The 144,179-nt window shown below is 37.5% G+C and overlaps 3 protein-coding genes, 1 non-coding gene and 6 pseudogenes across 4 annotated transcripts; 5 read left to right on the top strand and 5 right to left on the bottom strand.

The window, feature by feature from the left end:
- Nucleotides 1-10,226: 10,226 nt before the first annotated feature.
- On the bottom strand, nucleotides 10,227-18,884 carry LOC122358146 (annotated as a pseudogene).
- Nucleotides 18,885-32,661: 13,777 nt separating this feature from the next.
- Nucleotides 32,662-32,732, bottom strand: trnag-ccc. The gene has a single exon. It is a non-coding gene; the product is annotated as a tRNA-Gly (tRNA).
- A 793-nt stretch (nucleotides 32,733-33,525) lies between these two features.
- On the top strand, nucleotides 33,526-50,117 carry LOC122357930 (long-chain-fatty-acid--CoA ligase 3-like). Its single transcript, XM_043257606.1, is given in 18 exon segments — nucleotides 33,526-33,691; nucleotides 39,118-39,353; nucleotides 39,459-39,633; nucleotides 40,503-40,703; nucleotides 41,227-41,344; nucleotides 41,347-41,403; nucleotides 42,437-42,546; nucleotides 42,644-42,793; nucleotides 43,912-44,042; nucleotides 45,051-45,174; nucleotides 45,316-45,387; nucleotides 45,479-45,618; nucleotides 45,741-45,913; nucleotides 46,295-46,369; nucleotides 46,509-46,700; nucleotides 47,061-47,175; nucleotides 47,259-47,416; nucleotides 48,084-50,117. Coding segments are annotated over 16 exon segments (2,148 nt in total). The 5' UTR covers nucleotides 33,526-33,691; nucleotides 39,118-39,353; nucleotide 39,459; the 3' UTR covers nucleotides 48,242-50,117.
- A 12,420-nt stretch (nucleotides 50,118-62,537) lies between these two features.
- Nucleotides 62,538-64,955, top strand: LOC122358268 (annotated as a pseudogene).
- Nucleotides 64,956-65,422: 467 nt separating this feature from the next.
- LOC122358269 (AP-1 complex subunit sigma-3-like) lies at nucleotides 65,423-72,728 on the bottom strand. Its single transcript, XM_043258070.1, has 5 exons — nucleotides 72,618-72,728; nucleotides 68,213-68,391; nucleotides 66,919-67,027; nucleotides 66,668-66,805; nucleotides 65,423-66,010 (listed from the first exon to the last, which is right to left on the bottom strand). The coding sequence occupies exons 1-5, from the start codon at nucleotides 72,618-72,620 to the stop codon at nucleotides 65,975-65,977; spliced, it is 465 nt and encodes a 154-aa protein (XP_043114005.1). The 5' UTR covers nucleotides 72,621-72,728; the 3' UTR covers nucleotides 65,423-65,974.
- Nucleotides 72,729-73,456: 728 nt separating this feature from the next.
- Nucleotides 73,457-79,708, top strand: LOC122357413 (dehydrogenase/reductase SDR family member 12-like). Its single transcript, XM_043256791.1, has 10 exons — nucleotides 73,457-73,590; nucleotides 74,152-74,285; nucleotides 75,509-75,591; nucleotides 75,722-75,817; nucleotides 75,968-76,049; nucleotides 76,850-76,911; nucleotides 77,154-77,258; nucleotides 78,181-78,271; nucleotides 79,041-79,181; nucleotides 79,263-79,708. The coding sequence occupies exons 1-10, from the start codon at nucleotides 73,535-73,537 to the stop codon at nucleotides 79,379-79,381; spliced, it is 969 nt and encodes a 322-aa protein (XP_043112726.1). The 5' UTR covers nucleotides 73,457-73,534; the 3' UTR covers nucleotides 79,382-79,708.
- A 3,046-nt stretch (nucleotides 79,709-82,754) lies between these two features.
- LOC122358145 lies at nucleotides 82,755-110,327 on the bottom strand (annotated as a pseudogene).
- Nucleotides 110,328-110,539: 212 nt separating this feature from the next.
- LOC122358144 lies at nucleotides 110,540-121,582 on the top strand (annotated as a pseudogene).
- Nucleotides 121,583-133,013: 11,431 nt separating this feature from the next.
- Nucleotides 133,014-139,161, top strand: LOC122357362 (annotated as a pseudogene).
- Nucleotides 139,162-139,775: 614 nt separating this feature from the next.
- Nucleotides 139,776-141,529, bottom strand: LOC122357371 (annotated as a pseudogene).
- Nucleotides 141,530-144,179: the final 2,650 nt, after the last annotated feature.

Genomic DNA, 144,179 nt, shown 5'->3' with positions numbered 1-144,179 from the left:
TATCTGTATCACGCAGCACTCGAGGGGTTTGAGTTCGAGGACAGCACCCAGAATGCCGTTCATGTCTAATTCACTGGATGCTTTGAGGCAGTTAGAGCCCATTTTCTGGTTGTTAGACGCTGCAGTACAGCAGGCGAAAGCCGGCTAGATAACAGCTGATGAGTGTAATCACAAATAATTGTCTTTCACTTCGTTTCCATCATCATCATCCTTTAGTCGTGTCTCACCCCCTCCTCTCACACCTTCTTCATTCTCACATTGAAATTCTGCTGGTTGGTGTAAAATAGACACTTTCTCCGGTTTAGCCAGTGTATTTTTTGTTTTGAAAGAAATCGACAAGCTTTATTTGGCAATTTTGCACTACATTGGTCAAAAGTGATGCCATTTCAAACAAGTGATACTTTCTATTCATCAACAAATCTTGAGAAAAATCTCCAGTCTCTATAGTAGAAATATTAATCAGCATTAAAAATAATAATATGTTATTAACATATCGCTATAATTAACATAATAGAATAACTTTTTAAGGATCATGTGACACTGAAAGATGGAATAATAATATTATATAATCAGTTTTTGTACACAGCAGGAATAAATAATATGTTAAAATGCATTACAATTAATAGTTATTTAAAATTTAATAATATTTGAGCATTTATTGTATTTCTGATGTGAAATAAAATGCAGCTTTATAAGCATCTGTGAGGTACAAAGAGTATAAAAGACCCTTTTTTCTACTTCCTTGTGTAAATTTAGCAATATTTTCGACATTTTTACATTCTCTACTCTTTCTAAACTTGAATAAAAGGTATCTTTTGCAACCGCACTTTGAGATTTCCTTGTATGGGCTTTGTATGATTGCCTAACCTCTTTGGCATTTAAATTAAATAAATGTCTCAGCCATAACACAGATTGTTTGGTGGAAACCTTCTGGCAGCTGGTCAGCATCTGCGCCATGACTGTATGCCCAAACTGCATGTGATGTGAAATGATACTGACCTGTGATGAGAGGCCGTTAAGCTGATGGTGGGGTTCACTGGGTTTATGTGGCCCGGAGTGGCCACATTAGCTGTCAGAGTTAACTAGAGAAACCATGGATTTAGAAGAGAGTGCAGGCAGGCCGAACTCCCTCCTTGGGCCCGGTCCATCTGCCAAGCCTCAGTCTGGATGCACTGAGGTAAAGAGGCTGAGGCCTGTGCACAGTGCTGGGCTGCCTGATAATGCTGAGAGAGAAAGAGAAAGAGAAAGAAACAGTAGTCTTTATTGTCGATGATACTTCAGAAATCGCTTCATTATGTGACACTGAACCTAAATCAGTTATAAGCAGCATGTGGATATATTAAGTAGTAAATGTTGTTCACTTGAGAATGACACCTACTATAAATAACATCTGCATTTTATTTTTGATTAGTAATATACACAGCTGCCATGGATTTCATTTTGAGAACAACTCTCAAAGGCATTTTCTCTAATATTAAGATTTTTTTTGCACTCTTAGATAATAGATTTTCTTACTAGTTGTATTTTTGCCAAATACTGTCTTATGCTAACAAACCATACATCAATAGAAAGTTAATTTACTCAGTTTTGAGATGATATATAAACCTAAATATACAGTAAAACAAATGTAGGCTATGGCTGCTTTTATGAGTCCAGAAGTCTCCTTATGTTTTATTTATAGCTCAAAAGCATTTCTTATTAGTATTAAAATGTTTGTGTTGCTACTTAATATTTTTAATGAAACTATCACACACCTTTTTTCAAGATTGTTAGACGCACAGTAAAAGCAAGTCTTTACTGTCACTTTTGCTCAATCTAGATACGTCCTTGCTGACTTTGTAATATTTTTATTTATCATTATTATACTGACTCAAAACTCATTAATCTGCATTACAATTTCCCACCTTGTGAGATAGATGAGGAGAGGGTAAGGGGGGGCTGTCCGCCAGCTGGTAGGGGCTGGAAGACTTCACGACATCGTAGAGGGTGGGAAACCACTTGAGAATCAGGTGATTAAGCGCCATGAGCATGATTGGTTCTCTCTGCCTGGCTTCCTCCAAGCGAAGCTCTTCTATTACTGAACCAAACCTGCAGCAGGACAAGAACATGACAAATATACTTACATTTAACACCTATACGCTTAGAATAACTATTTACTCACATCTTCAGGACTGTTTTTATACCCCAAAATGGTGCCAAATTGAAAACATGACGCATTTCAACATGGGCTTTCTATAACACCTTTTAGTATTCGGGAATCTGATAGTGGAGCTATATTGTCTCTGTAAGAAGTGTGTTTGTGTATTGTGATGTATCCGAGAGATGCTTACTGGCATTCTTTGTCAATGTTCAGTAGCGAAAGCTTGTTTGGTCTGGTTGTGATCAAAACATCTGTGTGCTCATTAAAAAGCGGTGACATCATATCACAGTTCTAGTTTAATTAGGTTAGAGGGACCTAATAATAGAGCTTATTAAAAGATTCTGTTTTGAGGTTTTTCATGATAAGAATGGGAGGGTAAAACCATGTATATAAGGTCAGGCGTGGTACAAAGAAGCCTGTGTTTATGAGAGTGTGTCATGTGACTTCAGGGCAAGGTAGGGTAAATGCTGGTAAATGTAGTCTCTGTGTAAAACCAGTAATGCTCCCAATTTAAACTGCATTGCGATTTACGAGAAAGTTTATTTCTTCCAAAGATACAGGCTAAGGTGGCAGTATGGCAAAAGTTATCACTTGATTAACAGCTTACTGCATAATAGAGATGTGTTGCTGTACCTGTACTGTGCTCTGTGAGTTTGGCCTCTGAGCGAGCTCCTCTCTGGTGTAAATATCAGGTAATGAGGTCAGCCTTCCAGCTCCTCCAGCTGCTCGGGCCGTGAACGGTCTGACCATACCGCTTGCTCTCTTCAATGGCAACCTGTTCTGAGTCCACGCCCGAGCCTCGCCTGAGTGGCTTAAGGTAAAGAACACAATCAAATAAGCCATGCTTGAATGAAGAATACTGGCATCAGCTTTGAGAGATTTTCATTAGTTTCAGAAGAGCACAAACTTTTTAAAATGAATAGTCTGGTGACTTGATTTGGGTCCGCTTTCTCAAATAAAGCTGTTATATGGTTTCAGAAGAATTGGAAAATAGGAGCAAAAAAGTTGGTACTCTCATACATAGGCTAAATCCACTTTTTAGGATATTTAATGGTGCTTTTAACAGCCCCAGTCCTCAGTGGCATTCAATGTATATATATTTTTAAAAATCATACAAAATTCATTGTTTGTGTGACTAAACAAAAGTGAAGGATTTAAAAATAAAAATAAAAATACTACTGCAAATTATATAATTCATAAAACAATTAATTAATGAATGAATTAATTGTAAAAATATATATACATATACACATAAGTAAATTACTTTGCAATCTAAATAATTAAACTACTAAAACAATTTATTTTCTTAAAAAAAAACGATTAAAATAAATAATAGAAAGTAAATTTTTAGATACATAAACAAAGACATGATTAATGAATGAATGAATAGGTGCTAAATTTTGTTGGGAGTAAAAATGCCGTGGAAATTATTTTGTACACCATTTCTGAATTATTAAAGGAACACATTCTGCATATCCAATATACGAATGCACAAAAATGTAGTAAAATATTCCTATTGGCAATAAATAACAAGTGAAACAGGATCCACGATTTGTGCTGCTCAGTTGCATTGCAACTATCAGCAAACCAATATCTGAGAATTACTCTTTAAAATTTGGGTCTGGATGGCGGTGATACTCCTGTAAGTTGTTTGGTTTCTATCACTTTCTCTGCCAGAGCTCTGTGTTTACACACAAACACACACATCATATGCAGGTATTATTTGTGAAGGGACCGGTGTGAGGTTCTTTCGTGTAGCTAATTCAGCAGAAGAGAATGTCGGTGTGAGTGGACTAAAGTTCAGGGAATCTGTACCCAGAGGAGGGGGCCCTATCAAATGATTAGGCTCTCAAACTAGCGTGACAGCCAGCTATTGTCCAGCAATACGCCCCGAAGCTCCCTGCGCACCAGAACTCCTGCTAACGCCACATCTGCTTCTGGCCTGACACTAGCCATCTCCTTCTCTTGTTCGCTTCTCGATTTTCACCCCATATGGTTGAAACACAAACGTAAAAAGACCGCCCGGCCAAAACCGCATCCACAGAGCCTTTAAAGTAAAAATGCAAACCAAAAACGTCCTCGTGAAATCTAGTTCTAGTACACATTAATGAATTATAACAACCTACAAGTAAGCTATATGCAAAGACTTAGATCTGAATTGTGCCAATCAAACAAATTATTCCTTTGATAATCTACACAGGCTCGCTCTAATATGGTTTTACAGTTGAAATTTAAAATTTTTTTTTTTAAGTTGAGGTGATAATGAAAATGCCATAAGTTAGTTAAAAACTAGGGTAATGCTTCTAAAACTTTTTTTGCATGCAGTGTGTATTTCTCGCAGACAAAGAGGGCAAACAAGAAAAAGAGTGAAGAGGAAAGAGAGATTTTAAGGTTTAATTTAAAGTGAAGAGTCGTCTCCAGCCTGGAGCCATGCAGGAAATACTGCTGCCCGGTTCCAGAGTGCATCTCTTTGGGCATCTCAAGAGAGACGGAAAGGAAAGAGAGAAACAAGGAGGGAGGGAAGACTGTCCTTTACCACTTTTCCACTCTCTAATGCTACTGAAAAGTCTCTTTCATGCCATTTTTCCCAAAAGTCTGGACTATTTTAGTTGATATAACTCTGGAATGAACAGCCAGTTACTGGAAAATATGGCATTTATCATTTTCTTCATAAAGAAAGCCCTCAGAGAACCGGAAATGCAAATTAAAGTAAGCATATAAAAACATGATATTCCCCAAAACTAACATCCAGAAATCAAACCATCAAATCAAATCCTACGAGGAAAGAGAAGGCACGCAGAGTTTCTAAATCGCTTTTATGATTTGGGCACAAGTAAAACATCTCACTTTTTCGCTTTTTTTCTCTCTGTTAGTTCCTTTAATTTCTATCATCATCGCCAAGTAAAAGCCAAATAAAATAAAACTTAATATAATAAAATATAAAGAAACGAAAAAGAATAAAATTTAAATTACGCAAGAAAAAGAAGTTACTGCAAAAAGGAGAAAAAGTAAAAGTATATCAAATTTAAAAAAAGTATGAAAACCCTATACAAATACGTAAAAAGTCAGCATTTTATCAGTTATTATAATCATAAATTATATGCTACCGATAAAAGTAAACAAAGGAAAATAATACATTTGTTAAAATAAATAATCCAGGCTTTTCCATTGATTCCTTGCTTTCTATCAATCACTGAAACAAAATTCTGTAAAGAAAATTAAATAAAACTAAATTATAAAATTATTAAAACAAATAATATAAAATAATTAAAATAATATAAAAGCAAGTAAATTAAATGTAAAAAGTAAATTAAAAACATTGCGATCTTTTGGCTGCACAAAACACCAAACAAACTAAAATAAAATAAAAATAAATAAATAAAAATAGAATAAGTCTTTTTCCATAACTGCTTTGGATTTTGTACCATTATTTCTTACAAAAAGTCAAACGCTACAGACTGTAATCTGTAAATGACACTGTTGCATTTGGCCTCTTTCTCTCTCTCGCTTCGCTTCCTCTCTCTCTCTCTCTCTCCATCTCTTTGGGGAGTTATTTGGCAGTCTTTGTTGGCCTGTTTAGTGAGAATGGTGACTGAGCTCTTGGAGTCTGATTTCCACGCCCATCTGTAGGTTCCATGAGCTCGGTCCGGCAGCATTGAGGCCCTGTCACCTGCCTGGCAGGGGCGGGGGAGGTGGGTACAATGAGGGCTGGACGCAGGGTAAATGGGGCTCCGCAGGGGAACAGCGGGGCCGCCCCCGAACCCTTCCTCCTCCACGGCCAGGGGGTTACAGAGGTGGAGGTGGTGGGGGTGACGGCGAAAGAGCCGATACGGGAGAGAGTTCGGGGGAAAAGAAGAAGAAGAGGGGCAGATCGCCCAATGGCACCTGGGACTAGTTTAGTGACTAGTGAGTGGTGTGTGGAATAGCGATTCTAGTTTAACGTGATTGTTTAGTCCGGTCTCGGCCCATCATGTCCATTTGCTGCACTGACGACGTTAAACAGATACTTTCTCAGACGCCATCTTTCTTTGATTTTCCTGGAATATAAAATTTTACTTTAAAATTCCAAATAGCATTATATCATTATAAACCAGATTCAATCAGATTGATACGGGGACAGAAACTGCATTATAATTATTATTAAATTATCAAAGTATAATAAAAACAGGCGGGAAAAGCATGTAATTTCATCTGAATAACCAAAATCTTGAAATCTGCAATAAATGTTAAAACAATAATAATAAATATTCTAGAAATGTGAATGAATGAGAAAGCAATAGATGTCAAAAAAGTAAGTTTAAAATTGTGTGAAAACTTTTTTTTTTAATGACTGAAACTGTCACCGAGATATTTGAATTTTGAATAAAAAGTTATAAAGAAATTTAAAAGCATAGAATTTTCTACAAATAACCAAGCGCTTATAACAGAGGACCAATAATTTAAATAAAATATTTTGCCCTTTAATTGTGTGAAAAAATGTTTTATTATGTTTTAACCATCCAGTTAGGTGTTTTCGAGAAAAAAGAGATCTTGTGAACTGCAAACGTTTCATACTGCTAAACAGCAAGACTGACAGACTCCCTGTGAGATCCTGAGAGAATTTCAGCAGGACAGGAATCTCATACTGTGTCCACTTCCCACAGCATACCTGTCCCAATACACCACCAACCGCTTCTCTCCCTTACGCTTTGACTTTTGGACAGAGGCTTTGTCTTTCACATCAAAACTGTGATTAAAATGAACGACTGAAAGTCTAGCTGCAATGAGTGATAAGTTGCACCAAGAAAAAGAGACAGAGAGAAACACTGATGAAGCCACACAAGAAACATCTGGACCACTTTATCTGCATAACGCTAACAGTAAAGATACTATCAAACTGAATTCAATTTTAAAAACAAGTGTGAAACAACAAGAATAAGCACTAGGAATGTAAATATTTACTCTGATAAAGTACTCTTTGTAAAGTACTGGGCTTTGAACTGGGTTTTGTTGAATGAATAGATATATTTAACACAGGTGGTAAAATAATTTTCATTTAAAACTTAATAATTACAAAGAAACAGACTGAAAGATTGACATAGTATCTCTTTGTAAAGCAATATTCCACTATTTTTCCTTTTATTTACAACCTGGAAAAATTCTGTGCTTTTACTTTAATGTGTCCTTATATAAAAACATTGTGAAATGATCACTCAGTTTCACATTATTTATAGTCAAAAGTCATTAATTTAGTAATGGTTTTTAACATGCCTTTAGAAGGAGGGCATTTTTGAAGCCTCTAGGCACAGGAAGAGTCTCCAGTGAGGCCTATTGTTATTTAGTGAGCGTTAATTCATGATACCAGCGCATGGTGCCTCTCTGCCACACTTCAGATTTATATTCCTCTCACACGCAGGGACAAAACCCCACAAACCTGCAGCCTGCTGAGCTACACACAGCATTTATCAGTGCGCTGAGAAAAAGAGAGAGAGAGATGAGCGCTCTGCTGGAATGAACTCCGTAGCATTTGGATGGACGTTAAAGGGGTTGTGGTGAATTCCAGGCATAATCACAGAGAAACAAGAGAAGGCTGAAAAACAGAAGCCAAAATGACGCAAAGCAAATGCAGCTTGTGCAAAACTCCAAGAGAGTTTGTTGACTTTAAAATGATGGATTTGGAAACTTAGAGCAAAGGCTATTGCTCAAAGGTTGCTAGAGCCTTGATTGAGTTCTCAGTAATGTTTCATTTAAAGGAATACTCCACCCAAAAGCTTAACATTCTGACATCAAGCATCATTTCATAAACTTGCTTTCTTCTGCCGAACTCAAAATAAGACATTTTGAAGAACACGGGGAACCAAGCAACAATCATCTTCCACTCTATGTATAAAATCTTCTTTAGTGTTCCACAGAAGAAAGTCGTATGGTTTTAAAACAACCTGACAAATGACAGCATTTGTGTTTTTGGGTGAGCTATCACTTTAAGGATCAACTTTGTCTCGGATGCTTCTCATAACATTTTTAAAAACAAGTCAGTTATTGACATATTAGAAGAACATAGACGATTTGATGAAAGAAACATTTGCATTAATGCTGAATTTTTGGCCTGGTGTCTCGTCAAAACTGAGCACAGTCTGAGATGTTCTTAGGTCTCTTCTGCAAAACGCTGATCAGCTTGTGTGTGTTTTTCCTCAGCAGAAACATCTGAGAACCTGAAACTCCATTTGGGGCTACCACTGAGAAAATTTGAAGGGATGTTTTTCTGGAAAGTCAGGTTGGCGACTCTAATGCAACCTACACTTTGAGACGCAAATAAAGGCGCAAAACAAAGAGAGCAGATAAAGTGAAAGTAAACACAGGGATGCTGGAGAGAGAGCACCAGAGTCCACAGACGACCATCTGGGCAGTTTATAGCTCCTGGTAGGGGAGAGTCTTCCTTCCTCAGGGGCTGTTAAATGGTTGGGTAATTGAGCTCGTGACATGTGTTCCCCAAACAAAAACAAAAGAGAGAAGAGACAAATGAAGCATTTATTTGCAGCGCGGAGGAGTGCTGGCCCTTTCAGCCCGCGCCCCAGCCAGCCACTGGTGAGTGAATTAAGGAGTATATAGAATCCCAGCAGATGTAGGGAGAAGAATGGTTAACGGAACGATCACGACTCCATCTGGGGTTGGCATTTTGTTAAGAGGGAGGAGCAGGAGTCACTCAACTTGCTAAAGAGCCACGACCCCAGCAGCTGCCCTGAGAGAAACCCAGTGAGAGAGAAAGAGTGCTGATGGAGAAAGAGAGTAACAAAGAGGAGAAAAGATCATTTTAACCTTGCAGGTGGACTACAATGACTGGACAATTTGGACACACTTTGGACAGTATCATCTTTGAGATACTTTCTGATGTTAACTATACATGCCTTAACAACTGCCAAATGTGACCATGAGACTTGAAATACATTGCTATGGGTATCAGGGGATGAACTTGCTAATGGGTTAGATGCTCACCCAAAAGTCACAAAATCGATATGAAAATAAAAATAAAAAATAATAAAAATATGTATATACTACAGTACAAAAGTTACTTATGTTCACCAAAGCTTCATTTATTTGATCAAAAATACTGTAAAAATCTAAATGTTATTCAAATTTATAACATAATTTAAAATGTTATTTATTCCTGTGATGCACAGTTGAATTTTCAGCATCACATGATACTGAAATCATTCTAATATGCCGATTTCTCAATAAACATTTATGATTATTATCAGTGTGGAAAAAATGCTGCTTAATATTTGATTGATTCTTTGACAAACAGCATTTATTCAAAACTGAACATTTCTAGCATTACAAATGCCTTCACTGTACAATTTAATGTGCCCTCTGTGGATTAAAACTATTAATTTTATTTAAAAATAGCAGTGTAATAAATAGATCTAAAATAAAACATCAAAACAAACTGAATACTGATTTTAAAAATTCAGGCCCTTAACAGAGGCCACTGAGTTCACAACTGTTGTTCTGTGTGTTAAAAAGAAATACGTTAAGATCCATTTTTGGAGACCGGCACGAGGACCATAAAGAACGGATGCTGAGGCATTATGGGTTCTCTGCATGCTCTGCCCATTATCATGTCTGAACAGTACAGAGGTGCCTGCTGCAGCATGGAATCGCTTCCCAACAACGGACAAAGCCAAAAGCAGCACACACGCAGTGATCGCACCGCGGAACACACACCACATGCTCCAAAATATATGAGTGCTCATTACATTGACATCACGTCATATTTATGTTCTTGACTCATTCTTTCCTACCAAACATGCACATATTGAGGTGCTTCATGACTGGGGCAAGTGGGTCACATGCTAAGCTGACAAAATGACAAAAATCCCATGACAATTGAAATCACGATGCAGTAGACCTTACCTCTCATCATACAAAACAATAAAGCCTGTTAGAAATAATGTAGCAATAAAATGTACAGATAACTGTATAATTGAAAATGTTATTTAAATTAAAAAAGACTATATAAGTAAAAAATCTAAATATACGCTCATTCAGTATGACCTGATATATTTTTTGTTGGAAACAGATGTCAGTAGTACATGTATAATGAAACCCTTTAAACCTGCTTCTCCTTTGTCTTCTTCAGTTCCAAAGCGCTATTGGCCATCATAGAGAGTCTGTTACCTGTCACACTGAACAAACATACACATTATCTTAACCCGCACTTCCAACAGAGAGGAGTTTGCACAGGCACTGACCCAGGACTCCCCTTGACTCCTGCCCAGCCACATCTTACCTCTCTGGGTACGTAATAAGGGTCTGACAGCCCCATAGAAAACCCAGCAGCCCTGACTCAGACACACATATATTCAGGTTCAACAGGAATCTGGAAATCACGCTAACATCTTGCATTTTACAACACAGCAGCTAATACGCACAAACATTCTTAGAAAAGTTCCAAAGCCAATTTTAAACTCCATCCACTGATGGAATTTGCATCAGGTTTTTTAAGCTAGCAAAATACCATTGAGTCAGCTTAACTTATTTCTGACATGAATACAGCTCTTTGTTGAACCCAAAGCACTTTGTAAGAAAACATTGAGAACCTTAAATTGTAAAGTTCTAAGGCCATGCTGGTGAATTATGAAACATGAAATTCACAAACCTTCTCAACTAAGCGTGAAATGCATAAGAGGCATTTATACAGTGCTTCCTTGCAAATTTACTCATTAAAAATCAAGATGTAAACAGGCGAAGACAACAGTTGGAACACGCTTGAAGTTCCAATGAAGCCAACAGCGAGCCTTCTGTAAATTCTCCAAACCAAATGAATTCTGTCTGAAACAAATCACAAATTGCACATTTGAGTTGGAAATGCTCGCTCTGGTTACATGTATTAAAGAAAGCTTAGCTAACAATGGTTCACTGTAGAAGCTGGAAGTCATGAGGCTGGAGCTGCAGCCACCAAAACCTCCAGAACAACTAGATAGAAAGTGAAAGTCATGATTTCAGCCCTGATTCTGCTCTAATTTCTCTCTCTCTCTCTCTCTCTCTCTCTCACCAGCATCATTTGGCAGTTAAGAAGTGAAGTTCTCAAGTTAAGTGATTGACAACGGTGTCTAGCTCTTCCTCAATTAACTGCCTCATTGTGAGTCTTTATGGCAAGGCCCTGAAACCCTCGACCTCTCCTTTCCCCTCCTTTTCATCGCCTCCTTGCAGTTTCCCACTCACTCAAACACTTCTGCAAGAAAAACAGAGCGCTCTATTCTGAGAGCAGCCCTATTCTCATTGACCTTCTATTGCTCACTTTTTTCTTTGGACACTTCAAACCGCCTTTGAGAAGAGAGGAGGGAAGAGGAGTCCATCAGTCGCTAGGGGCTGGTCCGGGTTTGACCCCGCACTCCCACTTCAAAGATGGTTTGCATTCATTAATTGTTCTTTGAATTAATATTTGAGGATCACAATGCTGGTGCCAGCATATAAAGCCGACTTAATGAAGCATACAGGCGCATTCACTTGAGATAAGCTCGTGTGCGACTGCTGCATGCGTGTTTTCTTTCCTTTGCGCGCCACTTTGAAAATCGGCTGGAATGACATCATGTGGAAATGATGCACGGTTCAGGCCGCTTATGAGAGAACGCCACGCAAACGAGACAACAACGGGCGCCTTCGCCGAGCCGCGACCGCTATCGCCTCCCTACAGCCTCGATTGATGTTAGGATAACTCTGCATGATCCGTAAACTCCGGATAAACTGTGCTCGACGAGAGACGGAAAGAGAAGGGCAAAGATTGTTAGGTTTCTAAGGAATAAAAGGCAGATGATTGCTCATCTCCATTCCACAGGAGGGCTCTGAATCATGACTGAGGAGCATTCCAGCAGAGAGAAGAGCCCTTTGTTTATTGATCGAGAGACAGACTCATAAAACATACAAAACTAGACCCCAAGAGCCAGATTGGGCTATAGTTGCCCAATTGTGGTCTAATTTTGGATGAGTACATCTGGCTTTACTGCTCAGAGTACATTGGCGGTCGCGAAAAAATAAATCAGTCCCCAAAATATCTGTTTATTATTGTGTGACACAGCTGTCTGTATTTGCGTGCATCTTTTCGCTTTCTCTCCTCACTCTCCCATTTTCTATTGAGCAAGTACCCAGTCAGCAAAGCAGGCAAAAGCCCTATTTTATTTACACAAACAAAGTCCTCCTTGCGCCTCGGACAAAGGCAGCTGAATCTTTCATGTGTTGTCATTGCTTGATTCTCTCTGTCCTCCTGGCTATTGGCCTGCTGGGAGACAATGAGCCCAGGAGAAAAGCAGCAGATTGTTGGAATGCAGCTCAATGAAACTAATTATTACATGTTGACTCGTGCTCACCATGGCACGCCTGAAAGCACTAAGCTCATTCAATTGGCCTCCACGGGACTCCTTTCAAAAAAACTTGATCCTTTGACTGTTTGTATTTCTGAGTTTTCTTTTTCGCCTGCCGTGAATGAGAATCTGTGAGAGGGGCCGTGGCTCTTTGATGACTTTAGTTACTTTTTAATTAGCTAAATGAGGCTCGAGGATTGTCAGTTTTTCCCAAAGTTAATGGTATAGGAAAAAGGAGGGGATGCGCTCAGGCAAACACGGCATTGTGGGATAAGTTTTATTGATTCACATACGATGATTCCAGGCACCAGAGCAATCCTCACATTCTTAAAACTTCTTTGAAAGTTTTAGTTTTTGTTAAGCAAAGATGTGGAAGAGCGATGTTTGTTTTTCATGTAAATATTATTTTTCGACTAAACTAAAATTTAAAAAGAGGTTTTATTACGGTAAAAATAAACATTAAACATCACTAAACCGATTTATATACATTAATTTATACCAGCAAAACTAATTTTAAAAGTAGGAAAATACTTTTGCTAAAAAAACACTACTTTTGAAAAACATTATCAGTTCAAGGTTATCAGTTTTCACTTTATTTTTTCATAATTTAAAAATGTGGTTCCGAAGCTTCTCTGCACACGAAGTTTTAAGAAACATCTTTTGGGGTGTTTGCTCAAACTAGTATTAGTAAGCAATGGTCCTCTACACTGGCTTTTCCCAGACAAATAAATCTGAAGGGGCCTTTGCTTTGATCTCAAGCCTTTAAGGCCCAACAATAGGTTTTGAAGGAGCAGGGGCCCGGAGCCAACACACCCTCTTACCCGACAACTATAGACTCAGCAAACACGTACTTAATCAATATTTGGCTAGAGAACACCCTCTTGATTCTGAAAACACCTTTTTGAGATTTTAACCGAGCACCGAATAGGAAACAACAACTCCACAAGCAGGAGGAGAGAGTGAAATACAGCCAGCGCAGAATCGGCCCACTGCAAACAAACGGACGAGAGTGAATGGAGAGAGGAGAAGTTTACAGTTTGTCAATGGAGATCAGGACTCATTGAGTTTTATGATGTAGACACATCTACATGTGAATAAAAGCCAGAGGTGATTGATCCTTCTAGGAAAACAAAAACATTAACTGGGCTTTGAAAAGGCTGTTTTCCTTTCTCCTTTCCTCTTGCGCTTCCTTTTCTTTCATTCACTGTTTTGTTCTTTCTTTCTTTCTTTTTCAATGCAGATATAGACATCTAAGTTACTCTGTTGCAAGTCCAGGTTTAAATGTACGGAAATACAACAAACAAATGCCAATGTCCATTTGACTAACAATAATTTATACCAACAAAAAACACAAATAATTTCACTGTGCAATAATCAGAACACTATATATTCAAACTTATCCATGAGTTCTGAGTATGCATTAGCGGAATGTATAAATTATGGGTATTATTATTACTATTAATCATTTGATATTTTACTGAGCGTTAAACTTGTTTTCGTGACGCTGAAAAAATCTATTTTACAAATTGCATTCTTGAATGTTAACTATAGCCTAGACGTTGCTTTCAAAAAATTAAAAATAAGCCATAATGAATTTGGTATCCGTGTGTTCTTCAGAAACTCCTTTGTTAACCTAATTTGTTTGCACTTACTTAAAAGCTCATTTAAGATGACCATCACACAACAATGAACAAACAATGACAGCGTAACACCACAAAAAGTCATAAGAACATATTGTCACACCATAATAATAATCCTGCTGACATGCATGTTAGAGCTTGCAACAAACGCTCATTGAAACAGCTATATTGCTCAATATGAAACTTAATATGTTTGTGAGTATGATTCAAAACCCTATATTCCTGATAAAATGTTATAGGCCTACTGATGTTCGTGCAAATGGGAAAAGTGAGCTGAAAAACAAAGTATAGCTGTTCGACATATATTTAGAATTTCAGCTAATAACATGTAGCCTGGTCATGTATATGCCTGAGCTGAAACAATGAGCAATTTGTAATAAACCCAGCCACAATGGAGCTGAACCAAAATTTCGAGTTAACTCAGCAAGCTTTTGCGTTTCAAAAGTTCATATCAATCAGCCATCTCCAAACAACAACATATCGACAGTCGTTTGTTAAACTAATTACCAACTGATCTGTATTCGTGATGGCGGTGCTGGAAAAGAAGAAGGAAAAGGGCAGTGAGGAATGAATGCGCGCCCCGGGCGGAGAGGAAGGGGCGGGTTTTTGTCCTGAGATGAAAGTGGGGACGAATAAAGGGCCTGATTTAATCTACTAGAAAAGGTTTTCATTGCAATGACTGAGTATAATGTGCGCCAATTGTAGCGCGGCCCATGACGCGGGGTGATCCGGCCAGCGCGCTCACGGCTCAGGGTTTCTCTCTCTCCACTTGACATCTAGAACAAACTCCTCTGCGCAAGAATTTCAGGCCGGTGGGGGTTAGAAAACGCGCTGCCTGTATCAATTTCCAAGTTAATACATACAATTTCTTCTTCGACTGGGGAAATGGGCAGGCTGCTGCCTCGGGGCTATCCGCTGCGTGGACGTTAAAAAAAATGTCGCGATATTTTGACAAGTTGTTTTGACTTTTGAGTGCCACTAATTAAATTTCGACGAAAAACTGCACCGACTGTATTCTGTAACCGGGCCTTTCTAACGTATGAAATGCGTCGGGATTTTCGCGGGCTAATCGTGGTTCAACGCCAACGTTAGCATGTTAGCCGTGTTAACGTCGCATTTTAAAAAAAAAGCGCGATTTTAAGCACAAAAATGTATGATATACCGGTGATAGATATTTTATTAACAAAGCATTTTGAGAGAATGCTAATTTTATTTAATTTTTCGCTGTTTAGCGATATTCATGCAGAGCTGCAACAAGTTGCTATGGTTACCTCCTCAGGTGAAAACAAACTCTGTCGAATTACCTCACCATTCTCGCCTTTATATTAATTGACACGTTAAAACAGCACATGCCGAAATAGCTAATTGATCTGAAACAACAATTTTGTTCGACTTCTTTTTATGAAAACGTTAACGAAAATGCAAACGTTATTTATCATTTATAAAAATCCAAAAAGCAGGCCAATTATAACTCGCGTTTTCACTCGAAATAATAATAAAACAAGTAATTCCATAAATCCAAATATTTAAATGACGATCTGAAAATGCTCCAATCAACAGGTGTTTTTTTCTGTAAACGTGGGCCAGCCATTAAATCGTCTTAAAATTAAATATTACCTCCAAACGCTGCTGACGTTGTTTTTGGGGCGAAAGGAAAATTCCAAGACATGATCTAGCTAAAAATGGACACATTATTCAGGCCTCGAAGTCTATAAAACGCTTCTGAGCCGGGACTACGGTCATTCGTGAATAATTCATCTCTCATTGCCCGTCCATAATGTCCTCTCCGCGCCTTTTGTTAGACCGTTTTTTCTTCCTTTCTTTCCAAATTTTGAAAAGCTTGAGTCTTTTGTCGGGACCAAGCTGCCACTGCTAGGCCGAGCTTTGTCCTGGGGAAACTGGAAGCGTGAGTCTCATGGACTCTTTCGCTTTTGTTTCCCAAGTTCATCCTCAAGTGTCCGATTGTGCGCTGCAGGAGCGTCTTTTAGTGAACGCTATTCTTGGACAAATGTTTGATTTACTGATTCGGCCAGTTTCACTCCAGGAACGTCTCGTTTTAGGAGGTTAATCTCTGATGCTCTCAATTCGGTTTCAATGAGTTTAAGAAAAGACACAAAAACGCTATATATATACATGTGTGTGTGTGTGTGTGTGTGTGTGTGTGTATATATATATATATATATATATATATATATATATATATATATATATATATCTATTTAGCATTTGAGGCAAAAGACACATTAAAAGCGATATTTATTATGAATAAAATAACTGTAAATATGCTTATGACATTCACAGAATTTCCAAATAGGCCTATTTCCATAATAAAATGCACATTAAATTAATAATAATATTAATAATAATAATAATAATAATATGCAAGTTATTATTATTGTTGCTGTTAAGAAGAATGCATAAGCCTACGGCCTATACAGACCTACATATTTTCTATCTAGGCTACAATATAACTTTTGCAGATATGCTATACCTGTAGTCTAATTGTGTTCGTCTCAGTTTCGCGCAAAATAAAAAAAGATAAAACTCGTCGGGACTTACATCTGTCGCCGAGAATCCCGTCGATGCTGTGTTTGGCTCTTCTTTCGTTTTCCTCGATCTCCCTTTTTTCCACTTCATCGTCATCCTCATCTTCATCTCCGTTTCCGCCGAATTTGCAGCGCAGCATGCGGCTGATGGAGCTCACTGCGGACAGACGTGGAAGGAATCGCGTCCGTCAGAATCGCACTTGTTGAATGGTTTAAACGATTGAAAATGTGCGGCCGTAACGTTTTAGGCATTTAAACCCATCTATTAAAATTATAAATACACGTCTGTTTTTTTTTTCCCTCCAGGCAACAGGTGCTGGAAGCAATATCTTAAAAGCATAAACTGAACTGCACAGATTGACAGATAAAGTACCTGAGGGCACGTTGTTTCGATCGCAGATCCCATCTTTCAGAAGTTTATCCCGAATCTCCCAGCTGAACATCCCCTGGATTCTCTCTCTTGTATTCTTCGATTTTCTTTTCCACATCGGGAGTTGTGCTCTGCTTTCATTGCAATAGAAAAAATATTTAATCTTTATACCATATGAGAACTTTCAAAATATGTAGAAACGATTATAACGAGAACGTATAACATTTTTCATTTAGTTATGATTATGTGTATATTTTGTCTAATTAGCATTAGGTAAAATTATTTATATATATATATATATATATATATATATATATATATATATATATATATATATATATATTAACACGTATTATATATATATATATATATATATATATATATATATATATATATATATATATATATATATATATGATAATGTGTTAAAATCGCTTATAAATAATGGTTTTACAGATGAAAGGACTTTTATTTTCTAATTCTTAAAAAGGAATAAAAACAATAGTCTGCAAGATCCTATACGATGAAAAATGTTTATTGTGGAAATTATTGGTTAACTGTGAGGCACATTGAACGCAACAACGAAAATAACTTGAAGTATACAGTCGTTAAGTTAAACACTAAACTTTATTTGCAAAACTCTATTTTTAAATGTGAAACCGGATGAATAAAGACAGTAATACAGTTCGGTTCTAGCGGGGCGTGAAGCGGCCTCGGTGATGTCCTACCTTGGGTTTGCTGCCACCGATAGCACCGGGCCGAATGGATCCGGTCTCCTGATACCTGCATAAAATTTTGGACACGCACCCGTGCGACACGCGCAGCTGGCGGGAGATGACGCACGGCCGTATCCCGTGATGGGCCATCTCTACTATCTTGTGGCGGATGTGATTGGGCAGAGGGCGTCCGTTTATGAAGACTCCGCCGAGCTGGTTCACGCGGCCCTGACCTAACGGCGTGAGACTGCAGCAGAGAGGAGGAAAAGACGGTGTCAACCACTGACCCGTTTATATACAACGACATCCCTGTGCTATATTCAAAATATATTCATGCAAAGTAAAATTATATCTTGTAAATAAACATATATAACCGCACACTCGCTTTTAAGCTTTCATAAACTTGTGCGGTTATGCAAGTTTTTTTAATGCTTCGTTAAAGGTAAAATATGATCGTGAAAGCGTGACAGCTGTATATATATTTTTTATGCAAATACAAATACAAAAAAACTGCAATACAACAATAAAACTAATAATGCTAGTAATAAATGCTAATTATTTAGAAAACTGTTAAAAACAGCCTGCTTTAAATCGAATGTTTAATCATTTGCGAAGATGCTACTTGTTGACAGGACACTTTTATATTATATGTTTGTTTTCAACGTATTTAAAAGCTGTCGATTTCATTTTTTATATAAAAGCGAACAATGAAATGGTGAAATCGTTTTGTTTACGATATGCAACAGCATTAAATAAGCTTCGCTGCGTTAGAATAAGTTTCGCTGCTTAAAAGAAATTAAAACAAAAAAGCGTTAACGACATTATTCATTATTTTATTATTTACACGTTTTTCAGCATGAATTAGTAAAGGTAAGTGGTTGAAAGCTGTGTTTTTCACATCACAAAATAATTCAACCCAGATTTGTTAGTCTCTTTTAAGCGTGTAACATTTTAATATTTATTTCACTTTGTCCAATTGGAATTTTGACGTGCATCGGATCAAATCTATCTCGTACGGAATGAGCTTTGCAAGCTCCTATAAGTTCAGGCTGTTCTGTCGCACCCACGGATGCTAACACCTTACCTCCAAAGAATAGCCTCCTCTCGGGTAGTTCTGGGGTGGCGGGGGCATCATCCTGGAAATGCCCCCGCTAAAGCGGTCATATCTCCTCCGCGAGAAAGAAACGGGCGCGCGAGGCACTCGGTGAACGGACCGAAGTTATCCAAAGCGGCGGCGCTGATCTTCAAGTGTCAGTGGGTCGCTGAAGAACCGAGTCCTCAGCTGAGAGCGAAAAGTCAACTTCAAAGTCAAAACGTCGCCGCTGCTCCTCGGAAGTTAATCAAAGATATCCAGGTTTTCTGTCGTGGTTTATCTCGACGCGGTTTGCGAGACGAAACCCTCAGAGCGTCGTTCCGTTGTTGTTGACACACTTTGTTGTTGAGAATTGAAACGGTGATCAGCGGCGAAACATTTTATCAGTTGTTGAGTTGTTGGCTCCTTCCAGCAATCGACGGCTGTGATTGGTCAAGGAGGGAGGGTCTAAAGGCTTGAGAGGGGCTTCTGATTGGTCCGAATTCTTCAACTTTGTTGCGCCGTGACCTCGGGAGTTCAAGCGATGTGTTGCCGATAACACCCTCAGACATAAACGGTGATGCTGAGAACAATCTGGAAGATAACGCCGACGTTCTCTTCGAGTAATTGAAAACGTTTCGGTTCTGTTCAATGCAGTGGACCGGAGACGTGCTTTTTGACTCTGTTCCCGGAAGCTGTCCACAAGTAGACAGTTTGGACGCCTGTCTTGCTTATCAAACGCATCTTATTAAACTCATAAACGGTTGATAGAAGTTGTATGGAAGTGTCAGATTAGGTCCTCTAAAATGCCCTGGGACGAGTTGGGAAACATTGCCAAGTTTCTCAATTTGCTTTCTGTCTATCGGTATTGAACACGAATCCTAACTTACAGGCAAAACCCCGAAAAGCTGCACAGCTCAGAGGTATTTATTGTATGCGTGTGGACAGTAGAGTCTCTACGGAATGAAAGGAGCAGCTCGCGGGGGTCTCAGCAGGGTATGACGCCGAGAGTGCCGTAAAAGCTGTCTGTGGAGACGAACGCAATTGTGAAGAAGCGTTATTTATAACGCACAGACATTCAATATAGTCATCCATCCCACTCATTCTCTCGCACACTGCTCGGCGTTTCTCTCTCGCTCTCTCCATCTCGCATTCAGATGCTCCTCCTCTGAAGCGCCTTTTCTTCGCAGGGGCTCGTTGAGGACCCGCGTCAGTCAAACGGCCCCCAGTTCATTCAGAGAGAACCCTGATCAATCAAACAGAGAGAAAAAACCCATCGCGCTTTCGACTGTTCGAACAGAAGAATGCTTTCCGAGCGTACGAGTTCTGTAAAACACTAAAGAAATTAAGAAATCCGCATTAAAATCGGGGATTTCCTCGACCGGTCCCCGTCGGGCTAATGTGACAAATACGCTGGCTGTCATCTCTGAGCTATCCACCCAGAGACGCCGACAGTTCAATCAAGGGGTAAAGTGGGCCTCTGGTCCTCTGGGACGTGGGCATTATCGCATTGCTGTGCTCAGATGTGCGTGTTTTCATGGCGGAGACGGATAAGCGCGTGTTATTGCCGTCCACGGTCCCAGGTGCTCCATAAACGGATTAGCGCGGCGGCGTGGAGAGCGGAGCCCGCGCGCCACAGGCCAGGCGGCCCTCAGAACAAGAGCCCGTCCTGACTTTAATTGACATCTGACCGCTTCTGCCGGATTGGCCTGAGGGACAAAACATCAAAAGTGATATTATTGCGATTATTGGAATTTTCCCACGTGAGATCTATCTATCTATCTATCTATCTATCTATCTATCTATCTATCTATCTATCCATCTATCTATCTATCTATCTATCTATCTATCTATCTATCTATCTATTCATCTATCTATCTATCTATCTATCTATCTATCTATCTATCTATCTATCTATCTATCTATCTATCTATCTATCTATCTGGCCCTTAAAAGCTATAAAACGTATGATAAAATCAGACAGACCTACCTCCTTATATACATATTAAGATCATCTTATTTTTAGACTTATATATCGCACGTTTTATATGAACAACATGAAAAAGAGGACGAAAAAGTTTGCTGTTTTGTTGTCGCTGATTCGCCACTTGTTTGCATTCTTTTTAAAAGAATGAACGGGAAAACCAAAAAATGTTTTTCTTAATAATAAAAATAAATAAATAAAATACCAACCTGAGCCTAAGCAATATCATTATTATTATTATTATTATTATTGCAAATCAAAGAACACTTGTACGCACAATGCCCCATTTGGGGAAATAACGTTCATTTAAACGCTAACATTTCACTAATCGTATAACTACATTTAAAGAAGAACGAATCTAAGTCACGCAGATTTAATAAAGGCCAACTAGCCCTTTCCCAGCTGCGGGTCTTTTACTTTTAATAGTGCCCTGATGAGTTCCGTCTCCAGAAAAGACAACTGGCGAAAAATGCGGGTCATATTAAAGCAAAAAGAGAAAAAGCAGAGTCGCAATCTGAAGATGATTTCCCAAAACTAAGTTAAAACTATAAACCTAGCCTAAGCGCGTGAACGAAGAGTTATAAATCACAATCACGCTCTTTTTAAAGTTACCCCCAAAGCGCATTTTAGGTTTCCCGAATGTTTGCATTAATAAAGTTAAAGTTAAGACGATCTTAGATTGTGTTGAAAAGTATGTTTTTTTTTAACAAAGTCATCCTGATTACTTTTATGAATTTTTATTAACTATTGGTGACCGTATTGGTAAGCCACTTTTGGCGCAACTGACCGCTTACTAATTGCTTTTTGTACTGTGGCCTGGTTGCTAGTGCATTGTGTGTGTGTGTGTGTGTGTGTGTGTGTGTGTGTGTGTGTAGCGCGCGCGTGTGTGTGAGAGAGAGAGAGAGAGAGAGAGAGAGAGAGGTGATGGATCTCATAGCACTGGCACAACAAACTCTAATTAATTCTTTGCATTGCATATCTCAGAAACCCCTGCTACGAACAAATGTTTCAAGGCGAACACGAGCTCTTTTCCTCGCTTACAGCGCAATAAACACTGTAATAATGTTTTCAGATTTAAAAATGTCTATTGCTCACAACAGGCTCGTGGTAACTCGATACGGTCATAAAGCGAGCGGGGATATATGCGGAATGAGGAGAGACTCAGTTTGATTATCTTTAAAGGATACTGGATATCCGTGTCAAATCAATTTTGGAGTGAAAATCCAAGTCAGAAATTTTCTACATCGGTGGAAGAAAAGACATCATAAATAAAGAGGCAAACGCCACACTGAAGAAATGTAAGCGCCCCTGGTTTAGTTTAGACTCTAAAACCAAATAACCCCGGGATGTTTCATAGAACTCTGGGAAGAAAAAAAAAATATGATTAAACTCGAGAACAGTGTTTTAGCTCTAAGGAGAGACTGGCTGCGAAACGCACCAATAGACTGAAGCAGAAGCGAAGTGGCTGAAGATATTTGATGTTCATTCTCAGCAGTAGGTCATTTCTGCTCGTAATTTATCATTTTAGGATTTATAACCGCTTTTCTGCTTTTCAGAATTCACAAGTAAAAGGTAAAAAAAAGGGCCTTTCCGCTGCGCACCGGATAAAGGTCACGCGCGGTTTAAAGTAAACTCGAACGTGCTTCTTAATAGCGATAGATTAGAATTAAAGTTCGCTTTGAGATGTATTCAAGTTAAACCAGGGGGTTCAAATGAATCGCACCGCGTTCATCGCCTTTCCAAAAAAAATGCATAAAAGAAAAGACACGTTTAAGTATACATAAAATCCACAGCTACTAGCCTGCGCTTAAATGTATTACCAGATGTGGACATTTTGATTCTATTTGCGTGCCGTGCGACAAAACGTAAAAGGATTTTACTATTTGTAAAACGATTCAAATGCGAAGTTAAAAGTGGTCAAAAGCGCAACCGACAGTCCGCCTAAAATATGCACGTTTGCATTTTTTACATTTACAGTTTTCTAAAAACAGTATTTGCTGAATGTCAGCTGATCTGATGTTTTGAAGCGTGATAAACAGACCTCTTCTTCGTTCACACGCACGCGTGCGCGCGTAACAGAGAGCGGTTTAGGGAGAGATCTCGAACTATGTATTGAAGTCGTGTAAAACTCGTCCCACCTCGCCGTCTAACTCTTAAGTAAATATTTACCGCTCGAGCTGCTGTGGGAAACACGTCGCTCTTACAGTAAAGTGACAAACTACTCAATGATGCTTCTCTTCAATGGAGTCTTGCTGTTGTGATGACTTTATTTACTCCCGGCTCATTAGAATAACTATAAAGGGATAGTTGTTAGCGGTTTCCTTCTCGTGTTCAACGCATTTGCTCAGCAGCACTGGCAAGAACAGGCAGAAATGATTTTGAGGTGATATTTGTTCGACCGATTATTTATTTATTCGTGCATTTATTTGTTGTCATTGTTATTTCAAGGTTAAAATGATCTCTGGAGCGTTTGTCGCTAAACTGCGCGCTCAGAAATAAAGGTAGGAAAGCTACCTTTTCCAAAGTTACGTTTTTAGGTTATTAGGTTAAAATATGTACACTTTAAGCAAGAATTTGTACCTTTTTAGGTACCAAAATTAACTCTTTTTGAACAAATATGTATCTTTTGAAAGCCTTTCTATACCTTTATTTCTGAGAGTGTATAAGACAAAAAGTCAATTAAAATAATAGTAGTAGTAGTAATATGGTTATTATTTAATCAAATGCATTATTGTGATGTGAAACAAAAAAAACATGTATATATATATATATATATATATATATATATATATATTTTTTTTTTTTTTTTTTTTTTTTTTTTTTTTTTTTTTCACAATAATGTGTATATATATGCATTATTTTTTCACATAAAAAAACTCTTTGTAAGCCTATCAATTTCTGACAGATGAAAATACCAACTATCTCACCAAAGGAAATGTTAATTAAAATAATAGTAGTAGCAGTAGTAGTAGAAACAAAAATAAAATAAAATAAAATAAAAAAATAAAAAAAAATAAAATTATATATATATATATATATATATATATATATATATATATATATATATATATATATATATATATATATATATATGTGCATATATATTTTCACATTAAAAAAACTCTTTTGCAAGCCTATCAATTTCTGACAGATGAAAATGCCAACTATCTCACCTTTACCCTTTATCAGTTTTTTGCTAATGAGTTTAACAGTCTCAACTAATGTCCCATTGAGCCACTGCAAACCGTGAAGTGTTTGATGGTACTAATTAAAAGGTGGTAATGAATGTAAGTTACTCAAGGCAATACAGTAGCGCTGGGATTCAAAGGAAATTAAAGATTTTGCATGACACAGGGTAAATAAAGTGACCCAGTAGAGGCAGAGAGCCTTTGGAAATGAAGCGTTTGTAGTGAGGGCCGCGGGGCACGATAATGTCTTTACATGATGGCAGGGGGACAGGGAGTTTATTGCCCCCGCGGTGAACCTTGGCCCCGGGGCCAGTGCTTCGGCATTATCGCTCTCAGGTGATCACGGCAACCAGTAGCGCTGCTCTCAACAGGTGGTGAGCCCGAGAGATACGAACGTTCAAGCTCTCTCGAATGCTTTCAACGTGCGATATACTTCTGTCCACCAGAGGGTGCATGAAAAAAGCATATCTCAAAGTCATGGCATTGTCAAAAATGCATCACGTGCATCAAGGCTGAATTAATCAGATCAAATATAAAAAGTAAAAATAATATATATATATATATGTGATGCAATGATATGACATAGCAAGTGTGGCTTGAGCGTCCAAACTGTAATTTTCTCTCTCAACGAACGCATACTACATCAGCAAAGAACGAAAGGTTAACCTCTACCTGAGACGAACAGAACGAACACCTGTCCTCGTTGTCGCCTTCATGCACACGTATGTAAAGAGTTGCACTGAAACTATTTGGTTCTCTTTTTTTTAATTTAGTGCACACGTGCGTGCTACGGCCGTGTAAAGGTAAGCTCTAGTGATTTGGGATCTGCGTGTGGAGGTGATTGGCGACCTGTGCGTGATTCAGCACCTCTGCTGTCGGACAGCTCCTGCGCGCTCCACACGGGAGATTAATCACACCTCCTGACCGCCACCCTGCCGTCACGTGACCAACATTTCCCAGCCTTTCCGTCCATTTAACCAGAATATTCCTAAAGGTTGAACAGACGTATCCTATTCACTTAGAACTGAATTGTATGCAAAGTGAGTATATTTATAAAGAATTATAGTGAAAAAAAATGATCGACTTATATCTAACGCTGACAACGAACTACAGTATTTTTTTTTCTAGAACTACAGCAATAACGCCACCTTGGGGTTTAAAATGTAACTAGCACGTTGTTGCTTAAATTAAGTGGGACCTAGACCGTGATTTGATGAATGAATGAAATAATAACTTAGTGGTAAAACATATTTTGCTTTCTTAAATGACTTAAAATATCTACTAAAACTAAACAATAAATAAATACAAACATTAGCTTTGTCGCTGCTCGTATAACCGTTCTTAATTAGTTACAGGCTAACTGGCCAACAGACGCTCGTGCTACCAAAAAGAAAAAAGACTCGACTGTCTAAATAGATTTGTCTTTTGTAGACCAAACAGTCCAGTCCACATTCCCCCAATTGCACAAATGCATCGGTTTAGTGTCTTAATGTCTGGATCGTATTAGATTGTGAATCTCTGTGTCCCGTGCTTTACCCCTGCAACGCTCCTTCAGGAGGGCCGAGAAAGCGTTGTTTGGGACGATCTTTGTTTTATAGTGAGCCTCGGGCTGGGATGATCTCTCACTGCAAACATCTCTCACACAGCCCCAACCAGACAATGCATGTCTTTTCACATCTCGATATATTCCTGAAACACATCACAGTTGTTAACACGTCATTTTCAGACTGGAACTACAGCTAAAACGTAATATAGCACAAAATGCGCTGTCCGGATTAAGTGCTTTCTACTGCCAGTAATCACCAAATTTGACACGCATATTACAAAGACAGAAAAAGTTCATCCATGCAATCTTTATTTCACATTCTGTCAGCTGGTTTCCTACACGCACAAAGTCCATTAAGAAGCTACTGAGGTTCCCCCAAGGTCAAAGAGAGGAGGGCAGTTCCTGTCAATATCACAAGTTGTGGTGTGTTTTTCAAATGTCTAATGGATTATATTGATTTGGGCTCGCATTTGCAAGGGGATGTGCAGCACTTAGACGTGGAATCAGTTTTTAGTGGTAATGCATGCAAGCCATTTCTGCATCAGTCTTAAGGCATAGTTCGCCCAATGACTTTTAAGTATGTTGGCAACCAAACAGTTTCCATTGCCATTGACTAAAATGTTGAAGAAAGTTAATAACCAAACACAAAAAGGTTCCCACTGGCCTCCAATTTAAAGCATGTTGGTAAATAAGCAATTTTATTGGTCTCATTATATATGAGGTGGTCTTAACTACTATGTCCTTGCATCAAGAAATGAGTACAATGTAATTGTTGAGCACATATTGTATTGCAAAACGCTTTTGCTTCTAGCGAGGTGGGATACGGGTAAGGTTTGGGTGGTGTGGGTGGGTTAAGTTGTTAGGGATGGGTCAACAGCCTAAATTTATTACAGATGCAATTACATAAAGGTATTTTTAAAAAATATAAGCACAACGTAAAAACTTGCATTCACATGTAAGTAAGTGCATTGTACCAAATGATGAATTTAAATCACAGCTGATGCTATTTAATATAAAATGGGACTGTTTTATTTCCCATTGACTTCCGATTTGAAAAAAAAAGTTGGTAACCAAATAGTGGAAGTTTGCCATTAAGAGGTATGTTGGTAGCCAAGCAGTTTTGGTTCCCGAAAATTTCCATTTGGCACCAAACAGTGTTGTATCCCACTGACGTCCATTTTGAAGTACGCATGTTGGTAACCAAAGTTTTCATTTACTTTAACTTTGAAGAGAGTTGGTAACCGGACACTTTCACTCAATATTGACTTCCATTTTTTAATGGCTGGTAAACAAACAGCATTTTGACCTCCAATTTGTAATATGTTGGAAACTAAACCGTTTTTTTCACATTGACTTCCATCTTAAAGAAAGTTAGTTACCAAATAGTCGGTTACTATATTCCCAATGAATTCCTTCGTAGAAGTCAATGGGAAATGAGACCGCTTTATGCTGCAAAAATAAAATAACATTCGTAAATGACAGAATTGTATTTTTTGAGTGAATTATTCCTAAAAACAGCATGATCCTGATGGTGAAAATGAATAAAATAAAAAAAGGGATTGTCTTTGTACTGTACAGTACAGCTCGAAATGTACAAAGATGTTTAAGCAAGCAGACACTTAGCAGAAGCTGTTCTTCAGAGCAGATGAGTATTATATAGACACAGTCCCCATGGAGCATCCCGAGGTTAATTGTCTTGCTCGAGGGCACAGTGTTGATGGCCCGTGACAAGCAACCATTTAGCTACAAGCCCTGAGTGTTGGCTGCAGTGCCACAGCAACTGTTTCACTATGGCTTATCCTGATAACAGCTGTTTTTATTGCACGGCGAACAAAACCAATGACAGCTTATGTTCATATTATGAAAAACAGGATGCAATGCATCCGAAGTCAACTGGACCGTAGTGTGAAATTCTGCACCATCAGCTTCAATATGCAAAGAGCCAAAGCTTCAGATGAAGGGTTTGATTAGAAATGCCTGCTTCAAACCGAAAAGTTCTTGATACTCTATTCATAGAGAGAAAAACGTTAATTCAAAATATTTTAGCAGCAGATTAGTTATTCATCCTTAATAGATTGAATTCAACACGCATACTAAGTTAAGTTCCACAACACACTAAAAAACCATGCACTGCTTCTAAAATTGGTCAGTTCTTACATAGTAAGGATACTTTGACTTTATACAAAGCTAAAAAATCCCAGTAAAAGGTTACTAAAGAATTTCCAATAAATGGTGTTCTTTTGAACTTTTATTAAAGTTTAAAGAATCCTAAAAAAAAATAATTCCGGTTTCCACACAACTCAGCTGTTATCAACATTGATCATAATAATAAAAGTTTCTTGAACAGTAAAACAACATAGTAGAATGATTGCTGAAGGATCGTGTGACACTGAAGACCGAAGGAGGCTGACATTTCAGCTTTGTAACAGGAATAAAACAGAAAACTATTCATTTAAATTGCAATACTATTTCACAACATGAGTGTATTTTTTTTATTTTTTCAAATAAATGTAGCTTTGGTGAGCATGAGAAATTGTGAAAAGCTTTTGAAGGTTAGGGTCATACATGTATCAAAAATCATTATCATGTGTATTCCCTATATCCATAAACATGGTCTTGCTACCAGATGATCAAATAAATGTCCTGAGAGTTTTATTGTAGATGTCCTTTTAAATGCATAAATAAATATTTTGTCTAAGAATAAAGAGTGTCAAGGAGTGTAGTCCAGCATAGATGAATCAGACTAACGCTAAACTAAACCGATGTCTCTGAATCTTTTACAAAAGCTAACGATCAACGATCCAGGCTTCAAAAGGCACTGCCCCATGTCATCCGAGGGGAGTTTAATCAAACAAAGTGTGCTCCTTATGCGTAGACTTTCAGAGAAGGTCATCTACATACGCCAACACAAGCCATATCTGTTTTGGGATCACGCCGGTTGACCACAGCGGTCGCTCTCTCCCGGACGGCCCTCTTTTTGTGTTAATAGCCTGCCCGCCGCGGCCCTGAAAGAGACGCCAGAACAAAGCAGGTATTTGTTTCAAGGGAGTGTTGTTTTAGGAAGAGACTTAGAGGTCTCGAGTTAAAGTCACCCCCTTTCGAGGTCACTCGAAATCCTCCTCTCTCCTCGCCTCGGCCCGGGCCATGAATACAGCCACTTCAGTGCCCTCGGAAACAAAAGGGCAGGAAGAATGCAGGCGACTGGGGGAGCGGCGAACCCACTGGGAGGGATGGACAACATGCTGGCTCAGACTGGGAGGAGGGAGCCTGTTTCAGCCAGTCTGCCGGGCTTAGAGTTAAAGATTACCTTTGAAATCTGCACCCCTCCTCTGTCCCTATAACTCCGCTCCTCTCTCTCGCCTTCGCTCAGACCTGCGGGCAGGCATGGAGAGCGGTTAGATGAGTCCTGGGAGAAGATCCTCTTTGATGACAGAGAAGGATCTTTTTGTTCTCTAATCCTTCTCTGGTCTTAAAACATTTTAAGCCCAACTGGACCTCAAAGAGGGGCAGCGCCGATGCTCGGGGTCTTCAATGGAGGCATTCTTCCCCACCCGTGCTCGTCCCGAACGCGGAGGATTCTGCACAAAGTTCAGAGTTCCTCACGAGTTGGACGTCAGTACTCTTGACTTTCGCTCCAGGTTACTAGATCTTCCCCTACTGATTACGTTTTCAGAAATTCAAGCATGCAGATGAGCCGTTGTCTAATTAAATATGCACATATTTGCATGCACTTTGCATAAAGCCAGGTTCACAAATACTTTTTTTTGGTTTGCTTGTTTTATTTTGTTGGCATATTAAAAAGGGGAATTTTTAATGTCTCTTTGCGCAACTCCATAAATCAAAAAATACTGACAACGGCCAGGAAAAAGAGCAAATTTTCAGCAGGTTTTTAGCAACATTTGGAATAGATGTGTTGCATATATAGGTCAGAGCCAAGAAAGGGTTTGCACTAATCGGGTAAATAATATACGAACAAAACGCTATATAAAAGCCTTCAGAATTGGGCTGGTTTGGTGTATGCAAAAAAAAAGTGTGGAGAAAATGGCTTTTAAAAATACTGTATTATAATTGTAATACAGACGTACATAGATAAAGTGTAATATAATAAACACTAAAAGTGTATTTAAGTTTTTCTTTTTTTTTATTCTGAAAGAAGGCATGTTATGAAAGCCCCAAATAGCCTTAAAATGTATAAATGAAAAATACACCTTAATAAGTGATAAAATCATAAAACAAGGCAAAAAATCCTACCGACAAACACTGTAGTAGGGAGTCATATCCAGAGACCAGAATATTGGACCAACAAAGACCTTAGCACCACACATTACTATTTCATGACAGCAGGTTTTATACAAAACTATCACTCACACATCTTCAAACATGTAAAAAAAAAAACAGCAATTTGCAAGACCACCTGATTAAAACGTGTAGAAAAAATTCCGATTGTTAGAATTAAAATGTGATTCTGTGATGGACAATCTGTACCAGTGTGAACCGATGTTCACATGCATGCTGGACGCTATTTAAATAAAATTATTTTCAAGAAAATGTATTTTGACCCAAACCTTTTTATGATCATTGGAAGTATAAATTCATTCATCGTGGCCATACTTATGCACATATCTGAGAGCGCATAAAAGCACACTCACCTTTGCACATTTCTAAAAGGATGTCTAATTATGTAAGAACGTGCACATGACTAGCCAACATCACATAAAAGTACACACGCCGAAACAAGCTTCAGGCTGCTGCTGGAGAACAGAAGGTTCGTTCTCTTGCGTTGTCCAGTCAGTAATCGGCATATTTGACACACACATGACAAGACAAAAAAGATGAAAGAGTTTTTTAAAAAGATTTCATCTGCCCTCTAGCATCGCACACACTGACCGTCTCACACAATGACCTCAAAGAGACCTTTATGCACTAGGCTTATATATGCTGCACTCATATACACTGGTAGGAACTAAGATGTGTTCTAAGGCTGCATTTATTTGATCGAAAATTGTATAAAGCTATATTATTGTTTTATACAATATTGTAATCTATTGTAATACTTTAAAATGCAATTTGTTTGAAACTTTCAGCATCACGCTCCAGTCTTCAGCGTCACGTGACCCTTCAGAAATCATTCTGATACACTGATTAACTTCTCAGTATTGCTAAATATTATCAATGATCGTATTTAACATGTTAATCGCATTTCACTTAAATTCCACGCACTTCATTTTCATATATTTGCCTTGCAGCACCCCAGTGAGCACATCGAGTTCGATCATACGGAGCCACAGGCAGACACAATAAATGGCAGGTACAAAGCTTAAAGGTCACTTACATGTGTTCAGGCTTGAGTGTGTGTGTAAACAGACACCGCTGAACATACGGAAAGAGCGCTGAAGGTTAAGTGGCCACGAGAGGTGAAGTGGCTCAGAATAAACACACACACACACACACACTTACACACAAGCATACACCTATAGCGTGTCCTCCCATAGGCTCTTATTTGAAATAAATCACAGCTCACCTATCACCTTTTATTTCACACTTACCTCTCTATAGTCTGAGCTTGTGCTCCGACTATTGTTACTGCATTGAATAAAGCCATCGTTTTAATTCAAATCACATAAAACTAGAAGCTAGGGCGTATGAGGCCAATAAAATCAATAACATAAAAAGCCACATCACATTCGGCTTTGGCAAAAAACATTTTCCGCTCCTCTATCGCATAAAGCAAAAAGACTACTTATTCTTATCTCATTTGTATTCTGGTAGAATAAAGCAAGCATGTTTTAAACTTGCAATTCTATAAGTAAGTAATATAAATATAATTTCATAGCAATTACTAAAAAATAGCAATGATTTAAACATATTTGAAACCACTCAAACAAAGTACGAAACCTTTTTCTTTCACCTTTTTTTCTGTCAGCATTTAATTTTTGGTTCCTCGTCTTTATTAATAAAAAAAAAGTCATTGTATGAACTTATGCAACGCAATAATAATGTTTATAATGTTTACTTATAAGTAAAGATTTGTCTGACGTGAGAATGAATCACTCGTTAAAGTCAAATATAGTTATGGTCTTTCTACAGAAGTTGCGTATTCAACATTGCCTTTTCAAAGTTACGTATTCATCCCTATGCCTTTATGTAAATCAATCAATCAATCAATCAATCAATCTCAGCTCACCTTTGGTTGGGAGGTCATGCGCCCCAGCAGGTGCATTTCTTAACCACATGACCAGAAAGTGAGTGACCTCTGCTGGCCTCAATCCAAACATCCTACAGCAGCAAATAATGGTGCTGTGTGCCATCTAGAGGACATAAGAAGACAATAAATCACTGCTGTTACTGCTTTGCTAAAAATAAACACATATGTATACAAACAGCTTAGGACACGACTCACATTTTTGGACCGGAACAAGGTACATGCTGCTGTTGTTTCTGATCTGGGTGGAGTTTTTGCATCCAAAGCTATTTGAGTGGAGACCACACTGGCCTAACCATAACCCTACCTTTTGGACCCCCATGCAAAATAAACACCTTAGTTTAGTGCATGTGTTTACTGTGTGATGCTTTTAAATCTGTATTTACTGTTTGTGTGTAGTTCAGTTTATTGTATTTTTTTAATTTGTGTGTGTTTGTTTGTTTTGGTATTTTAATATTTCTTATTTAATTCAATAATGTACGCTATACCGTTTGAAGTGTTTCTGACAGCCAGAGCACCATTAATTTACTGTCAGCAGCAGTATTGTTGTTTGTTTGTGTTTACTTATTTTAAAAAGTTAAACTTTGACTATACTTCCGCGTGAGCAGCGGCTGATACGACAGCTGACATGAAATTATTTCATTGACATGGCGTTGTTTTGTGTAATGTGCTATATACTCCCTCTAAACTCAACAAAAACATTTCAAATGTTTTAACTCAACCAAACCATCGTCATGATGGTTATTATGACTTCAAGGCTGCTTTATATTGTCAATTCTTCCACGCATACAGATACTTGCAGGTCTACATTTGTAAATAGATTTTTCATACAGCGATAATGCATCCTCAGACAAGCTACAGTGGGAACTTTTGTCATTGTGCAGCGTCTGTGTGTCAGCTTCTCTACCTTAAAAAGAAAGTGCGCCGCCCGGGAATCGAACCCGGGTCGCAAGAATGGGAATCTTGCATGATACCACTACACCAGCGGCGCCTACGTGTAGATGGCGGGAAAATCCCACCCTTCCCAAACTACCTGAAATATGACGAAGATATAACTTCAAATCTTTATGTCTTAGTAATATCATTTAGGATACTTCCTACGTTTATATGAGGTAATATTCAAACCTTTCATTCCCAAAACCGGTAAATAGGAATCTGTGTTATCGATTGTGCAAATGCCAGATTTTTTAAATTGTGGAACCGATTCACAAAACATTCACGAATGAACAATTCACTGATCCGTTAAAACAAGAACCGTCGATTTATGTACCTCCGATGAGAACAAAACGATGTATTAAGTTAATTTTAGTATAACTTTTTAGAGCATGCCACGCCGGGCTGTGAGGTGACGTGGTGAAGTAACGAATAAACGAATCGCTTTTTTTGAACTAGTTCTTTTAAACGAACTGTTCGAAAGAATCGATTCGAGGAAATGACTCGAACGTCTCCTCACTAGCTGCCTGCCAGCTGTTCGGGGCGCTGCAGCGCTGCTCTCGTCGACCCAACAAAAGAATCAACGGCACTATCCAACTCTTACACATCACCGTTTCCCTTTACCGCTAAAATGTACTTCACAAAGCCTCGATGGGCCGCAAAAATACAAATACATAAAACAAATACCAATGCAATTTCACTAATAAATCAATCAAATCGATCATGACCGCTGGTAACCCGAGCGTGATGTCACGTCAGCCTCCAACACGCGCCACCCGGTGTCAGCCAATAGGAGCGCGAGAAACCGGCCCCTGCCATGACAACGCTTCCATCACTTCCGGGCTGAGAGACGGCCGGCGCGAGTCAGCGACCGCAATATACACCGACCCAGAAAAAAAAATAACAATCATTACTCTGTATTTGCGGCGTCTAGTTCTTCTGTGATACCATTTCGCCCATTTTAAACGGGATGCTGCGAGTCTGACTGAATCAGCGGCGGCAGCTTGGAAGAATAAGGTGAGTGTTTATTGTCTGTGCGGCTCGTGTGGTGCAACGTTGATTTACATATTTAAGACTCGCATGCACGGAGTAAAGCGTCGTACGTATCAATACTCGCGTGTGAATAGGGTTTTTTGCAGTCTCTGACACCTCTTAACCCGAGGAATGTGGGATATGGATGGCATTGCGTTACTCTTTTGACACTGATCATCTTTGAGGCCTCTTCCCTAGCCTGTCCCTGAGCCTGTACATGACACACACACACACACACACACACACACACACACACACACACACACGAGAATACATAAATTATTTTGCGCTTCCAGCCCATTATTTTACACCTGCATGCACACTAAACAAGCTAATCTTTTTTCACACGCATTCTGACATCAACACGCACGGCCTTTTACGCATCATCTTAGGTTCTCCGTGTGATTTAAAGGCAGACGAGCATATTTTGTCGTGAAGAAGATGCTTTGCCTAAACAAGGTCACAGATGAGTTTGCTGGTGGCACGGGACTGCAGTGTGTTGTGGGTGATCGGGAAGATAGTGGGTTGACATGCTTTCAGATAATCTGGATTATGTGCTGTCAATTGAAGGCCAGCACTAAGAATAAGTATCTGCAAATGTTTGACTCAACTTGAACTTGAAGTTGTTCGATAGTGTGAAGGTTTGCATGTATTTAATAGGAGCACTGGGTTAAAATATACATTTGACATTTCTCGTCCACATCGTACGCAAAGAGCATTTGTCAAAAACACGCCAATTATTGTTATTTCTCCTATTTATGTTCTTGTAGGTACGTCAAATCTGTTTCTCAGTCTGCTCAAAAACACAATTAAATGCTTACGAGTGGTATGAAAGAGTGAATGAAGACAACATTTTTAGGGGAATCATCCCATTATAGAAAGGGTTCATCCACATATAGGAATTTTCTGTCATTTAGTGACCCTCTTGTTGTTTTGAACTCACAAGACTTGGGTTAATTAACATATTCTTAAAAGATCAAAAAATAGATATCTATATGATTCAATCGGTCTGGCGAAGAGATACTGTTGACTTTTATGGTAAACAGATTTAATTTAGCCATTTATTTACATCTACATGATAAAGGCGTGTTTTCTATAGATAACATTTCTGTTCATAAAGACGATACATAAGAATGGAAAAAGGCTTAATTTGAGTGTTCGAATATTAACCAAAGTCTTGAGGGTTTGTAGCGACAAGAGTATGGGTAAACTATCCCTTTAACGCTATAAATAGTCACATGCAATATGTCTCATCTTGTACAGAACGATGAGCGCTGTGAGGCATATTTAATGACATTTATTTCAAAAACGCATTGCAAGCAGAGACGGATGCACCAAACGTGGTTACAAAATTATTCTGGTTTGTAGAGTGCACAGTGATGCTTTATACTGTACCGCCACTGGAAACGTGATGCAGCATAGATTGTGAAACTAATTGTGCAGTAAATAGTTTTGCTTCATTCCCTATGGCCTGGATTATATGGAGTGTATGATTAACGTCTTCTATTCTCACACCCTGAGCACGAGGTGATGGACCAGCCGAACAGGTCCGATCACACCCACCTCTTCTAGTGGTGTATAATAGGGATTATGGGTAACGAGCGATGGGGCTCTGATTTAAAAAAAATCTTGGTAGGTGTGTCTGGAAGCCTGTTCCTTCACTTCTGCAACCGCTGTCTGCATTTTTGCGTGGGGCTGGGGGGTTTGATTTCGATCACAAGAGGAAAAAGGGAAGAGAACGCTTTGCAAAATCGTTTTGTTTTCAGTTTAAGCCTTTGTTGTTTATACCGGATCCTCTTCTCTGTGTCGAAGATTTGTGAGATTTATCACCGCCTTTAGTGTACTCGGTATCCGCAAGACAAACCATGTTGGTTCTTGCCTGTGCAAAAACTCAACATCAACGCTGCGGTGTTGAGTGGTCACCGGGGTGTTGCTGTTTGGTTGCTAAGGTGTTCAGAGGGGTTTGCATTCTTCTATGCAGTTTCTGACGTGTCCTGGCTGGTTGTTCCAATTTTCCGTCCTTCAGAGTAAGTTGTTTTTTGTTTGTTTGTTTTTTCACCCATTCGGTCATGAATATTAATAAGGCAAGCACGACTATTTAGCATAATGTTACAGATATTAATGCAGGTGATCTGTCAGCACCGTGCCCTTGAGCGCCACACGCTCTTTCTTTCGGTCGAGTGTTGTGGCAGCGCAGGTGAGTTTGGATCAGGTTGCTCAGGGGAGATGATATTTGATAGCTGAGTTTAGCGGAAGACCTTCACTATGCTGATCGCCATCAAATATCTAACTCTTGTGCCGCATTCAGATGCACGTGTTGCCAGTAATGGGGATTGTTGTTGAAAGTACTGATGCACAGAGGAGGATCACACATTTGCTAATCATATTTCAATGGTTTGGCCCACCTGGTTATGCCCATCCAGCATTTTTGAATTGCAAATGTTAAGTTAAGCTTCATATTTTGACGCACAAGTCCTGAATTTCTACACGCGTATAAGGGGAAATGGTTGTTAATGTCGTATTGTACATTTCACAATAGTTTTTTTTAGTTACGCTGTCTACACCAGATGTGTCTGGTGCTGCAAGTCACAGCCTGACACATTGAAATCCCTCCCATTATAGTAAGTAATTATAATAATAAACAACTAGACAGTTATAGGCTTTAAGTTAACAGATGCCCATTAGCTATTTTTAAATTTCATGGCACCTTTTTCAGCTACTTCCTTTCCACCTGGTAAACATTGTTTTTGTGAATTGATGGATGTTTTTCCTCTGTATATTTAATTATTGACCCTATTTAAAAATGTCTCATCTGAATGTAATTTAGAATCACAAAGGAAATAGTCTTGATGCTGGCGTGATCAAAAAGATGTGTAAATAAAGTGAATAAATAAATCTAACTGTTGACTGACAACTCATAGTGAAGATGTGTTTTAAATGTTATAACATACCAACTAAAATCATGATTTTGGAATTTCATAACAAAACTGTACTTTTATTAACACACTTTTTATTATTAGCAAGAACACCTTTGATCAAAAAGTGATCAAAAGGGACCATAAAGAAGACATTTTTAATGTTACTAGACAATAAATCTAGTTAAAATCAGTTTCTAAGTTTCATTTCAAATTTACTTCAAAAAATATATTTCAAACTTTCTGTTCATCAATGAATTAATGGTAACAGGAAATGTTTTTCTGGCACCAAATTAGCCCAATAAATTTTTTTCTAAAGGATTATGTGACACTGAAGACTGGAGTAATGACAGAAATCACAGAAATAAATTACATTTGTATATATATATATATATATATATATATATATATATATATATATATATATATATATATATATATATATATATATATATATATATATATTTAAAATGGAAGGTTTTAAATAGTAGTAATATTTAACAATAGTACTGTTAGTTGCTTATGCTATTGATCTGATTGCATTTGATGAAATTCAGCCTTGGTGAGCAACAACTTTTAAAAACATTTAAAAAAAAAATGTTACTGATACTAAAACTTTGAACAGTTGTGTATATCAAAATACTGTAATCAAATGATTTCATTTATTTCTGTTAAAAATTAAGTCAATTATGATTGAATACCCTCGTTCTGCATATTTCACGCTATTAACTTGTCCATCAGAATATTTGTCGATTAATGAATAAGCCTTTATGTAATAGTCAAACTCCTCATATGTTAATGTGCTAATGGTTATGACACATCTGATTTCTGAACGACCTAGATTTTGCAGCTTAGTTTCTATAAATGGTCTGCGTGAACTAGAGAGAGAGTTTCGAACGCTGGGGTTATGTCTACATATTACACGTATCTCCAGCCTGTGACATTCCTTTGGATGGAAAAGGTTTTAATGTCTATGTGCTACTGGTCTCCAGGCGAGTATGTCTGGGATTTCTGGGAGTCAGGGAATGTGCTATCTGTTATTGCTGCTCTGTACTCAGCCCTCTCACACGGCTTTAGGGCAACGACTTTACCATATGATGTTTATCACAGAAACAATTAGCTTGCAATCCACTATCCACAAGTAGTTTGAGAAGCCTTGAAGAGTTCATGTTGCGATATTGGAATTTCAGAAAGGGTCTCACAGAGATAGTTCACCCAAAAATAATTTACTCGTGACTTTTCGGTAGAACATAAAAAGATTACTTGAGAAACGCCTCATTGCTTTTTGTTCTTATCGGTACAGTGGAAGTGAGTGGGATCCCAACATTCTTCAGAATATCCTTTGTGTACATTTTCCAAGTAAGTCATTGGTAAATGGTGAATCTTGACTGTTCTGTAAAACGTTTGTGGATTCATTTCAGAGTCTCGTTTGTTATCAGTAAGTTGTGTTATATATCATTTATTGGCTTTTTTTTAGGGTCCACCCTGCTCTCTAGGTATGCATATAGTGACTGACCACAACTCCTGACCGCCTCTGAACCTCTGTTGAGTAAAGCTCCAAGGAGAGAAAACATTTCTGCTGATATTTGAGAACGTCTCTATCCCGGCTTGTCTTTTGACCTTGCTTTGAAGCATCAAACCCCAAAAAAGAAGTCTGCAGCTTTTATTTTTCCCAGTTTCTTTGTATTTTCTTTAGTTTCTTTAGTTTTATCTCTCGCTGTAAAACATGCATCTTCCCGGAGGGTTTTGGGGTGTTTTTTTTGCACTTGGGAATTATTGACCCATTTTGAATGTAATTTATAAGTTCAAAACTAGCTTATTCTATCATATAGGCCGCCGGGTTATCAGGTCGATCTTTATTTTTGGGATTTCCGAAATTGGCCAAATATCTCGGTTTGTATTTCATGTTCTGGATATGCTCGTCCACCCCCATCTCTTCCCCTCAGCACACACATGCATTCATAAACACATCCTTCTCTCAAGTAGAGCACTGTTTTAGTGTGAGCTTCATCCTTCCAGGGCGACAAAGCCTGTCTTGTTTGTCATCTGAGCTCATGGCGTTCACTGTCTGCCAGCCTCACAATGATCCTGTCAGAGCCGTGACATAGTGGCTAACACACATGCTAATACGACTAGCCTACATTTGAGTCCAGATAGCATCTGTTCCTAAACCTATCAGCCTGCATTATTTCAACAACAAATTACTGGTTAAAAAAAAAAACTACATTAACCACAATTCTGTGAAAATTTCCACCAATGAGGGAACTGAAAAAAGCAAATCTCAAAAAAAACGTCTTAAAAACTCTCTTCTTGCTAAAGTAGTCGGTCTATAGTCAGTCTTCCTATGCTTTAAATCTACCTGTATGAAAAAAATACTTCTGTAACCAGGGCTGATGGGAAAAAGTGGACTGGTGTTGCTCTAGAACTTAAAGTATCAATTCAAATTTTGATGATTTTAAAAAGCATGACATTTTTGCTTGGTATGTTTCTCCACAGGGAATCCTTATACCCAGGAGGCTTTGCACCCCGCCAGAGCAGGAAGCTGGAGTGGGAAAAGGAAATGGAACAGGAAGTTGCCCACTTAGCCAGCAGGTTTGACAGTAGGCAGTAGAAAGGCCAACAAGTACCATCTGTAACGTAAAGCACTTCAAGAACGCGGAGGAACTCAGTAAGACCTTCAGAAGAAGAGGAATACTATCGCATACTTGGAGGAAAGTAAAGAAGAACACAAAGTGAGTGAAAGACAAATATCAGAGCTAAATAGCTCTTGTGAGGCAGTAAATCACTAACTTTGTATCTTTCTGTCTTCTCATCCTCTGCTTTCTCACTCCTCTCAGGATGAAGTTGAAGGAGGACATGTCTCCTCTCCTGCTGCAGGTCTTTCGGTCGGTCGTCTGGGTTTATTCAGTCATCACGTTCCTGCCCTGGTACCTGCTCTCCGGAGCCAGCGGGAGCCAGGCCCGTGCTAAACGAATCAAAGCGCTCAGTGAGTACAATGGGATTCATTGAACAGTTTCAGTCAAAATCTGGGCATGACGTTTTTTTTAAAAATATAATTCTCCTATCCTCAGCTAAATTTATTGGATCAAAAATGAAGAATTATTAAATATTATTGCTATTTAAATAGTGCTGTCAAACAATTAATCACATCCAAAATATGCCTTTATATGCATGTGCTGTGTATATTTAAATAAATATATATATCTTAACAAAAAAAAATATTTTTATAAATTAAGAATATTCTATGTAATATACATGTAGCCTAAATATTTTCAAAATATCTATTGTATATCTATTATAAAAATTTCATAATTAGTCATTTGACAGCACTAAATTTAAATAACTGTTTTCTGTGATAATATGTTTTTAAAGTGTCATTAAACTAGAAACTAGAACTCCTAGAATTAATTCAAGACACATTTATTATTCCTATTAACTGCTCAAACCAGTTGTACTGCTTAGTGGTTTCAGGTTTCTTAAAAAATATATAAAATTGCTTAAAGTACAAAATGTTTTGTGACACAAACGTCCTTACTGGAACTTTTCGATTTAATGCACTGCTAAATATAGAAGCAATATTTTAATTAGAAAAAAATCTTGCTGAGCCCAAACTTTTGAATAGTAGCGTACCTCAACACATAATGCATGCAAAAGGTAATAATTCAACTGAGATTACCGCAGTTTATCTTAGATTAATGGAGGGATTTGAGTCACTTTCATTATTGATCAACATCACTTAATGAAATTGCTGGTTACAAATATGATGAATCGGGCCCCAATTGGGTTCGCACTTTCGCAAACACTTCATTTTGTCACCCTGTGTTTGTCGTACATGTCCGAATCTTTGCCCGTGACCTCATTCTGATCTCCTGTCCCGTCAGGTAAGCGGGACTCCAGCAGGGCCGTACCGGGCCATTAGCAACCAGCAGAAGCTGGTGTCCCTGCTGCATGAGGGTGTGGATACTTTAGATAAAGTGTTTGAATACGCTGTAGTACACTTCCCTCAAAGAGACTGCCTCGGCACAAGAGAGGTGCTGAGCGAGGAGGATGAGATACAGCCAAACGGCAAGGTCTTCAAGAAGGTGAGACACACACATTCACTTTGTTCACACTGAAGGTGATTCTGTTAATTGAATCCAGTAAAACCTGCAAATCTAATCTGCATATTTTAAATTGCAGTACATCCACATTAGTTGCCATATTTTTTGGGTGTGCATGCCCTGTTTTTTAATTTACAAATGTATCTTTATTATTTATAATTATTATTTTTATTTATTCAAACCCTTGAAAAGTAATGCATGCCTAAAAACAGATGTAGGCCCTCGGAAATGTTCTAAAACATTTTTCTAAACACGCACTTGCACAATATTCAAGTATATGTAGAGTCATTCTGAGGTTATGAGACCGGATCCCATGAGAACTCTCTTGAACTCCAGAGGAAGAAGTTCAGTGGCTGTTTCTCTTTGTAAATTGTTTTTATCTCTGCTCTGTTGTTGTCCAGAACTGTTTACATGAAGCCGAAAAGAAGTCACATGCTGCTGTGAGAGCTGCTGGGAATTTTAATACAATGCAACTCCTGAGTCCTCTGTTTTTTTTTGTCTCTAGGTGATTTTGGGCGATTATAACTGGCTTTCGTGTGAAGACACTTTCCATCTGTCTCAGAGGTTTGGTAGCGGACTGGCTGCGCTGGGTCAGAAGCCTCTTTGTAACATTGCCGTTTTCTGTAGACTCGTGCAGAATGGATCATAGCGGCTCAGGCTTGCTTCATGTACAACTTCCCCTGTGAGCAAATAAATCACACACACACACAGAGTATTGTCTGCTGCATTATGCTGACTCGGAGAGAATATCAGGCCAAAGATAGCAGCACTGCTGTAGTACTTGATGACAGACAACATCACACTGAAATCAGAAGTGTTTTTCTCACACACATGCATGCTGCAGGACGTTTGATTCACAAAGCCTTTGGTTTCATCTCAATTCACGTTTGCTGTACTATACATGCTCTTGCTCTTGGTAGATTGAGCTGGTCGTTATGAAATTGAGATTCACCTCCCATCAGCACTTTTATGGAATTGAACTCTAACGCTAACTTGCCTTTTATAAATCTGGCCCTATAAGTATGCAAGTTTTGAATTAGTGCAAAGGTATCTAGATAGTTTTTATTATTATTACAGCTACTTTGATTATAACTACTGTTATAATCAAATACTTGGTCTTTATTTTACAGTGCAGTTTTATTTGAAATTGTAATATTTCTTTATTATATTTAGAGTTTACTTGCATTTTGATATAACAAATAAAAAACATGATTTATAATAGTATTATTAAGTATTATTATTATTATTGTATAATCACAATGGATACTCTTTTACTATACAATTTCAGACTTTATGATTCTTATTGTTATTATAAAATTTTATTTTACAGTACAGTTTTAATATGACAATATATTTATTGATTTTTAATTGAAATAATTTATTATCATCATATAAAATGTTATTATATTAATAATAATAATAATGTTATTATATTAATAATGTAAATATACATATATATATATATATATATATATATGTGTATATTACATTTTATATATAATTACATTGTCTAATAAAATTGCTATTAAATAATATTTAGCATAAATTGTATAGCACAATTTAATTCAAATAGCACTATATAAATAGATATGTTTGTTATTTATTATATGTGGTGTTAAATTATTTATGTGTAGTCTCTTTTAGTCTCTTCGTTTTTATGTTTAAAGTCACAGTTCTAACACAATCTAAATGCTTTTTCTTTCTCTTGGTCTCAGTGGTGACTCTATACTCTACACTGGGAGGAGCAGCTATAGCTCATGGTCTAAATGAGACTGAGGTCACACACATCATCACCAGCAAAGACCTGCTGCAGAGCCGCCTCAAGGTGAAAACACGGCACAGGCCATATCTCAGACACCACTCATCAGCTATCAAGAGCTGCTGTCACTCATGCTCTCAATCATTTGCCCTCTCCGTCTCAGGCCATTCTGATGGATGTCCCCAGACTCAAGCACATTATAGTTGTTGATAAGAAGCCCACCAGCTGGCCCGATCTCCCCAGAGGTATCATGGTCCACAACATGGGTGCTGTGCAGGAACTAGGATCCAAACCTGAAAATAGTAAGTCTCAAGTAGCACACCGCTTTGGCTGAAATGTTTACGTGCATACTATTATATTTGCATCATGCATATGGTTTCACATACTACTTTTAGTATATAGTATATACTCAACAGTCCCAACAACAGAATTCCCAAGAACAGTAGGCTCTTGCTTGCTGGCAAACATCTCGTGTTGTGTACTAACACAATAAGAGCTGTAAACATAGATTGTTGAGGGAAGAAAGACAGCAGGATCTTCCTGTAAGATGAAAAGAGTACATGTGGACCGGTGTTGAGATCCCACACGCTCAGCCTTTGTGTCAGATGAGAGCAAGAAAAGCCCTCTGGAGATAAGACGGGGAGATGTTATCATTATTAGAGAAGGTTTTCTCTGTTCAAAAAGACTGAGATAAAAGGTTTAGACCTTTCACTGGAGCATTAGACTTGTTTTAATGTTACCTGTCTAGTGCTCACACATATGAATCAGAGCGGGATGAATGATCCTAGGTGCATTTGATTTCAAATGAAATGGTCACGTCTATCTCATTTTCCCAGAAGACTTTACATTCAGAGCACTGGAGGATTGAAGGGTGTAGGTATGAAAAATAACAGTAATTATCACGTTAACGTTATCTTTCATCACAGATGATGCACATAAGCATCAATTATACTTAACTTAAAATTTTGCCTTACATGATGTTTACTTTACTTTTGATCAAATAAATGCAGCCTTGGTGAACTATTTATATAAATGTGTATTTGACCCAAATATTAAATGACTAAAAGTATGTTAATTATAAATTTACATTTATTCATTTTAATGAAACAAAAAGTTAAATGTAACTTTTAAGCTTTTAAAATTTAACAAAGATGAAAAATCTCAAATCAGAGCACATTTACAGGTGCCGGTGGTTTCATTTTCATTAGCCTGTGCAGATTTATGAATTTTGTTTTGGACCGAGAAGGTTCATGCAGTCCAAAAAAAGATCTTGGCTTCAAGTTTCCGTTACAAAAAAAGTTTGTATTTTAGCGCAAAGTAGTTATTTTAGCGCACTTTTTTCTGGAATGCCACAACAACATGGCCGTCTGGCTCTAATGAAGTGATGTGACTGTGTTTCTCTGTGAGCAGTAATGGTGTCCATGCAGGCAGCCTCTCCCGTCTGATATCGCAGTGATCATGTACACCAGCGGCTCCACAGGCATTCCTAAAGGAGTCATGATCTCCCATAGCAACATCATCGCTGGCATCACCGGCATGGCTGAACGCATTCCTAACCTGAAGTGAGTTTCTCTGATGCTTCTGAAGTATCGCATCATAAATGAGTAATGGAAACGCCAAATTTCTGAAAAAAAATATCCCTTAATTCTCAAAAACATCCATGAGTGGAGTTCTGTAAATAAAGGGTCATGCAAATAATGGGAGATGGAAGCACATTTTGTGAATAAATTCTCAATGCGTTTCAAAAAAGTGGGACGACATAACCTGATTAACCAGTGAGCCAAATCTTCTGATCATTCTTAAATGCCCGACAAGTCTGTCTTCAAAGTTTTTCTGTTTAATTATTTCTCCATTGAAGTATTATTGGCAATACTAACATGTCCTACTAATAAAGGTTTTAAAGCAGAAAGCTGATAATTAATATGATATTATATTAATAATTAATATGATGTGATATAATGGTTTCCAAAGGATCTTGAGTACTCATGCTGAAAATTTAGCTTTGCATCACAGGAATAAGTTACATTTTACAAAATATTAAAACGAGTGCTGTTAAACTAATTGTTATTAAACAATTAATCATGATTCATCACATCCAATGTATATATAAATACACACACATACAGTATATATGTGAAAATATTTACATGTCTATATTTATATTCATGTCATTTGTATTATAAATATATTTAATGTATAAACATGACATATTATATGACAGCATTAATTAATACAAAAAGACAATTATTTTATATTATTATTATTATTATTATTATTATTAGATGTGCAGCCATGGTAACATAAACTTATTTTAAAAACTAAATGAACATTGTCTAACTTTTGCTTGCTACTGTTCATTTTAATCTTTAAAGTCTCATGATATGTTGAACCAAATTTATTCATTCTGGAATGTATTACTGAAAACGTTTTCTTAATTTTGAAAATGAAGCTGTGCTTGTGCTGTCCTCTACATTTCAAAGTTTTCTTTGTCTGTGTGACTGAACACTGAAAAGTTTGTTTAGATGTTGGTAAGGCATTTTCTCTAACGCTCTTTCGGTTTATTGCGGCAGTGAGAATGACACCTACATTGGCTACCTGCCACTTGCTCACGTCCTGGAGCTCAGCGCTGAGCTGGTGTGTGTGTCACATGGCTGCCGGATTGGATATTCGTCACCTCAGACTCTTGCTGACCAGGTACAAACACGCACATGAGTCATGCCATTGTGCCGTCATCACCATGTCAAGCTCTTTTACGACCTCAGAATACTTTAGCGCATTTGCATTATAACTGCAGAAAATGATAGCACATAATTTGTTTTTGTCCTTTCCCCACAGTCATCTAAAATCAAAAAGGGAAGTAAAGGAGACACCAGCGTGCTCAGACCAACATTGATGGCAGCCGTACCCGTAAGAAACCTCGAGTTCCCAAAAACACACTCAAAGCTGTTGAGTTTGCTAGAGATGTGAAGCACTCCTCTCTCATTATGTCCGTTTATAGGAGATTATGGACCGTATCTATAAAAATGTGATGACTAAAGTTGAAGAGATGAGCAGTGTGCAGAAGACTCTCTTTGTTCTGGCATACAACTACAAGATGGAGCAGATCTCTAAAGGATACAGCACGCCGCTGTGTGACAGGTATAATGAATGCTGCCATGTTGTTAGCAAAATCGTGGAATCTAAAACTCGCTGGGTTTGTTGAGTAGCGGTTCTGTTTTCTCTGTTATAATTCTAATGTCTAATTGCATGGTGTTCTGCAGGCTTGTGTTCAGGAAGGTCCGCTCGTTGCTGGGAGGTAACACGCGTGTGCTGTTGTCTGGCGGAGCTCCTTTATCTGCAGCTACTCAGCGTTTTATGAACATCTGCTTCTGTTGTCCTGTGGGACAGGGCTATGGCCTCACTGAGACCTGTGGAGCCGGGACCATCAGCGAGTGTAAGTATGGCTTTAAGAGTCAAATTAGGATCAGCGGTTTTATTAAAAAAATAACGCTAAAGTCATCCTTGGATTTGTAGTTGTTATATAGGTAGAAATTGCTTATAAAAGACTAAGAAAAAGTAATAGGATTTATGGGTCTGATGGTATGGGAACCTTGGGATTAGTATATTTTAAATAAGTGGTGAGAGGTCTTGAATAAAACCTTGTATAATGTGACTTTTACTGCTGTAATAATGGTAAAGGGAGAGGAACATACAGTTAGAATTTAAAGAAAAATTACAGAAACCATACCTTCAAATGCAATGACGTTAAATGAAACCTGTAAATGAATGTCTTCGATTGCATAGGTGTGCTAATGCTTTGTGTGTGTGTGTCTAGTTTCTGATTACAGCACTGGACGTGTTGGAGCTCCTCTGGTGTGTTCAGAGATCATGCTGAAGGACTGGGAGGAAGGCGAGTTCGGATTTTTTAACTGTCAACACTAATAATGATGTTCATTGGCTGCTGTTGGTTTTTCTTTATCGTAATTAAAGTATGATGAGAATTTAAACGCTATTAAAAAACCCCCGTTTTGTTCTTTTTTTGGCCATAGGTGGTTATTTCAGCACAGATAAACCAAACCCACGAGGGGAGATTCTGATTGGTGGTCCTAACGTCACAATGGGTTACTATAAAAACGAGCAGAAGAACCGAGAGGACTTCTTTGTGGATTCAAATGGCCAGCGCTGGTTCTGCACCGGAGACATCGGCGAATTTCACCATGATGGCTGCCTCAAGATTATCGGTGTGGAGACGCACACAAACTTTAACAAAATAACGGCGCTGATTAAAGGGGTAGTCTCCCAAAAATGAAAAATTGTCATCATTTACTCCTTCCACTTGTTCCAAACCTTTCTCTTATGTTGAACGCAAAATAAGATATTTTGAATAATGTCTGTAACTAAAAAGTTGATGGTAGCCATTGACTTCCGTACTTTTTTCCATTCTATGGAAGTCAGTGGCTAACGTCAGTTGTTACATACAGATTTGAAACTACTTGTGAGTAAATGATGGGCAGAATTTTATTTTTTGGGTGAACTATTGCTTTAAGTGTTATCACAGTCCTTTCTAAGTTCCTCTAACTGGTTGTGGCGTGTGCTTGTAGATCGTAAGAAGGACCTGGTGAAGTTGCAAGCTGGTGAATATGTGTCTTTGGGCAAAGTAGAGGCTGTGCTCAAAAACTGCCCGCTCATTGACAACATCTGCGCTTATGCCAACAGGTGAGTGCACATGACAAACATGCATTCACAAATGCTGTATAGTGTTTAGGCTGAGACGAATAAATCTTTCTTTCTCTTTACAGTGACGAGTCTTACGTGATTGGGTTTGTGGTGCCCAATCAGAAGCAGTTAACCGCCCTAGCTGAGCAGAAGGGCATTAGAGGATCATGGGAGGAGCTCTGCAACCATGCAGAGATGGAGAAGGAGGTTCTACGTATCATCACAGACGCGGCTGTAACAGGTGTGTCCATTTTTTTTTTTTTTTTAATGAGCTGGAATTGTACCATACTTTAGGTTAACTTGCCATCTGAAAATCTGACAATTGACAAATGTTGATTTTTATAAAACATCTTACAATGTAAATCTTAGATTCCATAAATATGTATCAATGTTTCCACAAAGAATATTATATAAATTCTTTTCACTAAAATATTGGCAACTGTTTTCAACTTATATGATAACAAATATACGCTGGACAGCAAATCAGCATATTAGAATAATTTTTTGAAGGATAATGTGAAACTGGATAAAATTCACAGGAATACATTACGCTTTAAATATATCTCAACAGTTAACAGAAAATGGTTATCTTACCTTTCAGTGATATTTCACCACATTACTGTGTTTTTAATAAAATAAATGCAGGTTTTGTGAGCATAATAGACTTTCATCTTCATACTGTCCTCTCTTTCTCAGGTATAGTTGGGAAGTCTAATTTTTATTGCTTATTTAGGCAGTTAATTTTACTGAACCAGTTCCAATAAAATTCTCAAAACCTTTGGCAGAAGACTATGCACAGCATTTTACCAAATTGTTTAAAGCTTCTTGCGCTATGTACACACACACACACACACACACACACATATATATCCAAAACCATGTTAAATAAAATCTGTTCTGTTTTATAGGTAAACTGGAACGCTTTGAGATCCCAAAGAAAATCCGTCTGAGCGCCGAGCCCTGGACGCCCGAGACGGGCCTGGTAACTGACGCCTTCAAACTCAAACGCAAGGAACTAAAAACGCACTATCAGGACGATATCGAGAGGATGTACGGCGGCAAGTGAATGAAGCCAGGCGGTGGGATGTGATTGGGAGGGAGGGAGGGGGTTTAGGACACACCATATACCACAATGCCTATATACAAAAAAAAACAACCCACAATCCTCTGCCTTCCTGCTCCCTGTGATGCTCTGCGATCAAAACAGGGACACACTTGAATTTGCGTCCAGTGATAGTATGACGAGAGGGAACGGAGCGATGGATAGCGACTAAACAATGCACTTTTCTCAGATGATATACGAAAAGCAACTTCTGAAAGGCGCACGACACAACTACAAACTGTGAGACTTTTGGACCCCACCCAGTCCTTTTGCTTATCTCTCATTGGCTCTTTTTGATAGACACGCCCCCCCATCCCGCCCCTCACATTGTTCTGCAGGCAGATGCGCTTGATGATTCCACCCTACTGCGAAGCGGTCACACTGAATTCTCATCAAGAGTCTATGCAGGGAAACGTTTTGTAACTTGGCTGTATTTTTTTTTTTGTTGCTTATTATTGTTTTTCAAACACTTGTTTTGGTCTGAAACGGCTGCGAGATTTGGATATGTATGGAATGCTTCTCTAACTGTATCTGTTACGATGTTGCTTTTTCTGGAACTTTGGCGTTTGTACTTGACGTTTTGTTACTTTGAACTGCGGCTTCTGTCGTTTACCTGTATCCAAAGGCTGTTACTGTTGCCCTGTGCGAAATGAACGATGGGTTTCCGGTGCTAGTGCACACTGAAGACTGTGTACCTAGAAAGAAACCAGAGATACCGTCATTACAATCCAGACCAAAAGAGACCAGTATTAAACCAGATATCTGTTCTAATGTAACAAAAGCAGTTGTAGTTCTCCAGCAAAGCTGTTACAGAGAGCAGTCTTAAGCCAGAGACGTGCTCTGATACTACAAAAGGCTTTTGCTGATGCAGCAGAGAGGGCAACTTTTCAAATTTTGCCAGCGAGTTGGCATCTGAAAGATTCTCCCACGTTCCATTACTCACGTCTACAGGGTTTACCTAAGAATCACATGGGATGTATGACTCCATATTTATTTCCTTTTTTTTTTTTTTTTTGTCTGAATTTGTAAAGCCTTTAAACTCATTCCTTTCTAAAATATGTCATGTGATCATATGTCAGCCGTTGTGTTGCATGGATGTTTTGCAAGGGAACCAAGTGTTGGCGTGGAGTAGCCCGGGTACCTTTTTGTTTCTTAAATGGCCATTTTTTTATTATATCGTGATATTGTCATTGTAGGAAATGATTAGTGAGTTCAACAAAGAGGAAGAGTGTGATTCTGAATGTGCAATAGACAAAACGATATGCACAGTCCGGCCCCAAGAGCATGAATGTCTCCAGCCTCTTCGATGTAACGGAAGAGACGCATTTACTGTGCTTCTGACTGTGCAGATCACTTACATCATTCGACAGTTAATGCATTGCGATTCGCGATTTGACTTTGCATGATTCAGGAGATGTAAACCAAACAAATACCAACATATTGTATTGCAGGCTTTGATAAATGTGGCATTTGCGAAAACGAGGGCAAATGTTTCTTAATCTGTATGCTTATTGATTATTTGTGGAAAATGTTGAGTTTCGGGCTCTTAACATTTTCAAGATGAAAAGTTCAGAACGTTTTTTTTATATATTTTCTTGATTCCTTAAGATGGTTTTGATAAACTTTTGGTTGCAGAAACACTCCAGCTTTGCCGTCACAACACGATGCTCTTTACTGAAAGTACTTTTGTCTTTGTTTTATTATAATTTGTTTGTCCTAAAAGGAACTGAAGGCAAAATAGTGTTCCTAAACTAGACGTGTCTGCCTTTCCTGTGCTCGATGGAAGATGTTGATTGCCTTTTTTACACAGTGGAAATTAAAAGTGGTTTATAGGAATTTATACTTTTGATAATTTATTTCTGTCTTCGTATTCAGGGAGTGACTCATTCCCGTCTGAGAGCTGCTGTACTGCTCACCTTGATTGTGCTTCATTTACATTCTGCCATGTTATTTGTTCAAGCCGCAAGCATCTGGCCAATCAGCTGTTAGTCTAAAGAGAGCTCCATCGTATTTCCTATTTTCTGAGCTGAACTGTAATCTGACTGGTGCGTTCACCTGTCAGTCGCGGCCCCAACCCAAATTAATCAGCCCGTTAGACGACGCTTACGCCATCAACGCCATCTGTGTTTACCCGCATCCCACTTTACATTCTTAAAGTCCTTGATTTTAATGACTACACACAGGCCTATCGAGCGTTCTAGACACCTAAAGAGGATGTTTGATGGATTAATTCTCTCTTCCTCTGTTACCCGCTGTGTAAATACGACTTTAATGTCAGAAATTCATAAAGTTAGTTGCATTAAGCAGATGTACAAATGTAATATCTCCTTTGAATATGTTTAATCTTTGTTACTGAGCAGGTTAGGGGTCTTTTCTCCTCTGTGTGAGTGGTCTTACGACAAGCAGGTAAACTTTATTTATTTGTGATTTGGCCTTGAAACTATGTTATAAAGAATAAAGTTTGTGTGAATTACAAGGGATTTTTTGGAGCGTTATTTATCTGAGCCTTTATAAAAATAGTCTGATTTAGTAAAGGGAGGAAGATTTTTTTTTCAGGTTCATGATTTACATAATTTATATCTATTTATATGAAATTGTATGCATAAAATGAGAGAATGATAAAGTATTTTATGTAATATTTAGCTCAATATTAAAGTACGTCTCATTACTGTTATACACCAGTAGATGTCAGCATCAGATAATTTACCCTAGAGAAAATCACACCGAAGTCTACTGTACCTTTAGTCTGTAATGTAAAAATTATTTTAATATAAAATATGCTTAAATGTATAGCTCAGAAGACTAGCCTTTGTTTAATTACCCATATTTTTTATTTCAGTGTAAATGTTTTTACTAAAGATTTGCTTTATTCTAGAGATAAAGTTCACATTAAAATAAAACTGTATACTTTATTGACACACATTCCAAGATTTAGATTTCCAAATGCACTTTGAATCCTGTTCCACTAAAAAAAAATGTGAAGAAAAATGGTTTGCAAAAGGCAGTTCACATTTAATTATCAAATACTTAAAAAAAAATCTCTATGTGCAGGAACATTTTCCTATATAAATCCTGTTTCTCTCAGTGACCTTACTCATTTGACGTCAGAGTTTTTGTTACAGTGTGATCTTGATGCTCTGCAGATTGCAGGTTTCAAAGCATGTGCGTACAAAACTGAGTCAACTAAACAAGTCGGTCCTTAGGACAAGTATCGGTGTCCATGGAAACCAAGGCCACAAGCCGGCAGCGGCTGTCTTTTGAAGAGATCGTCGGGAGGTGGAGATGGAACGACACAAAGACATTCTTAGAAACTTGGTGATAAGTCAGGGTAGCTTTGTGAAAAAGAAAAGGCAGACAGTGAATGGCATTACAGAAGATGTGATGAAAACATCAAATCAAATATCATTCCTTTAATTAAAAAGAATGAGTCAAGCGCTGCACACAGCTGTGCATCAGGAACAGATTCCTACAAAATGACTCAGCCGTGCATCATTTATACAGCATTAAACATCACATTTCATACTGCTATTACCAAAAACACTGTAGAAAAATGATGGATGCACAGATAGATGCACAGATAGATAGATAAATAGATGCACATATAGATAGATAGATAGGTGCACAGATAGATAGGTGCACAGATAGATAGATAGATGCACAGATAGATAGATAGATGCACAGATAGATAGATAGATGCACAGATAGATAGATAGATGCACAGATAGATAGATAGATGCACAGATAGATAGATAGATGCACAGATAGATAGATAGATAGATAGATAGATAGATAGATAGATAGATAGATAGATAGATAGATAGATAGATAGATAGATAGATGAGGAATTTCTATCAGAAGATCCACTGGGAGCTCGTGGTAAATATGGACCACTGCCAAACACATCATGATTCTCCCAGTTTCAATTTATGACTAATTCTCTCAAGCCTCTCTCACTCTCCCTCGCTCAAGCATCATGGATTATTTTGTGTTCATGATGTGCACCATTTCTTTCAATAAGACCTTAATGAATATTGTGGCATACACAAGTCATCTATTGTTCAAAACAACGGCATTATTACAAACTCATCAAACCCAGTCAATAGCGTGGATCACTACAGGCCTTAAAAACATGTACACATCCACGAGGGCATTTCTGAATATGCTTCATCCTTAATTAAATTATGCTTTCGTCATTTGTAGTCTCAATTTGAGAAACAAGTTCACTTACAGTAAACTGATATAATATTGTCATACTATTTGCTTTTATCTTCTTTTATTTTAATGACAGCATAACATGTGTATATTTCACTGTACATTAGTCAACACGTTATTGACAATTATATTACCAGAACAGAGGGTTTATGATGTGACTGTGTGTGTGTGTGTGTGTGTGTGTGTTTGTTTGTGTGTGTCAGAGAGAGAGAGAGAGAGAGAGACTGACTGTCAGGATGTGTTTGCTGTTCTCCATCTGTGGCGCTGGCAGTGAGAGATGGAGAATGACACATCAGAAGAAAAGCAATAAACAAAATAATCATCAGGGAAGATGAGGGAAAACCTTAGACTGACATCTACGCATAGAGCTAGACATACATAAATGCATCCATATACACACATTTAACACAGACCCACGGACACGTCTACATCTGAGTCACTGCTGCTCGACCTCTCTCGCTCTCTGTGTCACTTCAATTTAGCATGTTTTATTGGCACGACAAACAACTACGCAAAAAATGTACAACCCAGAATTGCAAAGACAATTTCACATCATCTGAAGAAGACTTGCCTGCCCGAATCTTGCTATCACAATGCCAGGAGTTGCTATATAGTTACTTGTATAGTTATAGTGAGATGGGTTGCTGTTTCTCAAAAATGAATGATGAATTTGAACACTTGGACTGGCGGATGGACAGACAGACAGACAGACAAATAATAGAATTTTTAGCATTTCACAACTTTAAGCTACGGCAGCAGTTGGTGGAAGACTGCGTCTGTTCTGTTGAAGTGAATAAGTGTGTGTGTGCGTAGTTGGAGATATTGATATGTCTGGTATATGAGTCATCACTGGGATATATTTATAGCCCCTCTACCGAGAGAGAGAGAGAGAGAGGAAAGGAGGGTGTCAGCGGGCTGCTCTGTGTACGTGTGGGAAGGGAAGATCTAATGAGAATCTCACTGTGTGGTCAAACTCTGGCACTTTTAGCGGTGTGACAGGGCTGTCACCCCTTTCCTTCCGTACAGACCTCCTCCGGCTCTCTCTCTATCCATGCAGATGTAGAGCTGGATGGTTTTAATGAACACAGAGGCTCCAACGCGCTCGGCTATGCAAGCAAAGGTCATTTTCCTGTGTTTTCTCCTCAGCGCTCAGTGTTTTTCTCAGAACTCTGATTCATTAAAGGTGTGAAAACTTTCTGGGCTCCTTTTTTTCTGGACCCCACACACACACACACATTTATGCAGTTGCTTGGCTCATTTCTTGACTGTTTATAATTATAACCATATCTGTGATGTTCTGTATGAGGAATCTAATTCGTGCAATCTGCCACAATAACAACAGTGCATTCGTGCTGGTTTGGCGTGGGCTGGTGGGAGTCACAGCCCGTCTCTGCCAGAGATTCACAAGAAAGAAACTCAAATATACAGTAGATCCAATTTACCAGTCTCTACAGCCTACCGAAATGACTAGCCATTTATGAAAAAGGCTCACTGGAAAAAAAAAACACACGCTTCTACCGCAAATAAACATACCTAAAGGAACAATAAAAGCCTGTTTCTGCAATAGGATTAACAAATAAATATAGGAATTGTGACTTTATGTTGATCACAATTCCCATTCTGAGTTTAAATATCATAATGAATGTTTTCACGCAATTTGAAGTTGCAAAAATTCTGAGAAAAAAATCTAAATTGTGAGATATCTTGCAACACACCGCTTGTAGGTTGTATATTATTTTCTCAAACGCAAAAGAACAATTAGCTCCACTCACCAAACTATTGATTTACAAACTGCCACAAAAATGTACAACAAACATCTGTTTTGGGTACATTTTCTTTGTGACTTTGAAAGCGTGGTAAAATGTGCAAAAAGAAACTTCACCGCAGGCATGTTTTTTCAATAAGCCCAGAAAAATATAGCATTTGTACGTTTTGGGATGTTTTGGATCTTGTCTGACATTTTTTTTTTGTTTTGTTTTACATAATAATGGTATCCTCACATACCATGAATGCCATATAAATATCAGATTCAATAGTATGAATCAGTTCCACTTAATAAAGTAGTGACTTGAAAATATCCAATCAGGTGGCATAAGCAAACTAGCATTTAAGCCATTTCTCTGATTATTTTAATCATTCTGAAAAATGAATATTAAGTCAAATTCAGCTGGCCTTCTTAATGAAGCTGATTTACCAATGTTATGTTTAAAAAGCCTGGCAGAAACAAGAATCTTAAGCGCAACACACATATACGCTGATGACCAGCAAAGCTAGTCTCTCCAGCAGCTCTCAATAACAATGAGGCATAAAGACTGTCCCATTTGAAGATATTATTTTAAAACAGTACCATCTGCTAGAAAGTTCTGAAGGTTTCTGAATGTTAAAAAGGGCGACAAACTGTTCCAGAACGAAATGGAAGCAGATGGCGCTGGGCTTATCACAGCTGGTGAATGTGGCAGCTAACCAACACATCTGACCACTGAACATGATGCTGGTCATTCAACAAAAGCCCAAGGTCACCATCACATGTGGCTGTTTAGACATTTCAGTGCTCAAAAGAGTTCTGAAAAGGAACAGAACAGAATTGGGGAGCATAGGAGACCGCAAGAAAGACTAGGAGAAACTGGCTGACGCCGATGTCCAGTTCTCTCATTAGGGATACTGATGTATTGTTAGAGATAGAAAATGAAAAGAGCCTCCGCGCTCCTACGCGTAAGAGAACACGCATTCACTCATGAGTCAGAGAAAGGTGAAGGAGGAGGGAGAGAATGAATGAATGAGAAAAGAGAGGGCTAATAATTAGACTAAAGATGAACCGGAGGAAAACAAACAAAGAAATATAAATGAAAAGGTTCATTTTAAATACATTTCAAAATATGCATGTCTAGAAATTATTGGATTATTATAAATAATTATCAGAAACAAAATACATTATGGAATAGAATTAATGAAATCATAAACATTATTATTAAACAAGTGCGAAATATAAAAGTCTGATTAAAATGCAAAATTTGCCAAATAAAATCCTAAAATTTCTGATTAGCGTTTTACAATTTTGTATGAATGCAGATAATACTATAAATAGAATAAATAAAATGAACAGAAATAATAATTATATAATATATATTATTGTTATTAAAAATTGTCAAATCAAATAAATTATATACAAATATAACTTTTTTCATTGTATGTGGGGTTTTCTTTTGCAAGATATTAACATGTACATAATACCAAATAATATTCATGCAAATGAGTAAAATATTAAATTACAAATACAATAGAAAATTCTAAAATAAAATAAACAATATGCTATATAATACTATTTTTAATACTAAAATTGTACCTAAACAGTCTATTATCATACCCCCTAGTCATTATTTTGTTGAATTGTGACAAATATATACTTTAACGCTTAATAATATGATCAGAAAAAGAAAACTCATAAAGAAGTTGATTTGGACAACATGAGGGTGACATGGCTGACATTTTTTAATAAATTTCTAGTCGTTCAAGTAGTTTCACTAACAATACAGGGTCACTGGTAGACAATACGAGAACTCACAACAAAATTCAAATTAATACGTATCTGCTGAATACATAAATATAATCCAGCTATTCCTAATGCAGCTGCTATCTTGAATGAGAAGACGCCTAAATCATTCTTCCCTTTTCTCCTCTGGAGAGTTGTTTTTGAAACAGAGTTATAGCCTAGGCTTTAACTCACAAAATTTGCCTCATTAAGGGACGGATAGAAAGCAGGAGACAGATAGGCTAAACGATAGTCTTCCCGTCCTTATTACAACCCAACTGCCACACACACACAGCCTCTCACTTCAGCGCTAATAACGGAACAAGTGAACAAGAGAGATGAGTGAAAGACATAAAGCAGAAGATCACCATGGAGACAAGAAGTCAAGCAAGACAGAAAAAAAAAGATAGAGGGAAGAGAGATTAGGGGAGACGAGCACGGAGACATTATAGTATACCTCCCAAAGACAAACAACAATGATATCTCCTTCAAGTCAACATTTACTTTTAATATAGCCTATATTTATTATAGCCTCTGGTCTTACGTAATGCTGTGCTACACTTCAGCTGATCTCTCTTATCTGGTTATACTTGGAATTGCGTCATGTTATGAAAATTAAATTGGGGGGAATGGTTTCGACACATGGTTTGATCATGAAAGTAAACAGAAATTTTGGTTATGCTTCCTGCTTCTGTTATCAAAGGTCTCTCAGCAATGTCTCAAACTCAAGTCTGCCATCAAAAGTCAGAGGTCTAAATTTCAAACCAAAACCAAATTACCTGACCTACTAGGCCACGTTTAACACAGAGGAAGAAAACAGTTGTCTTATCTGTATTTGAGTACAGTATGTTGTAATTTTCTGTTACTTACCATCCCAAAAAGAAGCAATAAGCCTCAAGAAGCCGTGGTTTACAGTGAATTTATAACAGTGTTGTCGCACGACACAAAGGCGTGGGTTATTGCTTTTATAAAACAGTTAATCAATTTACGCGGCGAGGTTTCACGAAATAAAGCAAATAAAGTGCAATGATATTAAAAACATTCTTTCTCCAAACGGTTGTGGGTTTACAAAGCGGTTTCCGAGCAACACGCAAAGGTAAACAAAGGAATATATTTGCTGAGGCGATGAATTTCTTGATTTGTTTTCCCAGAACAAACAAAAAAAAATCACGCCGCTTGCATTTCGCGCGTCATCAGAACCACGTGATCGCAAACAACGTATTTGCGAGGGACCCGAACTTGGCTCAACCAATCAGCATCAAGAACCGCGACCGTCCGTTTCTGTGATAGAACTCATACGACAGAATTTTTCTCGAACCACCGTTTTGTGCTTCGCGTCTGCTGAGCGTTTTGTGTGCTTTTGGTAACTCACAGTGATGTAGATATAATAGTTCATCTTGAGGTTTTAGGTCGTGTGTCCCGCCAGTGTCTTCATCCGGGGCCTGCTCTCCTCTCAGTTTTGTGGTCTCATTGCGCGCGACTCGTGAATTGGCTGTCGGTTGATTCGCGTTTAAGAATGAACTCGCACTACTTTTATTGCAGACGTCGCTTTTCTTAATGTTTCCACCACAATCGGTTGTATGAGGTATTTACGGCAGGCACGAGAACAACAGTGACGTCAGTCAGCATACTTTTTGCGCGCGTACTTATTGCAGCTTTTCTTTTTTTTTTCTCTCTTATTTTATTTATATTTTCATTTAATCCATCTTCTTTGTATCCCTGTCTTTGTATTATCTATTGTATTATTCTTTATCTGTTGTTCAATGCATTAAAAAAAAACTTATTTAAGCTGTTGTGTGAACCTATGCAAAGCATTCATCATCACATTAATCATTATTAGAGAGTGAAATTTTCTCCTGATAATATGAATATATATGCATTCCTTCATTCCTTTATATTAATGGATTCTGATTGGCTGATAAAAAAAAAAAGGCCAGTTATTCTATAAATTTGTTATCGCCATTAAATTGTGCTGTGAACTTCCTTATTCTCACAGAATTCAAATTATTATTAAAACTTAGTCACTGTTTTCCTTGCACTAATACGCCAGCCTACTTAAATAAAACTTAAGCAAAAAAAAAATCCATTAGCCTACGTCTTCTGAGTAATAAAAGAGCAAACTGAGTAATATGAATGGTCCGTTCTGCTGCAAGTGTGGGTATACTAATGCATAAAAACAAACATGTATGATCTATGAGTCATTCCCACACACTTCGGTACCTGTTATATTCTCTTCATGACACACAGACTGCTGTGTATCGAGGGCCATCGCGGTGCCTGTTGGTTTCTGTTGACTCTGGAATTACAGCCCTTGATTGAGATTCCAGGAACCTCACAATGCTGCTGTCAATCTCCCTGGTAACCAGAGGGAAGGAGAGATACGAAAAAGAGAGAGAGAGAGAGAAATGATAAAGAGATATGGAGACAAGGAGCAGCATAGGGGATGCAGAATGTAAAAAAAAAAAGAACTAATTGATAGATTTCGTTGCTTGTATTTATAAGAATGACAGCGGAGAGACGACGCAGCCCTCCTTTTCTATTCTCATTGACATTCATCCTCTCCACCTCCTCCTCCCTCCCCTCTCCCTCCGTCCGCCGTGCCGTCAGCCCCATCCCAGCATGCTGAACGCAGCTCTGGTTAACTGATGCTTTCATTGAGCCGAATCAAATCAACAGCCTTCAGAACAGGCCAAGCATGTAATCTCTACTCAAACTGTCAGTTTACAGAACCGACAAAAATCTGCAGCATTCTCAAAGCTCTCGCCTCCTTCGGTTCAGCTGCATTAATGTAATTAACGGTTTTAGTATATAAATTACGGCGATGATAACATTTTGTTTCAGTGAACTGAACAAATGCCAGTTATTATTCTAAGTTACCAAAACCCCGATAAACTGAGACCAGAAGCATGACACCGAAGGAGAGACCTGAGCTGCATCTAGACAGAGACTCGCTGTTTATCCACCCACAGATAGCAGAAAACATGTGGCTCGTGTTTGCTTTTTTTTTCGGTCACTTCCCATAATTATAACCACGAAATCAGTACGGGGATAAAATAATGTCATGCGTGTTAAAATCAACTGAGAATTGAACAAATAGCCGCAACTGAGCTTGGAGACTGATAGCTTTTGACTGATAGCATTTGGTCCACAACACTGATCCACACATTACTGTAAAGATTGAACAATTGAAGATTCTAATAAAAAAACAACAACAATGGAATTATTTGAAATATTGCCGTTATAAATTATTGATGCTGCTGCTGGTGCAAAGTAAGTAAAGAAAGTTTCTACTTCGAATACATTTGCCGATATACTGTGAGTATTTAAGACATGCTGCTGCTGCTATCTAAAATAATACAGATCTCTACAGGTGGAGCTGGGGAAGGTGGAGGGTTTTCGAAGAACTGAATTGGTAAAAGCTAAATCCATAAGCTCATACAATTCAATTTTGTGTGTTTATCTGGTTTTTGAATATCTGACAACTCTGTTTCATCCGGGCTCCTTAAAATGCATGGTGTTTAATAGGCCTTATTTTAGCCGCTCTACTGGTAACAGGTAAAGTGCTATACTAATAAAAGCTCAGTTTCATGCGAAACCATAAAATCAGTCATTCCTGGTTTGCTCGTTAGACCTAATTAATGTGCAGAATCCTGCTTATACCAAGAGAATCCTCGCCAAGCCTCCTACACGCCTCTTGGCCTATCAGATCGTCCGTCACAGTCCACGCACACATGACTGTAACCTCCTGCTGACACCTCCACAACGCCTATTTATAGCCAACTCCAGCAAGACGCGTTTCAGAGTCATCTCTGCAGCGTTGTTTTCCCATCCGCTAGCCGGTCTCCGCCAGAACACTCATCACAGCAGCAGAGGGGATGCTCTAATATCATTGAAGGGAGAAAATAGAGAAGTTCAACGGGTTGTGGATTGATTTGCTTTTAATCTTACAGAGAAAGCAGGGAGGAGTTTTAGAAAGCTTTTCAGGAGAACACGCAGAGCTCCTCCCGCTTGCTAATGGAAGTCAGAAGATATGTATTTTTTATGAATCAAGAAGCAAAAATAGAAAACATTGTTTGGTTTCACAGCCATGGAAACATCCCATAATGCACACACACACACACACACACACACACATAGGCTTATGACTCATCCGACCATGTGACTGCTCCACTAACGTCAGGAGGGCCTGTCTCACCCTCTCTCCCCCCAGCGCAGTCAGCTGACTATGGGTTACGAGTCCAGAATCTGTATATGCTAAAAACAATATGCCGACAAACCGCAGAGTGCTTTTAATGAGGAAATATATGCGCTGTTCTGAATCTGTGCTGTAGGGACTAAAATGCTTTTACTGCTGCATATGGCTCTCCAGAGATTAATATAAGTTTGTGATGTTAAATTACAGCTTCTTCTGACCAGCATATTAGTGTCTGGGTTCTTTAAAGCACCACATGGATGGCTTTCTAAAGGTTCTTGTGAAATGTAACCCTCATTTTTTTATTCTGGGCATTGTCCCAAAACGTGAGTTAAATGTTATTGCACTGACTAAAACATTTTGCTCACACAGGGTATATAAAAATGTATAATTTTGCATATATATATATATACCCTCCTTATTAAACGTGTTAAAATTAAAAGCCTACAATAAATTGTTTATAAATTAATTCCAAATATAGGATTCAGTCTTTTAAGCAACTTTTCGATCAGCCCAGGATCTGTATTTATTTTTGGAACTGATTGATCCTAGGACTCATCGATCAGCTTATGCCACTCTGCTTAGACGCTAATGCACCTCATCTGCAAAAATGATTGACAAATAATGACTTTTTTTTTATTTAAAAACTCGAGATTGAATCAAAGATTTATTGATAATATAGCAGATTATTTACTATTATTTCAAAAGGCCAGTCGTGTTTTTCAACCGAAGGATTTTCAGCACATCATAATGGTTAAATACCCTATTAGGCTGCAGAATAATGCAGCGCTGTCTCTACAAAAATAACCCAAACACACCCAAGTTAGGCGGTTTGCGAAACAGAAAAGGAAAACTATTCTTCCTTTCCTTTTGTACTTGGAAGCTGCAGCTAAAAATACATCAAACGACGTGCTTCTGAAAACTCCAAAAGGACAAAGCTTTCTCTGCAGAGACGTTTTGTCTGTGTTCCAGGAAAAGTGATCAAGTGCAGATGAGTGTCATCTTGGCACTAATGTCACTAGGGCACATAATTCAGCTGCTGACAGGCTCCGCCGCAGGATCTAATAGATGCTCGGGACTGTAGGTGTCTAGGGACAGTGGAAGAGATCCACAACCGGCAGATGTATATTTATCAGAGACCTTGCTCTCCCCAATGAGTCCCACAGTGCATTTGTGCGTGTGTGTGACTCATCGCCTGACGATTTAACTCGCCTGTGACGCCTGTGTGCACAGAAAGACAGCGAGCAAACCATTTTTACATTGCACACCTGACATCCTCATTTTTTCTTAATAAAAATAATACGATTTTAAAAAGCAACTGATGTATATCCGGGCCTGGTACCCTTATATAAAATATACTAGTACCTTAAAGTTACCAATATGTACAAATCTGTAACATTTAGGGGTAAATAAGGCATAAAGCAGTACCTTTTAGCTTTTGTTCTTTATGAAGTTTAACCAAGTGAAAGCTTTTTTTTTTGATAGAGAGAGAGTATAGCACAAGCTTTAAAATGATGGCACTAAATTAAAATGCCATTTAAACTTTATAAACAGTCTACCGTTTGCTTTACACGTTATTTATATCATAGGCAGCCAATAACAATTTAACAGTTTTATTGCATTACACATTAGACATACGTGAACTGTATCGCAAATGCGTTTCTGTGTTTAGGCAGAAACTATAGCAGAATACGCGAAACGCGCCGTCAACTTCTTAATGAATAAAATAGACCTAAAACGCAGACCAAGAGGTTCAGTTTCTCGGAGATGAACGTTGTGAATGGTTACCATCGGTACGAATGCATGCACAGCCTCGGTATTGCGTGAGCATCGGTGACGCATTGGTCAGGTGCCGCCTCATATAGCGCGGGGAGCTGTCCGGTGCTGAAACACAACCGAAGCGCATTGAGGCAACACGGAGGACATGCTGTTCACGCTCATTCACATTCTCTGAGCTCTACACAAAAGGTACGACCGCTCACTTTCATTTCTTTGCATTCACAAATGATGCTCTGGGAAAACAGCTCACGTACGCGCTAATCTTCTTTGTGTGGGTTAAAGAAGAGTAGAGCTATTGTTCGTTTTCTTTCCGGCTTTGCGTGATTAGATACTATCACTCATCATCAGCGTATCTCATCTCTGGTTTATCTACTGGATTTCGTCGCTAAAAGATCAGCGAAATTTACTCCAGCTAGACAGATTTTTTTTTAAATAAGGATTTGTTTTCACAAACCTACGTGAAAATATCAATAGATCTGTTCTTAGAGATCCGTAGCCACAAGTGAAAGGTTACCTTGACAACAGGCGGTGACTCATCCGGTGCTGTTGTCGTTTAAAAACATGTTGTGTTCTGACTGATCTCATTGCTGCTCTGGCGCTCGGAGCGTCTCTTCTTCTCGCTCTGGGAAACAATTTTAACAACTCTAAGAACTGATTTCATGGGTAGCTTAGACTTGAACAGAATTTTAGCAACACTGCTTGTATTTTGGTTTTAAATATTAAAGGTTGCAATAATAATAAAAAAAAAAACACTGCATGGCTTAACTGTTTTTGTGCTTGTTTATCTCTAGGCGGTATGATGTTGTCGCTACCGAAACTGTCCGCCAGACTTGTGGCGGTCCTGCTCGTTACCCTCCTCCAAACGCTAACAGTGCAGGGCGCTTCAGGCGCCCACCATCGCCTGCAGGCGGAGACCAGGGTGGCTTCCTTGCTCCCAGCTCCGATATGATCAAAGCTCTGGAGTACATCGAAAGCTTGAAGCAGAGAGCCGATGGACCAGAGAGTCCAACAGGGGACTACGATGAGGTGGACAAATTCCGTTTTCTAGTGCAGCTCGCCTCCCTACAGGACGAGAACACGCCCGCGCGTGAGGACGCCACCCGTTGGCCTGATAACAAGGTGCCTCAGTGGGTTCGACCTCTGCCATGGTGCTCGAACAAGCTGGAGAGACTCCGGAAAGTCAGCCTGCGCCCGGAAACGAGCGGCGTGCTCACAAGAGCAGACGCCCGATGGCAGACGCAGAGAGTCCAGTTGGAGACTATGGAGGCTTCGTGAAGCCACACAAGAAGTACCCGCTGATGTTCGAGGATGAGGAGAACGGCAGGGATAACAAGCGGGCGACTGAGGATTTGGACGAGCAGTACACCCCTCAGAGCCTAGCAAACATGCGCTCTATATTCGAAGAGCTTGGTAAACTGTCTGCCGCGCAGAACCAGAAGCGAGATAACCAGGAAGATGAAGACGGAGAAGATGCCGATGACCTCTACAAGGTTAGAAACCTGGCTTACGAGGATGTGGCCGGAGGGGAGGAATGGGTGCCGCTAGAAGAGCAGCTCGAGACGGAGGAAGTAGTTAAAGGAAGTCGTGAAGAATACGAACGAGGGCTAGGAGATAACGGAGAGCTGGCCGAGGCCATTGAAAGACGAGCTGCCGAAGACGATGACGAGAACCCAGACGATGACACAAAACTTGTGGATTACTACCTGTTGAAGGTCTTGGAGATGACAAACCAGGCACAAAAACGAGACCTGGAAGGAAGGAGGAGGCTACTGTCCCAACCCTCTCTAATCGACCCTCGGGCAATCAAACAACTGCTGTCAGCTATTTCAATGAAGCTCCAGGTGCCTCCAGAGGACCTGGTTGGAATGCTCTTCATGGAGGAAACCAGAAAACAACAACGCCTTCCTGAGCCCCAGCTAGCTAGGAAGCCCAGCCAACCTCGGTACAAGAGCCGGGTCATCAAGTATTACAACGGTCGTCAGCCTGAGGTCACAGTGAGCGATATCCTCCAGATGTCAAGACTGAGGATATCCTGAAAGTGCTTGGGTTAGGGAATCTGGCCAATAAGAACACTAAATTTTCTTTGCTAAAGCAAAGGCCCTACAAGACAGCCATGGCAAAGTACTTCAACCCCAGCGGAAGACGGGGAAGCTTGTTCCTGTCCGAGTTAAACAAAGCTCCAAGCAAAAGAAAAGATGATTATGACGATGACGCAGTGGACGAGGATGAAGAGTCGACCTTCCTCGCAGCCAAACTCCTGACCGAGTACCCGATACCAGCTCGAGCGACCGCAAGAGAGCCGTCGATTCCACTCACGAATGGACAGCTGCCTTATGAGCTATACGAGGAGGCCATGAAAGATTTCTTTGATCAGGTTGATAATGGAAAAAGCACGCCCACCAAAAGAGACACCCAAGGGAAAGAGGAGCCCGAGGCGCCCAAAAGCCGCCCGCTCAAGATTCAGCACAGGAGACCGTAGATCAAACCCCACCTGTGCCTGGAACAGAAGAGGGTAAAGAGTATCACGGGAAAATGGTTGCAGGAATGTGAAGACCCCAAGCTTGTTTTTTTTCCCCTGATAATATTCCGACAAGTCCCGCCCCTTGACCTTTTATCTCTTTGATACAGTTGCCATGGCTACATGAACAACTTCTGAACTGTCCAAATTGCAAACCGGTTGTAAGAAGCTCCTACTAGCCAATCCTGCCACAGAAGGGACTTGTCGGAGTATGAAAGGGGTAAAAAAAAATACAAAATAAAAATACTGCTTACTCGTGGACATGCCTATATCTCCTCAAAAGTTATTTTAAAAAAGTAAACAGTTTGAAGTGCTTTAGTTTTCATGGAATTCTATATGATGTAAATATATATGGTATATCAATGTGCGGGAGTTCAAGTGTATTTTATCTGTCGTTTATGAATTGGTGGTCCTCGAAATGTTTTCTTGTTCCTTTGTCGGTATCAAGAGAATATTCCTGTAGTCGAGGACTCCGCTTGCTGCAATCTTTACAAGCTATTTCATTATCAAACCAATAAAGATGGATGTGATTCTCATTTATAAATCATTTTGTACGTGTTCTAAAGTGTGAGAAGAGAAACATGAATAAAGCATTACCGTATTATTTTTCCTCTCGCTGTATTGTGCTGCCTTATTACACGGAACGTGATTCAACATAAACATATCATATTATGACTTAAAACAAGAAACATGACGCCCAGTATATGCTGGATCTCGACAGAAAAGAAAAAATATTAAAATCAATCACATTTTAATATTTATATTTGATGAAAAAGCCAAAAATGTGCACAGGACCTAAAAGAGCGCCAAGCATAGTCTAAGCGAGATATTAATAGAAAACAAATCGGTTACAAAAATAAACCGCTGAAAGGATTTTAGAAAGCACTTCATTAGAGACAATTGACTGAGACTAAATCATATCAAAAAAGCAATTTTAATAAGACAACGCCAACAAATTGTGCTCATAAAGAAGCATTCTTCAAAAAGTCTTTTTTTCTTTCTTTAACTAAATGTCTCCTGAGACATGCAACATGTTTAAAAACATGGAAAGGCACTTCAGATAAGCCAAGGTTTAAGATTATTGCAAGTATTTGATTATATAAAATTTTGGTATAAAAGTTGAAAATTATAAGTTGCATGTGTATATGCATGCTGGAGCCATCACAGAAATTTTGCATTACATTTATTTTTATAAAGCTGACAAGACGAAACCTATTCAAAAAACACAACATGAACCCTGATTCAGTTCTAGTAAAATTTGGTGGTATTGATGAGGTTCATACAAGCATTGAGAAGAAAATAATAACAACAACAATAATAATAAATAAGAAAACTAACTCTGCATCCCTCATTTAAGAAGTCTGTCATTTCTTGCAATGAAAAACTGTGTCCTGTGTGAAGGACACAATCCACACTGCGGAGGCAGGTTTCTTTCCCTTTTGTCACATTGTATCACGTCAGCTGCTGTCAGAAGGCTGGTTTGCTCATGTATTCTTCCATCGTCTGAAGAGAAGAAAACAGGCACATAACAGATTACCCTTTTCTGTAATGTTCAATGACATTTTCAGTTTCGGATGTATGGAATTTTATTAGACAACAAAAATTAGATGCCATATGGGTTTTAAAGGAACATTTCACTCCAAAATGAAAATTTGGTCATCGTTTATTCAACCCTTGATTCATTTATAGTCCTCGATATGCATAATTTTCATTTTGGGGTTCTTATTCTTTTAATGTGGTCTCATGTTTTGAGGCATGCTGGGAAAACTGACATTTAGTGGTACTGAGAGCTGCTCTGAGAAGAAAAAAAAAAAAAAAAACACTCTCAGACTGGCCTGTTTATTTCTCTCTCTTGTTCAAATCAATAATGTTTTATGGAGGTGATGGTCAAAGCAGAGCTCTAACTGGGTGGGCAGCACCATTAAAACAGATGCAGGTTCTTTCAATCTAAAATGTCTGGCTCAGAAACACTGATTGCCAAAATTATTATTATTATTATTATTATTATTATTATTATTATTAAAATGTCTGAACAACAGTTCACAAGGATGGAAGATAGTTTCTTCATCATTCTATTTCAATGCCCTTTTTTAAAATACATTTTTCTGTTTAATTTTTCAAACATGTTAACCTAAATGAAAATTAAATTTAGAGTCTCACCTCTTGCAGCATATCTGAGGCCTCTATAGACTTTGCAATAGACTGTTTGGATGTCTCTTGGACCTCTCCACCCATCAGAAACTCATCCAGGATGAAATAAGCCTTCTCAAAGTTAAAGATGATGTCCAGCTCACATACCTGCAAAGTAATATTACACAAACAGAACATTTTATGTGTGTGTGTATATATATATATATTTTACAATGTTTTCTCCAGAGCTGAGAAATGAAAAAAAAACTGAATGTATTTACATTGCCAAAGTATTTGTCAAGTAGCTCCACGTAACGGTGCAGTATCTCTAAAGCCAGAAGTTCATTATCCTGGTTCTCCAATGCACAGCAGAAATACAGACTGGCGTACCTACAAACAAGCGGGAAAACAGACGTATATTTATTTTTATTCCTTAAAAGACTGAAAATAGCAGTCACTATCCTCACAATTGCCATCTACAGTCTCTGTAACGCAACTGCTGACATGGCAAATCTCCGTATTTATAAAGGTCGTGCTGAGAAAACAACAGGAAAGAACAGAGAGACAGGTTTAAGAAAGGTGCGAAATACAGATCTGAACCAGAAGAGTGTGAGTAACAGGCTCTCGGGAACACAAGTGTGAAAATTCACTCTCAGAAAACAATAGTTTCAGTGTCTGACAGGATTTGATGCAGTATAAAACCAAGAATATAGTCAGGCTCCAAAGCATTAAAGTTACAAGCACAATTAAACATTTTCTAAAATATTTTTCATATACACACAAAAGCAAAGGTTTTTATATTCAGAAAAAAATTCTGGGGCATTTTCTACGATACATGGTTCATTATAGATTAAAAGCTCTTTATCTCATAATATAACTTCCTGTCAGCAACACTCTCTTTAATGATCGAATCAGTATAAATCAGAATAAATAAATAAAAGCGATGTCTAGTTTTACCTTATAAAGTTGCATTAATAAAATGGATTATAAATAAAATTTTATGTTAACTAAAATTACTGACATTAAAATGTTTCTAACACACCTTCTAACTGATTAATCATTACAAAAATATATATATAAAGCACCAATATTTCCCATTGTGAGCATGCGAGTCCATTTTCAGACCCTACTGAGCGGTAATAGGAGGCCATTGTGTAGAAAGCTGCCACTAGGCTTCGCCAGAAAACAAAAAGGACTCAGATGGGGCATGGCGTCAGCTAATGACATCAGTAATGGCAGGAGAACTGGACTGAACCGGTTTAAAACTAAAGCGCAGGACTGGGCAACAAACTCGATACGGACGCAGAAACCTTCGCGTGTGGTATTTTAATTAGCCCACATAAGATCTTGACTGCTGACTAGGTGTCCGCTTTGCAAGATTTTAGAGTCTTCTGCTCGCACCTTGTGATGACTAATGACCAAACACGAGAGCCTGGCAGCTGGGCTTTTAATTAATGCTGAATCTAACGCCGTCGTTTTATTTGAAACCAGCATGCTCTCACTGAGGACCACACGCCGAATATAACCCCAGATATACTGCTGGACGTTCTCCTTTGGCCCGGGTTGAACGCTCACCTCTTATAGACAACCTTCAGGTCCTTCCAGTGCAGGAAGTTACACGTGCGAGGTTTTCGTGACAACACTATAGTGGTCATGTCCTTCACAATCTTCTTCCTCTCTCTCTCGGGAAGGGGCAGGAACCATTTCTGCAGCCGTAGCTTTCCCTGACGACTGAACAGCAACAGGAAGTGCATCTGTCGGAAAGAGAGAACATGCGTTTGAATTAATGTTGGTTCGATTCTTTCGGAGTGGGTGTCGTCTAGTGGTTAATGATCCAGGTCGGTTCACTGGTCGACGGTTCCAACCCCAAAGGTAATGAGTTACCAAGACTGTTCCTTCGAGCGCACTCAAGAGAAAATGCACAGAGCCACTCAAGTTCCATTGCTAAATTAATGGTAAATAATCCTTTACTTCTCATTTAAAAATTTGTATCGTTCTGTATCAAATATAAAGCCAATACTTCAATGAAAATTAACCCATGTCGATTGACTTTCATCTTTCAGATGAATCCATTTGGAGTTTATTTAAAATCCATAATAAAACATGCCTCGCACAATTTATTGAAGTGAGTGAGAGATTTTTATACGGTTGTAAAGGTGGATTTAAAAAAAAAAACTTTCGATTCATTACATGAGGCCTTTATTCTCCCTACGGAGCCACGTGAGGCACATTTTATTAAGGACAAATGTACTTCATTTGACTTCTTTTGTACTGTTGAAAACAAAAACATTTACTGCAATTATAAAGCTTGGAAGAGCAAGGACAATTTTTGATACAGATGCACATCTCCAACTGGTTTTGTCTTTAAGATGAAAGTCACAGTAATGCATTAAGAGTGAGTAAAATCCAGAATAATTTTAACTTTTGGATGAACTAATCCTTTCATAGAAACCTGTAACTGTTGCAATGCGTTCAAAAGCAAAAACTGTCATACATCTACATATAAAATACTTTTTATGCAGGGTTTTTCTGCAGATGCTGCAGGGAAGCAGATGGTAGATAGAAATTCTGCAACATAGCGGGTGGACTAGGGGCTTCACATTAGAGTCGAGGACAAAATGTATTAAATCCAATTGTTATTTTAAAATCTTTATTCCTCAAACGTGCAAAATAATGCTTAACGGAAATGTGACCAAATCTAGGTCGGTGCACGAGCTCTAGATGTGCTGAGATGTGGTGCTCATGCGAGAAACGCGGGTTCATATCTGGCCCGCATTGTTTTCTGATACCATTTCCTCCATATTTCCTGTCTCTTGTCTTATTGTGTCTGTAACAACAATTCCAAAAAGCCCACAGGCAATATTTTAGGAAACAGCGAAAAAATATAAAAAAAAGACAAACTGCACTTCAGACGGAGAACTATGGCTAACCTTTTCACCAATCACACAAACCTAATCAATATAAAATTCAATATCCGCGAGACAGAGATCTGCTGTCAGGCACAGGATGGACCCCTGCGTGAATCCTTTCCACACAGCAACTTATCAGCTCAATGCAATACGGTGAACAGAATTTCGGAGAACTCCTGATTTTCCCTCCCCCTCGTTTCATTTGAACAGAAATCTGGTAATGCTTGAAAAAGCTGCGTCTTCTCATAGAAGTGTGTCACGGCTGCAGAGAAGGTGCGACGCTTTCATTGTGAGTCACGCAAACCGCTTTTCCCAAAGACTTATCAGGTCACAAGCCACACCGACAACAGCTAACAGAAAATATTACACAGAAACCAGAGTCACACCTCTGAAACTAAAAGACTAAAAACAAACGCAAAAAAATAGAACTGGTCTGTTCACTTTTATTACTGAAAAAGGGCATTTCATAAGAAAAACTCAACACAAATTAATTCTTTTTACTTCCAATATTTTGACTAAACACCAACTGCTGAATTAAACAGAGCATAACGCGGTCATATGAATACCACCATTCTGAATATTATTGATTATATGCAATAAGTTCCATTTCACTTTGAGTGCAGGTAATTTTCCCAGAGGAACCTGAACAATTTACCCCAAAATGTACATTTACTCACCCTCAGGGCCTCAATGTAGAGGAGTTTGTTCGCTGCTTCACTACAACGGATTTGGAGAGTTTAGCATTACATCCGGTGAATGGGTGCCGTCAAAGGATCCAAACACCTGATAAATAATCCACAAGCAATCCACACCACTCTAGCGCATCATTAAATGTCTTATAAAGGGAAAAACTGCTTGCAAGAAACAATCCATTTTACCTTCACATTGTCAATTCTGGTCAAAATATGAGCCTATAATCCATAACAACGCCTTCAACTGTGAATTGACATCTGTTGGCAAATTGTTTTTAGGACTGTTCCCATTCGTAAACGGACCTTGAATTTTAGATGAAGTTTAATTTGATGAATACGTTTATTACAAGACATTAACTAATGGACTGGAGTTGTGTGGATTACTTGTGATGTTTTAATCAGATGTTTGGACTCATTTAGACGGCACCCATTCACTGCTGCTAAATCTGTTCTGATGAAAAAAAAAACTAATTCATGCCTAAAAGACAATACATTTTCAGGAAATTTAGCATCACGTGCAAAAATATGATCATGGAAATGGGTAATTTTTCCCAGAATTAAACCCATCAAGAACCGGCTTTGTCCTCCTAAAAAAAAAAACGGCCGTTACGTTTAACGCGAGAATTAATGAATCTGCTGCAAGCATCTCTTTTTGCTCACAAAACACATATGCACACAGACGCAAGAACACCAGGTGAGGAAAAGGAACCGTCAGCTACTTCATTGTTTTGACCAAAACATGCTGGCAAAGATTTTATTTGCTTCCTCAGTAAATCCTGATCAGGGACGAGAGATGAAAACACGAGAAAAAACAACAACAAGGAAACAGAAGCACGCACTGTGTCGGGTCTGCTATTGTGCTCCAGAGGAATACGACTCTCTGAAGTACTCCTTCAACGTGGAACGCCCATCTCACGCCAACGGGAAAAGAAAAGAGAAAGGAAACTGTGTGCTACAACTATTAAGTTACATACATCTTTATCTCTACATTCCACGCTTTCTCTCCTTACACACACACACACACACACACACACACACAAAGATTCACCAGGGGAGGGGTTTAAATGGATCTCTGAGCTACCTCTTGAGCCTGTTCCTGTTTGGATTTCAGTTCTGCGTTGCTCTGATTTCATTTTCCTTCAATTGTTGGTGTCGACCCAGCTGTGAGCGGCTACAGCACACAGGAGAACATGCTTACAAACACACTCACTGCGGTTTAAATGAGATTCTGCAGTGTGTCGTTAGCTCTAAGAAATTAAAAGGGCCACTTCTTCATCGGTTGTAATTAGTCAGATGCATGCATCACAACATCAGATGAAGCATTGTCAGAGGACCTGCATGTTTTGAATTTTTTTTTATGACTGTATTTTATTAATATGCATTTTCTATATTTAATTAGAATATGTATATTTATCTTAATATTAGTATTAACAAAAAACAAATATTATTAATAAATAATAAAATAAAATTGTATTAAAGTATAATATTGTACAGGAATATTACTCAATATTAAAAAGTTAATAATTTTTTTTTAACCAAATTATTATTTTTATTTTATTTTATTATTTAATTTTTTATATATTATAATTGCATAAGAGCACAATTAATGTTATTAATAACAGGTTACTGAGTGATATTTTTAACAGTACAACAAAGAATATTTTTACAACTTATTTTTCCATGTAATTTGAGCATTAAAATATTGGTTTTACACATGTTACTATTTATTAAAATATAAATATATATTATTATAATATCATTACTCAAATAATAATATTATTAATAGCAAATTTCACTATTTCCTTCACAACACTGTGATTGGTTTGCAAAGTAGCCCACTCTTTACTCCTTCATTCTTGCACACATTAACCAGAAGAACAGATAGCTCTTCTATAAACTCGGCTGCAGTCAAACACACACAGTGGCCAACTCCTATTTGAACAACAGATAAAGAAGTTTACCTGGCCACCAAATCAAGCCAAACCAGGACACTGCGAGCTAATTTTCTTCGCACAAAAAGGTTTCCTAACAATTTACTCGTGAAGATCCGACAGTCCAGTATCAAGTGAAACGCACCAACCAACCGGTTTATCCAGCCGGATGAGACGACTTCACCTTTAAGTCCCTCGGCGTTTAAATCACATCCGATTAATTTGCTAAGGCTTTGAATAAAACAACTTTTGGCGAATTAAACCGGCCCTAAACGACGCGGTTTTCTTTGGTCGATGTTAAACCGGCAGCTCGTGAGGGAAGGAAGTTTTAAAGTCCGCAGGTGCACTCGCATTTGTGTCCCGGCAGGTGCAAGAGCACAACCTGTGGAGGAAATCACCTGTCATCCTACCCTGTGATCTAAACGCGTGTATAAACCGTGTAACTTACCATCTTGAAGTAAGAAATACGGAAAGAATGTTGAAATCCTCAAAATTCCTATTCACTTCCCGGCTGGTCAAGGCCAGAGTCATCGCTGCCCTTCCCAAACTGTTGAGGGGGATAAAGCCGCGCATGCGCAGATGCGTGGCAGAGCGGACGGCTTTGTTTTCGCCTCCCAATGTCTGAGTTCTGATTGGTTAAAGCATTGCACCTGGCTTGAAAAGGGTGGGCAACACCCTCCTCACGCAGTTTCCTGCGCGTTACCTTTAAACACCTTTTGCAAACGCAGCCTTAACATTTCGGGATATAAATGTGACATGAGTGACTATGTTGTAAAGCAACTAAGCTAAAAAATAAAATTAAGAAACATATAATAACATTAATATATAATAATAATAATAGTAATTAAAGTACAGTTTACAGTTAAAGTACTTATTTGATAAATACTAGTAGCGTTGAGTCCTTTTTATTTAATTTTTAAATTATTGTTTCAAAATCAAATTTCAAAATGAGAAAGTCCAAAATGATGACTATAAATACTCTTGATTGTCTTCTTCATTTTACACTTAATTCTTCAAAATGTATTTATTTATTTTTTTAAATGCAAGTTAATTAATAATTACTAAATATGTTGGGGAAAACGTGCAGGTAAAATACTTTAAAATTGCAAGCTACAGTGGGTTTGGGAGGGTTTTTGGTTATTTGTAATATATTTTTTGTGCATAAATGGCTACAAAATGGCTATAAGGGCCTAAAGTTTTGAAAAGTAAACACGTGACTACATTTATTTGCATGACCTGCCTTGTGTGTAATTGATTACCTATCATCTGACACTAGAGGGAGCTCTCTGGAGCTACAGTAGTCACATGCATCTGTCAGCTGTCATATCACTGCAGTCCTTTTAAGAAGAAACAACAGTGCAACAAATGTGTCTCTACAGGAACATAGTATGGTTTATGAAGGGAATGAGGGAGTATACAAGGTAAAAAGTCTTTTTGTATTTCTCACTTAATTCAGTGTGTGTTGTCGAGGTAATTAGGCTGCTTTATTGCTGATAACTTTCTGAGAAAGTTTGTTGCAAATTCTTTCACGATTAGTGTTTTACCGTTTCTAATCGCAATTAAATGACTTCCAGTGTTGTGATCGTTTAATTCTTTACAAAATGATTCCGGCCTCAGTAGCTGATATAAAAACAAAGTCTTAAACCGTGTTCTCGCAAGCCAAAAGTTGTTAGATGTAGTGGTTTCTTGCACAAATGTTGTTTTTGTAGATCTCCTCTGACATGCATTCATCCAAGCCCTCGGTTTAAGGTCAGTCATCATTGCATCACAATGGGCCCTATTGAGGCCCCTGCCGCTCTCTCAAGTGCCCTGTCATCCCACACAGAAGCTCCTTTGGCCCCTGATCAGGGCTCTTGTCTTAGGGGCTCACATAACAATTCAAGGATTGTGTTAAAAACACACTTCTATGGATAATAGTACAGCTCTTGAGGTTTCATGCCGCTTGTTTCTGTTTTGATTCAAATGTTGAATGTTGTCAGCAGGTCTGGATTTGAGAATGCCTCTAAGAGCTTTGTAGCGAAGGACCTGGATGTGTCCGTGGTAGGACGATCCTTCATGATCACTGGAGCCAACAGCGGAATAGGGAAGGCAACAGCCATGGCCATAGCCAAAAAAGGTTTGTTTCACAGTCACAAACACATTTTTATAATTTAGTTGCATTATTATGTTACTATTCTACCATAAATATGACAATATAATTATATTATTGATATGAAAATATCATTTTCTTAAGATCGACAATATAACATTATCAATATTACATAAATAAAATTGGGGTTGTTAAGATTTTTTTCATGTTTTTGAAAATCTCACGCTCACCCAGGTTGCATATGTGATTCAAAATACAGTAAAATGTAATTCAATTTTAATACTGTTTGTTTTTAGTGTATTTAAATAAAATACAGGCAGGGTCAAAATCAGCGAACAGTTATTATAGAGGGCCAGTCACAAGAGCAAATACAAAAGAGATAGTCCTCAAAATGAGTCCAAAATAGCAGGCACAGGGTTAATTCAAGATACACGGGCAAATGGTCTAACAACGGGAAAACAGGCAAGAAAATAACTAAACTAAGAAAACCAGGAATAGGCACAAAACTAAGAAAACAAGAAACTGGCTCCATAAAGCAGCTAAGACTAGGAGAGCGCAATACGCAGATCAATACTGAAGACTAAACAGAAAATAAAGAAGCTAACACTAGGAGAGCGCTAAACGCTAAGCAATACTCAGCGCGGAACTGTTTCATCTGCGCAAAGGATGATGGGAATTGAAGTCCAGAGTGATATACAACAGTGGCGCGGTACAAGAGTCAGCGTGGCGAGAAAGTTAAATCTGGCGGTGACTGAACGGAAGTTCGTGGACCAGATTTGTGACATATGCTTTATTCCTATCTTTACTTCACTCTTCAGTGTCGTATTATTCTAAAATCCTGATTTTCTGCCTGAAATAGAAATATTTTGTAACATTTTAAACGTCTTAACTGTTACTGTTACAGCTGAATAAAAGTATTTATTTTTTAAAAAAGGAAATATACTTATATATAAGACTTTGTGAGATAAAAAAAAATCAAAGTTAATGTGGGTTTAAGCATTTTAGTCCGTTTGTGAATAGTCTTGTGTACAGAGAGCTCACTGCTAAGTCATCTTTGCATATTTAACGCAAGTCAAATAAAAGCCATTTGTAATAGTAACTATATTTTCACACTTTCTGAAGAAAATGTGAGTGGTGATACACATTATAATGTAAAAATGTCTGATTGCACAGATAAAAACTATAAAATCATTGCTTTCCCCAACAAATCTCACGATTAAATATTATTTTGTTCATCTTTCTTTTCTAAGGTGGCACCGTTCATATTGTCTGCCGGAACAAAGAGCGAGCAGAAAGAGCCAGAGAAGAAATCATCTCAGCGAGTGGAAATACTGTGAGAGTCTCATTTATTGCTTATGATGCGTCTGTGTTTAACAGTTAATGAAAAGAAAACACAAAAAGAAACTATCGGTATTCTTCCACTGCTCACATTGCCGTCTCTATGTGATGTGCATCTACCGTAGGAGGTTTACGTCCACGTGCTGGACCTCTCCGAGACGAGGAAGGTGTGGGAGTTCGCCGAGGCCTTTAAGAAGGAGCATGCTTCTCTCAATGTTTTGGTATGAGTGTCAGAGAGCTCCTTTAGGAGATTCCCATCATACCTCACTATATTAAAGAAAATAGCAGCACTGAGCTCAAGCTTACAGGGGCAGGACAGATGAAGATATATCCTCTCCTCTAATCGCCTCTCCCACACTAATCCCTCTCAGATCAATAATGCCGGATGTATGGTGAACCAGAGGGAAATCAACTCTGACGGACTGGAGAAAAATTTCGCGACCAATACTCTTGGTAAGACACAAAAGTACATTTTTTAAAAATCTCTTATGTTCTAAGGCTGCATTTATTTGATCAAAAATGTGGTAAAAACTGTATAATTTGGGATATATTATTACAATTTAAGATAACTATTTTCCATTTAAATTAGTGATGTCGATGTCACGATTAGTCTCATACAAAATAAAAGTTTTGTTTACATATTATTATACTGTATATAAATACATACATAATAATAATATATTTATATATAAATACCAACAAAATATTTTGTTATATATATATATATATATATATATATATATATATATATATATATATATATATATAAATTTATAATATATAATATATAAATATATAAATGTAAATATTCTCAAAATATATATACTGTGTGTGTGTTTAAATGTACACAGTACACACACACACACACACACACACACACACACACACATATATATATATATATATTATAAAAACTATTTTGTATGCGATTAATCACAATTGATCACTTATTTGAATATGTTTTAATATGTAATTTATTCCTGTGAATAAATATGTGTATGTGTCACATCACCCTTCAGAAGTGGTTATATAATTCTTTAACGAATAGGAAGTGAACAGCATTTATTGGAAATACTGTAAATCATTATTATTATAAATGTTTTCACTGTCACTTTTGATATATTTAACACATCTTTTTTCCGTTTTGTTTTCTAAAAATTTCTAATATAATGTTCTTTACATGATGCGTATTCTCTTTTAAAACGTAGAATATGTCGAATGCAATATTTAGTCAAATCGTTTGTGCTCTGCAGGTGTTTATGTTCTGACTAAATGTCTGATTCCACTGCTGGAGAAGAGCAGGGACCCCCGAGTTGTGAGTGAAAAATAACATTGATCTCAATGTCTTGATTTATTAAACGCAAATCAGCCCCAGACCGCAGTCTTTCACAGTGAAAACGCGAGGACATAAACAGTTATTGTGTTTTTGACACGACCTATGATAGATGTATTTATATTTTAATAACAGGAATGTGTGCGCTTCCAGAGAGGTACCTGTTTCTCTCTCATATTGTGCTATATTTTGTATTTTAATGTGTTGTGATGATAATAATGTAGATCACGGTGTCATCTGGAGGGATGCTGGTACAGAAACTCATCACGGATGACCTGCAGACAGAGAGAGCTCCGTTTGACGGTTCCATGGTATATGCACAAAACAAGGTATTCAGTGATAATATTTAGAGGATCTGGCGCATTTTGACTCTTTAATGACCATTTTGCTTTATTAGTGAATCAGTGCTATGTTTATTGCTTATATGTTTCATTTGCATTTATTAATTAGCAGCTACTCTTAAATGTTCAGACTAAACACCACTTACATTTTCTATTTAAATCTGTGAAACTAAAATGTAAATTTAAATATTTAATTTAATTTAATTTAATTTAATTTAATTCATATAGTCTTTATAGTTGAAACTTAAAGTTAACTTAAACTTAATTAAATTTGTACAATGCATTTTCCTTTTCAAAACTGTAACATCTTTTTAAAGCCAATATTAAACTTTTACATATAGAATTGGATTTATAAAGTATTTGTAAAAAAAAAAAAAAAAAAAAAAATGAAAAAATTGAACTAAGCTTAGACTAAAATATACCCAAAATTTACAATTATTTTTAAGTCTTACCTTACAGAAAGGTACAGTGGTTGTCAAAATATGGCATTACCAGGTCCATTACCAGGGTAGTGATGCTATATTTAATACTAGTATGTTACACTTCGTTGGTAATACTTCCCCTGGTATACAGTCAATTATATATAATCAAAGAGGAATCTGAGACTGAACCACGGTGCCTTTTTTAGTCAAGTGTTGCCAGACATTTTCTTGTCAAATTAATTTAAAGGATAACGAGAAAAAGCTTATAGATTAAATAATGTCATTCATGAAAAGAGACTAAAAGTCATGAACAGTTTGCATTTAATTGAGATGAGCGGGGTTACCTTTCTCTCAGCTGTTGCCAAGCAACAGGTGACACAGAGTGCCAGCAGTGGCATCTCCATTAAACAATATCTGATGCAGTAATGATGATGACCTTACTCATTAAGTCTGTTTCTGTGTGTGTGTGTGTGTGTGTGTGTCCACAGAGGCAGCAGGTAGTGATGACAGAGGTCTGGGCGAAAGCAAATCCCAAAGTTCATTTCTCTGCGATGCACCCTGGGTGGGCTGACACACCAGGTATTACTCATTTTTGAGTCAAAATAATGTGCTAATTACTGCCGGCATAATTATACCAGCTTACTTAAAGCTTTAAGTAGATTTTCTTTTGTCCAAAAGTATTGATTTAAAGCCTTCCAGCTGTAAAAGAGCAACTCTAGATGCATTTCCAGCTTTATTTTAGTTTCATCTAGATACTACTTGCACATCTATTTTTTTATTATATAGTTGTATTGTTATATTTATTCTTATTATTTTATCTAAAAACATTATCTAGATAATGTTTAAGTGATTTTTGCTCATTGTTGTTATTATTATTATTACTATATATATATATATATATATATATATATATATATATATATATATATATATATATATATATATATAAACACATAAAATATATATTCACATTTAAAAACATTTTTAAATAAAAATATATATTAAAACAGAAATAAAATTAAAAAGTGAAAATCACAATGGAAATATACACAAGATTGATTGTATATATACATATATATATATATATATATATATATATATATATATATATTTTATGTAAAATTGTTCAAATCATTATATTAAATGTAATGATTAAATTACAGCACAGTACTTAAATATTTCATTTTCACTAAAGCTAAAATAAAAATGACAATCTTTTCTTTTCTCAATAGAACTCGCTGCATAACAATTTTCGAAACCCATTAGCAAATCCATTAACTAACGCTTTATTCGCAAGCTTCTCCGTCTAAACTCATCACTGGTAATGCCTGGGTTTGCTTGTGCTCAGCGGTTGCCAAGGCGATGCCTCAGTTCCATCAGATGATGCGTGATCGCCTGCGTTCGGCGGAGCAGGGAGCCGATACGGTCGTCGTCTGGCTCGCGTCGCGTCGCGCCGCCGCTGCGCTGCACAGCGGCCTTTTCTTCCAAGGTGGGCTTGTTTGTTAAAAAAGTGGCGAGATTCGATGCACCACGTGTAGATTGTGTTCTCTCACAGGTTTGTTTATTTCAGATCGACAGCCGGTTTTAACACACCTGCCCCTGGCTTGGACGCACAGCTCTCGGCGGGACGCCAAAGCGTTCATGGGCCGGCTGGAGACTTTGGCGATGGCTGTCAAACCCTCAGAGTGAGATATTACACATAGAGCATGTCAGATAACTGAGAGGTTTGATGGTGTGTAGTACTAAAACACCATTCATACCATCTGTAACAAATAATGATATATGAAGCTTTTTCTCTACAACTCTAACTGCTAAATAATCACACAGAAGCTAAAGCTGGTCTTAAAAGAGTGAAACAGGATGTTTAACCAAAAAAATATAAATAAATGTAGGATGAAATAAATCCTACCTTAACTGGATTAGACCGTCTCCATATTGTTGAGTTTGTAATCATTTGTGAAAACTATCTCCCTTTCATCCATTTGATCAAAGATTAAATAAAATAAACCTGTTTTAGATCTGTTTTGGGTTTACACTCAATTAACCCGTACATATATATATCTTTATTGATCTATCATATTTGATATATGATATGGGAGAATATAGATACAATTTTGTGCAGTTTCCTATATCTATTCAGCCCAAACGTAAGATACACAACCTGAAAATGGGTGTTTTTAAAAACTAAAAGGACTTTTATTGCTTACATAAGTATGGGCCACACTTTATATTAAGTGGGCTTAACTACTATGCACTTGCATTAAAAAAGTACAATTATAAGCACTAGTATTGGTTTTTGAAACATTTCTGCTGCTTCTATTGAGGTGGGATACGGGCTGGTTTGATGGTATGGGTAGGTGTAAGGGATGGTTTAATAAAAAAATGGTGTAATTGATTACAAAAATGTATTACAGATGTAAAAAAATGTAAGTACAATGTAAAAACACAATAAGTGCATTGCACCATATGATGTCAGCGCCGTCTAATCAATCTTTGCACATCACATACGATGCATGTTTTCTCCAGGTTTCTAAGGTATCATACAGTACACTTTATATATATATATATATAGAACTTAAACATAAATAGTGTTCATAATGTATGCAACCTGCGTCACTGCACTTCCCGTCCTCTCTCAAAATGCTTATAAATAATAAAACAAAAACAGGATTTAAGCTTGTCACGCTAAAAACGTCCCGTACGCTGACGCAAAATGTGACATAACCTTCAGTTATGTTATGTGGAAATGAAATTAACACAACTAATAAACTCCTTATAAAACGGCGGCGCTTCCTCTTAAAATGATAATAAACTACATCCACCTGCGTCATCATTTCTTTCTGTGCCAGGATGAAACGGATGGAAATCCTTAATTTCCTGTGCTGGTAAATGATTCATCACGCTCAGTGTATTATGCACACGATCTTTCACTTCCACAAACATCAGTGTACGTGATCATCTTATTAGCGGACTGAAAGCTACTGCAGCACGGTCTTCTCAGATGGAGCGAGAAACAAGCTGTGTGTTTCGTTGAGAAGGTCTCCCTCTTTCAGATCCAAGCCCGTGATTGAAGTCCACCTTCATGCTCAGTTCCTCCCGCGGTGAGAGGACTTCGGATTAATATATCTGCTCAAACATGAATGAAGAAGCTGTCAAAAAGAAGGGCGGTGAACCATTTTTCATTGACTTGTGATCAGGTGCTCTCAAGGTGGTTTTTTAGCAGGTGTGTGAAGTCCGTTCCTTCAGGTGTAGTTCATCACATGAACTACGGACAAACGCAATGTTTAACCACCACGAAGGCAGAAATCTTCATTTTGAACGCTGTATCGAGTTTTACAATTTCAGACATAAAAAATTGGGGGATTGTATTTGTGCTGTTGTTTGGTTTGATATATTGAGATCTCCACCAATGACTCAAGACTTTATCAAGACTGCATTTTTTGACCAAACATACAGTAGAATTAGTAATATTGTAAAATATTGCTGAAATAAAAAAATAAAAAGAATATATATATATATATATATATATATATATATATATATATATATATATATATATATATATATATATATACTCATACCATATATGTGATATTATATATAATACTATACTATGTAAATACTTGGTAAGATCATAAATGTCTTTACTGTACTTTTTTAAAAATGTATATATATATATATATATATATATATATATACACACACACACACACACACACACACACACACACACACACATATATACATATATGCAGTAGTTAAACGTGAAACCAAAATGCATTCTGGTCATAGGACACATTTTTGTAGCTTTTTGTTGATCCACTTTAAATCTGTATGTATATATATATATATATATATATATATATATATATATATATATATATTTGTGTATGTGTATATATATATATATATATATATATATGTATATATATATATATGTATGTATGTATGTATGTATACTCAGTACTCAGGCTATGTGGAATTCAGTCTAGAGAAACTGCTGAATTTTTTTAAATAGCTTAATAAAATGAAGTGAGTTAAGTATACTGAAAAGGCTGCAGGTAGGTTATAGAACTGGTACGTCTATTAATCTAACACTAATCTTGATAACCTGACAATCTCACAGAGACCCGGTATCATCTGATCAGCTTGCCAACATCCCGGTTTATCACTGTAAACTGTTACAGAAGGAAATCATGGCTGTGGATTTTGCTCCCCGCAGCTTTGGTTTTTTTAGCTAAGCTTTATTTCATCAGGGGAGTCTCAGCGAAGTTGTTACTCTTTCTTCAGAGCGGTTACCCGCTGTGCACATGTGCAGCACTCATCTGCTCTGCCCGTTTCTAAAAACAATTTGATTCTGTTTGGACCAGGGCCACACATAATTCAAGCTTGGCACTAATGGCATTTTCGAGCTTTAATCGCAGGAAATTGGAGATAGTGATGCAGCGTCTAATTCTGCCAGTCATTTGGCTGCTTTTTATTTCACGTGCCTCGGGAGACCGGCTCAACCTGGGACGGCGCGGAGCGTTTCCGTGTCTTTAATAAAGCAGAAATAAAACGACATCGACGTGTTCATCCTCCACGCGGATTTCTTGACGTTTGCACAAAGGCTTCTGCAAGAAAGCGGCAAACGGTTCAATATCAACGTTTTTTATTGAATTTTTTTGTCTTATTTCCGTAGCCACGTATAGGCTGTTTTGTTAGGGTTTTTAATAATTCTGCCTTTTATACAGTATTGAAAAAAAAAAACAACAACATGTGCAGTGCATTCACATTTTCCCAAGGGATTCTTTTCATTTGATCTCTACGAGGGTAAAACGGTGAAGAGACTGAAGCTGGATCCATTCATAGCTGAGATTCTCATAAGAGTGGGAGTGGTCTAATTAAAAATAATCTACAACACAATTATGGATTTCTTAGTTTGCTTCCTGATAATTTTCCGATTGTATGTTTTATGATTTCTCGGTTCGCTTTTCCTTTAAATGAAGTCCGCTACCCAGAGTTCATCTTTTGTTTAAAAGGAACTTCCCAGTCCATGCGAAAAGCAGTCCGAATCTTTTTATTTTTCCTGTCTGTGTGTCGCTCCGCCATCTCCTTGTGCGGTCATGTGATTCACTACGCAACATACGTGTACACTTTACGATCCTCGGGCGTCCGGGCCAAATATTCTCTTTCTATAAGTCCTTCTATGCGCTTTTTAATGACCACGGGGCTGGGCAGAAACCGTGCCCTCAGCTGCTGGGTCACCTGATGGGACACGGACGCAAACAGAGCGTTAGAAATCTGCATGTAATAAATAAAAATCACACAAAGAACACGTGCTCACCTCCGCTACCAGTACGTTGTGCTGCATCTTCTTCCTGGACTTCATGATGCGTACAATGGCAGCCTCGATTTCATGTTTTCTGTCATCGTCTACCTTCTGCCTCGTCTCCTTACGCTCTGGGTCCGACTCTACTTTGCTTAGCAGCAACTGCAGGAGACGGAATCAAAGCGCTTAGTAAAGCACTCTTTTAAATTTGGATCACTTCAGATGCACACGGACAACATCTCATTCACCTAACTTTTTATAAAATCGGAATTTTCTTTCTTTTTAAGGAGTAGTTGTATTTCTTAACTACAATGCTTAAAACTAACTAAAACAGAATATAAATAACAAACTAAACACAAACATTTAAAATAAATACTTAATAGATACTAAATATTTAAGTTTTGAAATCTTTAAAAATTAAATAGATATACTGAAAAATATGTATTATAAAAATGTAATTAAAAATAAAAATATGAACAATTAAAGCTAATTTAAAATAATAACAAATGCTATATATATGTAACCCTAAAACAACAATTCACAAGGGTACATTTGTATCAATAGCTAACAATGCATTTTAATGGTCCAAATTATTTTTTATTTTATTTTATGGCAAAAATCTATAGGATATTAAGTAAAAGTGTTCCATGGAGACATTTTGGAATATTTTTACTACCATTAATACATCAAAACTTAATTTTTGATTGCCAAGAACTTCATTTGTAAAATTTTTAAGAAATTATAAAAAAAAAAAAGTTGCACCCTCAGTTGTATCTCAGTCAAAAACTGTCCTATCCTAACAAAGTTTATTTATTCAGATTACAGATTATGTATAATTCTCAATTTAAACAAATTTACCCTCATGACTGGTTTTGTGGTCCAGGATCACATGATTTGCATTTGCAACTTGCTGTATATATAAAGTATATATATATATATATATATATATATATATATATATATATATATATATATATATAAATTCTCATACTAGAGAGCATTTAATCAAACAAATCCTCATTTATCTATTTGATCCATTTTAATGCATGCATGGGTTAAAAATATCAATTTCACTGCATTTAGGAGTAAGCGTCTATAGAGTTAACGCTGATGTTGAACTCTCTATTTAGTCTGAGTCAACAGCGCCCTCTAGTGGCAGCACAATACCTGTTTGTATTTTGACTCTGTGCAGTTTGGAGGTAAACTGGTCGTTGACTGTAAACACGTGGCCGCTTTCGATCTCTTTGCTCTTGGGCTCTTTCGTGAGAACTCTCTGGGTGGGCTTCCCGCAGGCTAGAGACTGCAGGGCCCGGACCAGCTCACGCTCAGGGATGTCCGTCTCCTGCTGGATCTCCTAAAGGGGTGAAGGTTTGACCGGGTCTGATTAAACAGATCATAGGTGAGCGGGGCGTCTAGATCGGGATGAGCTGGAGAGGACGCTTTACCTCAAAAGTAAACTTCTCTCTGTTGTTAAAGAGCATGAGGATGGTCATCTGGAAGGTGGACACCTGCAGAATGTGCTTGCGTGTGTTTGAGCCTGTTAGCAAAGCCCCGCCCACACCAACATCAGAGCCATCCTCCTGAAGAGAGAAAGTCATTTTAACATTCTTTATTAAAACATCCAACATGTGAGAAAGAGTTCGATGACAAGTTGTTTTGTCCTCGCTGAAAGAAAAGCTGTTTCAAAAAAAAAACCCACAAGCAATTAGAAAATGTTGATATTTAATAATTTAGACCAATAACATTGCACTGTGCACAACATATGGTTGTTTCTTGCATCCTGCTGTCTGATTCATTCATTAGGCCATATATTTAAAATATTTAAGTACATGAAATGAGTAGAGTTTTTAAATAAGTAGAATTTTTTTTATACATTAACAATTATGTTTATATTTATAGGTATGTATCGTATGTGTATAATGTGCATGAAATGCAACTGCAAAAATACTCATTTCATCAGTATTTTAATTCTATATAAATATATTTAATTGTAGTGTCTACAATTGAATCATTATCTTTACTAATATATATATATATATATATATAAATTAAAATTATAAAGGTCTATCTGTACCTTCTACATATTATATATAGAATTCTTATCATATTATACATTAACAATATTACAGTACTAACAGTAGTTACAATATTTTGTGTCATCAAGTGTCAGAAAATGCAATGTCTGTAAAACATATGTAGCTTTTCTTTTAATATTATTTAATACGTTTTTAAAGAAACATTCATTCTCATTCTCCAACTCCCCCAGAGTTAATTAAGTTAATACTATTTTGGCATCTATTCAGCCGTTCTCGGGTCTGGCGATTCTTCATTTAGCGTAGCTTAGCACAGAACACTGAATTCCATTAGACCAGTAGCACTGCGTTCAAAAATGACCAAACGGTTTCGATATTTGACCTATTTAAAACTTGACTCTTCTGTAGTGGTATCATGTACTGAGACCGGCGGAAAAAGAAAAGTTGCGATTTTCTAGGCCGATATGATAAGGAATATCAAAGAAGTTTGCTGCCGTAACATTGCCGCAGCAGGCTCAGTTATATCACGATTATTACACCAAAATGGGAGTATAGCTCCAAAAAAAAAAAGCACTTTGAATTGTATTCATTTTCTATACGTGTGTGTGTACCTTCTTGATGGCTCCGTAGAAGGTGGCATTGAGGTCTGCAGAACCCATGTGGTGCTGGAGTGTAAGTTGCCTGCCGCTGTGCTTAGCCAAATAAAACCTGCACAAAGTACAACTCGCATGAAACTAGGCTACAAGTGGAGACACATCTGACACACAGGCACATTTCTCAAGGGATTACAGTACGTCAAACCGAGATTATCTGCTTCTTTTAAATAATTTTAGCAGAAAAGGGAACAAAGCCTGGTCATTTAATAAACTTGTTTTCTTTGAGTATCACCTTCTGAAGACCTCGAGGCGTGGCGCGGAGAGGGAGGGATGTTGCATTTTGGCGTGGCTGACTGTGTGGGCCAGTAACCTGTGGTCAGAACTCTCACTGTGAGGTCAACACCACAGAGAGACACCTGCAACATCAAGACAAACCACACGGTTTAGCATTTGGTGTGAAAGAACCACAGTATTGCAATGTTTTTACCTTTAAACAGGAGCCCTAAAGCGCAGTAGCTATAGTTACTTATTTTAACAAGTGTAGAAATAAAAGGATTCATTTGGTGTGTGTGTGTGTGTGTGTCTGCACCTGTGATGTCTGCAGGTGGTGGCGGAATTCATCCATAGTGGTATTAGAGATGCTCATGTCCCTAAACATACCCTCCAGTTTAGAGGTAAACTGACAACCGCACTTTCGGTCTGAGAGAGAGAGATAGATTAGACACATTAGACACACAGAGGAAGCCGGTAATTAGTGTAATGAAGGATATGATGTTCACCTTTAGTTTGGAGATCATATTTTTTCTCTGAGTCATCTGAAACGCTCTTATTGGTTAAGAGTCTTCTGGCCAGATGCTGTTTGTAGTAGCGTTCAAACACGTCCTTCTCCTGCATGAACCTGAAGAGCACCATGGCCTTATCCAGGATGGACTCCACCTCCTGTTCTGTCAGCTGGATGCAAACACAATGAAGAGATCAGTAATAACTTTGTTTTAGTATTATTTCTATAGTATCACAGCATTTTTGATAACATTTGTTTCAGTAATTATTCATTTCTGTTAACATTAGTTAATTAGAATACAACAATTAATTGTTAGTTCATGTTAGCTCATGTCCATCAAGTAACATTAAAGATACAACCTTTTTTTTTTTTTTTTTTTAAAATAAGTATTTTTAAGTAGAAGTATTTCTATTATAATAAATTTTTAGCTCATGTTGGAACATTATTGTAAAGTTTTACTGACTATTTTACAGTAATATTATTAAATTAGCTTTCATTTTTTTCCCTTTTTGTCTAAAGTCAATAAATGTTTTATTTCAGTTTTAGTTTTTAATTAAATATTTGTATTTTATTTTAGCTTTATTTCAATGTATAAAAGTACATTTGTAAAACAGTTTTAGTTAAGTGGTGTTAGTGTTTGTGGTTGCTCATTCATCCAAAAACCATATGTAAATGATATAACAACTTGTATTAATAACAATCTTTTAGCTATCACTGAACAGAAACGTCCATGGAGCACAGCAGTATTTTTTGGCAATGTTAAAAACAGAATGGACCAAATCCTACAAGCTAAAGATGGTCTAAGGCTAATTTCTTACCCCTTTACTCCCTTCTTTAGTTTGTCATCTATGAAAAGCGAGAGGTACTCAGGCGATCTGGAGTTGAGGTTGAGAAATACTCAAAGTCTCCGGCGATAGTCTGTTTAAAGAGCCTGTCATTATTGAAGGACTCCTGCAGGAACCGGTCGAAGCGCGACTTCAAGTCCAACAAACCCTAAATGATTCACAAGAAAAAAAGCATCCTTAGTACTTATTACAAAGCCAAAGCTTGTGGAGGTTGTTGTATTTACACATTTTTACTAGTCTGAACTCTTAAAACGATTTGCTCATCTGTTTATTTAGGATTTGACTCAACCAGTACTGAGATTTTGCATTAATTGTATGTGCTGTTTCTTCTTTTATACATCAAGTCTCTTGTTGGTTAAAGTGTACCTGGATGTAGTCGACTGGGTTCTTGCCCTCTCCTTCTTCTGACACCAGCGCTTTACCCTGCTCTCTGAGGTACCAGCTCATGCACTCACACATGGTCTTCAGTCCGTTAGGAACCCGACCGAACAGCTTATACATGCACGCAAGGTCTGAGAGAGAATGGGAGAAAAGAAACTGAATCAAATACAATGGAAGAGAAGAAAATGGATGGATGGATGGATGGATGGATGGATGGATGGATGGATGGATGGATGGATGGATGGATGGATGGATGGATGGATGGATGGATGGATGGATGGATGGATGGATGGATGGATGGATGGATGGATGGATGGATGGATGGATGGATGGATGGATGGATGGATGGAAACAAAGAGCTGCTCACCTTCCGTTTTTCCATTCTTGAGCATGTGGACCAGTCCCGAGTTCTCCATCTCTACAATGGTCTTCATGTGTTTGGAGATGAGCTCTCTCTCCACCACCTTCACAATTGGCTCCTCTGTCGATTTATCCAGGCAGTGCATCACTCGTTCAATCTCCTCGTTTATCCGAGCCTCCACTTTCTTGATGTAGACGCTGGCACTGTTCTCCGCTAGGAACTTCTGACTTTCCATCTGCACACAGACACGTTATAAGTAACACACTGGTCAACACAGCCAGTCAGACATAAATGTAGTGAGTTTGTTCATCTCAGCCCCTTTTTTTTAATCTTTTGTAATATCCAAAGTGGTAAGCCAAAACAGAGTTGAAGCAGCACGAAAGCAGCACCCACCTGGAAGAACTCAGCAGACATGTCTAAAAATGGGATTTCAAAATCCTCCTCGTAGACGGACCGACCTTCTAACCCCAAAACCATCAGCATTTGACAGGCATTTCTGATGGCTCCTCTGCCATAAAACACGAAAGCACAAACCAGATAAAAACCCATTTCCTCTACAACTGTGTATGTGTCGATACACGACAGTTACAAGTTTTCCTTCTTTAACAAAAAGCAGATGGATTTGACAGAACACACACCTGTCCACCACCTCTCCCCTGCGTTCTCGAGCGATCATGTCTAGTAGGGTTTGTCTGAGATGATCCCTGATGCAGCCATATCGCACAACCTGATCTCTAAAGATGATCAAGCCGAGATTGTAGACGTTCTCCACGTTATTCTGTTGAACATACACACGGTCCTAGACAGACAAAGATAGAAAGATAAATGTTCATGCAAGTTCAAATCTAGGCTTTGTTGCATCCCAATTCCTTTCTCCCAAGTCTCATTTTTCATGATATGCCACTTTTTTGTTTCGTTAAATGGCTGAAGAAAGGTCACATCCGTATATTTTCTCATTTTATTCTAAGACATAAAATACATCAGTAACTCCCTCATGAATCTTTTAGTGATGGTGACATTCAAGTACGTGACTGCGGTGTACTTCATTTATAGCCTAGTCTAAAAGCCAATGGAAAAAATCATACTGGGTTTTTGTCAAGGGAACCAGTGTCAGCTCTGGCCTAAAACAAAAATGGCATCACTGTAGCATTGTATGGTCAGGTAAGTAAATGTTTAAGGACTTTTTGGTTGTGTACAGCACAAGTTCTGTCCTGAAGCCTCTAAAAACCAAATAAAAAAAATGTAAACTGTAAACTTACATTTCAAAGTTTATAATAGTTACACCCAACCAAAGAATGTATGAACAACTTACCATGTACATCAAAATGTCTCTAATCATGACCATGGCAGTCTGATGATCATTCCACGCTTGGTTTAGCGTCTGCAGGAAATTGTTATTTAATGAGTGAAGCACATCTTCTCGTACCTGAAGAAAAAAAGAAGAAAGCTGTTAGGAGAGCGGCTCAAGCACATTGGTTTCATCCACCTGAGTGTACAATGACATCACCCTGTGAACAACTCCCCTGGGACGGGCAGGTTTCCGCCATCTGCTTCATCTCCAGAACTGACATCATTAACAGCCAGCACCAGAGATAAAACCCCAGGGTCTTCATTAAGCTATATATAAATATATATGTAGCGGTAAAATGTGAGACAGCGCCCTTCAGATCTTCTAAAATCAATCTGTTCAATTTAAATATACATAACACACCATCAAATCTATTAAGTAGGTCTTTTTTAAGCAGTAAGCCGAGGTGAAATCTCTGTAACACACAGTCTCTGTGGCTCACTGCTCATTAATCTACATTTAACTCCCAAGTAAAGTCTGTGACATACTTAAACACTCAAAAGTTGAATGCAGATCTCTAGGAAATTGTATGTTTTCTACAAAACTCACAGGAAAGATCTCAAAAGTGGAGACAGAGCTCATACTTCTTGTTGATGAGGTGTTCGTGACCACCTCTCTGAGGCCCGTGTAGAGCTTTCTCCCATGTTTCAGTAACACCAGCTGTGTATGCGCTCCTGTAGAGCTTCCTCGAAGCCTCAGCCTCACTGTTGTCTTCTCCGCCGGATCTCCTGAATGGCGTTCTTCAGAAGATCCTGGGGATGTTATTCATACTTCATCCATGGTCATCTACAAAAAGAGACTAAATTAATAAAACATAGAAAAGCTTATAAGTAATTAGATACAAAATGTTTTAGGAGACATGAATTGTATTATCACTGACTTAACATCGCTTTTTAACTTATATTATCAATATCATTCTAATTTGACAGATTTAAATGTAAATATATATATTTGAATTAATTATATACTATTTGTGATTATAAAGTTGCAAAAGTACTTTAAATCTTTACTTAAATATTATAATGTTACTTTACAAATTAAATGTACATATTATGATTTAAATTTCTACATTTTATAATATTTTGATGTCTTGCAAAAAGTGTGTAAACATTACTGTAAAACACATTATAAAGTTTCCAAAATGGCATTGGTATAGCATTTATCACCTATATGTAATGGCCAAAACTTATTTCTATAGTATTGCAGTAGTATACTGTAATTTGTATAATATTTTATGGTACATTTAAGTCATGAAATAAAAATAATATATATATAATTCATAATTCAGGAAGTTTGATTTTTAGAAGACTTTTTAAATGTTTCTTGATTATGCTCATTAAAAATAGCACAAACAGTTATATTGTGAAATATTATAATAAAAAAACGTATGTGAATATATTTTGGAAAGGTAACTGTTATTTCTGTGATGGGTTTTCAGTGCCACATGATTCTTCAGGAAATCATTTTATTAGGTTAATTTGTTGCTCAAGAAATATTTTTTAGTAAATATTTTGAATAGACCTTGATACATCTTTTTTTTAAAAATAGAAAGTTTAAAGAACAGCATTTAGAAACAGTCTATAAAATCAAACAAAACACTAACACTTTGCCATTTGCACATTCACGAATCAAATCCAGCCGGCCTTCAACCTGTAAATCGTATTGTTCATCACCTAAAAGCCGCACTCAGCATTGTGAAATTGCAGGCTGTTCCTCGTCGCCAGCAAATAGTCTCACGTTGTTTTGGCCAGTAGTTTGACGCGCCAACGTGACCGTAGTTACCGTTACAAAGTCACGGGGTCAGTTGTGTCAATTTTCATCAAATTAGCCCGTTCCAGAGCTTGATAAGCGTCGCGACTGTTATTGGTCCGTCGAAGAACAACTGATGCTTAACATGTAGAATTGCATTTTCGTGATGTGCTCACCGTTCATGTCAAAATAAACGATTCGGTTCGGCTCATGTTAATATGGATTAGCTGTTCGCTTGAAATAGTGTTCTTATAAATAATACGCACTGTAAGATTCGTATCACGTATAACGCTTTCCGCCCGGTCTGTCTTCTCCTCTCTCTTCGGCGCCGTTGTCTTCAAGATGACGGTTCAGAACACGTGTGGTTTGAAGCCCGTGGATTAAAAGCTTATTTTCGATGGTTGTGTTCGAAAGGTGAATGTACCCACACAAGTTACGCTGAGTGCTGTCAACACGCGGTTTTGTGTCACTGATAGAAGAAGAAACGTTAAAAACAGTTGTCAAGGAGAAATTGTGTTCTTTCTTACGGACAGAATTCCCGGAAGCAAAACATGCGATGTGGCAAACAAGAATGCATAGTGGCTTCGTAAGATTAAACATGCAAGAAAAGGCACTTTGAGGAGAACGTCATTTTTTATTTTCATTTAACCGAGGCAGTGATATTTCAACATTTGGATGTCACCAGGCGAATGAACACACTGCTCAAATACTCACGTTTTTTGAGTTGCTCACTTTGTTAGAATGAAAGTCAGAAGACATGAATTGTGAAGTTACCTAAGAGGCTATCGCTCAGTCTCATGTTGAGAATTTTTTCTTGATGTTTTTAACAGTTGTAGCCACAATAAAGTCGCTTGCAGTTTTTTCTCAATGCTGGAAGATCTGAATATAAGTCATTACTTCAAATTAGTTCATGGTAATATATGCCAGCTGATTGCTTTCTTATTATTGTTATTGGTCAACGTGCCAAACATACTTTAAAAGCCCTTTTGTGAGATTTCTGTTTCAGAGTTTAAAGAGAGTCCAACTAAAGTAAACACAGTTTCTTAGAGTGACATATTTTGACACATTATTCTAAATAAAAATAAACATGTTTACTGAGTTCTAGATACGCTGCCATGGTTGTGTTTATCTTCAGAGGAATGATTAGTCAGGAATAACAGATGCAAACAGTTTACTTTCCGGTTATTTCTGACTTAACTATCGAAAGACACGCACGCATCTTCGTTTCTGGGAGTGCAAAGTTACAAAGAAAAGAAAACAGAACGTTGCAGTAGAAGGCACGTCACATGGTGATAGCAGAAGATTAAAGACAGTTGATGAGACATCATCATAAGTGCAGCGTTAAATACTACTGTCACTACGACACTCTGATTATACCAGAGTTTAACAGTAGGCCCGGGAACATACGTTGTTAAAGAGTGTTAAACAGATGCATAAATATATTACGTGCGTTAACAGGGGTAAGAGAAAAATAAGCATTAGTTAAACATAGTAAATACCAAGATATTATTGATAAATATTTATAGCAATTAATATAAGGTTTAAAGAAATGGTAAAATAACAGTCAACAACAAACAATTTGATTTACATAAATAATATTCAAATAAAAGAAATCTAGCAGTAATAACAGAATGCACAGAATAGAAATAAAATAGCTTTCTAAACACTTCAGCAGTTTTCGCAGTATTTAAAAATACACAGTTTCCTCTCACTCAGCGTTTTGTACAAAATTAGTGTTAGTTCTGCCACTAAAAGATTGAAAACTCAGCTATTGTTTAAATATTCACTGAACAAAACACAACACAATTCCATGACAATAATAGATACGCAACAGTAAATGTTTAGAACACAGACAATAATTCATTAACATAATTCGTCAGTTAATACAGACAACGATCAGTTAGGAATAAACACATTAACATCGCGGGTAAGACTGACGGACAATATAAGATCAGCAAATCAGACCAAAACACTGAAACTGTTGATCAAAGGGAAATACTTCATTGTACCTTCACACGCTGGCGCATACTTTGTTGTATTTATGTCAATTATCACTTCGACAGATCCTACGAGTCACTATGTATCTTCGGCTGCTTTAATATTTCAAATCACCATCTTTCGATAACTGAGACATCAACATCTTTGGGTCCTCTCTGGCGCTAACACTATCACGATTATACCACAGCCCCGGCTCGAGTTCTGCAAATTGTCAAATTTGTGCTCAAAACCTCGGTGTGGCTCGCAGCGTTTCGAGCTCATCTGCCGACATCAGCGCGCGGATCCGCTGGCGTCCGGTGCCGGCGCCGATACGTTTGCTCGAGCCATCAACAGATCGTTAGCGGGCGTGTTGGTGCCAAGTCTTCTTTCCTCTGTAGCTGAGTTCGTGTTACCTTCCTCAGCCTTCAGTTAGCGCTGCGAGTGAGTGAAGATTGCGCCAGCGCACTCACTGGGCTAAGGATAAAGAAAGTGCCTGGAGCTCATTGTAGTCAGAAAATGAATTAATATTTGAAGTGATATTGACATAAAAATATTGTTGTATTGAGTTTTGCTAAATTGACCAGTTGCTTAAGAGACAAGACGTTATCTGTATGTCTTACAGTGAGTAAACATTTACAAGTTAATTGATGTATACTGACATTGGGATTGTTAAGTTTGAACACATACATATATATAATAATAGTTACACATTACAGTATAGAGGGCTAAAAGCTTATATCACAGCAGCAGCACTCAGCAGTCAATATAAAGCCAGTATTGGCATTAGCAAATGTTTGCCTATTTGCCTTTGAGTTTTGTCAATAATAAATAGCTTCAAGCAGTTATATTTTCTTTTGACACAGGTTGTGTATTTATGCAGCGCCCATTTATTAGTTGGCTGTAAAAATACCAGAAAGATATTGTTTTCACCGCGCAAAGTAATACATATTTGCTTACCTCAAAAACAACTAATTAGTTGGCTTTTTACGGAAAAGGTCTTTGCTGCCAGTATTGCCAAGTTATAGTAGTTTGTCACCTTATTATGTTCATATAATAAATGTAGTTTCTTTCTCATCAAATGCGTGATGAATAAGCCTAGGGCTCATGTTCAAATTGAAGAAAATACTACATATTTGTTGCTCATCTGTGCAATTTTTAGTTTTATTGCTGTTAACTGCATCAATATTGCATAGTAATAAAATAACAAGATTGATGTTTTGAAAGTATTTCATCATTGTAGACTATACTTTAGCTAAATGCTGCTCCGTTTGTGTGTGTGTGTGTGTGTGTTTGTGACTTAATGCACATTCATATTTGTCAGAATCTTCGATCAGACCTTAAAAACATTGCGTTACCATTGCGAAAAATAGTAACGCTGTTTCAACATCATATTCAACATTATTTGCAAAGTTATCACTGCAATCATTTTCACCTTGCCAGTAGACGGGCGACGTGTTGATTTTGCAATTTTTATCATCACGCAGGTCGCATAGCGCGTAGACAATATAGATGATGAAGAACAAACCATCGAAGTGTACCGCAGCAAAAGTAAATATCTTCACCGATACGGACAGATGTAGAAAGTTGGATTGCGGTGAATCAAACAATGCCGGAGAGAATTATAAGTGAAAGCCTTGGATTGCTTGCAGCACTGCGCGTGAAAGAATGACACGTTATTGCCTTTAAGTACGCTGATATCAGGCTGTCGCCGCTTTCTGCTCGCTTCTACGTTGTTTCGGCTGAGGCGTTTAGAGTGCGCATTCAGTGATTCGTAGCGCCAGCCAGCTTGCATTATGAAAATCTTACTATAATAAGATTCGCGTCTCTTAGATGAGACATTAGTTAGGCAGTTGCTGCGGTCGGTAAAATCTTCAAAGGTGTTCTAGAAAGAGTGTTGGGCTTGCTCGTTAGCTTAAATGTTGGCAACCACTGGCTGCTGGCGTGCGGTGATTTCTGGCGCATTGGCGATCGCAGTCTGCGCAGCGAAAGCATCTTCGCCACCGCCCGACGCTGAGAATAGGCATTTGCGGTAGCTTATACCAGGTCTGGAAGACTACCTTATTGAATATTTCATCTCTGCTCTTGCTCTGGCTTACGCAGATTCTCGCGAGTTTCATTTAAATTCTTGTTGTTGCGTATCTTCAGCATCAGCGTATTTCGTTGTTATTGCTGGTCTATAAATAGCGTATCACGCAAAAATAAAACATTGAAAAACACGATGTAGTAAGACGCCCAAGGTTAAATATATTAACGTTAGTCTAATGCAGGTTTCGAAATGAACACAGCGAATAGTTCACTCCAAATGTAACAACAAGTGTGAAACAGTCTCCAGACTTCTCGCTCCTTATATGAAAAAAACGCTTTAATAATGAATACATATATATATATATAATAAAACCGTAAGCTTAGTTATTCAAAGAGAATAAAATAAAATATATATAATATATATATATGCATATATATATATATATATATATATACATATATATATATATATAGTGATGTTGTTAAAAATCATTTTTATTACATTAGGAATCTCATATTTACCATATTTCTTGTCCTGGGATTTATGGTTATTTATTTTACCTTTACTGATTTGGTGGGGTTTTATTAGTCCATTTGTTTATTCTATTGCTTTGTAAGTTTACTGCTAGCTACATGCAGTTCATTTATAATGATAAACAGATTGTTTATTGTCGTTTACATGCAAGCATGTGTTAACAGTGAAGTTATTTCAGCACAGACCAGCTGCGTTAACGCTGATGATAATGCTGGAAGACAAAAGTGCACCGCAGGACAGGACAGGTACTGCCTATTTTCATCTCGAAAGCAGGTGGCAGTCTGGCAGTTTACATCATATGCCGACAGTATGACGTTGGCTGCCAAATGGTTGGATACCTTAATGTTAGGCGGCTACTTTTGACAGACCAGTCATAGCGTTTCTGGCGCGCCAGCAAAAATAGCTTCATCACTACGCACAAACAGTTGATTACTCAGGTTAAACCGAGAGTTCTGGATAACGCCAGCCAGAGGTCGTGCACCGTAAATCGCGGCATTAAAGTATTATTAAAACTGCCTATACGAAAAATAGCGAAGTTTCAACCGCGGCTAACGCGCATTCAACTCCAAGACAGACTTGGAGTGATGGAAATTCACACTTGCGGTAAAATGTGCATCGCCAAGTTAAGACACAATGAAACAGAGACAGCAGCAGCAAGAGATGTGGGCGTGTATGCGCCCGTGATTACAAAAAAGTCTCCAGATATCGCACATTGGAAAACAGGCCATGTGTATTTTTTGGAGTTGGTCGTATGCTGGTCATGACTGATCGCACACAGTACCTGGCTTTTGACGGAATTGGCCTGTTGCCAAAATGTCAGAGTAACATTGCCCAGATGGCATTTATCATGACTGTTTGTCAGTTTGAGGTCACACACAGTAATGCCAGACATAGTCGTAGCGATGGTAAAAGAAATCTGTCTAACATTGCTCGTACTTAAACATCTTCATGTTTTTCTACTGTTGTCACAAAGTTTCAAAGATATTAAATATAATAAGAGGTGTACATATCTCAGTTTATAATGCATATATCAACAGTTACTTAAAGAGCACGTTAGGCCGTCAGCAGTACTTCAAAATGATACTTGCGCACAAATCGTCAACAAAAGTAGAAAACGCCAAGATATAAATTAGTGCACTGACGACATTACGCTCATTTGAGTAATTCAGAATTACACGATTTTCGTCTCCGCTTTTAATGAATGCTTCGTTAACGGAGAACCATGCAAGGTTAATATCTGTTTTATGCATATGATTATCGCTAATTGTATGTGAACATTTCGAGTTAGCGGTGAAAGATTCGAGGTGGTCTTCATTGCGCACAAAGTCTAAATATAGTTTGGAGTGCTCAGCATTTCATCGGGGCGGCAACAATTACGGGGCCGCTGATTTAGGGAAGGGTAGCGCTTAGCAGAGCAAACCATTTCTTTGTTAAGAATGCCTCCTGCGTTTTAATGCGATTTACCGTAAAGCTTATTTTAATTTGCGCTGCGATAGCGTGATTGATAGATAACCGCAGCAGGAAGGCCCATCGTACCATACCGAAAATGATTGCTTTTGACAAACAGAAGCTTCGATTTTATTTCAACGTTAAATAGCAGTTTTTTGGGGTTGTGAACCAAGTTTCGTCGTCTGTCCAAAACACAGCTGGTTTATTTAAAGTGACATTGCGGGTGAGTAGTCAGTCTAAATAATTTAAACAAAGAATTGCAGTTGAAAGCACAGTGTTGTAAAGCAGAATGCCGCATAATGGAAATAAGATCATTTAATGCATTCAAACATAAAAGTTTCTATTTGTAAATAGTACGACAACACTTGTGTTCACTCCGTTCACAAAATATATCGCTTTTTAAATTTGTCGCTTTAATTATTTAGACTCTGCTTTTTAAAAGAGTCAAGAAATGGCATTTGAGCATAAATATATAGTTTCTATAAATACAATCATTTATTTGTTTGCAGGTGAAGATGATAATAAAAGATTAAAATTGTTGCACAATTAAAGATATAATATTTATTTAAGTTAATAAAATGACCAAATGTGCAATAAAAATAGTAAATCAAATTAGTAATGAGTATGAATACATATATACAGGCAGCACATATATAAAATGGTCGGCACAAAACAGTCTTGCAGTAGCAGTTATACCCTAGTATTGTAATAATACATTGTCATTATAGCTTACAGTGTTACTCAAGAATTACAAAGATTTCATCAAGTTGACTCAGTTTAACTTCCGATAGATGGCTGCATCTCGAGAAAAAAAATAAATCAAGTAGCTTGTGTTGTCGCTAGTTATTAGTTAAAAAAAGGGAAAGTCTATATACAAATTACTTAAAGAGGAAATAATGACATTTCAGATTATAACAAAGACAGAGAGTCAGTGTTGTGGCTCACATTACTTGCAGGAAGGCTGTCAAAGCATGACCTGGGAAGGTAAACAGCTCATTTGGGACTACACGTCTGAAGCGTTGAATTTAGCTTTCATGTTGCCTTCACAGTCATCAATCATTCATCAGGCGAAATCAACAGAAAGAATATGCAACCGATCAACATTGCTTCTCACTCTTCTTTCAGTCTCTTTTGCCTCCAGCATTTCCGATCGTGAAACGGTTTTCCTCAGAAACACGATTTTTAGCTTTGTGGAAAGCCAAACAGTGAAACAGCTTATCAATATGGGCCAGTTCAGGAGCTGACGGGCGGTCATCGCCTGATTCTGCAAGTGTGTTGGGGTTATCAGACAGAATCCTCAGCCTAGTCCAGCAGCTCAATGAAGCCTCCCGATCAGAAATGTGCCTTTATTCATGCACATCTTCTATAATTTCAAATTATTTTAAAATGGTTGTTGTATTTGAGTAAAGATGGTTCATATGTTTATATACAGATATATATATATATACATATATACACAGAAGAAATATATATATATATATATGTATACATACTGTATATATATATATATTATTAAGTTACAGCATATATACTTACATAAGTTAGTGAAAGTTTTTAGAAGGACATTTAGGGTAAATGATGATTTGCAAGTGGTGTCTATTCATTTGCCAGAGATATTTGGTTTGATTGTCTTGTCTAATCTAACAGTCTCATCTTAAATGTATCTCATTAATATTTTTATATTCAGTGTTATAGCGTATCTAATTGTGTTATTTTTAGCAGCAGCAGGTGCATGCTTGTTACATATATAAATTCTGAATAAAAAATCGATATGAGGTAAGCATAGCATAGCAACTTGTATTATCACTCATCATTATTAATATCTATTTGCCAAAATAACTTCAGTCTTTCGATTGAAAAACACAATAAACAGTCTATTTGTTGCGTGCTTTGCTTTAGATTTCATTAGAAAAGGTTGATCTGAGTCGTTTGTTTTGTAATGGTTTAGTTGTTAGAGACGGATCGTTATTGCTGTTCTTTCGAGCAGTATTATTGCTTTCAAAGATGATAATGTCTTTAATGGAATGTTTAGTGAACTTACCGTGTTTCAACATTATGTTTGTCGTCAGAGATTCATGTTGGATTAAAGCGCGAACGTTAAATGCAACGCGTCACACTGACTTTTTGTAACGCCGTTACAGTTCTAGCGCTCAAGCTAACGGTTCTCGCTGTTGCATCATTCGGAGCCAGGTGATGTCAGTGCATTATTAAATTACTGGTGTAGTTTAACACAGGTGATGAGGGCTCAAAGAAGCTGCAAGAACGCCTAGCGTATATTTGTACAGTTACTTTACTCCGTTCTACCTTCAGAGAGCGCAGAGCGCGAGTCAATTCGCATCACTTTGGCCATAATCGGGGCAGGGCAGCCATACCTGATAGCTTCGCGGTGCGCTTTTAAAGAAAGTAATGACTATTCGCTTATTCAAGACTAACAACATCATATTGTGAAAAGCATCAAACTGGTGTTTGTGTTTTGCCTTTGTTTTTTCGTTGTTAATAACAGAGTAGTTTCAAATGTATCAATAATTATAAATCAACATTTCAAGGTCTCCAAATCATATACTGAGCTTACTTTAGCAAATCCTGTTACCTATTACTGCAGGCATTTGGATTTGTTAATTTTTTATATAGCAATTCTGATATTAATGTATTTTCTTAATGCTGTGAAACAAATCAGAAAAATTGTTGTTATGTTGTTCAATTATCTATATATAAAAAGCCCTGTCAGGTTGTGCGTATTGTATAATAATAATTAATTACAGGTATATATAGACGCGACGTACCGTTGGTACCTCTTTAATAATGAAAGAAATATTAATGGTCACAGAAATACCCTTTAATTCCGGACAGTGGTTAATAGCCGTGGCCTCCATAGTCGCATCATCGAAAGTCGCATACGTTTTTTCAACCACAGCCAACAGAATTGTTTTAAAAAGAATCACGAACAGACCGGAATAAATGATGGTACTTCAATCCAACAGCTTGTTGCTGCCAGCCCCTTGAGTGTTCAATGCATCGCGCCGAACAACAATGAGATTTCTGCATTCCTCTCGTTAGGTTTTGCTCACTCTCATGAGTTAACCGTTCGGTTTGAGCGGTTTTTCAGACAGTATATTTTTAGTCTTCGAAGATACTGGTTAGATGAAGCGTCATTTGTTAATAGTTCATCTTTTCTTTCCAGTTACTCAGTAAGTTTACGGTGTAGCTTAAGTCATTGCTTGAGTTGCAAGACCACACTCCGCAACGAGCATCAAGTTTCCATACTACAGTACATTTCTCTAGGAATTTCCTCGAGATTCCTGAGATTTCATTGCACCTCGCACAGAGTTCACCAGTGCCAGACGCCCAGAATATAACAGAGCCTTCTCCATGCTCACAGACAGTGTTCTTTCAAGAAAGCCATTTTCGCCTGTAACAGGCAGTTGCACCAAACTTTGATTTTTGAAACTGCTGCCTGTCCACAGAAATACTCAGCTTTGCGGAGCTGTCATCATGTATATACCTGTCTTGCTTGATGAGCCTGCTGGTCACGCAGTGGCCCCCGTCGCTCTCGTAAAGCCACTTTGCTCAAATAATAGCGATGGTGCGAGCCCGACATCAGGATAAATTTCTGAGCATGAAGCTCACCTGGTCTTCAGAGCCTTTTGTAATTTTGTTGTTGCCCGACACTGGCCTTCATTTGTCATCACTCTTTTCACGTTCAGGAGGTTAGCTACAGTCCTACGGGATCTAAACTTCGAATAATATGTGCAACTGTTGCTCGCCAGGAACACCCACAAAGCTGACATTTGTCTTATAGCTCCTACCTTAACATGCTTTGTTCATAATTTTCTCTTTCTGATCTTCGAGACAACTCTTCTCTTCTTTTGCTTCTCACCATAAACAGTGCGGCAAGACACATATCACTGAACATTAAGAATAGCTCGAAGCCATATAGTTCAATGAAGGATTTACAAGGTTGTAGACACTGTGATGCCAATTGGGGTAAATACCACCTGAATAACATACTCTTTGGTCACATAATATTCTCAGCGCTTTCTGTGGGTAATTATCACGAACCATGTTTGTGCCTTCAAGAGTTTATTTTAATACTTGTTAGGCATGGTTAAAAATAATAACGATTATTGGTTACTTAGAATTTATTTATTATTATTTTGTCAGATTTCTTGTGGATTATTGTATTTTTTTGATTAGTATTTTGTTCATTGTTCAAGAGAGAGTATATATATATATATATATATATATATATATATATATATATATATATATATATATATATGTTATATATATATATATATATATATATATATATATATATATATATACAGATCGTGACAAAATTGTTGGTACCTCCTTGGTCAATGAAAGAAAATCACAATGGTCACAGAAATAACTTTCTTTAATCTGACAAAAGTAATAATAAATAAAAATTTATGTCACAACCAATGAAAGTTGATATTACGCCAAACCTGTCTTCAACAGAATTATTTAAAAATAAACTCACTAAACAGGTGCATGGACAAAATGGATGGTACCTCTAGAAAACACTGGAAAATAATGTGACCCAAAGGGACATACACTACAGTGTCCACTAATTAGCACTAAGTAAAGCCTGTAACCTTGTAATCAGCCATTGGGGCTTCCATATATAGTCTCCAGGTAATCACTGTGTTGTTTATGATATGGTGTACCACACCTTATATGGACCAGAGGGAAGCAAAGGAAAGAGTTGTCTCAAGAGACTGTGTGGAAAGAAAATTATAGACAAGCATGGGTTAAAGGTGTGCTTATAAGATTCATTCCACAACTAGATGTCTTGTGATAACAGCTTAAAATATATATTCAGAAGTTTAAGATCCATGGGATCAGTAGCTAACTCCTCGGGATACGTGAGAGGAAAAATTGATGATAAATCGCAGAGACGATAACTGAATAACAAAGAGCCTAGAAAGACTTCCAAAGAGACTAAGGTGAACTCATGCTCATGAACATCAGTGTTGATCGCAACATCCACGCTAGTTTGAGCCAAAGTGACATATATGGAATGCACTACTGAGGATACCAATAAGTTGTTCTAATCATAAAAAGCAAGACTGGAATATGCCAAATTCATGAAGGTTGACAACACAGCTTGGGAGAATGTCCTGGACAGATGAGACAAAATCAAAAGTTTTTGCTGGCACATCAGCTAAGTGTCTAGCAGGACGTAAAATGAAGCATTGGAAAGAAAAGAACACTGTCCTTTACTGGGGAACATGGAGGAGGCTCTGTTATGGTTCTGGGGCTGCTGCTGCCTGGCATAGTGTCTGAAATCAGTAGGTACAAATGAAATCAAGACTATCAAGGAATTCTAGAGAGAAATGTACTAGCAGTGTCAAAAGTTGGTCTCGTCAGAGGTCATGGGTCTTGCACAGGACAATGACCCAAAACACACCGCTAAAAAAACACCCAAGAATGGCTAAGAGGAAAAATTGACCATTGTAAAGTGGTCATGGAGCCCTGACCTCAATCCTGTATTGGAGCATCTTGAAGTGAGCTGAAACACAGCAGTCTGGAAAAGGGCAATTCTTTCAAAACTGGACACAACTGGAGCAGTTTGCTCATGAGGAGGGGGCCAAAGCACTCTGGCTGAGAGGGGTGCAGAAGTCTACGGATAGCTACAGGAAGGTTTGATTGCAGTGATTGGTTCTAAAGGTTTTGAGCAACAAACATTGGTTAGAAATTAATACTTTTGTCCAGGTCTGTTTCTGTGAGTTTATTTTAAAATAATTCTGTTGAAGCATGTGAAGAAAACAATGTCTGACTTCTATTGGTTAACATTTATAGAATTTTATTTATTATTACTTTTGCTAGATTAAAGTATTTGTGACCATTGTGAGTTTTTCTTTCTTGCTGACCAAAGGTAATTAACACTTATTCACGTCTGTATATATATATATATATTTATAATAATTATTAATTATACAATACACACACACAACCCTATTAGGGGCTTTTTTTCTATATATAGTATTTAATTTGAATAATATAACCTTAATTTTTCTGATTTAATTTTTTAGCATTAAAGAATACATTAATATCAATCTACTATATAAAAAAATTAAGTGACTAAAACTATGGGTTGCACAGGTAATAGGGTTACATATCTTGCTAAATTAAACTGTGTATATAGGTTTAGACCAAATGTTATTTATAGTTATTGATGCATTGTAAATTTTCTACACTACAACAACAAGAAAAACAAAACAAAACAAAACACTGCCTGATTAGCTTTTTCAAGCAACAGCTTAGGTAACAGGTTAATCTGAATAAACGGAATGAGGCTTATTTTCTTTCCAAAACGCACCAAAACAGTCCAAGAGGTATTTATCAGGAAGCAAACACCTTTTTGGTTGATTATAGTAAAGTGATCTGGTCTGCCGACGCACGCTCGCGAGAAGGGGTAAGAGACGGAGAGAAGTGAAAAAGCCAACAGGAAAAACAACAGCCTACAAAATAGCTGGGTGCTTAAAGATAGTCATTTGCGCAACTCCATATGCTGAGGCTCCTCATCACACTGTGTCCAAATACACTGGGGTTTAATAATGCACTGATATCACTAGTGGGAGCAGATGATGCAATGGTGTGAAATTCTCCCATTATCATCCAAGCCTGAGGGCAATGGAGTCTGTGCCACATAAAGTCCAGTGAATGCACGTCCATTACCTAACGCTTTAATCCAATATAAAAAGATCTCCTGACAACTCAGGAATGTATTAAAATCTGATGTTCACCAAGCATTCCATTAGTACAGCTAATAAATACACCCAGAAACCAATATGCTGCTCTGAAGAATCCAACGTAAATAAAACGTTCTGTCTCTAGCAAACTCTAACTCAAATGCCACACATAAACAAACAGCTCAAGACTGCCTTTCCTAATGGGGCGATCTAAAAATGCATTTAAAGTACACACAGGATAAAATAGATATTTATTTGTGCTTTCAATAAGATAGAGTTGTTTTTGGCAAATGAATGTAAACGGTGGGGTGATAAATTACAGTTCTCTTTAAATAATATGCTTACCTTCATATCAGGTTTTTATTTAGAAATTATTATATATATGTCTTAACAAGCATGCACAGCAGCACTAAAAATAATTGAACACGTCACATGTATACTGATAATTTACAAAATATTAATAAGTTACATTTTAAGATTAAAGATTTTATTAAGACTAAGATTAAAGATTAATCAAATGCTAAATATCTAACTTAAATGAATAGACTTCACCACTTAAATCACTACTTACCTCACATGTTAGCACAAAAACTTTTTCTTTCTTATGAAATATATATATAGAGTATATATATATATATACAATATATATACACATATATATATATATATATATATATATATATATATATATATATATATATATAGTATATATAAATATGTGAGAATTACTACTTTTTCCTCCAGAGTAGTACACAAACGATAATATTTTGACTATTTTTAAAATAATTTAAAAATTGTAGAATTATTGCATGGAATAAAAGAGCATTTCTGGTCGGAATCGAATTCAAACTGAATGCTGAGTTTAGGTTTAGCTGTGAGTTCTGTCTGATATTATTGCTACTGCAGAATCAATGGAGACACCACAGTCACATTTGACGCCCCGCTATTGACAAAGCTGACAACGAACGTCACGGAAATAAAAATCAGGTGTTTGCAAGGAGAATCCGTTTCATTGATCAAGGTCGTTAGGATCAGCAAAGAGGGATTTGAGAAAGAGAGTGAGGAGCGGGAAGCGCCGCAGCCCGTTGCGTGACTGTTTCGATTTACCTGATGGATGATTGATTATTTGTAGCATAAATTCGCAGATGGTCTTGTGCCCAAGCCAATTCGGGACGGTCGCCTGGATCCCAAATCTAACGAGTCGGCCCCCAGGGTCATGAAAACTGACCGCCGTTTGCAATAAAATAACGCGAACTGAATGAAGAATTGAATTTCTGTCTTTAAGTATAATCTAAAATGCTGGGCTTATTTCTAGCTTCAAGTAGTTCGGAGCAACAACACAGACTTACTTTTTCACTAATGTAATCATAGCTTAACCTTTTGAATTTCACTAATTTATTTTTCTCAAGGATGCACTCCTTTGAGAAAGCTACACATCTATCAGAGTTAAACAATTAGCAGTAAATCTTCATAGATTCTTTAGTACTTATATAAATACTATAATGACATATTAATGTTATTTAGTATGTTATGTACTAATATAAGTTTTGTTTGTATTTATTTATATATATATATATATACATATCCTTTTTCATTTTAATTTGATTTACCCTATTTTATATACATTTTAGTCATTTTTATTAGCAACAAATGTCTATATCTTTTAATTAATTCTTTATAACAGTTTTAGATATTTTTGTCCATGAGAAACTTCACCTGCTGAAATAAAGTAAATGATTATATATTTATAGAAATATATATTTATATAAATATACATTTTGACTTTAAAGTGTTCAAATGGTTAAAACGTTAAATTTGAAAGCATTATGTTACAGCGAACAGATTGACCTAAAACATTTGCTGCGCTGTTTACAAATCGGGGAAACTATATTTAGTCACATTAAAAATGTGAATCTTATTTCCATTATGCAGCACTACAAGCTTTTAACATGTACTCAAATGTATAGACTGGTTTGTTTTAAGAGTTATCGATTTGGTTTACTCCACCCACAATGTCACTTTAAATAAAACAGCCGTGTTTGGACAGACAACCTTCCTGTCTAAGAAGCAGGTTCCCAGCCCCAAAAAGCTGCTATTTTAAGACGTTAAGAATAAAATCGCTTTCCGTTTTATCAAAAGTAATCATTTTTTCTGTATAGATTTTGATAAAATACTGGGTCTTTCCACTGCACGGGACATTCGTGTCCTCACTATCACGCGCAGAAGCGCAAATTTGGTGATACATTAAAATGAAAAGGCATTAAAATCACATTAAAGCACTTAGAGCATTCTTAATAAAAGAAAATAGATTGCCGGGCATTATTCCTTCATCAGCGCCCCATGTTGTTTGCCGACCCCGCGTAGAAAATGCTGATGCACTCCAAAGGCCTATATTTAGACTTTGATAGTACACAGATTCCACCGATAAGCCACCATAACGTCTGGAAATAGTCTACAGCCACAATTAGCGCCAGTCATAGCGATAAAAACAGATAAATAACCCATACACGGATTTCTCCGGTTGCAGACTGTAATTAACGGCATTCATTTAAAACGTGGACAGAAATCATTATGAATTTGAATTATAAATGAGCCGACGAATAAAATCAGTGCAATTGAACATAGCACAGCGGACTCTTTTCTACTTGTTGACTTCCATTTGCTGCAGAAAATGCATTTTGATAAAGATACTGACGCACTGCCATGTAAACTGGTGACACTTGGCGATAAATACCGCATCAGAACAAGATGCCTGCATACCATTTTTCCTCATGGTACAAATCAGCCACAATAGAGCTGTGAACGGCAGTTTGAGGGGATTGTTGTTTGGCGAAATGATATTTCTTGGTTACAGGCCGCATGCTTGACAGGTTATCTTTTCCCTGCGAGGGTCTCATCGTCGTTAAGAGTCGTTTTAAACTGACAAATTGTTCATAATCGCCTGCGCCCCGGGTTAATGGTCTTTCTGAGCATTTTACGCGAACGGCTGATTTCCATCAAGAAAAGCTGGTGACAATTGCGTATCACGTCAGTTACGGTGGAAGCCGTCATCACGACTAATCAAAAATACACATAGCTGACCAATGTGCATTTGAATATCTAGACATGACCGATGGAAAATCCCCTTCTGCTGACACATTTATCAAACCGGGCACAGACGCCCATGCAGCACAATTCTACACCCTTGCCTTGTCTTGTCTCTCTGTTTCATTTGTGTCTAGATCCTTGAGCGGTGCATACTTTTGGTAATTTGCAAGAGGTTTCAACAGCATCACCCAAATGCAGTCTGACTCTTGAAATGTTATTTGGGTTGAATGCGAATACAGCGAGTTGATTTTGACTTTATTTTTTCCGCATTTCTAGGGTTTTAGTTTTTTATGTCCTTTAAAGACAGTTGCAGCTGCACCGCACGCGCAAGCAAGCGCTATCAAGACTCTCAGCTTAACCCGAGTAACCAACCGTTTGCATGTGAGTGGAGAAACTGCTTGCCCAACGCACACCAAAGAAGAAATATATATTTAATTATACTTCGCATGCCTAGCATTCAAGGTATCCAAACCATTTACACAATACTGGCGCTTGTCAGCATAGCGATTAACCGCCAGACTGCCACCTGCTGGTTGGAACAGGCAGCACTCGTCCTATCTGCGCACTTTTTGTCTTTGAATATCATCAGCGCATAAGTAACTAGTTACTCTAAATAGTCTGTGCTGAATAGCTCATTTTGTTAACACACAAATAAATATTTGCATAAATGCAGACTCAGCAATCCTGATTTTAGCTATTATAAATGAAACCAAAGATGTCAACATTAGCTCAAACCTGAAAGAATTGTTTAATAAATAAATGGACTAAATAAAATTTTTTAAATCAATGTTAAAACAAATGTAACACAAAATAAAATCAGGACAAAATGTAATTTAATAAGTCTCCATGTAATAAATGATTTTTTAAACAATAACTTCCAATTCTATATATATATAAATGTTATATATATATATATATATATATATATATATATATATATATATACATATATATATATTTATTTTTTTATTTATTTTCTTTGGTAAATAAACATAGTTTTATTAGTATATATATATATATATATTCAATATTAAAGCATTTTTTCATATAAGGACTAAAGTCATAAAGGTTTGGAAACACATGATATTTACATTTTAGGTGAACTTTTAATGTTCTACTCATAGAACCTGCATTAGACTAACGTTAATATATTTAGCTTAGCTTAATCTATCTACACTGCCCTGCTAATCAGTGACTTTTCAAATGTTTATTTTTGCATGATGAAGCATTTATAGACCAGCAATAATAGCAGAGAAATGCAGCTGATCAACCATGCTAAAGAGATGCACATTACAAATAAATAAAAGAATTCATAAGCAGAGCTTCCCCAATGCAGGATCTTTAAATAAGCCAACAAAGGCAAAGGATGGAAATATTCAATAAAATCAGTCTCAGATTTACAACCAAACTGCCAGAGGTAACGTCACCTGCTCTCAAACGTCGGTTATGAGATCACTCTTTCTCAGTGCACCTGATGCAGCCATAATGCACCAGAAATCTCACCACGCACCAGCTTATTAGTGGACCAAAAGCAACGTTTAGGAAACTACATGCTCTACAACAGCAAATTTGGCCAATTTTCTAGAGACACCTTGGGATTTTTACCGACCACAGCAACCTTGCTTTTAATGTCTCATCTAAAGGGGACGTAGTCTTATTATAGCAAAAGTTTTTTCCCATGTCTAAATCAGCACAGAATCCATGCAGATCACAGACCGAACACCCCCTCGCTGGCCTCACTAAACGCCTCAACCAGAAACAACACCAGCAGGGAACCAGGCAGAAAAAACAGAAGGGCGTAACGGCAATCAAACGATGCTTAAAAAGGCTTTGAGAAATAACGATCATTCTTTCCACACGCGAGACTGAACCGCACAAGCAATCAAAACTCACTTGTTGATTCTCCAGCATTGTTTCACCACCACCGCAATCCAACTTCCTGTTAATCTGTGTCCATGTCCAGTCAGATAGAGATGCGCAGCAGGACCTGCAGGGTGAAGATTGTTTACTTTACTGTACACTTGCGGTTTGTTCTTCATCATCTATATTATGTCCACCGCCTATTGCGCTGTAATGATGATAAAATTGCAAATCAACCACACCATTACATTACTTTTAACAAAATTACAGCATGATTTTAGCGGATGCTTTACTAAAAATAATATTAGATGTAATGGGTGTTGGAGGCAACGACACTGTTTTTCACAGTAAAGAAAGACAATGTTTTTTAAAAGGTTCAGGTCAGAGATTCTAGACTAAATATGAATGTGCATTAAGTCACAAACACACACACACACACACACACACACACACAAAACAGATTTTAGCATTTAAATAAAATTATTTAAAACCTGCAATAATTAAATGCATTATAAATGCTATCTTAATCCCCATTTTATTTTTAATTGTCTTCGCTAAGCTGGTATTTGATGATGCAGCTTAACTATATAGCAATAAGCTGAAAATTACTTAGATGAACTAACAAATGCTCTTAATTGTTTTTTAATTGCTGAACTGTACAGGACATGAATTTATTTCTTTTCTTCAGCCTAAGGTTTATTCATCACACATTTTGATGAGAAAGGGCTTTACATTTATTATATAGAACTTATAATAAAGCACACAAACAAGCCCTGCTCAGATTTAAAAAGTAAGCACGCTTGGAAAGTAATGCAAAATATAAAACCTTCCATAAAAGTAACTAATTAGTTGTTTTTAGGGAGTAACGCAATATAATGCATTACTTTTTTAACTTTTCCCAACAGTGAAAAGTTATACAATATCTTCTAAAGGTGTTTTTACACAGCCAAAGCAAGGCAGCTAATAAATGGAGCGCTGTGATAAAATGCACACAACCTAGTATCAAAGAATACTAACTGCTTGAAATTTGTTTGTGCTACATTGCATTAAATATAAAGGCAAATAGATTAGTATTTTACTAATGCAATGCAAACATATTGACATATTTTGAGTGCTGCTTAATTGTGATAAAACTTTTGGCCCACTGTATGCCTTTAAAATGTATAATAACGTGCTACTTATTGTGCTCTTATTATCTGTTTCAAAACAAGCAATCCTCTGTTAACGTCGAAATTAACTCTACCATTAAATTGCTTGTAAATGTTTTCTCACTTGTAAGACGCCACAGATAAAAGCGTCTTAATATAAATGTTAAATACAAGCAAGTTCTAGTTAGGAAACATAGTTTAAGCAAAACTCCAATACAACACTAATGTTTTTTTTATGTCAATATCACACATCAAATCGCCAGTTTAAACTACGATACCGGTGAATCCATGAAGGTTGTTCTTTCCACGGCGCCAGACTGGCTGCTTTACCACATGTCAGCCCCAGTTGGTTCCCGGTTCTCGCGAGATTGAGTGCATACCTACTGGCGCACCTTCTCACCTCGCGCGATGTCATCCAGTCGTCCGCCATCGCTGTAGAGACAGAGGGAGAGAGGTAAGCTACAGGACTCAAAACCTGGGGGGAAAGAGGGCGAGATTTGTCCGTGTTTCCCTCAACACACCCACCCTAACATCTGTTGGGATGGCATCACCCCGAACCTAAATATGTTCAACCTTAACCCAAGGCACCAAGAAGGACACTTAAGATGCGATCCGCGCGCCTTCCCGTGAGTATCAGCCGAGATGAGCGCGACTTCAGGCGGACGCTGCAGAACTCAAGAGTCGGGGATCGGGCAGAAGCAGCAGGCCACACCGGGTTTAGATGTTTTGAGGCTAGGGTTTGACAGATTTGGCAGACTCTCGGGCCAGAACAATAGTATAAATCGTGATAGTGTTAGCGCCAGGGTTTCAAAGATGCTGATATGTCCAAAGTTATCAGAAAGATGAGCGATTTGAAGTATTGTAGCAGCCAGTGCATAAAGTGTTCAAACTCAGTGAGTCTTATTGTCCAGAGTAAGGTTTATGTTTTGACCGTGCAAATCTGTAAATATGCATAGCGCTGTACATCCTTAACAGAGGCCATGGAGTTATTTTCCTTTGATCTGCTGGTTTCTTCAGTGTTTTGGTCTGATTTGACGGTGGTCTTGTGTTGTCAGTCTGGCCTGCTGGTGTTTTTGTATAGTACTCATATGGTTGATGTTGTGTGTTTTTGTTCTAACTGATCGTTGTCTGTGGTGCTGGGATGATGATTGTGTTATTGTCACTGGTGCTGTCTGTGTTTCTAAACTGATTGCATTGGTTGTGTTGTCTAATTAATTTAGTTTCTGTCATCGGTTGGTGTTGTGTTTTTTAAGTTGACACCCCAGTCAGATGCTGTAGGAACAAGGGTTTTCAATCTTTTAGATGGCAGAAACCTCAAAATATGATAATTTTGTTGTAAAGAACCCCTTTTAAAATTGAAAAGAAGGTGTATTTTCATCTGTAAAGAAACACTTTTATGAAAGTGGAAAATGAGTGTTTGGAAAGTATTTGTTTCTATTACGCGTTGATTTTCTTGTATTTACTGCTAGATTTCTTTATTTGAATATTATTTATGTAAATCAAATTGTTTGTTAAGTTGTTTGTTGTTTTGCCATTTTCTCTCTAAACCTTATATTAATTATATAAATGTAATTTTACTCAATAATATCTTAGTATTTACTTATGTTTTTGTAATAATGCTTATTTTTCTTACCCTGTTAGCACCGTAAATATAATTATTTATGCATCTGTTTTTACGTAACCCCAGCACTCTTTTGTAGCGCCATGTTCTTCCCCCGACCCTATTTGTTAAACCTCTGGTATAGTTTCAGTGTCATGGGTGTTGGTTAGTGTTGTATAGATTATCACATCTATGATTGATGTCCTCATCAGCTGTCTTTCTTTTTATCTTCTACTGTCACCCCGTATGACGTGGCCTCTCTGCAACAACGTTCTGGCAATTTTCTTTTCTTTTTATTAGCTGCACTCAGAACAAATTACGCAGCATTGCTGGACTGTCGGTGTGTTAGTGATGCTCTGATGAAATGAATTAGGCCAGAATAACCGAAGAGAAGTAAAAATGTTTCCATGCTGTTATTTCGTTAGTGCATTAGAAATATTCTTTTCTAGGAGATCAGAAACCCCTGACACCTGTCAGCGTTTGTCCCTAGGACTCAGTAAATGACGTTTTGGTTTAGAGATAAGTGGTAATAAGATAAGATATCGCTCTCCTGTTCAGAAACTGTGTTTACTTTGGATTGACATGTCTCGCTCTGTCAGGGGAATTCCGTTAGAAATCTCACAAAGGACTTAATTTTCACAAAAATAATGAACGATTGGTTTGCGTTGATAATAATAATAATACCAGAAATAATCAGCAGCATGTTACCACAAGTTGTGACACTGAAGACTAGAGTAATGGCTTATAATTCAGATCTTCCAGCATTGGAAAAAAACTACTTAAATGATTTTATTGTATTTTTGTTCTGTTAAAAACATCAAAAATTCTCAACCTTGAAGTTTTGAGCATTAATGCAATGATTAACTTCTAATTCATGTCTTCTGACTCATTTCTAACTTGGTTGAAGACTAATAAAAGAACGTAAGTGGTTTTAGTGAATGTGTTCAGTTCATCGTGAATGCGACCTATTACCTAGATAAATGTTAAATGTCCCTTTATATCAAGGTTAAATGAAAAGGATAAAAAGTCTGATCGCCCCTCCATAAGTGCCTCTGCGCATGGCATGACCTGATCTTACAGAAAACTCAGTTTTTGAAACCTACCTACGTGCTTGCTTGACACACATGCGCATGTTTTGCTTCAGGGATTCCTGTCCATGGAAAAACTGGTTCCTCTTTGTGATAGCTTAACTTCATGGTTATTTCCTTCTTCTTCAGTGATTGCCAAACCAAGCGTGATTCAGGTAGCCTTTCAGCGTAACGCTGTTAAAAGTGGATGTTCACGCTCACACTCTTTCAGATTTTAGCCATCAAAATGGCTTTAATCCACAGACTAGACCGTACAGGCATGTGAGCCTCTAGACCTTTGTCTGTCTTAAGGCTTAGCAGCCAGAGAGAGAGAGAGAGAGAGAGAGACAGACAGGCGAGAGCGAGTGCCTTCTCTGTGTCTGAATCTACAATGCGTGTTAATTTATCACAGGAACTGTGTTACTAATAACACCGTGACAAGCATTATAATTAACATGAGCCGAGCCGAAAGTGTTGTTTTGATATGAATAATTAGGCACATCTGCTCAAAATGCAATTCACACATATGATTCGCCATCAGACCTGTTCTTCGTGAGATTAGCTCTGCTGAGTCACTTGACGCTATCAAGAGCTCTGGAGTTGGGCTGAAGGTTTGGTCGTAAAGGAAAATTGATTTTGTTGGGTCTGTATCTGCCAAGGGTTGGAGCATATGAGCAAGTGGCTTGCAGTCACGCTGGCACATTAAATGCACATTAAAATGTTGTGTTGTTTTACTTTTTAACGAGCCCGAACCCAGCCTACAGTTTCTGTGCTGAATTAAACTTAGGTGATAGACAATACAGTTTACAAGGTTGAGGCCAGTAAGATTTGATTCAGTAGATGTGCATTAAATCGACCAAAGGTGACCGTGGAAGAACTGTTTGGTTTACAAAAGATTTCTGTTTCCAAATAAATGCTGTTCTTTTTAAACTTTCTATTTTTTAAAAAAAAAGATGTATCAAGGTTCATTCAAAAAATATTTATAAAAATATTTCTTGAGCAGCAAATTAACCTATTAAAATGATTTCTGAAGAATCATGTGGCACTGAAAACCCATCACAGAAATAACAGTTACCTTTCAAAATATATTCACATACGCTTTTTATTATAATATTTCACAATATAACTGTTTGTGCTGTATTTTGGCTGAGCATAATCAGAAACATTTAAAAGTCTTACCAAAAATCAAACTTCTGAATTATAGTTATATATATATTATTTTGTTTCATGACTAAAATGTACCATAAAAATATTATACAAGTACAGTATACTATGCAATACTATAAGTAAAGTTTTGGCCATTACATATAGGTGATAAAATGCTATGCCAATGCCATTTTGGAAACTTTATAATGTGTTTTGGGCTAATGTTTACATACACTTTTGCAAGACATCAAAATATTATAAAATGTAAATTAAATCATAATATGTACATTTAATTTGTAAAGTAACATTATAATATTTAAGTAAAGATTTAAAGTACTTTTGCAACTTTATAATCACAAATAGTATGTAATTAATTCAAATATATATGTTTACATTTAAATCTGTCAAATTAGAAATGATATTGATAATATAAGTTAAAAACGATATTATCAGTGATGATATAATTCATGTCTCCTAAAACATTTTGTATCTAATTGCCATAAGTTTTTCTATGTTTTATTAATTTAGTCTCTTTTGTAGATGACCATGATGAGAAGTATGTGAATAACATCTGGGATCTTCTGAAGAACGCCATTCAGGAGATCCAGCGAAGAACAACAGTGGGCTGAGCTTCGAGGAGCTCTACAGGAACGCTCTACACCATGGTGTTGCACAAACATGGGGAGAAGCTCTAAGACGGGGCCTCAGAGAGGTGGTCACCGAACACCTCATCAACAAAGTATGAGCTCCTGTCTCACTTTCTTTGAGATCTTTCCCTGTAAGGTTTTGTAGAAAACATACAATTTCCTAGAGATCTGCATTCAACTTTGAGTGTTTAAGTGTGTCACAGACTTTAGCAGGGAGTTAAATGTAGATTAATGAGCAGTGAGCCACAAGAGACTGTGTGTTACAGAGATTTCACCTCGGCTTACTGCTTAAAAAGACCTGCTTAATGAATTTGATGGTGTGTTATGTATATTTAAATTGAACAGATTGATTTTAGAAGATCTGAAGGACGCTGTCTCACATTTCGCTACATATATATTTATATATATAGCTTAATGAAGACTCCTGGGGTTTTATCTCTGTGCTGGCTGTTAATGATGTCAGTTCTGGGAGATGAAGCAGATGGCGAAACCTGCCTCGCCCCAGGAGTTGTTCACAGGGTGATGTCATTGTACACTCAGGTGGATGAAACCAATGTGCTTGAGCCGCTCTCCTAACAGCTTTCTTCTTTTTTTCTTCAGGTATTTAGAAGATGTGCTTCACTCATTAAATAACAATTTCCTGCAGACGCTAAACCAAGCGTGGAATGATCATCAGACTGCCATGGTCATGATTAGAGACATTTTGATGTACATGGTTGTTGTTCATACATTCTTTGGTTGGGTGGTAACTATTATAAACATTGAAAATGTAAGTTTACAGTTGACATTTTTTATTTGGTTTTTAGAGGCTTCAGGACAGAACTTGTGCTGTACACAACCAAAAAGTCCTTAAACATTTACTTACCTGACCATACAATGCTACAGTGATGCCATTTTTGTTTTAGGCCAGAGCTGACACTGGTTCCCTTGACAAAAACCCAGTATGATTTTTTCCATTGGCTTTTAGACTAGGCTATAAATGAAGTACACCGCAGTCACATACTTGAATGTCACCATCACTAAAAGATTCATGAGGGAGTTACTGATGTATTTTATGTCTTAGAATAAAATGAGAAAATATACGGATGTGACCTTTCTTCAGCCATTTAACGAAACAAAAAAGTGGCATATCATGAAAATGAGACTTGGGAAAGGAATTGGGATGCAACAAAGCCTAGATTTGAACTTGCATGAACATTTATCTTTCTATCTTTGTCTGTCTAGGACCGTGTGTGTGTTCAACAGAATAACGTGGGAGAACGCCTACAATCTCGGGCTTGATCATCTTTAGAGATCAGGGTTAAATGATATGGCTGCATCAGGATCATCTCAGACAAACCCTACTAGACATGATCGCCGAGAACGCAGGGGAGAGGTGGTGGACAGGTGTGTGTTCTGTCAAATCCATCTGCTTTGTTAAAGAAGGAAAATTTGTGGACTGTAATGCAGTATCTACATATGGAAGGCTGTTGTAGAGGAAATGGGTTTTTATCTGGTTTGTGCTTTCGTGTTTTATGGCAGAGGAGCCATCAGAAATGCCTGTCAAATGCTGATGGTTTTGGGGTTGAAGGTCGGTCTGTTCACGAGGAGGATTTTGAAATCCATTTTAGACATGTCTGCTGGAGTTCTTCCAGGTGGTGCTGCTTTCGTGGCTGCTTCAACTCTGTTTTGGCTTACCACTTTGGATATTACAAAAGATTAAAAAAAAGGGGGCTGAGATGAACAAACTCTACCATTTATGTCTGACTGGCTGTGCTGACCAGTGTGTTACTTATAACGTGGTCTGTGTGCAGATGGAAAGTCAGGAAGTTCCTAGCGGAGAACAGTGCCAGCGCCTACATCAAGAAAGTGGAGGCTCTGATAAACGAGGAGATTGAACGAGTGATGCACTGCCTGGATAAATCGACAGAGGAGCCAATTGTGAAGGTGGTGGAGAGAGAGCTCATCTCCAAACACATGAAGACCATTGTAGAGATGTGAGAACTCGGACTGGTCCATGTGCTCAAGAATGGAAAACGGGAAGGTGAGCAGCTCTTTGTTTCCATCCATCCATCCATCCATCCATCCATCCATCCATCCATCCATCCATCCATCCATCCATCCATCCATCCATCCATCCATCCATCCATCCATCCATCCATCCATCCATCCATCCATCCATCCATCCATCCATCCATCCATCCATCCATCCATCCATCCATCCATCCATTTTCTTCTCTTCCATTGTATTTGATTCAGTTTCTTCTTTCTCCCATTCTCTCTCAGACCTTGCGCGTACGTATAAGCTTGTTCGGGTCGGGTTCCTAAATCGGACTGAAGACTCATGTGTGAGTGCATGAGCTGGGGTACCTCAGAGAGCAGGGTAAAGCGCTTTGGTGTCAGAAGAAGAGAGGGCAAGAACCCAGTCGACTACATCCAGGTACACTTTAACTAACAAGAGACTTGGATGTATAAAAGAAGAAACAGCACATACAATTAATGCAAAATCTCAGTACTGCTGAGTCAATCCCAAAATAAAAGATGAGCAAATTGTTTTAAGAGTTCAGACTAGTAAAATGTGTAACACAACAACCTCCACATGCTTTGGCTTTGTAATAAGTACTAAGGATGCTTTTTTTCTTGTGAATCATTTAGGGTTTGTTGACTTGAAGTCGTTTCCTCACCGGTTCCTGCAGGAGTCCTTCAATAATGACAGGTTCTTAAAACAGACTATCGCCGAGACTTTGAGTATTTCCTCAACCTCAACTCCAGATCGCCTGAGTACTTCTCGCCATATAGATGACAAACTAAAGAAGGGAGTAAAGGGGTAAGAAATTAGCCTTAGACCATCTTTAGCTTGTAGGATTTGGTCCATTCTGTTTTTAACATTGCCAAAAATACTGCTGTGCTCCATGGACGCTTTCTGTTCAGTGATAGCTAAAAGATTGTTATTAATACAAGTTGTTATATCATTTACATATGGTTTTTGGATGAATGAGCAACCACAAACACTAACACCACTTAACTAAAACTGTTTTACAAATGTACTTTTATACATTGAAATAAAGCTAAAATAAAATACAAATATTTAATTAAAACTAAAACTGAAATAAAACATTTATTGACTTTAGACAAAAAAAGGGAAAAAATGAAAGCTAATTTAATAATATTACTGTAAAATAGCAGTAAAACTTCTACAATAATGTCTCCAACATGAGCTTAAAAATTTATTATAATAGAAATATTTCTCTACTTAAAAAATACTTATTTAAAAAAAAAAAAAAAGGTTGTATCTTTAATGTTACTTGATGGACATGAGCTAACATGAACTAACAATTAATTGTTGTATTCTAATTAACTTCAATGTTAACAGAAATGAATAATTACTGAAACAAATGTTATCAAAAAATGCTGTGGATACTATAGAAATAATACTAAAACAAAGTTATTACTGATCTTCATTGTGTTTGCATCCAGCTGACAGAACAGGAGGTGGAGTCCATCCTGGATAAGGCCATGGTGTGCTCTTCTGTGTTCATGCAGGAGAAGGACGTGTTTGAACGCTACTACAAACAGCATCTGGCCAGAAGACTCTTAACCAATAAGAGCGCTTTCAGATGACTTCAGAGAAAAATATGATCTCCAAACTAAAGGTGAACATCATATCCTTCATTACACCAATTACCGGGTTCCTCTGTGTGTCTAATGTGTCTAATCTATCTCTCTCTCTCAGACTTGAAAGGGTTGGCTTGCCAGTTTACTCTAAACTGGAGGGTATGTTTAGGACATGGAGCATCTCTAATACCACTCATGGATGAATTCCACACCACCTGCAGACATCACAGGTGCAGACACACACACACACACACCAAATGAATCCTTTTATTTCTAAGACTTGTTAAAATAAGTAACTATAGCTACTGCGCTTTAGGGGCTCCTGTTTAAAGTGGTAAAACATTGCAATACTGTGGTTCTTTCATACCAAATGCTAAACCGTAGTGGTTTGTCTTGATGTTGCAGGGTGTTCTCTCTGTGGTGCTTGACTCACAGTGAGAAAGTTCTGACTACAGGTTACTGGCCCACACAGTCAGCCACAAAATGCAAACATCCTCCTCTCTCCACGCCTACTTCGAGGCCTCTTCAGAAGGTGATATACTGCAAAGAAAAACAAGTTTATTAAATGACCAGGCTTTGTCTCTTTCTGCTAAAATTATTTAAAAGAAGCAGATAATCCTGGTTTGACATACTTGTAATCCCTTGAGAAATGTGCCTGTGTGCTCAGATGTGTCTCCACTTGTAGCCTAGTTTCATAAAGTAGCTGTACTTCCTGTGCAGGTTTTATTTGGCTAAGCGACAAGCACGTGGCAGGCAACTTACACTCCAGCACCACATGGGTTCTGGTAGACTCTCAATGCCACCTTTCTCACGGAGCCATATCAAGAAGGTACACACACACGTATAGAAGATGAATATACACCAAAGTGCTTTTTTTGGAGCTATAATCCCATTTTGGTGTAATAATCGTGGATATAACTGGAGCCTGCAAGCGCAATGTTACGGCAGCAAACTCTTCTTGATATTCCTTATCATATCGCCCTGGAAAATCGCAACTTTCTTTTTCCCGCCGTCTCAGTACATGATACCACTACAGAAGAGCCAAGTTTTAAATAGGTCAAATATCGTAAGCCGCTTGGTCATTTTTGAACGCAGTGCTACTGGTCAACTGGAATTCAGTGAGCCTCTGTGTTGCGCTACGCCAAAATGAAGAATCGCCAGCATCCTCGGTAGAACGCTGAATAGATGCCAAAATAGTATTAACTTAATTAACTCTGGGGAGTTGAGAATGAGAATGTGAATGTTTCTTTTAAAACGTATTAAATAATATTAAAAGAAAAGTCTAGCATATGTTTTACAGACATTGCATTTTCTGACACTTGATGACACAAAATATTGTAACTACTGTTAGTACTGTAATATTGTTAATGTATAATATGATAAGAATTCTATATATAATATGTAGAAGGTACAGATAGACCTTTATAATTTTAATTTATATATATATATATATATATATATATATAGTAAAGATAATGATTCAATTGTAGACACTGCAATTAAATATATTTATATAGAATTAAAAATACTGATGAAATGAGTATTTTTTGCAGTTGCATTTCATGCACATTATACACATATGCATACATACCTATAAATATAAACATAATTGTTAATGTATAAAAAATTCTACTTTATTTAAAAACTCTACTCATTTCTCATGTACTTAAATATTTTAAATATATGGCCTAATGAATGAATCAGACAGCAGGATGCAAGAAACAACCATATGTTGTGCACAGTGCAATGTTATTGGTCTAAAATTATTAAATATCAACATTTTCAATTGCTTGTGGGTTTTTTTTTTTTGAAACAGCTTTTCTTTCAGCGAGGACAAAACAACTTGTCATCGAACTCTTTCTCACATGTTGATGTTTTAATAAAGAATGTTAAAATGACTTTCTCTCTTCAGGAGGATGGCTCTGATGTTGGTGTATGGCGGCTTTGCTAACAGGCTCAAACACACGCAGGTTACATTCCTGCAGGTGTCCACCTTCCAGATGACCATCCTCATGCTCTTAACAACAGAGAGAAGTTTACTTTTGAGGTAAAGCGCCCTCTCCAGTCATCCCGACCTAGACGGCCTACTTTCTCACCTATGATCTGTTTAATCAGACCCGGTCAAACCTTCACCCCTTTAGAGATCCAGCAGCAGAGACGGACATCCTCTGGCGCTGAGCTGGTCCGGGCCCTGCAGTCTCTAGCCTGCGGGAAGCTCCACCCAGAGAGTTCTCACGAAAGAGCCCAAGAGCAAAGAGATCAAAGCTGCCACGTGTTTACAGTCAACGACCAGTTTACCTCCCAAACTGCACAGAGTCAAAATCACAAACAGGTATTGTGTTGCTACTAGGGGATATGCTGTTGGACTCAGACGAAATAGAGAGTTCAACATCAGTTGTTAACTCTATAGACGCTACTCCTAAATGCAGTGAAATTGATATTTTTAACCCATGCATGCATTAAAATGGATCAAATAGATAAATGAGGGATTAACAGCAAGTTGCAAATCATGTGATCCTGGACCACAAAACCAGTCATGAGGGTAAAATTTTGTTTAAATTGAGAATTATACATAATCTGTAATCTGAATAAATAAACTTTGTTAGGATAGGGACAGTTTTTGACTGAGAGATACAACTGAGGGTGCAACTTTTTTTTTTTTTTATAATTTCTTAAAATTTTTACAAATGAAGTTCTTGGCAATCAAAAATTAAGTTTTGATGTAGTTAAATGGTAGTAAAATATTCCAAAATGTCTCCATGGGAACACTTTTACTTAATATCCTATAGATTTTTGCCATAAAATAAAAATAAAAAATAATTTGGGAATCATTAAAATGCATTGTTAGCTATTGATACAAATAAATTCTTGTGAATTGTTGTTTTAGGTTACATATATAGCATTTGTTATTATTTTAAATTAGCTTTTAATTTCTTCATATTTGTATTTTTAATTACATTTTTTATAATACATATTTTTCAGTATATCTATTTAATTTTAAAGATTTCAAAATCCTAAATATTTAGAAATATTTAGTATCTATTAAGTATTTTAAATATTTTTCTAAATGTTTGTTATTTATATTCTGTTTATAGTTAGTTTTAAGCATTGTAGTTAAGAAATACAACTACTTCCATAAAAAAGAAAGAAAATTCGATTTTATAAAAAGTTAGGTGGAATGAGATGTTGTCTGCAAAGTATCTGAAGTGATCCAAATTTAAAAGAGGGAAGTGATAACGCTTTGAACTGGTCTCCTGCAGTTGCTGCTAAGCAAGGCGAGTCGGACTTCAGAGCGTAAGGAGACGAGGCAGAAGGTGGTAGACGGCTGACAGAAAACATGAAATCGAGGCTGCCATTGTACGTGACCATGAAGTCCAGGAAGAAGATGCAGCACAACGCACTGGTAGCGGAGGTGAGCACGTGTTCTTTGTGTGATTTTTATTTATTACATGCAGATTTCTAACGCTCTGTTTAGCGCCCGTGTCCCATCAGGTGACTCCAGCAGCTGAGGGCAGTACGCTTTTGCCCAGCCCCTCGTGGTCATTAAAAAGCGCATAGAAGGACTTATAGAAAGAGAATATTTGGCCCGACGCCTTCGAGGGATCGTAAAGTGTACACGAGCGTTGCGTAGTGAATCAAGCATGACCGCACAAGGAGATGGCGTGAGCGACACACAAGACAGAAAAATAAAAAAGATTCGCTGACTGCTTGCAGATGGACTGGGAAGTTCTTTAAAAAAGAAGATGAACTCTGCAGCTGGACTTCATTTAAAGGAAAAAGCGAACCTGAGAAATCATGCGAAAACATACAATCGAAAAATTATCAGAAGCAAACTAAGAAATCCATAATTGTGTTGTAGATTATTTTTAATTAGACCACTCTCACTCTTATGAGAATCTCAGCTATGAATGGATCCAGCTTCAGTCTCTTCACCGCTTTTATTCCTCGTAGAGATCAAATGAAAAAGAATCCCTTTGGGAAAATGTGAATGCACTGCACATGTTGTTGTTTTTTTTTTTTTTTCAATACTGTATAAAAGGCAGAATTATTAAAACCCTAACAAAAACAGCCGTATACGTACATACGGAAATAAGACAAAAAAATTCAATAAAAACGCTGATATTGGAACTGCTTGCCGCTTTGCAGTAGTTTTCCGTGCAAACGCCAAGAAATCCGCCATGGAGGATGAACACGCCGATGTCAGTTTTATTTCTGCTTTATTAAAGACATCGGAAAACGCTTCCGCCGCCGGTCCCAGGTTGAGCCGGTTCCCGAGGCACGCGAAATAAAAAAGAGCCAAAATGACTGGCAGAATTAGACGCTGCATCACTATTTCCAATTCCTGCGATTAAAAGCTCGAAATGCCATTAGTGCTATGCTTAAATTATGTGTGGCCCTGGTCCAAACAGAGAATCAAATTGTTTTTAGAAACGTGGCAGAGCAGATGAGTGTTGCACATGTGCACAGCGAGTAACCGCCTTGAAGAAAGAGTAAACAACTTCGCTGAGACTCCTGATGAAATAAAGCTTAGCTAAAAACCACAAGCTATGGGAGCAAAATCCACAGCTATGTGATTTCCCTTCTGTAACAGTTTACAGTGATAAACCGTGATGTTGGCAAGCTGATCAGATGATACCGGGTCTCTGTGAGATTGTCAGGTTATCAAGATTAGTGTTAGATTAATAGACGTACCCAGTTCTATAACCTACCTCGCAGCCTTTTCAGTATACTTAACTCACTTCATTTTATTGTTTATTTAAAAAATTCAGCAGTTTCTCTAGACTGAATTCTACATAGCCTGAGTACTGAGTATACATACATACATACATAGGTTATATATATATATATACATATATATATATATATATATATATATACACATACAGATTTAAAGTGGATCAACAAAAGCTACAAAATGTAAGGTCCTATGACCAGAATGCATTTTGGTTTTACGTGCTTAACTACTGCATATATGTATATGTGTGTGTGTATATAATATATATATATATAGTATATATATATATATATATATATATATATATATATACACATTTTTTAAAAAGTATACAGTAAAGACATTTATGATCTTACTTCAAGTATTTACATAGTATAGTATTATATATAATATCACATATTAATGGTATGAGATATATATATATATATATATATATATATATATATATATATATATATATATATATATATAATTTTTTATTTTTTTTTATTTCAAAGCAATATTTTACAATATTACTAATTCTACTGTATGTTTGGTCAAAATGTCTTGATAAAGTCTTGAGTCATTGGTGGAGATTCTAATATATCAAACCAAACAACAGCACAAATACATTCCCCCAATTTTTTATGTCTGAAATTGTAAAACTCGATACAGCAAGCTCAAAATGAAGATTTCTGCTCTCTGCGGGTGGCTAAACATTATATGGTCCTGGTAGTTCATGGATGAACTACATCTTGAAGGAACGGGATCACACAATAATCACTAAAAAAACCACCTTGAGAGCACCTGATCACAAGTCAATGAAAAATGGTTCACTCGCCTCTTCTTTGACAGCTTCTTCATTCATGTTTGAGCAGATATATTAATCCCAAGTCCTCACCGCTGGAGGAACTGGAGCATGAAGGTGGACTTCAATCACGTGGCTTGGATCTGAAAGAGGGAGACCTTCTCAACGGTAAACACACAGCTTCTGTTTCCTCGCTTCCATCTGAGAAGACCGTATGGTAGAGCTTCAGTCCGCTAATAAGATGATCACGCACACTGATGTTTGTGGAAGTGAAAGATCGTGTGCATAATACACTGAGCGTGATGAATCATTTACCAGCACAGGAATACCTTAAGGATTTCATCCGTTTCATCCTGGTACAGAAAGAAATGATGACGGTGGATGTAGTTTATTATCATTTTAAGAGGAAGCGCCGCCGCTTTTATAAGGAGTTTATTAGTTGTGTTAATTTCATTTGCACATAACATAACTGAAGGTTATGTCACATTTTAGGCTGAGCGACGGGACGTTTTTTTTAGCGTAGTGACAAGCTTAAATCCTGTTTCTTGTTTTATTATTTATAAGCATTTTGAGAGGACGGAAGTGCAGTGACGCAGGTTGCATACATTATGAACACTCATTTATGTTTAAGTTCTATATATATATATATATAAAGTGTACTGTATGATACCTTTAGAAACCTGGGAGAAAACATGCATCGTGATGTGATGCAAAGATTGATTAGACGGCGCTGACATCATATGGTGCAATGCACTTATTGTGTTTTTACATTGTACTTACATTTTTTACATCTGTAATACATTTTTGTAATCAATTACACCATTTTTTTATTAAACCATCCTTTACACTCACCCATACCACTGCAAACCAGCCCGTATCCACCTCAATAGAAGCAGCAGAATTGTTTCAAAAATCCAATACTAGTGCTTATAATTGTACTTTTTAATGTACAAGTGCATAGTAGTTAAGCCTCACTTAATATAAAGTGTGGCCCATACTTATGTAAGCAATAAAAGTCCTTTTTAGTTTAATTTTAAAAACACCCATTTTCAGGTTGTGTATCTTACGTTTGGGCTGAAAAGATATAGGAAACTGCACAAAATTGTATCTATATTCTCCCATATCATATATCAAATATGATAGATCATTTAAAGATATATATATATATATATATATATATATATATATATATATATATATATATGTCAGGTTAATTGAGTGTAAACTCCAAAACAGATCTAAAAAACAGGTTTATTTTATTTAATCTTTGATCAAATGGATGAAAGGGAGATAGTTTTCACAAATGATTACAACTCAACAATATGGAGACGGTTAATCCAGTTAAGGTAGGATTTATTTCATCCTACATTTATTTATATTTTTTGGTTAAACATCCTGTTTCACTCCTTTTTAAGACCAAATAGCTCTGCAGTGATTATTTAGCAGTTAGAGTTGTAGAAAAAGCTTCATATATCATTATTTGTTACAGATGGTATGAATGGTGTTTAGTACTTGACACACCATCAAACCTCTCAACAGCTATCTGACATGCTCTATGTGTAATATCTCACTCTGAGGGTTTGACAGCCATCGCCAAAGTCTCCAGCTCGCCCATGAACGCTCCCGTCCGGCCGAGAGCTGTGCGTCCAGCCGGTGGGCAGGTGTGTTAAAACCGGCTGGGTCATCTGAAATAAACAAACCTGTGAGAGAACACAATCTACACGTGCATCATCGATCTCCACTTCACTTTTAACAAACAAGCCCACCTTGAAGAAAAGGTGGCCATTGCGCAGCGCCAGAGCAGGCGCCGCGATCGGGCGAAAGCCAGATCAACAGACGGGCTCTCGCTCGCCAACGCAGGCGATCACGCGATCATCTGATGGAACTGAGGCATCTTTGGCAAACCTGCTGAGCACAAGCAAACCCAGGCATTACCAGTGATAAGTTTAGACGGAGAAGCTTGCTATCAAAGCGCTAGTTAATGGATTTGCTAATGGGTTTTGAAAATTGTTATGCAGCTTAGTTCTATTGAGAAAAGAAAAGATTGTCATTTTTATTTTAGCTTTAGAAAATGAAATATTTAAGTACTGTGTACAAATTTAATCATTACATTTAATATAATGATTTGAAATAATTTTACATAAAATATATATATATATATATATATATATATATATATATATATATATATATTATATGTATATATACAATCTTGTGTGTATATTTCCATTGTGATTTTCACTTTTAATTTTATTTCTGTTTTAATATATATTTTTATTTAAAAATGCTTTAAATGTGAATATATATTTTATAGAGTTTATATATATATATATATATATATATATATATATATATATATATATATAGTAATAATAATAATGACAAACAATGAGCAAAATCACTTAAACATTATCTAGATAATGTTTTAGATAAAATAATAAGAATAAATATAACAATACAACTATAATAAAAAAACTAGATGTGCAAGTAGTATCTAGATGAAACTAAAATAAAGCTGGAAATGCATCTAGAGAGCTCTCTTTCACACAGCTGGAAGGCTTTAAATCAATACTTTAAAGCTTTAAGTAAGCTGGTATAATTATGCCGGCAGTAATTTAGTATTACTATTTTGACTCAAAAATGAGTAATACCTGGTGTGTCAGCCCACCCAGTGGTGCATCGCAGAGAAATGAACTTAGGGATTTGCTTTCACCCAGACCTCTGTCATCACTAACCTGCCGCTCTGTGGGACACATACACACACACACACACAGAAACAGACTTAATGAGTAATCATCATTATTACTGATCAGATATTGTTTAATGGAGATGCCACTGTTGGCATTCTGTGTCACCTGTTGCTTGGCAACAGGCTGAGAGAGAAAGGTAACCCTGCTCATCTCAATTAAATGCAAACTGTTCATGACTTTTAGTCTCTTTTCATGAATGACATTATTTAATCTATAAAGCTTTTTCTCGTTATCCTTTAAATTAATTTGACAAGAAAATGTCTGGCAACACTTGACTAAAAAGGCACCGTAGTTCAGTCTCAGATCTCCTTTGATTATATATATAATTGACTGTATACCAGGAAGTATTACCAACGAAGTGTAACATACTAGTATTAAATATATAGCATCACTACCCTGGTAATGGACCTGGTAATGCCATATTTTGACAACCACTGTACTTTTCTGTAAGGTAAGACTTAAAAATAATTGTAAATTTTGGGTAATTTTGTCTAAGCTTAGTTCAATTTTTTTCATTTTTTTTTTTTTTTTTTTACAAATACTCTTTATAAATCCAATTCTATATGTAAAAGCTTAATATTGGGTTTTAAAAAGATGTTATACAGTTTTGAAAAGGAAAATGCATTGTACAAATTTAATTGTTTGCTAACTTTAAGTTTCAACTATAAATGACTATATGAATTAAATTTAAATTAAATTAAATTAAATTAAATTAAATTAAACATTTAAATTTACATTTTAGTTTCACAGATTTAAATAGAAAATGTAAGTGGTGTTTAGTCTGAACATTTAAGAGTAGCTGCTAATTAATAAATGCAAATGAAACATATAAGCAATAAACATAGCACTGATCACTAATAAAGCAAAAATGGCTCACAAAGAGTCAAAATGCGCCAGATCCTCTAAATATTATCACTGAATACCTTGTTTTGTGCATATACCATGGAACCGCCAAACGGAGCTCTTCTCTTCTCTCTGCAGGTCATCCGTGATGAGTTTCTGTACCAGCATCCTCCAGATGACACCGTGATTCTACATTATTATCATCACAACACATTAAAATACAAAATACGGCACACATATGAGAGAGAAACAGGTACTTCTCTGGAAGCGCACACATTCCTGTTATTAAAATATAACACATCTATCATAGGTTGTGTCAAAAACACAATAACTGTTTTTATGTCCTCGCGCTTTCACTCGTGAAAGACTGCAGGTCTGGGCTGAATTTGCGCATAATAAATCAAGACATTGAGATCAACTGTTGTTTTTTTCACTACAACTCGGGGTCCCTGCTCTTCTCCAGCAGGAACCTGTAGACATTTAGTCAGAACATAAACACTCTGCAGAGCACAAACGATTTGATCTAACATTGCATCTCCGGCATATTCTACGCTTTAAAAGGAGAATACGATCATGTAAAGAACATTATATTAGAAATTTTTAGAAAACAAAACGGAAAAAAGATGTGTTAAATATATCAAAAGTGACAGTGAAAACATTTATAATAATAATGATTTAAGTAGTATTTCCAATAAATGCTGTCTACTTCCTATTCAAGTAAAGAATTATATAACCACTTCTGAAGGGTGATGTGACACATACACATATTTATTCACAGGAATAAATTACATATTAAAACATATTCAAATAAGTGATCAATTGTGATTAATCGTTATACAAAACATAGTTTTTATACATAATACATACATATATATATATATATATATAGTATATATATATATATATGTGTGTGTGTGTGTGTGTGTGTGTGTGTGTGTGTACTGTGTACATTTAAACACACACACAGTATATATTTGAGAATATTTATACATTTATATATTTATATATATATATATTATAAATATATATATATATATATATATATATATATAACAAAATATTTTGTTGGTATTTATATATAAATATATTATTATTATGTTTGTATTTATATACAGTATAATAATATGTAAACAAAACTTTTATTTTGTATGAGACTAATCGTGACATCGACATCACTAATTTAAATGGAAAATAGTTATCTTAAATTGTAATAATATATCCCAAATTATACAGTTTTTACCACATTTTGATCAAATAAATGCAGCCTTAGAACATAAGAGATTTTTAAAAAATGTACTTTTGTGTCTTACCAAGAGTATTGGTCATAAATTTTTCTCCAGTCCGTTAGAGTTGATTTCCTCTTCTACCACTACATCCGGCATTATTGATCTGAGAGGGATTAGTGTGGGAGAGGCGATTAGAGGAGAGGGATATATCTTCATCTGTCCTGCCCCTGTAAGCTTGAGCTCAGTGCTGCTATTTTCTTTAATATAGTGAGGTATGATGGAAATTCTCCAAAGGAGTTCTCTGACACTACCAAAACATTGAGAGAAGCATGCTCCTTCTAAAGGCCTCGGCGAACCTCTACACCTTCCTCGCCTCGAGAGGTCCAGCACGTGGACGCAAACCTCCTACAGTAGATGCACACATCACATAGAGACGGTAATGTGAGCAGGGAAGAATACCTGATAGTTTCTTTTGTGTTTTCTTCATTAACTGTTAAACACAGACGATCATAAGCAATAAATGAGACTCTCACAGTATTTCCACTGGGCTGAGATGATTTCTTCTCTGGCTCTTTCTGCTCGCTTCTTGTTCCGCAGACAATATGAACGTGTGCCACCTTAGAAAAGAAAGATGAACAAAAAAAATATTTAATCGTGAGATTTGTTGGGGAAAGCAATGATTTTATAGTTTTTATCTGTGTAATCAGACATTTTTACATTATAATGTGTCAATCACTTTCACTCACATTTTCTTCAGAAAGTGTGAAAATATAGTTACTATTACAAATGGCTTTATTTGACTTATGCTAAATATGCAAAGATGACTTAGCAGTGAGCTCTCTGTACACAAGACTATTCACAAACGGACTAAAATGCTTAAACTCTACATTAACTTTGATTTTTTTTTATCTCACAAAGTCTTATATATAAGTATATTTCCTTTTTTAAAAATAAATACTTTTATTCAGCTGTAACAGTAAATAGTTAAGACGTTTAAAAATGAGTTACAAAATATTTCTATTTCAGGCAGAAAATCAGGATTTTAGAATAATACGACACTGAAGAGTGAAGTAAAGATAGAATAAAGTATATGTCACAAATCTGGTCCACTTTAACTTCCGTTCAGTCACCGCCAGATTTAACTTTCTCGCCACGCTGACTTTGTACCGCGCCACTGTTGTATATCACTCTGACTTCAATTCCCATCATCCTTTGCGCAGATGAAACAGTTCCGCGCTGAGTATTGCTTAGCGTTTAGCGCTCTCCTAGTGTTAGCTTTTTATTTTCTGTTTAGTCTTCAGTATTGATCTGCGTATTGCGCTTCTCTAGTCTTAGCTGCTTTATGGAGCCAGTTTCTTGTTTTCTTAGTTTTGTGCCTATTCCTGGTTTTCTTAGTTTAGTTATTTTCTTGCCTGTTTTCCCATTGTTAGACCATTTGCCCGTGTATCTTGAATTAACCCTGTGCCTGCTATTTTGGACTCATTTTGAGGACTATCTCTTTGTATTTGCTCTGTGACTGGCCTCTATAATAACTGTTCGCTGATTTTGACTCCTGCCTGTATTTTATTTAAATACACTAAAAACAAACAGTATTAAAATTGAATTACATTTTACTGTATTTTGAATCACATATGCAAATCTGGGTGAGCGTGAGATTTTCAAAAAACATGAAAAATCTTAATAACCCCAATTTTATTTATGTAATATTGATAATGTTATATTGTTTATCTTAAGAAAATGATATTTTCTATATCAATAATATAATTATATTGTCATATTTATGGTAGAATAGTAACATAATAATGCAACTAAATTATAAAAATGTGTTTGTGACTGTGAAACAAACCTTTTTGGCTATGGCCATGGCTGTTGCCTTCCCTATTCCGGGCTGTTGGCTCCAGTGATCATGAAGGATCGCCCTACCACGGACACATCCAGGTCCTTCGCTACAAAGCTCTTAGAGGCATTCTCAAATCCAGACTCTGCTGACAACATTCAACATTTGAATCAAAACAGAAACAAGCTGCATGAAACCTCAAGAGCTGTACTATTATCCATAGAAGTGTGTTTTTAACACAATCCTTTGAATTGTTATGTGAGCTCCTCAAGACAAGAGCCCTGATCAGGGGCCAAAGGAGCTTCTGTGTGGGATGACAGGGCACTTGAGAGAGCGGCAGGGGCCTCAATAGGGCCCATTGTGATGCAATGATGACTGACCTCTAAAACCGAGGGCTTGATGAATGCATGTCAGAGGAGATCTACAAAAACAACATTTGTGCAAGAAACTACTACATCTAATAACTTTTGGCTTATGAACACGGTTTAAGACTTTGTTTTTTATATCAGCTACTGAGGCCGGAATCATTTTGTAAAGAATTAAACGATCACAACACTGGAAGCCATTTAATTGCGATTAGAAACGGTAAAACACTAATCGTGAAAGAATTTGCAACAAACTTTCTCAGAAAGTTATCAGCAATAAAACAGCCTAATTACTTCTCGATAACACACACTGAATTAAGTGAGAAATACAAAAAGACTTTTTACCTTGTATACTCCTCATTCCCTTCATAAACTATACTATGTTCCTGTAGAGACACATTTGTTGCAATTGTTGTTTCTTCTAAAAGGACTGCAGTGATATGACAGCTGACAGATGCATGTGACTACTGTAGCTCCAGAGAGCTCCCCTAGTGTCAGATGATAGGTAATCAATTACACACAAGGCAGGTCATGCAAATAAATGTAGTCACGTGTTTACTTTTTCAAAACTTTAGGCCCTTATAGCCATTTTGTAGCCATTTATGCACAAAAATATATTACAAATAACCAAAACCCTCCCAAACCCACTGTAGCTTGCAATTTTAAAGTATTTTACCTGCACGTTTTCCTCAACATATTTAGTAATTATTAATTAACTTGCATTTAAAAAATAAATAAATAAATACATTTTGAAGAATTAAGTGTAAAACATGAAGAAGACAATCAAGAGTATTTATAGTCATCATTTTGGACTTTCTCATTTTGAAATTTGATTTTGAAACAATAATTTAAAAATTTAATAAAAGGACTCAACGCTACTAGTATTTATCAAATAAGTACTTTAACTGTAAACTGTACTTTAATTACTATTATTATTATTATATACAATGTTATTATATGTTTTTAATTTTATTTTTTAGCTTAGTTGTTTTTACAACATAGTCACCATGTCACATTTATATCCCGAAATGTTAAGGCTGCGTTTGCAAAAAGGTGTTTAGAAGGTAACGCGCAGGAAACTGCGCGAGGAGGGTGTTGCCCCACCCCTTTTCAAGCCAGGTGCAATGCTTTAACCAATCAGAACTCAGACATTGGGAGGCGAAACAAAGCCAGTCCGCTCTGCCACGCATCTGCAAAGCGGCTTTTATCCCCCAACAGTTTGGGGAAGGGCAGCGATGACTTCTGGCCTTGACCAGCCGGGAAGTGAATAGGAATTTTGAGGATTTCAACATTCTTTCCGTATTTCTTACTTCAAGATGGTAAGTTACACGGTTTATACACGCGTTTAGATCACAGGGTAGGATGACAGGTGATTTCTCCACAGGTTGTGCTCTTGCACCTGCCGGGACACAAATGCGAGTGCACCTGCGGACTTTTAAAACTTCCTTCCTCACGAGCTGCCGGTTTAACATCGACCAAAGAAAACCGCGTCGTTTAGGCCGGTGTAATTCGCCCAAAGTCGTTTTATTCAAAGCCTTAGCAAATTAATCGGATGTGATTTAAACGCCGAGGGACTTAAAGGTGAAGTCGTCTCATCCGGCTGATAAACCGGTTGGTTGGTGCGTTTCACTTGATACTGGACCGTCGGATCTTCACGAGTAAATTGTTAGGAAACCTTTTGTGCGAAGAAAATTAGCTCGCAGTGTCCTGGTTTGGCTTGATTTGGTGGCCAGGTAAACTTCTTTATCTGTTGTTCAAATAGGAGTTGGCCACTGTGTGTTTGACTGCAGACTGCAGCCGAGTTTATAGAAGAGCCATCTGTTCTTCTGGTTAATGTGCAAGAATGAAGGAGTAAAGAGTGGGCTACTTTGCAAACCAATCACAGTGTTGTGAAGGAAATAGTGAAATTTGCTATTAATAATATTATTATTTGAGTAATGATATTATAATAATATATATATATTTATATTTTAATAAATAGTAATATGTAAAAAACCAATATTTTAATGCTCAAATTACATGGAAAAATAAGTTGTAAAATATTCTTTGTTGTACTGTTAAAAATATCACTCAGTAACCTGTTATTAATAACATTAATTGTGCTCTTTATGCAATTATAATATATAAAAATTAAATAATAAAATAAAATAAAAATAATAATTTGGTTAAAAAAATTATTAACTTTTTAATATTGAGTAATATTCCTGTACAATATTATACTTTAATACAATTTTATTTTATTATTTATTAATAATATTTGTTTTTTGTTAATACTAATATTAAGATAAATATACATATTCTAATTAAATATAGAAAATGCATATTAATAAAATACAGTCATAAAAAAATTTCAAAACATGCAGGTCCTTCTGACAATGCTTCATCTGATGTTGTGATGCATGCATCTGACTAATTACAACCGATGAAGAAGTGGCCCTTTAATTTCTTAGAGCTAACGACACACTGCAGAATCTCATTTAAACCGCAGTGAGTGTGTTTGTAAGCATGTTCTCCTGTGTGCTGTAGCCGCTCACAGCTGGGTCGACACCAACAATTGAAGGAAAATGAAATCAGAGCAACGCAGAACTGAAATCCAAACAGGAACAGGCTCAAGAGGTAGCTCAGAGATCCATTTAAACCCCTCCCTGGTGAATCTTTGTGTGTGTGTGTGTGTGTGTGTGTGTGTGTGTGGAGAGAGAGAGTGGAATGTAGAGATAAAGATGTATGTAACTTAATAGTTGTAGCACACAGTTTCTTTTCTCTCTTTCTTTTCCCGTTGGCGTGAGATGGGCGTTCCACGTTGAAGGAGTACTTCAGAGAGTCGTATTCTCTGGAGCACAATAGCAGACCTGACACAGTGCGTGCTTCTGTTTCCTTGTTGTTGTTTTTTCTCGTGTTTTCATCTCTCGTCCTGATCAGGATTTACTGAGGAAGCAAATAAAATCTTTTGCCAGCATGTTTTGGTCAAAACAATGAAGTAGCTGACGGTTCCTTTTCCTCACCTGGTGTTCTTGCGTCTGTGTGCATATGTGTTTTGTGAGCAAAAAGAGATGCTTGCAGCAGATTCATTAATTCTCGCGTTAAACGTAACGGCCGTTTTTTTTTTTAGAGGACAAAGCCGTTCTTGATGGGTTTAATTCTGGAAAATTACCCATTTCCATGATCATATTTTTGCACGTGATGCTAAATTTCCTGAAAATGTATTGTCTTTTAGGCATGAATTAGTTTTTTTTTTCATCAGAACAGATTTAGCAGCAGTGAATGGGTGCCGTCTAAATGAGTCCAAACATCTGATTAAAACATCACAAGTAATCCACACAACTCCAGTCCATTAGTTAATGTCTTGTAATAAACGTATTCATCAAATTAAACTTCATCTAAAATTCAAGGTCCGTTTACGAATGGGAACAGTCCTAAAAACAATTTGCCAACAGATGTCAATTCACAGTTGAAGGCGTTGTTATGGATTATAGGCTCATATTTTGACCAGAATTGACAATGTGAAGGTAAAATGGATTGTTTCTTGCAAGCAGTTTTTCCTTTATAAGACATTTAATGATGCGCTAGAGTGGTGTGGATTGCTTGTGGATTATTTATCAGGTGTTTGATCTCTTGACGGCACCCATTCACCGGATGTAATGCTAAACTCTCCAAATCCGCTGTAGTGAAGCAGCGAACAAACTCTCTACATTGAGGCCCTGAGGGTGAGTAAATGTACATTTTGGGGTAAATTGTTCAGGTTCCTCTGGGAAAATTACCTGCACTCAAAGTGAAATGGAACTTATTGCATATAATCAATAATATTCAGAATGGTGGTATTCATATGACTGCCAAGTATGCTCTCTGTTTAATTCAGCAGTTGGTGTTTAGTCAAAATATTGGAAGTAAAAAGAATTAATTTGTGTTGAGTTTTTCTTATGAAATGCCCTTTTTCAGTAATAAAAGTGAACAGACCAGTTCTATTTTTTTGCGTTTGTTTTTAGTCTTTTAGTTTCAGAGGTGTGACTCTGGTTTCTGTGTAATATTTTCTGTTAGCTGTTGTCGGTGTGGCTTGTGACCTGATAAGTCTTTGGGAAAAGCGGTTTATGTGACTCACAATGAAAGCGCCGCACCTTCTCTGCAGCCGTGACACACTTCTATGAGAAGACGCAGCTTTTTCAAGCATTACCAGATTTCTGTTCAAATGAAACGAGGGGGAGGGAAAATCAGGAGTTCTCCGAAATTCTGTTCACCGTATTGCATTGAGCTGATAAGTTGCTGTGTGGAAAGGATTCACGCAGGGGTCCATCCTGAGCCTGACAGCAGATCTCTGTCTCATGGATATTGAATTTTATATTGATTAGGTTTGTGTGATTGGTGAAAAGGTTAGCCATAGTTCTCCGTCTGAAGTGCAGTTTGTCTTTTTTTTTTATATTTTTTCGCTGTTTCAAAAATATTGCCTGTGGGCTTTTTTGGAATTGTTGTTACAGACACACAAGACAAGAGACAGGAAATATGGAGGAAATGGTATCAGAAAACAATGCGGGCCAGATATGAACCCGCGCTTCTCGCATGAGCACCACATCTCAGCACATCTAGAGCTCGTGCACTGACCTAGATTTGGTCACATTTCAAGTAAGCATTATTTTGCATCACGCTTGAGGAATAAAGATTTTAAAATAACAATTGATTTAATACATTTTGTCCTCGACTCTAATGTGAAGCCCCTAGTCCACCCGCTTATGTTGCAGAATTTCTATCTACCATCTGCTTCCCTGCAGCATCTGCAGAAAAACCCTGCATAAAAAGTATTTTATATGTAGATGTATGACAGTTTTTGCTTTTGAACGCATTGCAACAGTTACAGGTTTCTATGAAAGGATTAGTTCATCCAAAAGTTAAAATTATTCTGGATTTTACTCACTTAATGCATTACTGTGACTTTCATCTTAAAGACAAAACCAGTTGGAGATGTGCATCTGTATCAAAATTGTCCTTGCTTTTCCAAGCTTTATAATTGCAGTAAATGTTTTTGTTTTCAACAGTACAAAAGAAGTCAAATGAAGTACATTTGTCCTTAATAAAATGTGCCTCACGTGGGCTCCGTAGGGAGAATAAAGGCCTCATGTAATGAATCGAAGTGTTTTTTTTTTTTTTAAATCCACCTTACAACCTCAGATAAAAATCTCTCACTCACTTCAATAAATTGTGCGAGGTATGTTTTATTATGGATTTTAAATAACTCCAAATGGATTCATCTGAAAGATGAAAGTCAATCGATATGGGTTAATTTTTCATTGAAGTATTGGCTTTATATTTGATACAGAACGATACAAATTTTTAAATGAGAAGTAAAGGATTATTTACCATTAATTTAGCAATGGAACTTGAGTGGCTCTGTGCATTTTCTCTGAGTGCGCTCAAGGAACAGTCTTGGTAACTCATTACCTTTGGGGTTGGAACCGCCGACCAGTGAACTGACCTGGATCATTAACCACTAGACGACACCCACTCCGAAAGAATCGAACCAACATTAATTCAAACGCATGTTCTCTCTTTCCGACAGATGCACTTCCTGTTGCTGTTCAGTCGTCAGGGAAAGCTACGGCTGCAGAAATGGTTCCTGCCCCTCCCCGAGAGAGAGAGGAAGAAGATTGTGAAGACATGACCACTATAGTGTTGTCACGAAAACCTCGCACGTGTAACTTCCTGCACTGGAAGGACCTGAAGGTTGTCTATAAGAGGTGAGCGCTCAACCCGGGCCAAAGGAGAACGTCCAGCAGTATATCTGGGGTTATATTCGGCGTGTGGTCCTCAGTGAGAGCATGCTGGTTTCAAATAAAACGACGGCGTTAGATTCAGCATTAATTAAAAGCCCAGCTGCCAGGCTCTCGTGTTTGGTCATTAGTCATCACAAGGTGCGAGCAGAAGACTCTAAAATCTTGCAAAGCGGACACCTAGTCAGCAGTCAAGATCTTATGTGGCTAATTAAAATACCACACGCCAAGGTTTCTGCGTCCGTATCGAGTTTGTTGCCCAGTCCTGCGCTTTAGTTTTAAACCGGTTCAGTCCAGTTCTCCTGCCATTACTGATGTCATTAGCTGACGCCATGCCCCATCTGAGTCCTTTTGTTTTCTGGGCGAAGCCTAGTGGCAGCTTTCACACAATGGCCTCCTATTACCGCCAGTAGGGTCTGAAAATGGACTCGCATGCTCACAATGGGAAATATTGGTGCTTTATATATATATTTTTGTAATGATTAATCAGTTAGAAGGTGTGTTAGAAACATTTTAATGTCAGTAATTTTAGTTAACATAAAATTTTATTTATAATCCATTTTATTAATGCAACTTTATAAGGTAAAACTAGACATCGCTTTTATTTATTTATTCTGATTTATACTGATTCGATCATTAAAGAGAGTGTTGCTGACAGGAAGTTATATTATGAGATAAAGAGCTTTTAATCTATAATGAACCATGTATCGTAGAAAATGCCCCAGAATTTTTTTCTGAATATAAAAACCTTTGCTTTTGTGTGTATGAAAAATATTTTAGAGAAAATGTTTAATTGTGCTTGTAACTTTAATGCTTTGGAGCCTGACTATATTCTTGGGTTTTTATACTGCATCAAATCCTGTCAGACACTGAAACTATTGTTTTTCTGAGAGTGAATTTTCACACTTGTGTTCCCGAGAGCCTGTTACTCACACTCTTCTGGTTCAGATCTGTATTTCGCACCTTTCTTAAACCTGTCTCTCTGTTCTTTCCTGTTGTTTTCTCAGCACGACCTTTATAAATACGGAGATTTGCCATGTCAGCAGTTGCGTTACAGAGACTGTAGATGGCAATTGTGAGGATAGTGACTGCTATTTTCAGTCTTTTTAAGGAATAAAATAAATATACGCCTGTTTTCCCGCTTGTTTGTAGGTACGCCAGTCTGTATTTCTGCTGTGCATTGAGAACCAGGATAATGAACTTCTGGCTTTAGAGATACTGCACCAAGCATGTGGAGCTACTTGACAAATACTTTGGCAAATGTAAATACATTCAGTTTTTTTTTCATTTCTCAGCTCTGGAGAAACATTGTAAAATATATATATATATACACACACACATAAAATGTTCTGTTTGTGTAATATTACTTTGCAGGTATGTGAGCTGACATCATCTTTAACTTTGAGAAGGCTTATTTCATCCTGATGAGTTTCTGATGGGTGGAGAGGTCCAAGAGACATCCAAACAGTCTATTGCAAAGTCTATAGAGGCCTCAGATATGCTGCAAGAGGTGAGACTCTAAATTTAATTTTCATTTAGGTTAACATGTTTGAAAAATTAAACAGAAAAATGTATTTTAAAAAGGGCATTGAAATAGAATGATGAAGAAACTATCTTCCATCCTTGTGAACTGTTGTTCAGACATTTTAATAATAATAATAATAATAATAATAATAATAATTTTGGCAATCAGTGTTTCTGAGCCAGACATTTTAGATTGAAAGAACCTGCATCTGTTTTAATGGTGCTGCCCACCCAGTTAGAGCTCTGCTTTGACCATCACCTCCATAAAACATTATTGATTTGAACAAGAGAGAGAAATAAACAGGCCAGTCTGAGAGTGTTTTTTTTTTTTTTTTCTCTTCTCAGAGCAGCTCAGTACCACTAAATGTCAGTTTTCCCAGCATGCCTCAAAACATGAGACCACATTAAAAGAATAAGAACCCCAAAATGAAAATTATGCATATCGAGGACTATAAATGAATCAAGGGTTGAATAAACGATGACCAAATTTTCATTTTTTGGAGTGAAATGTTCCTTTAAAACCCATATGGCATCTAATTTTTGTTGTCTAATAAAATTCCATACATCCGAAACTGAAAATGTCATTGAACATTACAGAAAAGGGTAATCTGTTATGTGCCTGTTTTCTTCTCTTCAGACGATGGAAGAATACATGAGCAAACCAGCCTTCTGACAGCAGCTGACGTGATACAATGTGACAAAAGGGAAAGAAACCTGCCTCCGCAGTGTGGATTGTGTCCTTCACACAGGACACAGTTTTTCATTGCAAGAAATGACAGACTTCTTAAATGAGGGATGCAGAGTTAGTTTTCTTATTTATTATTATTGTTGTTGTTATTATTTTCTTCTCAATGCTTGTATGAACCTCATCAATACCACCAAATTTTACTAGAACTGAATCAGGGTTCATGTTGTGTTTTTTGAATAGGTTTCGTCTTGTCAGCTTTATAAAAATAAATGTAATGCAAAATTTCTGTGATGGCTCCAGCATGCATATACACATGCAACTTATAATTTTCAACTTTTATACCAAAATTTTATATAATCAAATACTTGCAATAATCTTAAACCTTGGCTTATCTGAAGTGCCTTTCCATGTTTTTAAACATGTTGCATGTCTCAGGAGACATTTAGTTCAAGAAAGAAAAAAGACTTTTGAGCACAATTTGTTGGCGTTGTCTTATTAAAATTGCTTTTTTGATATGATTTAGTCTCAGTCAATTGTCTCTAATGAAGTGCTTTCTAAAATCCTTTCAGCGGTTTATTTTTGTAACCGATTTGTTTTCTATTAATATCTCGCTTAGACTATGCTTGGCGCTCTTTTAGGTCCTGTGCACATTTTTGGCTTTTTCATCAAATATAAATATTAAAATGTGATTGATTTTAATATTTTTTCTTTTCTGTCGAGATCCAGCATATACTGGGCGTCATGTTTCTTGTTTTAAGTCATAATATGATATGTTTATGTTGAATCACGCCCGTGTAATAAGGCAGCACAATACAGCGAGAGGAAAAAATAATACGGTAATGCTTTATTCATGTTTCTCTTCTCACACTTTAGAACACGTACAAAATGATTTATAAATGAGAATCACATCCATCTTTATTGGTTTGATAATGAAATAGCTTGTAAAGATTGCAGCAAGCGGAGTCCTACGACTACAGGAATATTCTCTTGATACCGACAAAAGGAACAAGAAAACATTTCGAGGACCACCAATTCATAAACGACAGATAAAATACACTTGAACTCCCGCACATTGATATACCATATATATTTACATCATATAGAATTCCATGAAAACTAAAGCACTTCAAACTGTTTACTTTTTTTAAAATAACTTTTGAGGAGATATAGGCATGTCCCACGAGTAAGCAGTATTTTTATTTTGTATTTTTTTTTTTACCCCTTTCATACTCTGACAAGTCCCTTCTGTGGATTGGCTAGTAGGAGCTTCTTACAACCGGTTTGCAATTTGGGCAGTTCAGAAGTTGTCATGTAGCCATGGCAACTGTATCAAAGAGATAAAAGGTCAAGGGGCGGGACTTGTCGGAATATTATCAGGGGAAAAAAAAAGCTCGGGGTCTTCACATTCCTGCAACCATTTTCCCGTGATACTTTTTACCCTCTTCTGTTCCAGGCACAGGTGGGGTTTGATCTACGGTTTCCTGTGCTGAATCTTGAGCGGGCGGCTTTTGGGGCGCCTCGGGCTCTCTCTTTCCCTTGGGTGTCTTTTTGTGGGCGTGCTTTTTCCATTATCAACCTGATCAAAGAAATCTTTCATGGCCTCCTCGTATAGCTCATAAGGCAGCTGTCCGCTCGTGGTGGAATCGACGGCTCTCTTGGCGTCGCCGAGCTGGTATCGGGTACTCGGTCAGGAGTTTGGCTGCGAGGAAGGTCGACTCTTCATCCTCGTCCACTGCGTCATCGCCATAATCATCTTTTCTTTTGCTTGGAGCTTTGTTTAACTCGGACAGGAACAAGCTTCCCGTCTTCCGCTGGGGTTGAAGTACTTTGCCATGGCTGTCTTGTAGGGCCTTTGCTTTAGCAAAGAAAATTTAGTGTTCTTATTGGCCAGATTCCCTAACCCAAGCACTTTCAGGATATCCTCAGTCTTGACATCTGGAGGGATATCGCTCACTGTGACCTCAGGCTGACGACCGTTGTAATACTTGATGACCCGGCTCTTGTACCGAGGTTGGCTGGGCTTCCTAGCTAGCTGGGGCTCAGGAAGGCGTTGTTGTTTTCTGGTTTCCTCCATGAAGAGCATTCCAACCAGGTCCTCTGGAGGCACCTGAGCTTCATTGAAATAGCTGACAGCAGTTGTTTGATTGCCCGAGGGTCGATTAGAGAGGGTTGGGACAGTAGCCTCCTCCTTCCTTCCAGGTCTCGTTTTTGTGCCTGGTTTGTCATCTCCAAGACCTTCAACAGGTAGTAATCCACAAGTTTTGTGTCATCGCCTGGGTTCTCGCCATCGCCTTCGGCAGCTCGTCTTTCAATGGCCTCGGCCAGCTCTCCGTTATCTCCTAGCCCTCGTTCGTATTCTTCACGACTTCCTTTAACTACTTCCTCCGTCTCGAGCTGCTCTTCTAGCGGCACCCATTCCTCCTCCGGCCACACATCCTCGTAAGCTGTGGTTTCTAACCTTGTAGAGGCCATCGGCATCTTCTCCGTCTTCATCTTCCTGGTTATCTCGCTTCTGGTTCTGGCGCGCAGACAGTTTACCAAGCTCTTCGAATATAGAGCGCATGTTTGCTAGGCTCTGAGGGGTGTACTGCTCGTCCAAATCCTCAGTCGCCTCGCTTGTTATCCCCTGCCGTTCTCCTCATCCTCGAACATCAGCGGGTACTTCTTGTGTGGCTTCACACGAAGCCTCCATAGTCTCCAACTGGACTCTCTGCGCCTGCCATCGGGCGCCTGCTCTTGTGAGCACGCCGCCGTTTCCGGGCGCAGGCTGACTTTCCGAGTCTCTCCAGCTTGTTCGAGCACCCGCAGCAGAGATCGAACCCACTGAGGCACCTTGTTATCAGGCCAACGGGTGGCGTCCTCACGCGCGGGCGTGTTCTCGTCCTGTAGGGAGGCGAGCTGCACTAGAAAACGGAATTTGTCCACCTCATCGTAGTCCCCTGTTGGACTCTCTGGTCCATCGGCTCTCTGCTTCAAGCTTTCGATGTACTCAGAGCTTTGATCATATCGGAGCTGGGAGCAAGGAAGCCACCCTGGTCTCCGCCCGCCGCAGGCGATGGTGGCGCATGAAGCGCCCTGCACTGTTAGCGCTTTGGAGGAGGGTAACGAGCAGGACCGCCACAAGTCTGGCGGACAGTTTCGTAGCGACAACATCATACCGCCTAGAGATAAACAAGCACAAAAACAGTTAAGCCATGCAGTGTTTTTTTTTTTATTATTATTGCAACCTTTAATATTTAAAACCAAAATACAAGCAGTGTTGCTAAAATTCTGTTCAAGTCTAAGCTACCCATGAAATCAGTTCTTAGAGTTGTTAAAATTGTTTCCCAGAGCGAGAAGAAGAGACGCCCGAGCGCCAGAGCAGCAATGAGATCAGTCAGAACACAACATGTTTTTAAACGACAACAGCACCGGATGAGTCACCGCCTGTTGTCAAGGTAACCTTTCACTTGTGGCTACGGATCTCTAAGAACAGATCTATTGATATTTTCACGTAGGTTTGTGAAAACAAATCCTTATTTAAAAAAAAATCTGTCTAGCTGGAGTAAATTTCGCTGATCTTTTAGCGACGAAATCCAGTAGATAAACCAGAGATGAGATACGCTGATGATGAGTGATAGTATCTAATCACGCAAAGCCGGAAAGAAAACGAACAATAGCTCTACTCTTCTTTAACCCACACAAAGAAGATTAGCGCGTACGTGAGCTGTTTTCCCAGAGCATCATTTTGTGAATGCAAAGAAATGAAAGTGAGCGGTCGTACCTTTTGTGTAGAGCTCAGAGAATGTGAATGAGCGTGAACAGCATGTCCTCCGTGTTGCCTCAATGCGCTTCGGTTGTGTTTCAGCACCGGACAGCTCCCCGCGCTATATGAGGCGGCACCTGACCAATGCGTCACCGATGCTCACGCAATACCGAGGCTGTGCATGCATTCGTACCGATGGTAACCATTCACAACGTTCATCTCCGAGAAACTGAACCTCTTGGTCTGCGTTTTAGGTCTATTTTATTCATTAAGAAGTTGACGGCGCGTTTCGCGTATTCTGCTATAGTTTCTGCCTAAACACAGAAACGCATTTGCGATACAGTTCACGTATGTCTAATGTGTAATGCAATAAAACTGTTAAATTGTTATTGGCTGCCTATGATATAAATAACGTGTAAAGCAAACGGTAGACTGTTTATAAAGCTTCTCAAAGTTTAAATGGCATTTTTAATTTAGTGCCATCATTTTAAAGCTTGTGCTATACTCTCTCTCTATCAAAAAAAAAAGCTTTCACTTGGTTAAACTTCATAAAGAACAAAAGCTAAAAGGTACTGCTTTATGCCTTATTTACCCCTAAATGTTACAGATTTGTACATATTGGTAACTTTAAGGTACTAGTATATTTTATATAAGGGTACCAGGCCCGGATATACATCAGTTGCTTTTTAAAATCGTATTATTTTTATTAAGAAAAAATGAGGATGTCAGGTGTGCAATGTAAAAATGGTTTGCTCGCTGTCTTTCTGTGCACACAGGCGTCACAGGCGAGTTAAATCGTCAGGCGATGAGTCACACACACGCACAAATGCACTGTGGGACTCATTGGGGAGAGCAAGGTCTCTGATAAATATACATCTGCCGGTTGTGGATCTCTTCCACTGTCCCTAGACACCTACAGTCCCGAGCATCTATTAGATCCTGCGGCGGAGCCTGTCAGCAGCTGAATTATGTGCCCTAGTGACATTAGTGCCAAGATGACACTCATCTGCACTTGATCACTTTTCCTGGAACACAGACAAAACGTCTCTGCAGAGAAAGCTTTGTCCTTTTGGGTTTTTCAGAAGCACGTCGTTTGATGTATTTTTAGCTGCAGCTTCCAAGTACAAAAAGGAAAGGAAGAATAGTTTTCCTTTTCTGTTTCGCAAACCGCCTAACTTGGGTGTGTTTGGGTTATTTTTGTAGAGACAGCGCTGCATTATTCTGCAGCCTAATAGGGTATTTAACCATTATGATGTGCTGAAAATCCTTCGGTTGAAAAACACGACTGGCCTTTTGAAATAATAGTAAATAATCTGCTATATTATCAATAAATCTTTGATTCAATCTCGAGTTTTTAAATAAAAAAAGTCATTATTTGTCAATCATTTTGCAGATGAGGTGCATTAACGTCTAAGCAGAGTGGCATAAGCTGATCGATGAGTCCTAGGATCAATCAGTTCCAAAAATAAATACAGAACCTGGGCTGATCGAAAGTTGCTTAAAAGACTGAATCCTATATTTGGAATTAATTTATAAACAATTTATTGTGGGCTTTTAATTTTAACACGTTTAATAAGGAGGGTATATATATATATATGCAAAATTATACATTTTGTTATACCCTGTGTGAGCAAAATGTTTTAGTCCAGTGCAATAACATTTAACTCACGTTTTTGGGACAATGCCCAGAATAAAAAAAATGAGGGTTACATTTCACAAGAACCTTTAGAAAGCCATCCATGTGGTGCTTTAAAGAACCCAGACACTAATATGCTGGTCAGAAGAAGCTGTAATTTAACATCACAAACTTATATTAATCTCTGGAGAGCCATATGCAGCAGTAAAAGCATTTTAGTCCCTACAGCACGGAATCAGAACAGCGCATATATTTCCTCATTAAAAGCACTCTGCGGTTTGTCGGCATATTGTTTTTAGCATATACAGATTCTGGACTCGTAACCCATAGTCAGCT

This window comes from Puntigrus tetrazona, chromosome 14 (assembly GCF_018831695.1).
Source record: "Puntigrus tetrazona isolate hp1 chromosome 14, ASM1883169v1, whole genome shotgun sequence".
Lineage (NCBI taxonomy): Eukaryota > Metazoa > Chordata > Actinopteri > Cypriniformes > Cyprinidae > Puntigrus > Puntigrus tetrazona.
The sequence above is the reverse complement of the archived record's forward strand: the minus strand, read 5'-3'. Positions and strand labels throughout refer to the sequence as shown.

Bases quoted from the DNA above. Each gene is read 5' to 3' on its own strand.
- LOC122358269 (XM_043258070.1), bottom strand. The intron at 67,028-68,212 runs GTGAGCGTTCAA...GCTTGTTTGTAG, and splicing joins CTGAAGGTTGTCTATAAGAG to GTACGCCAGTCTGTATTTCT. The intron at 66,806-66,918 runs GTAAATACATTC...ATTACTTTGCAG, and splicing joins TTGACAAATACTTTGGCAAT to GTATGTGAGCTGGACATCAT.
- LOC122357413 (XM_043256791.1), top strand. From the start codon at position 73,535: ATGTGTCTCTACAGGAACATAGTATGGTTTATGAAGGGAATGAGGGAG. The intron at 74,286-75,508 runs GTTTGTTTCACA...TTCTTTTCTAAG, and splicing joins CATGGCCATAGCCAAAAAAG to GTGGCACCGTTCATATTGTC. The intron at 75,818-75,967 runs GTATGAGTGTCA...AATCCCTCTCAG, and splicing joins ATGCTTCTCTCAATGTTTTG to ATCAATAATGCCGGATGTAT.